Below are 140,980 nucleotides of genomic sequence, written 5' to 3'. Positions count from 1 at the left end.
CGAAGACGGCCCCTCTCGGGCACTGTAAATTTGGAATATAATTTTGGAAAATATATATAAAGATCAGCACAACCGAAGCAAGGACACATTTCACTGTGTTGGTGAATTAAGCTGCTGCATTTCCTGGTTATTGATCATGAAGTGCAAAAATAATCTCACACACACACACACACTGACTGACGGATTACAACTTTATTTAGATATATTGTGTCATGCGATCACTTAGTGGGTATAATCATGTTTGAACCAAAATCCAGCTCTAGACCTGTTTTAATTAGACTTATATTTCCCTTATCTACAAAACGACACACACTTATCTTTGTGTAAATCTAAAAGACGTGGAAAAGCTAAAAAAAATAAAAATAAAATCATCCTCAAGTTTTTGGGCTGTTTCTAAAGTGCTGGCAACCTTTATCACACATGGGAGTAAAACTGATTCTCCACGCCTTACAGATGCATCATGTCTCATCTCTCGAGATACTAAAGTCACCATACTGATAATGCTTTAGAATAGGCTACTTTTTACTTTACAAGTAGCAAAAATACTTAAGCAAATTGAAATTTCACAGTGATATATATCATATATATAGGCCTAATCTCACTGTGGAATTTCAATTGCAGTAGCCTACTGAAGAAAGCAAGTACAAGTATGTGTGAAAGTACCAGGATGTGTGCTTGATATCAAGGATGCATTGAATGCAGAACTGAGAGAATCAAACCTCTTAGAAATCCCAGAAGACACTGCAGGAGGACGATTAACGGGAGCCTGTAAGCTTCTGTCTTCAAACTCCCTGCTGCATTTGCCAATACGTGATGGCTCATGAAAGTAAACATTTGTCGTTTTTGCTTGCCATAATTGTAATGAAGTAGTAAAGACCCGGAGAAAGTCTACAGTAGCATAAGTAACATAAGTAACACAAAGCATAAGTAACATTAAATATAAATACACATGGTAAAATAAAAAGATAGTAAAAAAACAAAAAAACAAAATATTTGAATATGGCATTTGTTTTTCATGTTATGTTATTTATTGTGCATTGGGTGGTTCTGTCCTGATATGTACCGAGAGAGTCAGTTGAGCAACAAAATCACAGCAAATCTCAATTCTTTTGGCTTTTTAACTTTAATTCCAACATAAACCAAAGCTAATTTAGCTATATAATGAAAGTAGAAATTTCACTTTAAACTAAATAAATTGTTAGTCAATGTTTAATATAGTTTACTTACTAAAAATAGCTTAATGTTTATTGTGATGCATATTTAAAATATGCATCGTTTCGGTTGTTTCACTTGTTTCACAGCTGAGGAGAATCACGTGGCAAAAAAAGGAAGATCGTCATTTATGTTTAGTTGATTCTGTCTGTCTTCATATAATAATATGCGCCCCTGGAAGCTCCAAAGAAAAGGGAATAAAATCTCTCACTGTGGGTATAAACACAATTGATACATATTTTGAAAACAACCAAACTGCATACTGATAGAAGTTTGGCAAATATGAATTATGTTCTTCAGAATTATGAAGTACAATATAATTTAACAGTATCTGATGTTGTAGGCAACAGGTCCTCTGATTGTGAAGCCAAGGTAGAAAGACACCTGGCCTTGTGTGCACACACTAGCCGGATCATGAGGGGTGACCCGAATCTGTTTCTCTCTTCTAATGGTAAACACTTTATGATTTCTGACCTGTCCATTGATACGCTGAAGATCTTTGATTTCTACACTTCCATCACCTTCTGTGAGGAGCTCCAGAGCAATTTGATGTAGTTTTGAGGTATGAATCAGTCTCTGCAAACCGTTTCCTTTCCCAAAGAAGAACAGAGGCACCAGGTAGCGACGGCAAAGATATTTCTGATACTTCTCCTTGTATGAATAACGCATTTTTCTAAGACACTTTTCAAGGTTTGGTGGGTTTTTGATTGCTGGCTGCACATCATCAGACCAAAAGAGCAAAAGTATCAAGAGGTAAAACTCTGGTCTTCTGTCTTGCATTTCTCTCAGCCAAAGTTTCTGTAACCTGGCCTGAAGATTTTCTGTTTTTTCACACGGCTCACCCGACTGACTCAAGATAATGTTGGCAAGGATGCAGAGAATGATTTCATTATCAGATTGTGCACTTTTAAGTGCACTCTGATGTTCTTTAAGCACATTGATGTCAGATTTTAGGAAATGAAGTAGTCCTCCAAAAGACTTCATCTTTTTCTCATTCAGGTTCATTTCATCAGTCTGCTCTCCCTGTTTAAAATATTTATTGTAACACTCTTCGACATCTTCATGAAAGTAGTCTGGTTCCTTTTTATTGAGGCTTAGTCTTGAGAATGTCAGGTACCATTCAAAGAAATCATATCTAGAGTCAACATCACCTCTAAGACCATCGATGAAATCACTGTATTGTTGGTCAGAGTGTTCAAGAGGCATTTTTGGATGTATGATCTTGCAAACCTGGAGGAACCCGAAGAGACCCCTGTTATTGAATACAGTGTCATCTTCAGACTCATTTTCAGCTGCTTCTTCTACAGCTTTAAATGCATCAATGGCCGACTGTGCAATGGCCAAAATGTGATCTGTGCATGTTAGTCCTGCTTCAATACAGATTTTCCGCAGGTGGTTTTTGTGAATTTGTCCCAAAGTATCCCTGATATGTGAATTTTGAGGTTCTCTTTCAATTGCCATTTTTGCCCAGTGTTCTGCCTCAACAAATTTGTTGTCCTCATTTACCTTAATGTAATAAAAACGTGCAAGTGCTTGAGGATAAAAAGGGTCTTTTGAGAACAAATCTGAGGCCAACTTCAACAAACAAATGCATTGTTCAGTATTATTTCGACTTTTATCCATGATGTCAAGAATCAGTTTGGAGAACTGTTCCTTTTGCATCAGACCCTCAGGCCTTGTGATGAACATGATCTTGCAAATTTGCTCATAATTGCTTTCCTCTCCTTTTACCAAGCTGTTCAAGAAGTCCTGAGCGATGTCAAATCTTGTCACATGGTGCTTAGTGAGCATTTTGAGACAGGCATCAGCAATCATTGGATGTGCCAGGCGTATGCAGTTGTCTTTCTGATCTCCTTCTGAGAAAATGACTATGAGATCCATGAAAGGCTTCATGATTGTTTCCAGTGTGGGGTTTTCCTCATCGGTTGGCTGTTCTGTTTGGACAATGAATTGCTCGCACAAAAGCTTCAACAAGTGTGAACCTGGAACATATGTGTTTATCAAAGTCAAAAAACTGAGAAGTCTTGTGCTGCTGGACTCCTTGTGATTTTTAACCTGTTTTATCATTTCTTCTGTGATCAGTTTCTCTGCATCCTCTTTCTTGAAACCTTCCTGCATTATGTTAAAGGAATGAAAGTTCAGTGGCATTTCCATGTGTTTACTTTCCAGCTGAAGCTTTTTCAGAGCAAACCCCTCCTTCTCCTCTGGTAAGAGCTCCATTTTAAGTTTCACATCACTTGGCACTCGAATAACATTTTTCCTATAAGCATTTATAATGATGAATGCAGGATGGTCAGTTTGATCAGCACACTTAAGCAGACTTTTTAATAAGTAACGTAGTGACTTTTCACCATTGTTATCCAACAGGAGAAGCACAGTGTTTTTATGTGTTTCATATTTTCTGAGCAAGTCATTTGCAAACTCCTCTTTGTTTTCTGCAATATCTGTTTTGAATGGTTCTGTCAGGGTTTCACATGTGAACTCTTCTCTCAAGTCTGACAGTACCTCCCTAGCTAGTGCTGATCCGCCGCTGTCTTCATGGTACAACAGACTTATGGTTGTAACTTTCCTTTGGCTTTTTCTCTGTAGTCGGATCTGTTGCAGAAGTTTTTCCCTGATTTTATTTATTTCCTCTTCAGAAAGTCTTGGTTTGAGAATCATAGTGTCGGTTAGAGTGAAGTCTACAGTCCTGCAGTTTAAAATGATCACTACTGGAGTGTCTGTATTGATGCGCCTCTTATGGATTTCTTCAATCAGGTCTTCTCTGAGATCATTGTCCACCTTTCGCTTAGTGTCTAGGAGCAGCAGCACAGTTTTCCGATCATGTTTTGCATGTTCTTCATTAGACAGCAGGAAAAGGTCCACCACTTGTTTTGACAGTTCTTTAGTGTCTAGATCTGAATCGATCACTCTGGCACATCTGAGCTCTTTCCGGAGATGCCAAAGCACCTGCATAGCGAGAGTTGAGCCTCCACTGCCAGACTGGTATTGCAAAGAAACATCAGTGATCAGACAGCGTTTTCTATTTTTTCTCTTAATTAGTTGTATTAAGTCATTAAAGCCATCTCTCTTGACCAAAGGTGAGTTTTCTTCCTCGGCTAAATTAAGCCACTGTAGTGGGGCTCCTTTAAGAAAGTCAGCCTCATGTTTCGTGGCTTCTTCTGGGTTAATGTCTCCTGTCTCAAACATATCAGACCATACAATGTCGAGGCATGATAGCGATTCTCTAAGTTCAGTTGGTATTGTGATGGCTCGTCTTTTAGATGAAGGTATGGAGAACATGATTAATCCTATGGATGATGATTCCTGTCCTTCCAGCAGTGTGGAGAAAGAAGCTCAGATACCTAGCAGAACAGGAGAAGTATCGTTTATAAACGCAGTAGTAATAGGCAATTAACAAGTGAACAAATTTTAAGTGAAAAAGTCTCTTAATATCGGGAGTATATCTAAATGTACAATGTGTACTCTTTTACTCACTGAACTTAAGCTATTTGGCTACATGCATTTGTTTCATGAATAGAAAGTTTACACTTTATTTTGATAGTCCACTTTAGGCATTCTACTAAGTAATTTGCAACTACATGTCAAATAACTCTCAGGGTAGACTGTTAAATTGAGTTTAGGGTTAGTAGAATAAGTTGACATATACTTGCAAAGATTCTTATAGTCAATGTTGTGCAGTGGGGGAAAAATATTATTTGATCCCCTGATGATTTTGATGCTCCTAGTAACAAAATTCTAAGAAAATTCTTAGAAATGTGGGTGTTTCCTCTTAAAATTAAAGAAAAGATCCTAGTAAAGAAAAAAGTAATTCAGAAAGCATCTTAACCCTTAAAAGAGGTCTTAAGGTCCAAAATTGTTAGGAGTACGGACGAGGACTTTTAAGAGGCTTAAGAGTTTCTTTAGCAGCGGAGAAAATGGAGGAAACATGAAGAGGAAGAAGAAATGTGTAGCACACAATGCATGACAGTGAGTTAATAAGACGCCACACATTAGATCGTGCAGGGATCATGTTTGTGACCGATCTTATTAAAGACATGTTAACATCTCCGACACCGCGCAGAAATGCCATAGCGCCAGAAATGGACATAATCACTACATTAACATATGATGATGATTTGGGTCTGTTACAACACTTATTATGTCGCTGTTCATTTCCTATAAAATACGTTAAGTATGACAGCATGGTAAATAAACAATAAAGAATAAATATATACATATATAGTGTGTGTGTGTGTGTGAGAGAGAAAGAGCGAGAGCGAGTAGGGTAAAACAGGAAAAATTATACCTGTAATTTCAAAGTGAAGGCTTATAATAAACCCTAGTCTAAAAAGCGCTCTTTTATTTCCTTCTTGGACAATCAACCAATCACAGTCTTCAAAAGACTGTGTCATAGCTAGCAACAGGGGTCAACCCCGCCTCCTTACTTTTAAGATAAGACTCCTAGTTAGACATGTTTAAGCTAAATAAGGAGCTGTCTAAAAGGAGTCTTAGAATCTTTAGGAATATGGGCCCAGGTTTGCACACATCTCAGGAGGGATTTTGTCCCACTCCTCTTTGCTGATCCTCTCCAAATCATTAAGGTTTTGAGGCTGACGTTTGGCAACTCGAACCTTCAGCTCCCTCCACAGATTTTATATAAGATTAAGATCTGGAGGCTGGCTAGGCCACTCCAGGACCTTTATGTGCTTCTTCTTGAGCCACTCCTTTGTTGCCTTGGCCGTGTGTTTTGAGTCATTGTCATGCTGGAATATCCATCCACGACCCATTTTCAATGCCCTTGTTGGCTTCAATGCCCTGGCCCTGACGGTACATGCCCCGTTCATCGTCCCTTTGATGTGGTGCAGTTATCCTGTCCCCTTAGCAGAAAAACACCCCAAAGCATAATGTTTCCACCTCCATGTTTGACGGTGGGGATGATGTTCTTGGGGTCAAAGGCAGCATTCCTCCTCCTCCAAACACGGCGAGTTGAATTGATGCCAAAGAGCTGGATTTTGGTCTCATCTGACCACAACACTTTCACCCAGTTCTCCTCTGAATCATTGGCAAACTTCAGACGGGCTGTACGTGTGTTTTCTTGAGCAGGGGGACCTTGCAGGCGCTGCAGGATTTCAGTCCTTCACGGCGTAGTGTTACCAATTGTTTTCTGGTGAGTATGGTCCCAGCTGCCTTGAGATCATTGACAAGATCCTCCCGTGTAGTTCTGGCCTGATTCCTCACTGTTCTCATGATCATTGAAACTCCACGAGGTGAGATCTTGCATGGAGCCCCAGTCCGAGGGAGATTGACAGTTATTTTGTGTTTCTTCCATTTGCGAATTATCACACCAACTGTTGTCACCTTCTCAACAAGCTGCTTAGCGATGGTCTTGTAGCCCATTCCAGCCTTGTGTAGGTCTACAATCTTGTCCGTGACATCCTTGGACAGCTCTTTGGTCTTGGCCATAGTGGAGAGTTTGGAATCTGATTGATTGATTGCTTCTGTGGACAGATGTCTTTTATACAGGTAACAAACTGAGACATTTAAGAGAGTGCTCCTAATCTCAGCTCCTTACCTGTATAAAAGACACCTGGGAGCCAGAAATCTTGCTGATTGATAGGGGATCAAATACGTATTTCCCTCATTAAAATACAAATCAATTTATAACTTTTTTAAAATTAGTTTTTCTGGATTTTTTTGTTGTTGTTGTTATTCTGTCTCTCACTGTTCAAATAAACATACCATTAAAACATACAAAATGTACAAAATCAGCAGGGGATCAAATATATACATACATACATACGGCTCGAATTGAGGGGGGATGCGGAGGATGGCATCCCCCTGGTCGAAAAAAATGACAAAAAGCATCCCCTCTGTACCCCCCCCCCCCCACCCCCTTTGGATTATTAATCTTGTGTATTACCTAAAATTTATCTACTTAAGATCACTTACGAACTAAATAACGGGGATTGGCCAATCAGAACTTGATACTGTAACAAGCTGCACACAAGCAGAGGCAATTTCATAATTTTCACCCAAAATGTTTAAAGCGCACATTTTGAAGTTCTTTTAAAAAGAAGTCAACAGAAGGTATGATTTTTCCTCGATTAGAATTTAAAGACATTCTCCTGACATAATGTATGTGTGACTGTGAGGGACTGAGAGACGACAGGAGAACTGACATTATCCATCTTTGAGAAAAAGAAAATAAATAAATAATAAAAACACGTCTTGAGAGTCCAAAATCATTCACTGCGCGATGAAGCCCATTGGAATACAGTTAAAATGCCCTTATAATTCCAGCAACAAAAAGTACCCATGTATATATATATTTTTTTTATTTTATTTTTTTCACTGTATGAAAAAAATGGACCTATCAAAATAAAGTGTTAGAAGATATTCAGCAGACAGTCTACTAATATTCTAATGACTGCGAGTTAACATGTAGTTGCAAAGTTACTTACTGTTAGTAGAATGCCTGGACTACCAAAATAATGTCACCTATAAATGTAAAATAACATTGAATTACAGAATATTTTACCACTATTAATTAAATAAGTTATAGAAAATTTAAATATAGAAAGCACACATGTATTTTACAACATCAGTAGTTAAATAACAACCATACTTTTATAAGGCAATGGACTGCATGAATGTGCTTACCTTTAATCTGCTAGCATTCAGTGGCTGTAACATCATTTAACAGCAGAGAGTGAAACACGGGTTTATATAGACATGGAATGAGTCATCAAGTACGGCCCCCTTTGTCTCATAAACCGGTTACACCTAAAGTTTTCTTTGTGTATAATCAAGTGAAAAAAACCACACTAAGATAATGTCATCGTGACATCACATCTGATGCCACTTCCATTAGTCAGCATCACATTTATATTTTATATATATATATATATATATATATATATATATATATAATTTCACAACATTACACACTCTTCTCCGATATCAACAAAACTACTTCAAACTAAACACATACAGACATACAAGCTACACATAAAATCAGAGAAATGCATAATTAATTTCTTGTAAATCGGTGGATGCCGATGGGTAGGGCTTTCCTTGAAGCACTGCTCGCCAGACTGAATTTCATTTCTCTGAAAGTGAAAGTTAGAACGATGGTCATTGTATGTGCTGCTAATGAAACACTAGTAGCTAAGGAAGGATTATATATACATAATTATGACAACCGATGTACTGCACACATAAACAAATTGAAAACTGTATGAAATATAATCACTGTTAAAGCAAATCAGCAAGCCCAGTTTATCTGAAAATAAGACAATGTTGTACATCTTGAGGACATTTATTTATTTTTGTTGCACAATCAGTGTACAGTGCATCCGGATAGTATTCATAGTCTTTATTTTTACCACATTTTCTTATGTTACAGCCTTATTCAAAAATGGATTAAATTCTACAAACAATACCCCATAATAACAACATGACAGGAGTTTGTTTGAAATATTTGCAAATTTATATATATATATATGTAGCCGGGCTACTGTACTTACTACAGGAGTAAATCAAATATCACCATACATCTATAACGAAAAGGGGTTCTTTATTTGTGACCACGTATGCAAAGACCGTGGCATTAATGACAGAGATTTCCACTTGTAGGCAAGATCAAGAAATTAAACATATACTAAAGGAAAACAATAAAATGATCCCAAATGTCCACCAAGGAGTTAGCGGGGTTTTCCCCCTCTTTTACATGGGAGGGAGTTCAAAGTTAACAATATATAGCATATCAAATCAAAATAAATAATACAGGCGACTCAATGTTGTTCCGCTTCCCAATAACTCTGTCTCTTCTCTTACAATTCAAACGACCGTAAATAGATGTAAATAAAATACACAAGTACGAGTTTCCTTGTCAATACCCTGATAAACAACAGTAGTGGCTGATGATGCTTTTCTGAATAGAGAACAAAAACACAAGAACCATTTTAGATATACATGAGCATAAGCCAGGCCCCAAATTTCCCAAATAAATCAAGGTTACATTTTCCACGTTCCTCTTAACATCACAGTCAATGTTTTAATATCGTAACACAGATTATTGGAGTATGTAGATTAACACTAGGCTCAAACAGAAACAGTTCACTGCTCATTTACATTTCCCTGAGTGAAAATAAACATGATTAAATACAAACACCAACGTCACTCACTGTTGAGCGTTGAACCACACTATGAGATCCGCGGAGCCATCGCTCACGTGTCCTCAAGTGTACTCGCTCTCCCCTCTGATATTAGGTCATTAAAAGAGAAAGAGGTACATTAAACTTTCTTCTCCATTTCGTAACGATAATATACGACAATCAACCAGTAAATGAACAGAATGAATAAACACTCACGCTCAATCTCCGTCACTACGGACTACCTGGTCCCGCCCCGTGAACCTTCCCCGCACTCGGAGAACCGAGAAATCCAACCAATCACTAACAGTTGAGCAGCGGCGCTCTGAAACTGTACCGGGGATTCCCTTTTTTTCTAACGGGCAAACCACAATTGCCTTCCCGCTCGCGCAGGTTCACGGATCAGCAAGGCTGCACTCTCAGGACAAAAACATCGCTTTTTCTCCTCTCCCTACGACACTGCACACAGCACGCAAGGGCATCCCAAGTGGCAGGGAGGTGTTATCACAAACACTTTTTTCCCTGGTCACACTCTCCCCTGCCATAAGTCAACGTCCTCGTGGACTTTCCTTTTACCCGTCCGCAGTACCTTTCAGTTTTTCAGACGTATACATTACCATGCCGGCCAAAACTTGAGACAAAATGTCTGGGATGAAGGAAACTGCATTACAAACTGACTTGGGCAAGCCATACGGGTTACTGTGTTTTCCAGCTGTCTGCCTTTGAGACCGACGCGGCACCGGGACTGGTATTCTTGGCTCAACTGGGGAAGCCAACTTACTCCTCGGGGTAGGGACTGGACGCTTCCTAATAGCATCTGGAACCAAGTCCGTAGGCATCACCAGGTCTACCCCCCCCTCTTCCACACTCCTCTCCACCGCCATTATTGTTTCATCAGCACTCTCTTGATCTCCAACCTCAGGTACATCCAAAACATCTACCGGTGTACTGGAATATTCTACACATTCATCTCCTGAAGGTAGGGATTGCCCCTCCACCGTACGCCATGTCTCCTCCACCACTACACACTCGACATCCGGAAACACTGATGTTTTTCCATCTGATGTACTAGCCACTTCTTTCGTATAGCGTACTTTGCTACGCAGTGCTGGCACTGGGGCTGGTTGTGGACAAGGTTGAAGATGCGACCGATGAACTCTTTTTTCCACACCACCTCCGTCTGGCCCCACCACATATGTGGTTCCTAGAACATCCTTCATTACATAGACCTGTGGTGCCCACGCATCCTGAATCTTATTTCTTCCTGCCGGACGGTGCCTCAAGTACACCTGTTGTCCAATAGCGATCTCCGGGCAATAAACCTCACTCTCATGCTTGGCAGTCCGTTCTGTGGCTTTTTTCTCTGCATACTCTCTTGCTCTAGCATGAGCATCTTGAAGACGCTCCCTGTGAACAGACAACCAGTTGGTTTCCATGCCCTCCTCGGACTCCTGTCCCAACAACGCATCAACTGGGAGGTGTGGTCGTGCACCAAACAACATGTAATATGGGGAATATCCCGTGGAGGAGTGAGGTGTAACGTTATAAGCATAAACCAACTCCGGTAAATGTTCAGGCCATCTCCTCTTCTTGTCGGGGGGAAGCGAGCGCAGCAGGTCATGTAGAGTGCGGTTAAACCGCTCACAGTGGGGATTCCCTTGCGGATGATATGGGGTGGTCCTCGACTTCCGTACTCCATACAACACGCAAAGTTCCGCAATGATTGCGCTCTCAAAGTTTCTCCCCTGGTCGGAGTGCAGTCTCTGCGGCACTCCATACTTGAGAAACCACTCTTTCAGGAGCACCTTAGCGGTGGTATCCGCCTTCTGATCACGGGTGGGGAACGCCTGACAAAACTTAGTGAAGACATCCGTCACCACCAGGACGTTTTCTCGGCCGTCAGAGGCAGGCTCCAGCGTGGTAAAATCAACCGCTACCACTTCCAGTGGTCGGGAAGCCAGAAAAGGGGTCCAGGATGCCCGAATCCTCGGCTGCGGCAACTTAGCAAGCACACAGCGATGACAATTCTTCACCCAGGTCTCTACAGCCTCATGCATCCCGGTCCAATAGCACCTGGGCTTGAGCAAGCTCAGGGTCCTCTCTATTCCCTGGTGTCCCATTTGATCATGGACACTCCGTAGCACCGGCTCAACCAAGCAAGTGGGAAGTAACAGCTGTTGACACTCGCCTAGGAATACATCATCTACCACACGATACAATAACCCTTCATCTTCCTTGAGTTTACCCCACTGTTTAAGCAATGACCGCACTTGCCGGGGCAGTCCCCTTCTCTCGCGGGCTGAGGGCTTCCTTCTGGTATGCCAAAACTGCTTCAGTAGTTTCAGGAGAGGATCTGTATCTTGAAGACGACAGAGCTCCTCCTTAGTATATCCAGGTAGGGTCGGAGTGTTTCCAAGGGCGGAGTCTGGGCTAACTTCCCCCTCTGCAAGCTCCCCTAGAGCTGGTCCCAACACTGTAAGATCTGGGTCAATGGCTGTTCCCCCATGCAGCTCGCTACAAATGGCCACACAGCCATCATACGCTGTATCTTCGGCCACTACCTCCACCTCATCCAGCCCCGGCCTACGGGAGAGAGCGTCCGCCGCTGTATTACAACGACCGGGTCGGTAGCAGATCTCGAAATTAAATACAGCTAGTTGTGCCGCCCAACGCTGCTCCACTGCTCCCAACTTCGCAGTGTTGAGGTGACAGAGCGGGTTGCTATCGGTGAGAACAGTGAACCGAGACCCCAGCAGATAACCCCTGTACTTCTCTACTACAGCCCACTTTAAGGCCAGGAGCTCCAGTTTCATGCTGCTGTAGTTGCGGTCATTACGTTCAGCGCCTCTTAGCCTTCTACTTGCATAGGCAATTACTTTCTTTTTCCCATCCTGAAACTGGTAAAGGACAGCACCCAGGCCCAAATTACTGGCATCTGTCTCTAACACGAACGGAAGGGAGAAGTCGGCATATCCCAGGACTGGAGCGCTGGTCAGCTCCTTTTTAAGATGTTCAAATGCTTGCTGGCATTCAAATGTCCAAGAGTCTTGAAAGACCTTGTCACATTGGGACCCACTGCCCTTTTTAGTGCACAAATTCACAACGTCGTGCAAAGGTCCTGCCACCTTGGAGAAGCCCGCGATAAATCGGCGGTAATAACTGCAAAACCCCAAAAAGGAACGCAGTTGCTTCACTGTGCTCGGCACTGGCCACTGCACTACCGCACTAAGCTTGTCAGGGTCAGGGCCTACCCCTTGGGCCGAAACCTGGTGCCCCAGAAACCTCACCTCCGCTTGGAGAAAGTGACATTTTTCCACTTTAATCTTCAATCCTGCTTCTCTTAGGCGGCGGAGCACTGTTTCAAGCCGAGACAGGTGAGCCTCGAATGTACTCGAATAAACCAAAAGATCATCCAGGTAAACGAGAACCATTTGGAACACTAAGTCACCCATTACGGCCTGCATGAGTCTCTGAAACGTTGCTGGGGCGTTACAGAGACCAAACGGCATCCGCACATATTCATACAGTCCGAATGGCGTGACAAAAGCAATCTTATACTGATCTTTTTCATGCATCGCTACTTGATGATAACCACTCGCCAGATCTATGGTTGAAAACAATTGGGCATTACACAGTGCGTCTAGACTCTCGTCTATCCTCGGCAGGGGAAATGCATCCCTTTGGGTCTTCGAGTTCAGTTTCCGGTAATCTACGCACAACCGCAGACTCCCGTCAGTCTTCCTGACTAGGTCCACTGGGGACGCATATGGGCTTGAGCTCTCCTTGATAATCCCCTTCTTCAGCAATCCGGTAATATGCTCCCTTACCTCCTCAAACTGGTTGGGGGGGTACACGTCTGTATGCTTGAGCAACAGGCACGCCATCGGACACAGGAATCTCATGTTTCACCCGATCAGTTACCCGAGATCCTCATCACGCACTGCGAACACGTCCGCATACTCCCTCAACAATGCTCGCAACTCTGCCTGCTGAACCGGAGTCCCACCTATTTGTACCCTGTCCAAGGGACACTGCCAGTCACCTTTGGCCTCCGTCATCGACCTCACGCTGACAGTGACTTCCTCATGATCTCCAGAAATCCGTCGGAATTCTACGTCACAGGGCCCACGGTCCACCTGATGACCTCGGGACAGAACCCCAAGCCTGGCTTTTGGAGGAAGCCACACATCTTCTAGTGCCAGATTCAGAACCCGGACAGGGAACACCTGTCTATCAGCCGACACCACCGTGGGCACAAGAACCAAACCCCCTGGCAATGCCATTGACCCTGGTTCAAGCATGATCACACCCTTCGTCACGGGTAGCTTCTTACTGGCTCTCGCCTGAACCATGGCCACTGAGGCCGCAGGCACACGTGTTCTATATCTTCCCGCTAATCGGACTGTGCAGTTTGCTCGGGTAAGTGACTCCCCATGCACTATATTGAAAGCATCTCGCCAATCTGAGTCTAGTGCTCCCGCTAGGGCACTATCAAACTCAGCCAAGATCAACTGTTTGCAGCGCTGAGCAATATTCATACCGAGAATGCCTGGAGGTGAATGATCAAGTTCTCCATCCTTCTGGTCCCGGACTATCAAGAATCCACAGCCAGGTATCGTTACTCCCATCACCTGAATATCCAACTCGACGTATCCCAAATATGAGAGGGGCAGTTTATTAGCAGCTGTAATCCGCAACCACTTTGAGGTGCTGTGCATATCGCTATCCTCCCCATGTAAGTGTTCTCTAAAAAAACTTCCCGCCAATGTGCTCACATTGCTGCCCGTGTCTAAAAGACACTTGACACTTTTTCCCCCTATGCTGATCTCCACCTCAGGGCATTGGCCCACGGCCCGTTCCAAGAACCGCTCCTTAGTCAGTGGGCTGCTGCTTGAGCCATGGACACCCCCTCTCATTGCTCGGCTCTGTGCAATGGAGGGACCCTGTTTCCCGGCGCCATCGTTTCTGCTGCGACCGACTCCTGGCCTTCCTGATTGTGCTGTGTTGTGCACTGGCGGGCTATATGTCCCACGCCCTCACACCTCAAGCAGATAGGCTGACCATCCCGAGTGTATCTGGGCCTAACCGGAGCCCTTTGGGGCCTTTCAGAGCCTACATTGGTCCTTTGTGTTGTAAGGGTCCGGACTGCATTAGTTAACTCGCTGATGGCTTTTCCCTGTTGTGCAACGGCTTTCACAACATCTTGCAAAACAGCATTCAAATCCCCTGAAGAGGATGCTGCACCCAACCTTGTGGATCCTATACCCTCCTCACCGGCCAAACCAAGCAGGTAGCGACTTTTAGCGACACTCATCCCAAACTGATCCCTTAACGCTAGCTGTGCATCAGGCACCGCATTTGGCGCCTGCCTGAGAGCTGCATTTAACATTGTCGCCAAGGTATGCGAATACTCCCTAAGATCCTCCCCCTCTAACTGTCTTCGGGCATAGAACGCATATAACAGCTGATGTGTAGTCCGCTTCTCCCGGAATGCGTCCCTCAAGTACGCAAACAGCTCCCGAGGCTGTGCATCCTCCTCCCCCACACACAATTTAACCTCATCCAGAGCCGATCCCCTCAGGTGTGACAAAATAAAATCTACTTGGTCCTCTTCACTTAGTCCCCTTACCCGTATAACTCGTTCGAGTTCCTCGATAAACTCATCAACGGTCTGGCAATCTTTACTAGCGTCACCACAATAAGGAACAATTTGCTTTTCTCTGGGAATATAGACGTAAGACCTGGTATTAACAGTGCTCAGCCCAGCGAGTGTCGACATCACCTGATCATGTCTCCTTCCCAGCTCCTGTATTTGTGACCGTAGTTGTAAGAATGCGTTACCTCCCTCCCCATCATCAGCCCTAGATGCAGCTCCATCCCCTGGGCGATCCTCCTCCCAGGTGACTCCCTCCTTAGAAATGTCTGCCTCCATGACCCTATGTATCAGATATCAAGAGTCTCAGTCTCTGTAAAGTTCACTCACAAACAAAGTCTGATGCAGCTCCCTGATTCCAACAGGTCCTGGCACCCTAGCTCCTGGTTGTTCTGCAGCCCGTCCTTGTGCCGTACACAGCTCTCCCTGCAGCCTCTGGAACGTGGCCTTCCTTTGCCACTACCATTGCTTATCCTTCCCCTTAGTTAACCTGAACAGGGTATTCAATTTTCCTCTTTGTTTGTTTAAAATAAAACCAACGGCACTCCCCACAAGCGGAAACCTCCTGCGTGAAGTTTACCCCACTCTTGGTACCAAATAGATGTAGCCGGGCTACTGTACTTACTACAGGAGTAAATCAAATATCACCATACATCTATAACGAAAAGGGGTTCTTTATTTGTGACCACGTATGCAAAGACCGTGGCATTAATGACAGAGATTTCCACTTGTAGGCAAGATCAAGAAATTAAACATATACTAAAGGAAAACAATAAAATGATCCCAAATGTCCACCAAGGAGTTAGCGGGGTTTTCCCCCTCTTTTACATGGGAGGGAGTTCAAAGTTAACAATATATAGCATATCAAATCAAAATAAATAATACAGGCGACTCAATGTTGTTCCGCTTCCCAATAACTCTGTCTCTTCTCTTACAATTCAAACGACCGTAAATAGATGTAAATAAAATACACAAGTACGAGTTTCCTTGTCAATACCATGATAAACAACAGTAGTGGCTGATGATGCTTTTCTGAATAGAGAACAAAAACACAAGAACCATTTTAGATATACATGAGCATAAGCCAGGCCCCAAATTTCCCAAATAAATCAAGGTTACATTTTCCACGTTCCTCTTAACATCACAGTCAATGTTTTAATATCGTAACACAGATTATTGGAGTATGTAGATTAACACTAGGCTCAAACAGAAACAGTTCACTGCTCATTTACATTTCCCTGAGTGAAAATAAACATGATTAAATACAAACACCAACGTCACTCACTGTTGAGCGTTGAACCACACTATGAGATCCGCGGAGCCATCGCTCACGTGTCCTCAAGTGTACTCGCTCTCCCCTCTGATATTAGGTCATTAAAAGAGAAAGAGGTACATTAAACTTCCTTCTCCATTTCGTAACGATAATATACGACAATCAACCAGTAAATGAACAGAATGAATAAACACTCACGCTCAATCTCCGTCACTACGGACTACCTGGTCCCGCCCCGTGAACCTTCCCCGCACTCGGAGAACCGAGAAATCAGCAAGGCTGCACTCTCAGGACAAAAACATTGCTTTTTCTCCTCTCCCTACGATACTGCACACAGCACGCAAGGGCATCCCAAGTGGCAGGGAGGTGTTATCACAAACACTTTTTTCCCTGGTCACATATATATATATATATATATATATATATATATAGAGCGAGAGAGAGAGAGAGAGAGAGAGAGAGAGATTACAGATAGCACACACACATCTGCAAGAAGTCTGATAAAGATGACTTCATCTGGAAAGCATCTGCTGTGTACAAATATAGACAGACGTCTGTAAATTACAGGTTTTACATACATTCTAAATCATAAATATCTTAAAGACATCTAAGAAACGTCTATTTGACATCTAGGAAAAGTTCCATATACGTATTGCAGATGAGCAAACACTTTAAAATAATCCACAATTTATGCATTTTCAGTCTGCTCGTGACTCACGGCTGTTTACCACAAAGACAACGTCTATCCATTATTTTAATTTCACATCCAAACGTTGTCACTGAAAATGTTTTTACAAGTTATACAACTTCAAACACAGGAATCACTAACAAAAAATAATGTCACCTAGAAACAGAAAATTAGCTGTTATATTAGCATATGGGAGAACAACAGACCAGTCAAGAATGTTGACTTTTTAATATGTATTTGAATGAATATTGTGTTGAGCTGAATTTTTTTTTTGGCGGCCGAGCACGGATACTCCCCTTACCAACAGATGCTGAGGAACCTGGATGAGGAACCTGGATGCCTTTATCATTATTGATGGGCCACTTGTCTATGCCCGTGAAAACACAACAGCAATCTAGCACCAAGAAAAAAAAAAAAAAAAGATGAAAACGAAGGAAGCCTGTGCATCACTTTCAGGTAGCCTAAATTCAAAAGCATGTGCAACTTTTTTTGGCTGTTGACGTAATAACTGTATTAATAAAATCATAGCCATAGGTAACTGTCTTTTTTTTTTTTTTTTTTACTTCCATAATATTTGAGAGAGGGGGCACAACAATAGGGCACCCATTTGGCCAGCAGCTGCCCTGATGGATGGATGGATGGATGGATGGGTGGATGGATGGATGGATGGATGGATGGATGGATGGATGGATGGATGGATGGATGGATGGATGGGAAAACGTCCTCTCTTACAGTCAGATGCATCATTGCACAAAAAAAAAAAAATTATATATATATATATACGTATATATATATATATATATATATATATATATATATATATATATATATGAATTCACTCTTCTGATGCATGGAAGAGCATCTACTCAGAATCCTCCAAATCTTCAACAACGGAGTGCTCATGTTTTAGAAGACTTTGATAAAGTGTCTCTTTTAGTTAATGTGTTGTCAGGAAGGACAGAAGCTTAGAAGCTTTCTCATTTGTGTATGTGGTGTTTTAAATTTTCCATATTTTTCATCACCAATCAGAGGTTTCATGTCATCTGCAATGGGCTCCAGCAGTGAGACCCTTCTGATCAACTCTGTCCTGTGCCTCTCCACAAACTCAGCACCTGGATGATTTTTTTTAAATATTTTTTTTATTTTTTATTTTATTTTTCATCTTTATGAAAAGGCACTGAACTGAACTTTATTAAGAATCTGCATAGAAACAATTTCCATAAATTATATTTATTTTTACCATTTTTGCATCTTTCTTATTTCTGTGCTGTGTCGGTGTCTGCAGACGGCTGACCTGAGTAAAGATAAAAATATATATATTAATAATAATAATTAAAATTAATATCCTGGCTTCTGGAATTACATTAGGCTGCACATTCATAAACTGCATATCAAAATGTATATGTAGGCATATATTACTCAGAAATACAGCAGTTGTACCCAAATTATAGGAAAGCATTTAATTTATCCTTCATCAGGAAAGCAATCCCAGAATGCCCCACAATCTCAGACCAGAGTGCAATGTTTTAAACAAGATAGCAGATGGTGTATTTAAGTTGAAGTAAAATGTAAATTGCATAGAGTGCATTGGTGGCTAAATACACGATAATAATATATTGTATAAATAATAATAATAATATTGAACATTACAGAACATTTACTGATCCCTGTGACGTACTTGAAGTCAGCTGAAATGAGGCCAAAAAATAACTATTATTTAACTGTATTAAATATTATTCAAACTGCAGCACAACAGTAAACGATTTGCTTGAATGTATAGCATGTATATGTGCATTCGTGTTTATAGCATGTGCGGCTCTGTATGATCATGAAAGTGTACTGCCACTTACAGACTGAACTGTTTATGTTGAATTCATCTGAAAGAATGGACAGAAAATAAATAAATATAAAAGATAAATATCTGATCTGCAGGGAGTTTTGCAAGTTCTTGAGGGTTGTTTACCTGATACTATATTAACATCCCATATTTTGTCATTATATAGAGTTCCTCTGCATCTTGAATAAATAAAAGAAGTATAAATCAAAGAAGTTGGTCTTGCAGGGTGTCAGTGTTAAACTCTGGAGAGAAGTGAAATATTTTAGTAAGAGACCGCATGTAAGTCTGGATTATTTTCTAGCCCAAAAAAATTAAAATTGTGCAGACAATCTTTTGCAAGTACCAAAGGTTTGATTTTGGAGTCACAAAATGTCTTCAGGGTATAACTGTCATTGATTTTAAGCGGTTTATCTGGAGTTGGTTTTATCAAGTCAAGTCTGCTTTATTGTCAATTCTTCCACATGTACGGCACATACATACAGAGAATTGAAATTGTGTTACTCTCAGACCCTTGGTGCATACAGTTAACATTAAACACGTTCAGATACAGTTTAAACATATGTACATACAACTATACAAATGAGGACATTGTAGAAAAATACAGAAAGAGATAGATAAAGTGGCATAAGCCACATGACAGATAGAGAGCAAACCAGTTAAATAAAACAGAACTGTGCAGATATATGTGTATATGTATAGAGTGTATATATTTATATATAGTGCAAGAAGAGCTTATCAGTCTGTTAAAGTGACAAGAGAACAGTCTTTTTTGAAATATGGATATTTATCTAACAAAAACGCATCGATTCTCTAAAGGAGGCATTTATTCACCCCCCGGGAGGCGTGTGAGGGGCGTTTTATTTACGGATGCGTGCACTTTATTTCATGACTTCTGAACTGTTGGCAAAAAGCACCCGCTCACCCCCATTGTAAGGTTTGGAGAGGCCAGGATTATTTTTAATATAACTCCGATTGGATTCGTCTGAAAGAAGAAAGTCACATACACCTAGGATGCTTCAAGGGTGAGTGAAACACAGGCTAATTTAACATTTTGAGTAACCCTTTAATGACATTCAGTGTGAAAATATTCAGACATTCAGAGCTCTGTATGTAAACCAGTCAGAACGGTATAGTCCACAAAGTGTGTAATAGACAATGCACATTTCACTACACACCAGACCTTATTATATTACTAATGACATTTCTGCTGTGAAATAATAATAAACCATAATTAATTAATTATGCTGACACATGGAAGAGGATCTACCCAGAATGCTCCAAATATTCAACAACGGAGGGCTCATGTTTTAAAAGACTTTGGTAAAGTTTCTCGTTCAGTTTAGGTGTTGTGAGAAAGTCCAGAAGTGTTCTCATTTTGTCGTGTTTTGTTCCTGACTTCAAGATGATTCCATATTTTTCATCACCAATCAGACGTTTCATGTCGTCTGCAATGGGCTCCACCAGTGAGACCCTTTCAATCAACTCTGTCCAGTGCTTCTCCACAAACTCAGCACCTGGATGAACAAAATGTTGCCTCATCTTCATTAAAAGCCTCTGAACAGTACTTTGTGAAGAACATGTATAGAAACAGCCAGATCTATTTTCAGAAATTATATTTACCATTATCATTTTTGCATCCTTCTTGTTTCTGTGCTGTGTCAGCCTCTACAGTGCAAAATGTATCTAAAAGATACATTTCAGTAAAAAAAAAAAATATTTATTGAAAATATGTTCAAATATATACAGTATATATATATATATACATTCATCCAGGCTTGTAGATGTACATAATTAAGAAAACAGAAAGTTCTATATATATGCCTATATCACATAAATATATCTCTTCAACCTTTTAATGGGTTAAACTGGAATGTCCTAAATCCTCGATCACTTGGAATCTGCTATGGAGCTGATTCATTATAGCTTTGAAAAACCCTATCAAACCTATTAGTAGCCCCTTCTGCTGCTTGTTTGGCACGTCAGCAGAAGAATGACCTACAGTGTGTGCTTTTTGAAGCTTTAACATTTTGGTTACAAGGAGTTTTAATGGACAAAAATTAAGATAGAACATTAAATTATTATTTGTGTGTGTGAACTAACCCTATAGACTTACTGCTGGAGCTTGGGGAATAGAACACAGTATAGTATAGCAGTGAATAGTGTAACACTATAGAAGCCCAAGTTAATCTCATAACAGCTTTCTCAAATGTTTTTACCAAATAAAGTACAATATACTCAAGCACACAGCCAAACTAACTCTAAATTAAAAAGAAACACACACACACACAGTTTTATTTCAATGCATAATGAAGCACTGCACATACCCACTGAAGAACCTCTCTGGCTGTAATCAGCTGAAAGAAACACACATATCTGAATTATTTCAATAGCAGAACATAGGTGTGAGAACCTACTACTTGGCACATATGGTTCTTGCCGCATAACAATGAAGCTCATATCAAATTTCTGAATAATATTACCTTCACGTATTTTGGCATCCCATACCCCTTCACCGTGATGTTGAGGCATCAGCTGAAGGTGAAAATCCTTTGGAGTAGCGATGAATACTTCAAAGAAGTCTGGTTTTACGGGCTTGTACTTGAGTTCTAGCTTCTAATGGAGAGATAGGAAAGGGTTACAATGGTTTGTGGAGGGTGAGAGTGCTGGGGTTTGGACTTAGATTTACAGGTTTAAAGCTTGAACAGATTTCAATACTGTAGTACACTGAGTATACTCACATGGTCAGGTCAATTGGTGTGTGTCATTTTGAGGTTGTACGTTGCATTTGTGCATTTTTTTTCTTCTGAAAATAGGAAGCCTTAATAACAAATGCAGCTAACTAATGTGACCTTCAGAGGTGGAACCTTAAAATGAGACACAGCAATTGACTAGACCACCTGAAAATAGTTTACTGCAGTTTGAGAAACAATGTTAAGGGAAATAAGCCTTTTTTGTAATATTTTAAAATATTTGTAACTACTTTGGGTTGAACTTCAGAATTGATCTCAGATTCCTTATTTTCATCCAGCGTCCTCAGTGAATACCAAGACTTCGTCTGAAGTGAGGACACGGGACCGGGCTTTGAGAGGAGTCTTGTCCTGCTTGTTTTCTCATTGTTTTCAACAGCCTACAGAAAAATAAATGTCACACATTTCTCCCTCCTTCCATAAAGCACAGACACTTGAGATCATTTCAATATCACTTACCTCTATCATTTTTTTATCACTTGGAATCAGGTACACATTAAGTGTCAGGTGTGATTTCTGAGTTTCATAGATAAATGTTTCACAGTGATATCTCACAGGGAAGCCAATCTTCAAGAGAACACCTCTCAGGGAGAAGGAGTGATTCAGAAGTTTGGCGTGGAATCTAGTTAACGTACATTTCTCAAATGAATTTGCACTGTCTTCAACATGAAGAACCCTCACTGCATCTTTAATGGGAGATCCACCTGCAGCGTATTAAATAAGCTGATGATGAGCAGATGCAAAAGAAACAAGAATAGTACTGATAATATTTTTATTTTAAAGGGGTCATGAATTAAAATGTTACCTTAACTTTCCATGGTATGCCACTATATAAACTCACTGTAAGTTTCCGAACTCAAAACTTCCAAGTTTTTAATATGTAATAGAGATGAATACATCAGCATAAAACTGCCTGTATAGACATATCAGTGTTGTTTTGCTTTTGTTTGCTTGCTTTGTTTACTCTTTGTAGAATGGAAATCATTTGTTACTTATATTTTGTTCAAATTATATATAGAAAGCTTGTGAAAAGCTCCCTTTATAATCGCCTGAGCTGTCAATCACACAGCACACTGTCTACACTCCTGAAATAATCCCTGATTTACATTGTGTGCTCAAATCCAGTTGCAGTTAGATGATTTGTGCAAACGACATTAGGCAACAATCAGCCTAGATCTAAACATAATGCTAAAACATTTTTCAAGATTAGTTAATCAGAACATTTTCAAAAGATTTCTACATGTAGTACTTACTTCATATGCCAAGATGTAAGCAAGGTAGAAAACGGCCTTTAATTTCTAATTTGTGACAGGTTGTGTGAAACACAATAAAAACTGTAAAAACAATGAATGCATGACCCCATTAAAATGAGAACAAAATCTGGGAAGAATTACCTAAACACAGAAAGTGGGGTAGATAGACTTCCCTCAGTTTTCCGGAGATGACAACAATATCCATCAAGGGGCCACACGGTGTATAAGGATTCATTTCTAGAAAATCACTTACACATTCCCAGTCACGAATGTGATACTCAAGCTCAACTTTACGAGAGCATTTAATACGAAGACCAGTCCTGCTGCATTCGTAAGAGCCGGCTTTAAGAATCAGTCTGGTGGACAGAGATTCATTTAGGATTACAGTTGTTGTAAAATATGAAAATGCACAATAAATAAAAGATGCAGAGATGTACAGATATAGTACCTGTACTTCATCTGTGCATCCTCTAAGATCTCAGGTTCAATCAGGTCCCATACATCTGAATCCTGAAATGATATGCTAGAGTTCAAGAACAGCTGCATTTTAGCAATTACAACTGGATAAATATTAGTTTTCATAAATAAATGAATAAATAAACAATGTATTTACACTTAGATTGTACCCAAACCATTTCAATAAAGCACTAGCAAATGTATCAGAAATGTGGCTCTAGAAGCAGGTTGAATGAAATGAAAAAGCTAAATTGCTCTTGACTTACTTTGACACCGGCACAAGTTTGACATTGTCTTTGTGATGCTTGAGAGGATAAAATCAAAAAAAAAAAAAAAATCAGCCATTGATAAACTGCTACCATAACACCAAATATGAAATTCTCTATTTGAATAATTGGGGGAAGTGGTTTTTCCATGTAGCTTCCCTAGGCTAGGACAGCTTGTATGATTTGCTTTTTCAATTTTGAATGAAACCATACCTGTATTAATGCCCATTTTATGGAAAGTTCTTCTGAAGTTATTAAACATTAGTAAAAGGGCTTCATGTGTTTCTCTGTCGTGTTTTGAGAGTTCTTTCATGTGGTCCATCATCTTTTGACCATGCTGAATCACATCTGTGAGAGAAGAAGAAAAAATGATAGAACAACTATATTGTGTGTGTGTGTGAGAGAGAGAGAGAAGGCAGTTTCAAAGTGGATTGTTTTCTCCAAAAGTCCTCACCAGCTCTTTCGGTATCACTCAGATCTCTTGGCATACCTGAAACACCCAGATAGTCATCTATTCATTCATATTCCACATTCACAGTAGCTGCCACTGTCCATCAAATTAGTACAAACTTTCCACTTGTGTGCCTTTTTTATAGACATTATTTAGATAATAGGCTTACTCGTGGATTGACAAGGCTGGACAAGATCAGAATCATGTTCCTGTCGCTGTATTATTCTCTTGATCATTTCTATTCCTGATTCCAAAGTAGCGGGTATAGATGAGACATCGAATGACTGATCTTCAGTTTCCTCAGAGTGCTTTTGGATTAGTTTTGCCGCAGTCCTTATCTTTTGGCCTTTGACACTTGATATGTGAAAGAGCAAAATCAAATCTCATGGTTTTGGTCAATATTTGGTTCAGAAGGAAGATTAGCTAATAACAGTGAAAATCAGGTACATACTGTATATAAAACACTGACTGCTACCTTTTTGGATCTGTGTTGTAAAGATGACACAGCTTCTGTATTTGTTCTGCATAAGTTGTCAAAAGTTGTTCCATTTCTTCACAGCTTTTGATATCTTCACATAATTTAAACAGAATGTAAACAGTAAATATGGCAGTTCATTCATTCATTCATTCATTCTCTGTGTGATCCACTCACAGTTTCAATGCTAGTGTTCCTTAAATCTTAACAACCAAATGACATCCAAAGGCTCATGAAGTTTGTTGTAAAAAGGACTAAACAGTTTACACAGCGGAGAATGATGCTAGCAATGCTAAAAGGCCTAAAAGGTAAATATATGTGCTGCTTTATATGAATAGATGCCATCAGATGTGACCTACTGCTGTAATATTGAGTTGTGTTTATCAGTAATTCACTCAATATCTTAGACACATAAAAAATGCTCATCAAACACACAATATCCTAGAGAAACATTAAAGAGCATGAAATCTCATATTCAGTGAGAAATAAACATATATAAGAGTTGATTTGATTAAAACTGGAGTCAGATTTGAATGTGAATGTGAGTTTGTGGTGAATCATGTGTGCCGATCAATCGTTTACAGGACTGCAGACCATGCACTATGAAAGTAAACAGTGATTTCTCATCTCCGGTTTCATGTTGATGTTATTGTACACACACCTGCCGGTTTTGCCATCTTTTCATCAAGAGGATTCGGCTGGGTTTGTCAAATTCTTCAGACTGGTGTGACGCAAAGCTGTAAATAATATTTCAAGACATGGAGAGACACAACTCCAGACACAAAACACTGTAAAACTCAAAATATTCATGAAATACTCACTTTATTGGCTCATACTATGGATGATGCTTGATTCTTAAGTGTCTTCGTCAGTGGAAACTAGATTTTACTATGCAGCACAAACTGAAAGCAAAATGAAAACTCAACCAGTCCAACCTGTTTAACCAGCACTGCTGTCTGATTTCAGTCTTCAAATGTGCAAAGGTTCATGGAAATTCTCCATAAGGCCATCTATTTTCTGTCCACATGAGGGCAGTATGAAACCAGAATCTCTGACAGCCTGCAGCTGAACCACAGAGCTTCTCCACACAGACATTAGTGGTCAAAAGTGATGTCTGTCCTACGCCATTTTCACTAAAACCCACAAAATACAGTTTAATGATATAGCTAATACCTGCTGCATAGTGATTTATTGAATTATAGGCTAAGAGTAAAGAGTGTGAGCTTGGTAGGACCGCTTGGCCAAAACAGACTTCAGCACAATTTAGTATGTTTCATTGCATTATGACTGAAGACTGAAGAAACGTTATTTCGAGTCCACTTTAGACATTCTACTAACAGTAAGTATCTTTGCAACTACATGTCAACTAGCAGTCATTAGAGTATTAGTAGACTGTCTGCTTAATATCTTCTAACACTTTATTATGATGAGTCCACAACATACAACATACTGACTATGAGAAACTTTGCAAGTATATGTCAACTTATTCTACTAACACTAAACCAGTCTGCTCTGAGAGTTAGTAGACATGTAGTTACAAAGTTACCTATAGTGAGTATAATATCTAAAGTGGACTATCGAAATAAAGTGTAACCCAATTAAAATGTGGAACGCATACATTAGTTTTACACTTCACAACATGCATACAAAATATTTAATAATAATAATTAAAAATACAATTAAAAAAATATATATTTATAGAGAAAACATTTAAAATCTCTTGTTTTTCATTTAACTTATAGAGAAATATATTACTTGCATAAAATCTAAATGTATGCATTCGTGTTGTTGTGCATTTTATATCATATTTCATTGTGAACTTTATCTGAGAGCGAGGCAAAGAACTGGCTCACACAGATCTGTAGGTTAGCAAATATATTTTAATATAGAATATAATAATTATATATTCATTTAAGCACAATGACAAAACGGCATCATTTCATTTTAGCCTAATTTACTCCGAGAGAGAAGCCACATCTGTAGGTATATTTCACAAACAGATTTCCATACTGAGTGTCCATCACTGTGTTGCTGCAACATAAGACAAAAGAAAGAATAATTACTGAAGAAATGCTAACAGCAATCTGCTCATGGAGGTTTACCGTTTAATATCAGAAGAGAAAACGAGACTCAGACATCAGTCCAATCAGAGAGAACATCAGCGACCTGCAAAGCGCTTTCAAGCTAAAGTGTCTTATGAAGCGACTTAGAAAAAGAAAATAAAACAGAGCATCACATCAATAAATAAATATGCAATGACCAAAACATCCCAAAACAAAGAAGTCCTTCAGCGAGAGTCTAAGACCAACCAAAGTTCAATATCTATGTTCATTTCCAAGCAGCTATTCTACCCGACTTCATCACAGCACGGCAATCCACTTGAGTTCCCACAGCACTGCATCTGCAGCCCAAACACCACACAACCTCAGGGCTTCTCATCACCAGAGCCATGAACAAGTCTTCATATTAACGTCTCTGTTTTAAGCTTCTCAACAAACACAAATCAAGTTGGCACTTTGTCATGGCACGAGAGCATGCTTTAGTCCTCAGTGTAAACATTAGCTCTAACAGCTCTTACTGCGCTCAATCATTTCACATCTGCTTTATATTTTAGTCTTTAATGTTTTTCTTGCTACAAATTTACATTGTATTATCCATATATGATATGTCTATCTATTCTGTCTTTACACCTTTCAGTTTCTACAGTAACATCAGCTTGTCTAACATATTTATCATCAGTTCTTCAGCTCAGACAACCTCCACAAGGTCTCTACATCTCCACCTCAGTGTTTTAGGAAGGTGAAGTCAAGATACAGTTAAAATACCTCTACATTTAAACCAACACCACTGGATGAAGCATGTGTGGGTGAATCTCATGAAAACAGTCAGGAAATATGTCTGGGGTAAAAAAAAAAAAAAGAAGAAATAATTATTATTATTCATTGTAATTTAGAAAATAAGTCAAGACAGGTTTTGAGAAGATTAAAGGGATAGTTCACCCAAAAATGACTAAACGGTTGACTGCAGCCATTGACTTCCCTTGTATTTTTTGATACTGTGAAAGTCAATGGCTGCTGTCAATTGCTTGGATTCTTCAGAATATCTTCTTTTGTGTTCAGGAGGAGAGAGAAACTCATACAGGTGTGGAACAAACTGAGGACGAGTGAATGATGACAGGATTTTCATTTTTGGTTGAACTATCCCTTTAACTAGAAGAATGTTTGTTAATCTTTGAAAGAATCTTCAGAACGTTAAACGTCATTCAGAGAATGGTCCTTATTAGCTGGGAATGTAACATATCAAGGTCCTGTTCTTCATACAAAATAATACTTAACATTTTTGGGGTTTAAATGGCCTTCAAATTTCTTCATGAGATTCACCGTGCAGAAGTTATTTTACCATGTTTACTTTCATAATTCCTGTGATCAAAGTATTCACTAAAGCCCTACAATCCACTCTCTTAAACTACACCATATGTCATCATCGTCGAAATCCCTCGTTTCACAATCAGTAACAGCATCACACCACATCAACCCACGAGGATGATTCTTCATGATTCTTCATTTCTCAGCCGGGAAACTTAAATGTATCCTTAAAGGTTCTCTTGCATTTACAGCCAGTGGGCTCTCATACGGACATTTCACAACATGACAAAGGCATGGCTACTACAACACGCTCAAAACGCTCATATTATGCCGAGAAGCATTACTAAGAAGGAGAACAAGCATTTAGAACAACACTACAATAAAATGCAAAAATTAAGATATGATGAAAAGACATGTAAATTATGCTGTAAAGTTATCCAGACAGAAGATTAAAGGATCTTGAGCCCAGAGTCCTACGATAAACCCACCAGAACAGACCTGATCTGAGCATCACACTAACATTTACACACTGATGAATAAACACCCTCCCGCTCGTCCGGTTAGTAAACACACTTCAGTACACCAAAACAAGATGCACTTGCATTAAATAAATTAATCAATAATAAAACACGTTTATAATCCACAACACATTTGTATGTACAACTTAAGAACAAAGCATCAGTCAGAACTTAAGAACGCAAAATGAAAAAGAAAATTAAGCCTATTTTTAGGTTTTTGCATTACGGCATAATGTTTATGACAAATAAGCCCATTGTCATTATTATAAAGCAAATAACAAACTGTATTATAATAATAGAAATCCAGACATTGTGTGTTTTACAATATCATAAACTGTAATGGATCAAAAAAATAAGCTTAATTTTCGTTATGCATTTTGTATGTATATTCTGAAGTGGACAGGTTTGAACAGGATTTATTTCTGTGGTCAGTTTTAGTTAGATTCAGTGGTACTTGTTTTGGACACATTAACTAAAAGCAGGATACAAGTCATGTTTCTGTTATGCCAATAGTGACAGATCTTCAGCATTACGAAGCTTTTGCAGCATTATCAAGGCTGATATGTTTTAATACCGTGACACCAATTTGACAATCAACTGACATTATCACGGATCTATGGCTTCAGCATTGCACGGTTTCATTTGGCCGAACACATCGTAAGACTTGCATGTACTGTAGTGGTTATTAACGACGTCGCAAATGTGTCTAAAGGAGACGCTTAAGCACAGTGCCCAATAATATCTGCATAGAGGAAAAGAAGTGGCATTAAACTAGAGAAATAAAACACAAAGAAAAGAAACCGTATTCCATCGAGCACCGCGTCATTTCCTGCGGCAACAGGACATTCATCCGAATACGCCTCTATTGTTCCAAAAGAAGAAACATGGAAAAGGACGAGCGATGATAATATGGCTTTCCCGATGTTCTCCAGTGGAGGCGCTGTGTTTTAAAAATACACCTGGTAAACTGATCTCAAGCACAGAGACGAATCTACCGATCACTGACGAACCGTACAGACATGCACACAATACGTGATCGACAGTACCACATCTGATCAAGTGTGCGATGAACACCACCGTGAATGACGTGAGCACATCTGAAGCCCTTGGTTGCTGGTCTGGGGACGTTATGACTCTTCGCTTGGTTGGTAAAACTAACGTAAGCCTATAGAGAGCTGATCTAGAGTCAGGTATCACAGAGAATTCAGTCAGGACCGAGGATGCAAACAAACTAAACTAACCGACTATAATCATTAAACTAATAGAGAAACGAATCTATTCAAAAGCGATCACGGTGTGTCTGATGAGCGTTTGGCCGTGTGTCCGGAGAGACACTAGACAGGGAACATCACCACAGTCACAATGTCACACCGCAAAATTCACAAGATGACATTTGTACACAATCGAGAAACATCAATACATCAACAACAACAACAACAGAAAAACTACAATAAATAGAATAATGTACAATCTGCTTTTCGAAGGGATCGTTTGTGACATTCTGTCATTTACTCATCCTTAAATCTGTTTTAGTATTTATTGGACTGAAAAAGGACAGCTTTTGCATACAATGAAAGAGGAATGAGAGACTGTCAAACTCAGGAATTTCTAGTCCTCTGATGTTAAACAATAGTGAGGTGTCAGAAAGACCAAAATACAGTAAAATTAATAAACTCAAATATATTTCAAATAGACATGCATTTAAACATGATTAAGCGCAAGATGCCAGGTTTGACGTCATTGATACTAAATGCTATTGATTCTTGTCTACTGACCGAATGCAATGCACCATGTTAAAATACGCAGATTTGTATCTAAGTTTATTTCTGCTACACAATAAACATATTTGAAAAAATTCCAACTTTTTATCTCACAATGCTGACTTTTTTTTTCTTTTCACAATTGCAAGTTACTAACTTGAAATTTTGAGTTGAACAATTATATTAAAATTAAACACTGCGATTTTGATCTTTTCCTCAGAGCTGCATGTTTCAGAATTCAGGGAGAAAAAAAGGGGAATTTTTCGATAAAAAGTCAATTTTTTAAAATATTTGTATATATTATTTAATATTTTACTTCATGGCAGAAATAAGCATCTATACATATATATATATATAGTCCCCATTCACTTTTATTGTATGGAAAAGATCGTTTAAGACGTTCTACTATGCAGGGGAAGTAAATGAAAACAGATTGTAGGGTGGCAGCGAAAGAAATAAAGCTTGACAGGACATGTTTTACAGTCTTCAGAATTCCACAGTAACCATTTTTCAAGTTTAAAAGGGCCATGAATGTTCACGGCCAGTCACTATCTGGCTTTGCAAAGTATCCCAGACTTTTATAAATGCGTAGTTCCAGATTCAATGTAAGGTTTCGCTGAGGTCTTACAGCTTGTTTGCTGCGATGCAACAACAGAGTAACAGAGAGTTGCAGAAGCAGCCTGGAGCTGAACGGTGCATGCGGCCCTCATGCGTGGGTGGAAATGCAGACGCATAAAAACACGCATGGCATGTCCTCAATAACCGCTTTATCGCATGAAAACAACAGTCTGCAGGGGCACAGCCACGACACAGTGATCAAGCTAATTTAGAGTCGTGTTTAAACAGTCTTTCAGCAGATGGTGCGAATAAAAGGCCAAGGCATATCACAATCATAATCATGATATCAAGATTTATAAATGCAGCACAATCTTAATGTGCTGTGTTAGGATGAAAAATAGATAAAAATATATACGGACACAGTTAAAATGATGCGCTGTTTGGAAACACTGTTTGTGATCCGTACAGACTTTTGGCCACGTATTGAGTGCTGCAGTTTATGGATAGTTGTTTACCATCTCATTCATATTGATTTATTTATTTTTTTAGCCACATTTGTGACATAAATATCCCTGTTTTAGTTGCAGCTGTTTCCTTCCCTCTATCAATATATAAATTATCAACTGAAAATATATGTGATATCCTAATGTTTCACATAATGGCATACTGAGGCATCTGAATAAATAATTCACAGTAGTAGTCAAATTGAGCAATTTAAAGTTTTAACAAAAATATATGCCTTCTATTTCCTGATGCAAATACTGCAGAAATAGCTAACACTTTACTAAACACATATTAAGATTTTTTTTCTTTTTTCCCATGGATTTTGTGTTCTACCGTAATCTAATCATCCACAGACAGAGTTGTTAGGCCCGTTATACATTTATTAATAGAAGGTAAACGTCTAATTTTGTCTCCCAAGCAATTTTAACAAACCTCATTTATGCTGATATATAAGACTGCTGTCGTTTGATACGAAACAGTGATTAATCTATTACTGATATTTCCTAGAAGTATGACATACAGAAATATAAAACGCAATATTAATTCTCTACTAGGTAATTGCATACCCTGCAATAATGCATTTCATTTCTAAAGAAGGCAAATATTGGCTTTCTAAGTGGCAATCACACAAATTCAGAGATGAATTCTCTGTAACTCTTTTAAATGTTGATATGAGTCGTGTTTTAAAGGGAATGTACCTACGATACTAACCAGGGAATAAATGTGTCTAAAGGAACCGCGATCAGTGGCGACACCGGTTTCTCTACTTGATTCACACTAGTTTGCCACATTAAGACATGAACTGCGCTGATCTGACCAACGATACAATCCCACTCAGCGCTATCGAGGGTGTGAATAAACTCTCTCTCACTCAAACACAGTTCAACACAAGCGTCAGCGAACACAGAATGATTGTTGTTCATTCCGACACACAACCTGACCCGTTCACTTCTGCAAGTCTGCAAGTCTTATGGTCGCTGTCTTTTTGTCCATTTCTTTGTCTTTCGTTCAGTTTTCCGTGCGTTCCATGCCTCCGTGGCGTGGGCGTGGCTGTAAAGCATCTTGGCGATCTGATTGGCTGCTTGGCTTCTGTACGGTGGGAGGTGGTGGAGTAGGCGGGGCAGTGGGCGTGGTTTGGTGATGATGATGATGGGCAAGATGAAGTGCCGGGGATGAGGAGCAGAGGTCATGAACTTTGACCTCATGCTTTTTTGGGGGGAGGGGCCAGTTTGATAATCTCATCTTCTGAGGGTTGGCGAATGATATCTATGAATGTTATAGAGGAGAAACACAAAGACAACGCTGTTACAGACAAAGAGTAAGTAAAGGACACAGAGACTGTTAAAGAGAAGAGTTGTGTACCCTTGTATTTCTTCGCCGAGGGGATGCGTGTGAGTTTGGTGTCGATCTCCTCGTCTTCGGAGATCTTCAGCACGGTCGTACGGTACTCGATGACCCGGGTCAGGAGGTCCGGCCGCCGTGAGATCTCAAAGATGTGCTCTATGTAGGATAGGTTATCTGTGCAAGACAATCACAGAGACGTCTTACCAAACTATGAGCACATGCCTGTACAATAAACTCAACTCTCATTTAAAAGAATGGAGAAGTCTGTCGTCATGCTGCTCCAAACACACATAACTTATTTCATTTTTTGGAATATAAATGTTTAAACATATTAATTGTACTCGGTGCTGCTGGCACAGAACAGTCCAGTGGGTATTCTCCAAAATTGCTCTACAGTGACTCGGAGGAGACAAATTGTTGAATAAAGTCGTAATTTTTATTTTCTTTGCATACAAAAATTATTCTCGTCACTTCATAACATTCAGATTGAACCACTGATGACAGATGGACTATTTTTACAATGTCTTTAATGCTTTTCTGGGCCTTGACAGTGTAATTTACTATGCCGTCAACGGGACCGTCACAAGCCTTCCGGTTTTCATCCAAAATATCTTAAATTGTGTTCTGAAGACGAACAAAGCTTTTACGTGTTTGGAACCACATGGGGGTAAGTGATTAATGACAACATTTTCATTTGGGGCTGGAGTAACCCTTTAAAATACATTTTAAATCACTGTTTTAGTTGTAGCATGTTATCCAATATTAGCCTACATTTAAAGTTAATAGATTGTAAATCTATACAAAACTGCAACTTCATTACAAATATTTTTAAATAAATGCCATACAAGTTTCAACATAATAAGTACAATTTTTTGAAGTTTGCTAAAGTTCTTTTTTCACAAAGGCAGTTGTGTCAAACATCATTGGTTCATGCTTTTCTCACAACCAATCACAAGATGTTTCAATACTTTGAAAATAAAATCAAATGATATTTGAGGAATATTATCAGTGACTCATAACTTCAGTCTAATCTCTGCTTGACTCATCCACACAGCCCGAGGGAGAGTAAATTAATTTTCATTTTAGGAGAAACGTAAAGTTTCGCTCACTATACTGATTGAGACTGAAGAGGCCAGCGTCTTCCTCACCTTGTGCCAGCTTGTCATTCTTCTCCAGGTAACTGAACCAGTCTTTGGACGAGGTGATGGAGATGCTCTGGTCTTCAGGGATGTCCTCCTTACAGGCCGACTTCAGCTGCTCCAGGTCTTCATTAGTGATGTTCTCAGACAGATCACTCAACATCGAGCTGTATTCAGACATTCTCTGGGAAAGACAGACAGAATAAACAGATCAGAACAACAACATATCTGGCAGCTCTGCTTCTTTTAGTAGCATTGTGTGATATCAGGATACCCTAAAAACAACTCTTTCTAGGACTTGTCCTGAATACATGTGTCAATGTCCTATTTTCTTTCTTTCTTTCTGCAAAGTCAAGAAGTGTATTTTGTAGTGCTTCTAATTGGGGGGTAAAAGTTAGTTTATAAAACACACATATAATATTTTAATATTTTTTACTACCAAGTTATATCCAATTAATTTAGCTTACAATAACAAGCTTTTATAGGCCCTGCACGATTTCAGAGCCAGTTTCTCTGCCAGGTTTATGAAGGTACATGTATGAGTTTGTAAGACTTATTTAAGACCAAGTAAGGAAAATTTAAAGAATAAGAATGTAACACAATACATCAGTATGGTCTGTAAACAAAAATGCCCTTTTTTAGCAACAATTCAAAGTTTGAAAATACAGCTTCCAGTAGACCACCATTACGTTTTAGTCCAATTTACGAAAAAAAAAACGCCTTATTAAACTAAATATTTTTAATGCCACTTTATGAATTAAAAACACTCTCCTCTGATGTAAGAACTTAGGCTTTAATTTGTGGAAGTGCAAATTAAGACTTTTTAAGACCTGCAGGTTTCTAAACATGAATGATGGGATATATTGAACTTCAAATATCGCTCCGGAGCCCTATAAGTGTTTATTAAGGGCACTGAGCTTTGACTTTCATCAGACCAGTCTCGCACACACTCTCAAGTGACCAAGTGTGTGTATTGGGACAGACTTTGAGAATCTAAGGTCAAAGTTTGTGGTGTTATTGCTCTCTGTCTCCCTCTAGCGTAGCTCAAGAACATCACAACCAACCAGCAACACTTCCTCAGACATTTCTCCCTCACGACCAGCACTGTTATCGTCATGTTGTCAAAATACAGAGCCGTGGCATGATACACCGCGGCCACATTCACTGTGATGGCAAACAAATCAATCCGAACGCTTTAGCAGTTCCCATCCCACACGAGGACAGAGGTCTGAGGAAACTGTGCAGGATCCAGAGCCAAGATGGACGCCTCTGTGATTTTACAATGTATTATTTGTGCTGCGGCAGCCGGTTTAACAGAGCAAATATTCCACATTCATCACCCTCAATGTCACTGCTAGAATACTGTGTGTGTGTGTGTGAGAGAGAGATGGAAGAAATAGAAAGAGTGGGAAACATACAAAGCCATCCCATAGACACACACACTTACACAGATTCATATCCGTACAAAGAGTATTGACATGCTGCTGTCTGTAAAGCGCTCTGATCTGCTGCTGACCTCAATCCAGCGCTGCACTTACAGCAGCCTCCAGCAGGGGAGAGAAGACACACACCAGAGACAGAGAACAATGATGTGTAAAGCCCTCAGAGCTGGAACAGACTAAATTAGATGTGCAGATTCTGAAGGAAATATGAAAGAAGGCAGAACAACTTTCAATGAAGCAGAGAGATTTTAGATATTTGAGCACGTCTTTTGTTTTTGTTGGCAATGTACCTATAAACACAAGAAAGACAAGGCCAATCACAATTCAGCTAGCAAACGGATGTAAGAAAGGCCGATCCAGGGTTATTATAGTTAACAAAAACTAAACCCAAAATCAAATAAATAAAATAAAATAAAAATCTCATTTTCATTTAGTTTAACTTAAACTAAAATTGAAATAAAATTAATTTTAAAATGATAAAAAAAAAAAAACGTATAGACATACTAAGAGAACCAAACACTAATTAAAATGACAAAACACAAAGCAAAATTAGTCAAACTTTAAAGGGGTCATCGGATGAAGTTGATAGATTCTTTAGGGTCTTTATTAAAAGTCTATAACATACTTCGGCTAACATTTCTCAATGGTAGTGTAAAAAACCTGAAACCTGAAATAGACCATCCAGGGACGTTTGGCATACTCTTTTCAGCATACTATGCTTTGGGACACACTTATTGTAATCTCACATACCATTTAGGACGGATAGTATGAACATTGGGACGCAGGGATAGATGCATTTAGGCAGATCAGGGATCATAGCATTCACTTCCAAGCGAAAGTAACGTTAATCCTCAGGAGTAAATGTCAGGAGTAAATGACGATGTTACGGGTTTTGTGGTTGTAGATAAAGATAAAATAAAAGTAGGAAACCGACGAAGCATCAACTCACTTTTACCCTTTATTAAATGAGTAGAGTCAGAGATTTTCTCATTTTTAATATTAAAATGAATCATAAATACACACAGATATCTAAATATAAAATGAGTCTATGTTAAGCAGGCTAGAAAATTCAACTGAAGGAAAAAAGAAAAGGCAATTTCATAGAGAGCTGTAATTATAGTCATTCACCAAATCAAGATTCTTAACTCGAGGAATAATTGATGTTTCACTGTTGAATTGTTGGAAATGAATGGACACCCCGAGGAGTTACACCTGAGCTGTGCAGTCATTTTGAATTTGACGAGTCAATTATTCCACTTATATAACGGTTACCAAACTTCAAGACATTTTCTTAGAAACAGCTCAAGCCGTTTTAGATAATGTGACTTTGCGTAACTAGTGATGGCAGGTATACAGTAATAGAGACAGAGTATCTCTCACTTCATTAAATACACAAATAAACGAGTCATACACTTCTGCAGGCGCATCTGAATAATCTCCTCTGCTTTTATCACAAAACATCAAACTGCCACGAGACCAACCTTGAAGGAGCCTCTCAGCAGCTCATCCAGTCCAGAGAGAAATTCACTTAGTGAGCTTCATCTGCCTTCCCAAAAAACAAACAGCCTACAGGCGAACAAACCCAGACGATCAGACACAAGCGAATCATATCCAGACAAAGAAAAATACATCTATCACTGGACAGCACTCAGCAAATCCCAACAAGCTCCAAACGTCCCACAGAAAGAAAAGAAACACACAATATGAATTAAACATCCAGCTTCAACACCAGACTCTGAGAATAAATTGTTATATATGTCCCTCCAGCACAGAAGCAGTCATGAGTAACACAGGTATATCTGTAGCAATAGCAACAATACATTGTATGGATCCAAATTATACATTTCTCTTTTATGACAAAAATCATTAGGATATTAAGATCATGTTCCATGAAGATATTTTGCAAATGTCCTACCGCAAATATATCAAAACCTAATCTTTGATTAGTAATATGCATTGCAAAGAACTTTATTTGGACAACTTTAAAGATAAAGAGTTTTTTTGCTCCCTCAGATTCCAGATTTTCTAATAGTTGCATCTCGGCCAAATATTGTCCTGTCATAACAAACCATACATCAACGGAAATATTATTTATTCAGCTTTCAGATGATGTATAAATCTCAATTAAAAAATAATAATAATTAAATTGACCCCTATGACTGGTTTTGTGGTCCAGGGTCACATACTGTATTTGATAAATATAATATAATAATAAAAAAAAAGAAACATGCTGGATTGTACATTAGCCATATTTTTGTTAGGTTTAATTTGAAAATATATTTAAATTTAGATTTTTTTTTTTCTGTCTGTCTATCTATCTCTCCTCAGTATTTCATTGTTGATATGATTGTATCAGACCATGATTTGCAGATTTGATCAATAAGAGAGCGTTTATCATACTGAGCTTCATGTTTCTGATTCATGTATATATTTGCTCACTTGACTTATTCTTGACTTTCTGCACTATTGTTTAACGCTGCATGAAATTAACCATGTTTATAGTTGCCGTGGAGACGGCTGACTGGATTCACTATCATATAAATTTACTGAGGGAGTGAAACAAATCGCTTTCCAATTAGTGCTGTTGATATTGAATCATTATTTTTAGAAAATCAATTCTCCAGCTTCAGAAGTCTGATTAAGGTTTCAGTAGCGTACTGTAATAATCAATAATGCAGCAGAAGTTGAGGCAGGAAATGCTTTGCTGTGAATGTGTTTGTTTGTTGGATATGTGCAGGCGTCTGCTGTTTCTCTGACATTAGCGGCTCGTCTGTATTGTGGGAAGGTTTAAAGGGTGATGTTTAATGATAGTGGAAACTAATGCAGTTAAAGCACCGTGTGCTCCTCGCTCAGACGCAGTAATTGCTTTCAACGGCGTCAAAACACAGCAGCGCTAACAGACAGACGCTAGCTTCCAGGTACACACTCCCAGAGCCATAACAACACATCTATCCTCTTACTGAAACAGAGAACGAGAGAAAGAGGTTAGCATTAAACAATCTCACCTATTAGAATGGCACGGTATCACTTCAAGCACACTAAAAAACTGTTCAGTATGCTGAGTAATAATGAGTTAAACAGCTGGTAATCCAGCTGATCCCTCACTCACTGAGACAGAAACTCATCCATAACAGCTGCTTACACACAACGACTGCATAGAAACAATGCTGTTTATTAGCTTTTATAAAGCGTTTGTCAGCACTCGTTCAGTCAGACGCTTTGGTAAATGTGTGTGTGTGTGTCTGTGTGTCTATTGACATGTTCATGAGCGAGCGTGATGTTTTCCCAGAAACCGCTTCATCAAGCTGAAGAAGGACGAGTTGGACAGACAGAGATGCAGAGATAGAAAGGAGGATGAGAGAAAGTCAAAGGTGTGCGCTCTCTCAAGAATCTGAACATGATGTTAATTGTGTTCTCCTTCATCCATCCAGCCAGCCATCTACTGCTCTTGCCGCCGCTGGCAGATGTTTGGTATTCACATGAAAACAGTGCTTATTAATGCACACATTTCTACACAAAACACACACACACACCCTCTAAATCAGGCATTCAGACACACACACACTCACACAACATAGAGGAATATCTTACATGTCTAAAAGGGATAATTCACCCAAAAGTAAAACGTTCTTCTTTTACTCATATCATTACGGTTTTTACATTCAACTATGGAGACTGAAGCAGAAAATAACTCAAATGCTCTCAAATATCATCCTCGCTGTTTCTCATTTAAATTAGACTTGCCACAATATCATCATTTTCGCATTGATATGGTTTATACTGTATAAGTGCTGGTTTGATTGATTCAAAAAATATGAATATCTTTTGTAACTTTCAAAAAGTGAAATTAGCATATACTGTATAATAGATTCATTACATGTAAAACATTTCAAAAAGTTTATTTTTTATTTTGATTAGAGCTTACAGCTCATGAAAGTCAAAAATCCATATATAGTGTGTAAATGTATATATACATAAATAAAGGTTTATTGTGTCTGATCAATTTGTGCAAGTATCCAGGTAAATCCAAAGACTCTCCAGCAGTGCATTCTAACCGTGTCTCACTGTAAACAGCAAGAGTAGTGATTGTCAGCAGAGGAAAGAGTCGTTTACGTCTCGCTGTTGTTTTTTCCGCCGCCCGCCGAGCCCAGCAAGGAAGTGAAAGCACGGTAACGGCAGGAAGTGAGGCCGGCTGGGTCTCCAAGGCAACCAGACTTTTCCCAGTGCAAGAGCGGCGCTGCGCTCGCGGCCGGAGGAAATCCGCCTCCTCTTCCTGAATCTGCAGCGCTCGTTTGCCGCACTTGACCTCTGACCTCTGGAGTAATGCGTTTGTCCTGCATGTGCGCCTTCAGCAGAGAGTCAGTGCATTCATTTCGTCCTACAGTCTGGCCTTGCGCCGATACGGAGCGCTGGAATGCTGTGAATGCCAGATGTAAGGCGCATCACTACAACACACACACACACACACACTCTCACACATCCTGAAACAACCACACACACACACACACACATACACCGAAACACACACACCCAGAGTGAGGATCTGAGTGTTTGGATCATGACTCAGGATTTCTGATTACAAACAGTATGAAACAAACCCTGCACAGATGAAGCAAAGCTTTCATAACAAGCCCTGTGATTTCTGCAATGTGGAAAACATAGGGCCCTATGAAATCGGTTTTATTTTTTCTCCAAATTCTGTTTTTTTTTTTTTTTTTTTTTTTTCTGTTTTAATGGCTAAATTAAATTGTATTAATCAAAAATGTCTAATTAACTGAAATCAAGAAACTTACAATATTATCCCTTGTGCATCAATTTAAAGAAAACAAATACACATAGGTCCATAGTGGGCACAAATGTCCATGTCAAAAAAAGGGTCATAAAAATGTAAGCTTGGGAGCACAGAAGTTAAGTTTGATCTCATTTAAAAGAAGACCCATGGCAGATTATCGCTGAAGTAAAAAAAAAAAAAAGTTTAAAAAGTGAAAATTTATAGAAGTTTAAGTTTAGGAAAATAGTTTATGAACAATATTTTATATGAAATATACATTTTATGAAACATGTTGAACTCTAAACCTGCTAGAAAATCAAAGTGTGTTCACTGTGTTCCAAATTTGAGGTTGATATCTCAAAAAATTTGCTTTTTATTTTTTAAACCAACCAAATATGGAAAGTAAGAACATATTTTGGTTGTTCATTGTCTAATGGAGCATTATTAACTTATATATTTAAGTATAAAATACTTTAAGTATTTAACTTGATGCTGACAGGAAGTGACCCACTGACCTTTTCTGAGTTTGAATGAAAAAGCTTGTTTATTGCATGTGTGTGTGTGTGTGTAGCATGCATGTGTGTAACAGGAAAAGACATGCAAAAATAGAAGCAAGTGGGATTCGCATGAGAGCATTTTTTGTTATAATCTGAGAGTGTGTGTGTGTGTGTGTGTGTGTTACATCACAGATCTCCTAAATTCCGATCAGTCACTAGGTTACCATGGTCACTGGGTTGCTATGGTAAACCTTGTAACTCCATTCTGGCTTCATCCACAAACCAGTTTCATTATTCCACATCAAGAGCTCTTTATGTGAAAACAACACAAACACAACTTCAGCAGCGTTCAGTTACACACAACATCACTTCTGCCCTCAGACGGCCAAAAACAATGCTTTTACAGTGATTCACTTCCAAATGAAAACTGTATGAGTGGAGGGTCTGAATTCAGAAATGTGATGCTCATAAACTGGTACTGATTTTATTTCAAATCAAAAATAGTAAAAACTAGTCAAATTCACAAATAAAATAAATAAATTGCAAATGACACATTGAATTAAAAATGATATTTTTTCTTAATAATCTTTATTTCCAACTTAGAAAATCGTATTTATAAAAAAAAAAAGTTTATTATTTGATATTATTTATTATAATATTATTATTGGGTGAGTTTTTTATAATTCCTGTGAGATGAGTGTTTTATGCAAACAGTGCCATGAGTTTATTCTTATTTCCCCTTTTTTGAAAGGTTTTTATGATATAAATACTAGTCCCGTGTTCACAGTGTTGCACACCTCACTGCACTGATCTGAACCGCTTTTGTTTTGCATTCATTTAAAATTCTGATTATAAGTCACTTGATTGATTCAGAATTGTGTGAGAAAGAATGCATTTGTTCACGTCCCTCTATAAGCTCTCGTGTGAAAGCTGCATGCCGCACACAAACACTGGAGATGTGGCATCTGTGCTTCTGAAGGCATGCAGATCTGAGCATATCGTGGGAAAAGATGAGCAACTCTTCAGGGATTTTGCACCAGGCAAATACTACCAACAATGAGAATCTGTTTCTGGCTTAAAAAGACTGCTAGCTCATAGATAGACAAGCTCTTGTTCATTAAACCCTGCTGACGTACTCTACTGTTCAAACATCTGGCGTCAGTAAAACTTTTAAAGGTTTTGAAAGAGTCTCTTCTGCTCATCAAGACTGCATTTATTTGATCAAAAATACGGCAACATTGTGAAATATTATTGTAATGTAAAACAGCTGTTTTCTATGTGAATATGTGTTAAACAGTAATTTATTTCTGTGATCTGCAGCTGTATTTTCAGCATCATTACTCCAGTCTTCAGTGTCACATGATCTTCAGAAATCATAATAATATACTGATTTACTGCTCAACAAACATTTCTGATTATTATCAATGTTGAACACATTTCTTTTATTATTCACAGATGAATAGAAAGTTCAAAAGAACAGAATTTATTTGAAATATAAATCTTTTGTAATATTAAATGTCTTTACTGGCACTTTTGATCAATTTAATGCATCCTGCTGGGTGAAAGTAAGTGTTTCCTACTTGAAGTGTGCATCCTATAGTGAAAGTCCTTTAATGCACAGCAAACCGTTGATGATCCCTTACATATGACGCAATTTAAAGTTGTCCTTTCTCTTTGGAGTGTTACAAGCTGTTCTGCATATATAAGATCCGTAAAGTCGCAAAGACTATAGTCTTTCTAAAAGTTAAGACTTGTTCACGCTTCCTAAAATGCCAATTCAAATAAGCCCCCAAAAATCTACGTTACTGGGTTGGATGATTTGCAAAACACCGCCCACGTTTACACTAGAGGGTGACACGGGAGTGAATTTTCAAACCTCTCCCGTCCCACTCCCACAAAAAAAATCCCGTCCCATCCCAATCCCATAAAAAAACTGGGGGGAAATCCCGTCCCGTCCCAATCCCAGAAGAATGACTCCCATTCCCTCCCACTCCCGTGGTGTTGTTTTTTTTTTTGGCTGGAATCTGTCAGTTACAGTAAAAAAAAAATACAGTACAGATCACAGCATGCCCAGCTTAGTTGAATAAAAATCCAAAATGTAATTTATTTTATTGAACTGAAAGTCATCTTAACAATGCACAGTGTGTTTCATGTTGAATTTTATGCAAATCATCCATCCATCCATCCATACACACACACACACACACACATTATATAAGGAAGGAAGAAGGAAGAAATTGTCGGTTGCCTCGAGAGGGCTGCTTTGCATGTGTGATGCTGAAGGCCACTCGTGCCCGAGTCTGAAAAGTACTTAATCAGTTGTCTACAAGTCTTGCAGCTGGCGTATGGCGTTTTCACGCCATCTTTCTCAACGCGTAAATTTTTTTTTGTTATTTCAGACCGCCCAGAAATATCCGTGAGCACAACTGACGTATTATTTTCAGACAGTAGTCGTTGCAGTGTAGCTTTCACGTCTGCCTCCATTTTGGTTATGATTTTCGCGGCTAAAAAGTGCGTGAAGAAGCCTACTTCTTCTCTACCATTATTGGTGGTTGGCACTATCGCCACCAACTGTTACGGGTGTGTGGAGCACGCCATTCACTTAACCGGCTACACCAAAGCAAACAGGAGGAGAGCATAAAGAGACAGGACAACTAGTATTGAGTTCAAAATTAGTTTATTTATTTAAAAGGTATATTTCTGTATAGTTATAGTTATCATAGTGTATTACGATTCCCGGTCCCGCCCACTCCCGCTTACATTTTTTCCAGTCCCGTCCCAATCACGTTATTAATAGTGATTTTGTTTCCCATCCCGTGGGATTCCCGCGGGATTCCCGTGACCCGCGGGATTCCCGAAAAAATGTCAGCCTCTAGTTTACACAAAGACAGAAGGCGTAACGTAGTATTGTTGTCGTGGAACAGCTGCGTGTTTCCAAATACGGTGAGGGGCGTAACATTTCCGTCACACGCTTGAGGTATTCGGCCAATCACAATGCACTGGATAGCCGGCCAATCAGAGCACACCTCGCTTCTCAGAACGATGAGCTTTGTAAAAATCAACACGTTGCAGAAAGGCGGGGCTTAGAGGAACGAAAATAATGTACGGTTTGTGGAAAATGTATATATATTTTTTTTTAACCTTAACATTGTAAAAACATTGCATTACACCAAATACACAATTTATTTATTTTTTGCAACATCATATAACCCCTTTAACTTACTCTTGATTTCATTCTCCAAAAGAAGAAATTAGTCAAATACTGAAATTAACTGTTTAAATGCCAAAAATTAAATAATGCAGGTTTTTTATGATCGTTCAAAGGCAGTAAACCTTTGATGACACTGAAAGAAATATATAATTTTACTTCAACAGTAATTATAAAGTGTTAGAATCTGACAATATAATAAATTCTAACAAGCATACTATTTTTGTATTCATGCATTGTCCTCTGCAACGCTACACGTGAGAATCCTGGCTTTGTTTTCTCTCAAGAGAAACCTCTGAGAAACAGAGACTCCACTTGCTCTCCATTCAGTCCTGCTGGTGTCTAAGAGAGACGATTGTGATGTGGAAGCACTCCGATTGGTGGAGAGTCTCTCTCGCACCATCAGCCTGGATTCACATGTTCACACACACACACACACACACACACACACTCTCACGGCTCTCTGTCTTTGAGAAGCACAGGTCCGAAGGTGCTGTCGCCATGACGATACGTGACAGGCGGCTGCAAACATTACGATCGAGACTGTGGGAATGTGTCAGTTTGACACACTTGTTCAGTGTCCAACATTTAGTGTTGTATAAAAACCATAGAAGTCAATGGCATGTGCTGAGTGTGTGTGTATGTGTGTGTGTGTGTGTGTGTGTGTGTGTGTGTGTGTGTGTGTGTGTGGATTGGGGCCCTGTGGAGGGGGAGGGGTGTTAAGAGTTTAGTCACGGGAAAAGTAGACAAAACACACACACACACACACACACACAATGTGAAGAACCTGGCCAGACGCACATGGCATCCTCACACTCGACGCACAGACCTCTGTTTCACACACATATACATAAAGAACAGCAGACAAAAGCAGGCTGTGTGTGTGTGTGTGTGTGTGTGTGTGTGTGATGGCAGTGACAGGCTGTTCTAAGAGGAGAGTTGTGTGTGTGTGTGTGTGTGTGTGTGTCTCAGACAAAAGACAAACCAATGACTTGCAGGTTTTTGAGTTTACAACTTGGAAAAACATTCACATCTTTGTCAAATATGTAAATACTCTGAATTTTATTCTCCAGCTTGAGCACTGTGATGTCAAATGAAAACAAAAAGGTAGTTAAGCAGACAACTACTCTGTAAAAGTGGTAACCTGCAGCTGTCACCCCATACAAATGCTTTTATTTGTATAAATTAATGTATTCAAGTTGATTCAGTGCTGCTAAATATATATATATATATATATAATCCATTTTAGAAGTATGATCGCTGCCACGGAAACAAAAATAATTGCAAACTATGGATGGAAACGTCTCTGAATTGTGGACATGAAGGTGCATCATCATGGAATAAATAAAATTAAGGAAAAATGGTTTATTTTAAAACATATTTAATTAAAGGTTTTTAAAAGAATGTAAAACAGCTCAAATTTGAGATATTTCTTAGTTTATTAATTTTTGTAATATTCTGGATAAATGAAGTAGCCTAATTTTGAGTAATTTCTAGACCTAGAAAAAGCCATAAAATAACAAAATATTAAAGGGCACCTATTATGCCCCTTTTTACAAGATATAATATTGGTCTTTGGGTGTCTGTGAAGTTTCAGCTCAAAATACCCCACAGATCATTAACTTTAACAGCTGGAACATTTTTGGGGTGTGTCTAAAAAACTGTTTTGGTGTGTATCCCTTTAAATGCAAATGAGCTGCATATTCCCGCCCCGTCTCCAGAAGAGGTTAAAACACTATGCACTATAACAACATGACATCCCCAAAGCAGTCTGGAGTGAAATGACTTGCGCAGACACAAACGTGTTTAGGTAGCTTTTGAGGCGCATTACCTTGAAAAATAGACCTAATCTGCATCCTCAGCAGCTCAGATGTTTTATTCACATGTCCTTATAGTTGCGCCGCATCTACTGCCTTGACTCCTGAAAAACTTTTTCATTCTGCATCGCTCCATCACGCTCTCACTGGATCCGCTCCTCGGCTATCAACAAGAGGTTCTTCCCCAACAGACAACGAAACAGACATTTTTTGGTTGTTTAAAATAAGTGCGCTAACTCAAAACAGTTGCGTTCGGTCCTTCACTGGCTGTGCTGATTTAATTCTAGCAGGTCTGTTGTGTCTCGTGCCAATGATTCAATGATTCAATGATTCAATGATGAATTCAAGTTCAATGATGCAGGCAGTGACAATTCTCTCTGGCCAATCAGTGGTCAGCAGAGTTTACACGTCAAGTTTTGGTAATGGCCGAGGTGGTACTGAAAAAAGTGCCAGGTACCAGGTACTGTACCCAGTGGAAAACCCCCCAGAAGTGAACCGTCCCGTGCCGTACCATGCAGTGGAAAAGCGCCATAAGACTCCAAGGGACTTTGTATATTGAATTTACTATTTTTATAGTTTTATTTATTTATTTTTTAATTGAGTAAAAATGTTTAAAAGTCCTCAAGTCCTCCTTTTTCTGAAAATAACAAACAATTGGAAAAAGTCACGTGGCCTTTGCATATCATTATTAGACACTGGATTTCATGTTAATTACAAGTAAATGTAAAAATGTAGTATAGTATGAATTAAATGCAATTAGCTGAACTTTAGAGCGTGTTTGACCCACTTAAATAGGACTTACTATATACATCTTTATACGATTTAAAAACTACTTCTAATGTCTATGAAATATGATTAAAATACTGCTGACAAGCATTTAGGATAAACTAAAATATACTTTAATGGCATTTCTATTGAAACTAGTATGACATGTATTTAAATATATCCGTAATGAATTAGCAATTTAATACGTTTAAAAGAAATTAACTTTGTGTAATATTAAATAAGTTTGTAAATATGTAATAAATGACATGAGCTTTAGTATGTCAGTCAACACATCAGAAGAAATGTACTAAAACACAACAAAACATTTTGATTTAAAATCAACTCTGAAGTAAAACTTTTCATATGACATTATTACAAAGGTCACTTTTTAAAAGTGTACTTAAGTGTCCAGCGGCCTGGTGAACCCTATGATTGTCCTGGTGAGGTTTTGAAGGGCAAACATCAGTCGCGTTGCCTTCAGAAAGACCTCGTTCAGATCACAGGCATCTCCAGAATAACGTCAGTGTCTGTTCTCTCTCAGACCTCTGCTCCTGATGAGTCACTCAACAGATGTCTTCATGCTTTCCACATTATTTTCCAGAAATGTGAATTGTGGCATCTGGGTTTTATAAGGAAAGCCGAATTAAATAAACTTACCATATTATCCCTAGCTGCGTCTATTTTATGAATGTCATTACCGATGTTTGTGATATTTTGTAAAGTATAAATGGCTTGAATTCATCAAGTCATTTCTGTCCGTGAGAAACGCAGAGCGATACAGCATATTCGAGGAGAAAGCTTTTACTTCATTACCGCTGAAAATAACACAGCGCCTCAGGGAGAACGAGACAGGCGCTCGCGCTCGGTGTGAGTGAGAGAGAAAGAGAGAGCAAAGACAAAGAAAGACACCTCAGATGAGCGTGAAGATCTCGTCACATCCGTCTCACTCATCTGTCTACCTGTCTTCTGTCTGCATGTGGCTTAGAAAGAGACCAGAACACATCTAGATCTCAGTGGAGACACTGAACGGATCATCTCATACAGGCATGTCAACAAAACATCACTTCAACAGACGTAGAGATGAGCTAAGATGATCGACCAGTTGTCCAACAACCAACAAGTGGGACAATTAGTTTGTTTTATTTTGTTTACAAGAGACATGACAGATCAGAGTCTGGCAGAAATGGAGCATGGCTTCCTTAAACACAGACTAGTCATTGTGAACAAACCTTGTGAAAATGAAGTGTGCCTAATTGTAGTGAATGTACTTTAATACATTTTTACATAATTGCAGTTACCATGCAATAAAGAGTCCAAATGTGTATCTAAATCATAAATGGCAAAGGCTATTTATCCAGCATAGAACAGGTATGTTTCTGTGATGTAGTGCAGATGATGAGAAATGCTCTGAAATGTCTGACAGATGAAAACACACTCCCTGAACTGACAGGTTGACTAGTAAGTGTGATCCAGATGGTTTTATCAGGTACAGCGATTGTGTTTTGACACGTTTGAACACAGAATGAGTGACTCAAACACTGCAAAGACTGAGCTGTGTCAGAGCTGAACATTATGTTTAATCTCAAGCCTCTGATTTTAGGTTAAAACACTGTCTATGATCAGCCAGTCGTGACTCACAGAGGTCAGAGGTCATACATTACACAATACACTAGCTCTTTGTTTGGATTTTAATAATAGCTTAGTATTTCCAAACAGCCATAATTGTTGAAACTTTAAAGGCATTTTTTCTCTCATCTCTGCTGTTTCTTTAGTCTGGACCTTCATCTTCTGTTCATTTCTCAATCTCTTTCTCTCTGTCCCTCCTCCACACTGGCAGCAGATATTTTGGAGACGGTTTCGGAGTTTCGCTGAATTATAACACACACACACACACACACACACACACACACACACGTACAGAAGTCAATTTTATGATTGATTTTTTCCCTCATTAGGATGCTGCTGCATTTCATCTGACGGTCTACATCGTATCTGCAGCCAATCACACCTACCCACGGCCCACAGAGTTACACTCACAGCAGCACACACACTGCAAACAGTGATGTAAGGCACTGCGAGCAATTCTTCAAGTCCATAATTGCGCCAAACCTGGCTGCACACAACACTATCTGCTTAGGGCTCATGAGACAGAAATCAGCTTGTTTATATGACTAAGATATTCATTTAGTTTCAATAAGCTTTAATTAAATCACATTTAGAATCAGAAACAGAATTTATGATTGATTCCTATTCTTAAAGGCAAATAATACTGTAGATTTAATACCATGTACAGATATAAAGCCTTGCATCTTTATCTAACAATCTGTGTGAAATCTAGATCATTTACTCATTTTGTGCTTTCGCTTGTTTCAAGCACATTTTAGCATGTGGCTAGTATTATTTAACATTGCTAAATTAATGTTGCTAGCATGTTTTAACACATCGTTAGTATGTTGCTAGCTTGTTCTATTTTAAATCATTTTCTATATCATTTTAAAATTCCTTGTTTTTATTATTGATTTTAATGTCTATTTCACTTTCTTTCATGTAAAAGCACTTTGAATTACCACTGTGTATGAAATGTGCTATATAAATAAACTTGCCTTGCCTTGCCTAACATTGCTAAATTAATGTTGCTAGCATGTTTTAACACATCGTTAGTATGTTGCTAGCTTTTTCTTGCACGTTTTAGAAAGCTGCTAACATGCTAGCATGGTAACGTTTTTTAGAATGTTTATGTACTGGCATATTTTAGCACATTGCCAGCATGTTTCAACATGTTTTATAACATCGCTACAATGTAGCTACCATGTTTATGGTGCATTATAGATTTTTACACACTGTTAGCAAGTTTTAGTACATTGCTAGCATGTTATAGTACAATGATAGAATTTTTATGCAACACTAGCATGTTGCTAGCTTGTTTTTAGCACATTTTAGCATGTCGCCAACATGATTTAACATGTGGTTACCATGTTTTAACACACTCCTAGCATTTAGAATGCTTAATTAAGTTCCATGCATGATTTAACAGGTTGTTGTCATGTTCTAACACATCACTAACATGTTTCTAGCACATTTTAGCATTTTGTAGTATGCCACTTACTTATGTTGGCATGTTGCAAGTTTGGTTGTTTTAACTTGAACACTTAGTGGAGTTAGAGTCTGATTATTAAAATTATTATTATTTATTTTATTTATTTTTTTGTCTCAGACTATTATTATTATTATTACTATAGGGGGGTCATGACCTGAAAAACCAAAATCCCCTAGATCTTTTGACCTATAAGTGGTCACTCCTCTATAAAAAAATCCTCTATTTCAAGTTTCAAAACTCAAAATTTTTGCATAGTCTATAAACGGCTTATACTGAAACCAGTCTGCCAAAACGACAGCTGACAGTGGAATGTATGACTCTATGATGTAATAGTGTGGATAAGCACTGCCTCCACAGAAGAACATCAATGCCTGCTTCTACATCACTGCCTTTTTAGCCCCACCCACCGATTCTACATCACTGCCTGTTTAGCCCCACCCACCGATTCTATATCACATCACTGCCTGTTTAGCCCCACCCACCGATTCTACATCACTGCCTGTTTAGCCCCACCCACCGATTCTATATCACATCACTGCCTGTTTAGCCCCACCCACCGATTCTACATCACTGCCTGATTACTAGGGGTGGCACGGTACACAGATGTCACGGTTCGGTACGTACCTCGGTTCGGGGGTCACGGTTCGATACAATTTCGGTACAACAGGGAAAAAAAAGACATCTACTTTGCTCAGTTTCTTTTATTTTGATGTGAAAATGCTAAATATTATTACATGTTATATATATAAAATCTGTTTTGTTTTCATTGTGAGTGTACACAAATAAAAGCAGACCTTTAACTACAAGCAACAGCACAAATAAAAATACAATAGAGTAAAGATACAAATAAAATAATCAGTGATTTTCAGGGGGTTTTTTAGGTACAGAAATTGAAGTACGATTAAAGTAATCAAAGGTAAAACAGCATTGCATATTTGACTGTATAAATTAAAGATTACTCTTTATTAAAGTTACAAAAGCGATTCAATCAAGAGCAGTGAGTGATTTCTTTGTTGTTGCTGTTTATTTAATATTAACTGTCACTTTAAGAGAAAGCACTGATACTGTACGCCCAGCCGGCTATGTCTGCTATAGGATACTTACCAAGACGGGCATTTTGACAGAATTTTGTGTGAATTTATCCATTAAAACACAATACTTCAGAGAGAGCTTCATATTTGCGCGCGTTCTGAGGCGCAGGTTTGTGCGCTTCTGATGAGAGCACGCACAAATCTTCTCACTGCGCGCGCGAGCTCGCGTCCTCTGGCTCTTAAATATTTGAGCTGGCAAAGCTTACATGACTTTAGTCTAAACACCGATATCAACGTGTGCTGTTCAGGTCTCACCTGTGCGCGCGCTATCAGCACCGGGTGATGACGGAATAAATGCTCATATTCCAGCATACGCACTCGCATTGAACAAGAGTGAATGATTTGTCCACTTATTTTTATTTTTTTTCTCAACGCTGTTGTTATAATGTACTGGGAAGCCAGAATGCGCATCCATTAACAGAAACATACATTAGCCGAACCCTATTTGTTTTACGTGTTATTTATAACAAACCACATGCGTTGACAGAATTCAGTTGAACCGCAGTCCTAGCGCGTGCCGAACCGTGTGTGGAGAACCGTGCGGTTCGGTTTTTTTCCGCGAACCGTGCCACCCCTACTGATTACCATGTTTTACCATGATTCTACATCACTGCCTGTTTAGCCCCACCCACCGATTCTACATCACTGCCTGTTTAGCCCCACCCACCAATTCTACATCACTGCCTGTTTAGCCCCACCCACCGATTCTACATCACTGCCTGTTTAGCCACACCCACCGATTCATGCATGTAAAATTTAAGAGAGAGGCGACCATGCAGGTCTATGCAGAAACTTAATGATAAAGATGGCTCTGTAGACAAGACGCTGAGCCAAGTTGTGGAAAAACAGTGTTTGCATTGCCTTCCTTCTGATCGCACTGTTAGGAAAGAGTGAATAGACTCTTTTGTGAGTAACTCTGTAAATTGCATGCTCACTATTGCTGTGTCTCTTCTTACAAATTTTTGACATGTATTGAGTTGTTTATGTGTTTTTGACCTGAATCTCAGGAGCATCTATCTGTGAGGAATATACGCGGTCAAACATACACAACTATTAACTGTTTCTTGATGTAAAGATCTTGATAACATTATAAGTGGATCTCCGAAAACAGTACAAAAAACAAAACAAAGGCAGTTCATGACCCCTTTAATAAGTTTAAATAAAAAAATATTATAATGATTTTCTCAAGCCAGCATCATAAATCATAACATGCCTGATGCATCTCTAACTGTTTATGTGTTTGAGCATAACCGTGCCAGAGTGAAGTGCAAATCTGAATGAGTGCAGGCCAGATCCCGTGGAGCACACGACTGCGTGTCCTGATGGCTCTCTGTGACTCAGCTCCACACTGGGGGATTGTGGGTAATGTAGTTTGCGTGGGAGTGGTGTGCCGTTCAGTCAGATGGTTTGTAGGCTGATGGTTTCACACACCTCAGGGTTCATGCTGAGATATCAGCGGGTGAGGAGTCATGCTGCTTTATAGGTTACACATCACAGCGAGTGTGTGTCAGGACAGCCACAGTCATTATGCTTCAATCTACAAACACCACACACACACACACACACACACACACCACTGTGCCATTCATAATCTTACAGTTCACTTCGGTGCTTATTTTTGTCACTGTCCATTAGTGCTTCCGTTTCTATTTAGATTATACATTTGTTCTGTGTGTGCATTCGATTCTTGATTTATAATTATTTTAATGCATTCTACATCCATGGTTCCTTCCTTTATGAATCCTATGAGAAATACATCAAAAGAAGGCAGTATTTGTGGATCAATGCCTTTAACAGTCATTCTAAGTCAGAATCAAAGAGACGCTGAGTGTCTTCAGACTAACGATCAATTCATCCGCACATCATCAGAACATGACATCACTGAGGTATAGGAAAGCCGTTGCCATGACAACCACCATCCGCTTCAGCCGAACGTGAAAATGAAAATGAAAAATGAAAGCTGCCGTGTTACATTACCAGCATCTTGGGTCAATTGATCAAAGCCTAAAAGGATAGTTCATGTAAAAAAGGGAAAATTTGTGTGGAACACAACAGAAAATTTCCATACAATAAAAGTCAAAGGGGTCCAGTGTTGTTTTGGACCCCACTGACTTACACTGTATGTATAAAAAAAATGTATTCATGCTTTGTTTTTCTTCTTCTTTTATGTGAGAAAAATAAGAACGAAAGAAAGTCATAAAAGAAGGGTTTTCTTTTTTTTTTGTTATCTATAATAACATTTTCCAATATCTAATCAACTTGCAATTGACAATTAGCTAAATCTGATGTCATCTGAATACGAGTGATTTCAAAAGGTTTTGTGACATGAAGCTCTCATGCTTTGATGTTACTCTCATCTAAAGAGAGAAAAAAATCAATAAGAGAACTGGCAGACAAAAACACCAGAACACTGTATTCCATAAACCAACAGAAAGATGCGTGGACTGTATTTTATACACAGACAAATGAAAGATGACTCCATGGTATTCTGTAAACAAATTTGTGGAAAGATCAATTCAGTATTCTATTAATAACCAAATGGAAAGATTGTGCTGTAAACAAATCAACAAAACGATCAGATCACACTATTCCATAAGTGGGTAAATAGACGCTTATGTATGTATTTGTTTCTAAATAAAACAGTGGGCGGTGCATCATGTTGCCTTTACTAAATAACTCCCACTCCAACACCCACCATCACTCAAACACACACACACACACACACACACACACACACACACAGCGCTTCAGTCCTTGGCAGATGCTCTCAGTAACACCACAATGTGAGTGCAGAAGTCTGAAGTGAATCAGGTCTTATCAAATCAAATTATCCCCAGCGAGACATTTCATTTGGCTGAAGAGAGAGTGAATTATGAGAGGTGCTGTGTGTGTGTGTGTGTGTGTGTGTGTGTGTGTGTGTGAGAGAGAGTGTGTACCTGTGAGCGTCTCATTATGTGTATGTGAGATTGTGTAGGGCAGATTGCTTGGCCACTCAGCAGCTGTTGGTCCACAATATTTATTTATTTTTATTTTTTTAAATAATCCTTTGATGCATTTGCCATCAAAGCAACTTAAACCTAAAAATATTCTAAACTGACATATTCCTATCTTGACAAAACACACATCAGGTAAAAGCCATGTGCAGATGGGTTTAGTTTTGAGGACACAAGTCTGTAAATCAGTGTTACTGCAGACAACTGTAAAGTTTATAGTCAATTCACAATTCAGATGGCTGTGGCCGAGCACATTCAATTCAAGGCTTTGGCGTCAGATTTCAGGATCCTCTTACCCAACTCACTAGAAATACCTGCCTCATAATACTAATACATTTCTGCAATACCGTTATTACGTACCTTACTGCATATTTCGAAGTGAAACGTCCAGTAATGGTGCTAAAACACGACCCTGGCATGTTTTTGTTATGTTGATAGGCACGTATTGTTGTGTTTTTATTATGTTGCTTCAGGTATGTAATGCAGTGGTTCATAATTCAAATATCCCAGAGTGTCTGTAAAAGGCAATGCTCTATCGTGTTGGAAATATCCCTACACCCAACCCAGCGCTAAACCTACCCCATAGTAATACCAAATGCTAAATTGGTATAAAAAACGGGTTTGTTGATGCAACCGTGCCTTTGAACTTCCTTATATGCACGTATTTCCATATGTTGCTCTTACCTCAACCCTCTCCAAGTAGTCTATGTTATTTCTCGTCCTTAATGGCCAAGCAGTGCCTGATAAACCATCACAACATTGTTTGAGTCGCTTTCCAGACCCTTCACTCTCTCTGTTCCTCTGCGGTAGAACAAGCATCCAACCTCAGACCAATAGGCTAGAACCTTCAAGAAACTACTTCTGCGAGTTATAATTAATAAGTTTTGTTAAAACAACACTGTTCATGTAATCTTTTCCTTGACTTTTCTGCCTTTTTACTTCTGCTATGGCTTCTCTACTCTAGCTTACTCTGAAAATGCTTGTGATGTTCCTCTTTGAATAACAGCATCTAACTGGCTAAATGTGAATGGCTGTGTCTATTGCTGGCTGTGCTATACATAATTATATATATATATATATATCCAATGTTATTTAAGTGCCCTGGTTATTTCTTCAAGACAATTGAAGTTAACGGATGCTAGAATCTTTAGGAATGTCCAGTCTGTGAAAAATCCAATGAAATTACTAGTATGGCCGATTCAAATGGGATTAAATTCACAGACAGGGTTTGGTAATTATTACATTACACCACCACCTCATAAAACTAATCCCGTTCAAAAAAAGGGATGAACACTATTCAGAGCAACTGCAAGAAAGCTTGTTTTTAATCAGTCAGGTTTAAAAAGCATTGCTACTACAGTCCAGAGCTGCTGTGAACCTTTGTCTGCTCTAAATGAAACCGAACAGAGGATAGATTCAGTTCGACCTTTTGAGTGAGACCGGAGCGGACGTAAAATTGCACGGTCATTATATCACTCAGGAGATGACCGAACAGCACGATGAAGATTTACCAGAGAGAACCAAACACACACACAGCAAACCTGAAACCCCAAATGGACCTTATGTAACAGTACTCAAGAGAGACTCGCATGGCACTAGAACACTCCTCATCAAACGCTTTTGTTTGCCAGCCCGTGTCATTCAGCATTACGCCAATAATATACAACACATACAGAGATAGGCGACCAAAACTTACAGGGACAAAAGCAGCGATGACAGTCTTTTTAAAAACGTCAGCGTAATAGTCTAGATAGTGAGGTGAAGACCAGACGAGAGCAAACGCCTCAGGCGCTCCTGTCAGATATCAAGAAAAAGCAGTGAATATCCAGAGACAGCAGCAAAGATAATAAATGTTGGAAGAATCACAAAAACGCTGCATAAAAAACAGCACCTGCATAAGTGAACACACTTTAAATTAATGGTTCTCAAAACAGTACCAAAATTGTTCATCGCCTGCTTAATTTGGTTAGATTTTACCATAAAAGCAGATGAATATGCATAAAAAAAAACCAAGTGTAAGGTGCAGACAGCGTTTTGCTTCTGCTTCTTGATAAGGATCCTGTTGTCTTAAGATTGCATGGTTAGTTGGATTGTACTATTTGCATTTGGTATTTTTTCCGGAACAGACATGCAACTCATTTTTGAATCAAAACCAACCTGCTTTACATGATCTGCCTTTTTTATGTTTTGCTTGTAATCTGATCAGTCTTTTGGGGGGAAAGAGAGACTGAAGTCTGTCAGGACCGGAAGAAAACAGTATAGCTGCGGGTTTGGCTTGTTAATGGTCTAAAGTTTCTGTTAAACAAGGTGTCCATCACCATTCTTGGCCAGCAAACAATGCCAGCCTGAGACACTCTCTACACACAAGGACAATGAGGGAGGTGTGTTTCTGCTGAGCTACGTCCTTCCCTTACCACAGGAAAAACACCAATCAATATATGAGATAGAAGAGCAGAAACCATTCGCCAGGTGCAGGGAACACACACACACACACACACACACCTGTGTGACTGCCAGATCCTGCATCTGCTCATTCCACGCTCGGATCTGGTTTTGCTTGGTTAAGGCGAGACGAAAAGCAGCTGTGAGAGGAAGAGGGAAGCACTACAGTCCAACAGGAAGAGGGTTTGTGTCGTGAGGTTGCGTTATGAGCGCATCCAGACTGCTTCCACAGCAGTTTCTCTGAGCTCCTTTAGCTAATAAACACAGAAGGTTCGATGGTTGCCAGATTTTGTTGGTGAAAATAAAAAAAAGGGTTGGTGGTGAAAGCAGACAGAGTAGAGGAATGTCATGCATTAACATGAATTAGCCTGCATTATGCAAGTCCTAGGTTACACTAGAACAAAAATAATGCAGGAAAAATACTGAACTACAAATCCAAATGTTAGTTAAAAATCAGGAATCGGGATTCCACCAGTCATTATTCTACACAGCAGCAGAAAATAATTGAAACATGGTGGTTCTATGGAACAAAACAATAGGAGAGGCGTTCAGATCATGTTCCGGCTTAGCTGAGACACAAATATAATTCAATTATTATTTTAATAGAGCACGCATTCCGCCGAACAATCAGCCAAACCGGATTGACAGCGGCTGCGTGAATCCACAGCGATCTACCGCTGATAGATAGATAGATAGATAGATAGATAGATAGATAGATAGATAGATAGATAGATAGATAGATAGATAGATAGATAGATAGATAGATAGATAGATATTACTGTGGCAGTGCTATTGAATCGGGTATTAGATAGAAATACCATGGTACACTGTATGAATGGTAGTGGTGCTCCAAGGTCCAGGACCATTCTACTTCTATAAAGCACAGTTTTCACGGATAGATGAAAGACTTACTCCGCGCGCCCGTGATCCGGAGATGATGAAGATGAAGATGATGATGATGCTCCCGGTGGTGATGGATGAGATCCGCGGTGAGCTTTGGCCACCCAAATACAAGTCCAGTTCAGCACAAACACAGTTCGGTCAAAACATCAGCGTCAAAGAGCGTGAATATCTTCTCAGAAGCTGGGGTTATTATGAAGGAAGACGCAGCGGAAACTTTACGCGTCCGTTCTGTGGATGAAGCTCGCGCGTTTCTGAGCGTCTCGCCGGTTTGAGAATGGAAACGCCTTTTCCTCCCTATACCCCCCTCCTCTCTCTCTCTCTCTCTCTCTCTCTCTGAATCTGCAGCCTCACACACACATACACACATTTTTCTGGCCTGATGTCACTGTGCTATCCGGTCAAATAATCCCTCCTCCTTTTATTCCACACAATCCCACATCCTCATCCTCATCCTCTCTCTCACTCTCTCTCTCTCTCTCTTGTTAATCACAATCCCCGTCGACGAAACGTTAAGTAGAGCTACCGATCTTTAAAATAAATAATTATAGTACAATTTTCAAACTAATTTAAAGAGAATTCCAGTGGTTTACTTTTGGGAGGAGAATGGAATGTCCTGCAGTACTGCATCTGTCCACAACAAAAGAGATCTATCTATCTATCTATCTATCTATCTATCTATCTATCTATCTATCTGTCTGTCTATCTATCTATCTATCTATCTATCTATCTATCTATCTATCTATCTATCTATCTATCTATCTATCTATCTATCTATCTATCTATCTATCTGTCTGTCTGTCTGTCTGTCTGTCTGTCTGTTAGAGCTGGAGTCAAGTCCAGCTTTGTCGAGTCCAAGACCAGGACTAGTCGAGACCGAGTCCAAAGAGGCTCAAATCCAAGTCGAAAAATGTTGAGTCCAAGTCAAGACCGAGTCCAAACGAGAGAAAAAAAAGGATCCTCTTCAAGACCACATACTCAATTATTGATAATGTATGTGATGCAAGAGACAGAATATCTTCTATTCTAGGAAAATAATTTTGCATTATTATTTGTAATGATCAAAAAGCCTGTGCAAAGTAACAACTCTGTAGGACAGGGGTCTTCAAACTAGATCCTGGAGGGCCAGTGCCCTGCAGACTTTAGCTCCAACTGGCTTAACACCCCTATCTGGAAGTTTCTAGTGTGTCTAGTAAGAGCTTGATTAGCTGGTTAAAGTGTGTTTAATTAGGGTTGGAACTCAACTCTGCAGGACACCGGCCCTCCAGGACCAAGTTTGGAGCTGTAGGATCAAATTATCTTTATTTACTTTAGGTACACAGCAAAAAATCCAGAGTGAAGTGAACTCTCCCGGGAGTACATGTGAGACCACACTCAAGAGTGTGAAAGTGTTAAAATAAGAGTGTTAAATTAACACTGAAGCAGAGTAAATAATGGTCAATCACCACTCAAAGAATCTCTTAATTACCTCATTAACTTTAACTCTGCTTCAGTGTTAATTTAACACTCTTATTTCACACTCTTAAGTGTGGTCTCACATGTAGCCTATTCCCAGGAGAGTTCACTTCACTCTGGATTTTTTGCTGTATAGCAATTTCACACAAGCTGAAGTGCAACTTCACATTTTCAGTATTTTTATTATAGTGTAACAGTATTGTTATACAATATTATATATAATATATTATATATATTATACTGCTTTATAATAATAATTGTGTATAACATAGACATATCCACTGATTTGCATTGATTTTGCCTTTGTAATAATAGTCCTGCACGAAATGAGGAAAGTCTGCGGTGTGTGATAACAGTGGAGTTTTTTTTTTTTTTTTGCAATGATGATTACTTGTCATAAATAAATGAATAATTAACTGTGCATATTAGGGCCAACAAAAAAAACTAATTTTTTTTCTCTTTTTTTTTTAACAGCGGTGAGCGTTACAACATACGATTCCACTGAGTTTATTAATGCAATGGCCAATCAAAGGCGTTCAGATGAGTCAAGGCTATAAGGGATACGTTTGGCGCTACTGGGCATGCGCACATAAATACAGCATTATTTTTGTCACACTGTACAACAATAATTATTATTTCATTATTGTAAAGAGTAAGTTTAGGGCTGGGGTAGGTGTAGACGTTAATAAAACACAATCTAACAGATAGAAAATTAAATTAGAGATACATTCATGATTGTTTAATACATCACAAATCCAAAGAGCAGAAAGTGTGAAAGCATTGCAGACTTTAATAAAGAACATGATTGCATGGCTTCATTAAAATGAAACCAAAGAGACTTCAGACACTTAATCACGGCGCGGTGCATCAGGCCATTCATATCCTAACATTTGCATTTTACATTTGAGTTTTATGGAAGTGGCATTGGTGCACTGGAAATGCAAGTTCTCGCTGGTGAGAATGAAGTTCAGCGGTATCAGTGTAGTGTTAACACCAAGTTAGCTTTTAATTTGCTCTTTGAAAGGGATTTGTAAGCGCAGTGGAAGAGGATTTAGATGCAGTGCTGACGGTGGTAGTCTGCCATGCTGCCATGACCCAGTTTGCTTTGATTCACTTCACACGCATGCGGCTGCGTCGAGCAAAAATCCAACCGGATTCTGGATGCACAGATGATATTTCTGTCTGATAGTCTGCTCTTCATGCACAATAGTTGTCTTGTCATATGCTCATCATGTGCTGACTTATCTGTTAATTAATTATCATAGCTAAGGGCATATATGCATGCATGCTCAGTTCGCCTCAGGCTCGTCATGAACATGCCAAAATACATGCAAGCACCAAGACATACCAACAGGTCCATGCAAATGAGAGAGAGACCCTGACATATCAAAGCAGCGTATTTGACTGTGTGCGCCTCAGGAAATGCTGTAATGGGGAAGTTCTCTCTCCCTGTCACAAGACACAGAACAGAGAAGAAAGAGACTCACAGAAGAACTTCTAAAAACATCCTGAGGAATCACAGTGACAAAGAGAAAGTTGAGAGGGAGGGAGAGAAACGGGAGGAGAAAAACGAGTGTTTTTGGTCTTTGTCGGTTTGTTAGGCTCTTTTCATAAATGCATCCCATTAAGAGCATTAAAGGCACAAATCACATGTTTCCATTAGATATGCTTGTTGTGTAACATAAATTAACCTTAGAATGAAAAGTAGCTCATGTTCACTTTAATATTGAGGATTTTAGACTGTTGCATTTCAGAGGTTATGACTTCCTGAACAATTAAAATGTTTATATCCAATAGTATTTGGAATTTTGTATTTTCATGTAATTACTGTAGATGTAAATAACAATTTATTGTGTAATAAACTTATTAATTTTTAAACAAAATTTGGTGTTGACTGCATAAACTCATCCAACCTTTAAGAAATTTTTATTTGTACCTGATAACCCATTCAAATTTGTTTTGTTGGAATAAATGAATGTTTCTAGGTTGATTCAGCAATGCAAAATACAATAATACTGAGTTACAGCTTAACTTAGCCTAAATCTGCAGCACTGTAACAATGTACAAAACATCTTCCTCTTGTAAAAGAGTTTCAGACACTATTCTGTGCCCTATTTGTGGAAAGAGCACATGCTTGTGTGTCATCTGATGCTTCTGGAAAGCTCTGTTCCGCTGGATTCATTCTGAGATGTCGCTGAAAGGAACTGGTTGTGTTTGTGTATGTGTGTGTGTGTGTGTGTGTGTTTGTGTGTGTGTGTGTGTGCGTGTGTGTGTGTGTGTGTATGTGTGTGTGTGTGAATGGGGGTGAGTCAACAGAGAAACAAAGAAAATGCAGAGTCATTTTACACCGTACCTCTCGCTCTCTCGCCTCTTTGTGAAAGATTTTCAATAAAACTACAGCAACTGGCTCTATCGCAGAAGTGCTGAATTAGATTGGAGTTGAAAACACAGACACAAAACAATATGGGATTCACAGCCATCCTACACAAAAAATATTTTACTTATAAAATATTTACAACTGAATGCACTTCTATGTTGTAAAAAAATAATAATAATAAATAAATACAATAATATAAGATTGTTTGATTGATTGTTTGATATAAAACAAATATGATTTGTGTGAATTTTACAAGAATATATTATTTCAGTCTCTCTACTTCAACCAGTTTTTTTTCAGTGCATAGACATTATTCTCTCTCTTTCTCTCTCTCTCTGTGTGTGTGTGTGTGCATTTGAATGTAGATTATATTGGCCAGGATAAAAATGAATGTGTCAAGGATTTGCATTGTTCTCAGTTTTGTTCATGATTTGCATGATGATGTAAATCGAAACTGCCATTTTTTTGCACTTAAGACATTCTGGAATGAAGTGAAATGTATGTAAAACTGTTTTGCACATCTCTAGAAGAGCTTACTGATGATTCATCTCTCATTTAATTGGCCAACCATAAAAAATATAATAAAATTAATTTTAATAAAATTAAATAAAATTAAATACTGTCAACATTCAAAATGACAACTTTACTTATTACGGTCAGTACCGTGCTCAGAAAGTTGGAAAACCAGAGTTTCCCACTTGAAATGATGTTCATGGCCTCTTATAAATGCAATCATTCCAACATGACTTGAAGGTGGAGTTATTCCCAGTCTGCTTATCACTGTCATGTGCCTGACTGTTTAATTAACTCTGCTCTCTGCTCGTGTCAAATCATAATTACCCACCCAATTAGGCCCAGAGCCAAGCCACAGTTTAACCACGACTCATCAGAGACTCCGGGAGCAAAGAACGCTGCTATTGTGAAGGCAGATGTCATCTGCTCCAGTGTAAAACAGATGAGATGTAGGCCTTGCATTGGTTGTGTTTCATTGCTTTGCTTTTTACACTTTTCTATAAATGCAAAGGGATCAAGCATGCCTTTTGAAGGTCAGTTCTTAAACTACTACTTCTGGTATTTTGGATGACCCTCACCTCAAACAACCAGAGAGATTCAAACCAATAACCAACAGCAAACACCAACTTCAGCGAACAGTCTGTCAGGTTTGTAGTTGCCAAGCAACAAGATTCACCACAAAAAGATTTTTGACAGGCCTTTTGTATCGTTATGCACATTTGATTTTGGTGTTACTTACTGTGGCTGATCTGCAGCAGATGGAAATCTGTGTCTTGTAAGTGAGATCTACCGTAAGTAAACATGTGTCAGGTTTTCTTATGTTTGCATGTTTATAAGTGCAATAATTTCTTCCTCTGTTGCTCTATCCACATATTCTCCTGACACTGTGCCAATAGTGTAGTCTTGGGCAAATATCGTGTTTGCATGTAGTGTTGCTTTCTTCAACGAAAATGATGACTAAATATCGTCGTCAACGAACCTTTATCACGTGACGAAAACGAGACGAAATGCTGATCATGTGACGATGACGATAATTAAATATATAATGCAATATTGTTGACGAATAAAAGTGAGACTAAATGTGTTTTGCAAAATAAAAACTATGCTAAAATGTCTCTTCATTTTCGTTGACTAAAACGAGACGAAATGTTATAATGTTATTTTGTCTCGTTTAGTCGCGTTATTATTATTTTGCAGTATTTCTGTTTCCTGTGTCACTTCTGGGGCTGCAGACGCAGGCGACATCACTTCCTCAAGCCCCACTCGCGGCATTATTTAGAAGACGACAACAGACATGTTAACATGTTTGGCTGGTCAAATAAATGTTGTAAATTCAAATCAGAGCGTCTTCTGGAATGGATGTATTCTTAAGTCTATAAGGTAACAATAATATAATAAGATAACCTTGTTTGAAATGGGTTTGGCTAAAATCAAATGTTGGTTTGTCTATACTACTAGCGCAGTGGTGGGCCGTCAGGGGAAGCAGGGCCTTCTCTGTTGTTTTATTGCTTATTTAGGTATCATTTTCATTTGTGTAATGTCCACTAAATTGCCTATGATTAGTTTAGTTGAGGTTGAACTGGAATATCCTACATAAAAAAGTCTGAGGCCAGCACTACAGATAGTGCTACCCTTTTGTTGAAAGATGTCACATCTGATTTGTTACAAGCATTAGTGACAGAATCATCAGCCAATCAAATTTTGACTTTCAATGACAGCCCGCCCTCTGTGTCCAGCTGTGTACATGTAGTTTACTGTTGCTTACTGAAGGCCCTGACTAAACCCCACGGTATGCCACTGCTACTAGGTACTTATACTATATTGACTGGGTTAAATAGAATTACTAAAAAGAGACTAAAATGCAATTTTCATTGACTAAAACTAGACGAATATGTCATCAGTTTTGTTGACTGAAACTTGACTAGACTAAAAAGAGCTTGAACGTGACTAAAACTAAAATGACAGCTTCATACAAAGACTAGACTAAAACTAAAATTAAAACAGGCTGCCAAAAACAACAGTATTTGCATGTGATCGCATTACGTGATAAACACGTTCACATGTGGCGGGTGTGGATGAGTCTCTGAGAGCATATGCACACGTGCAGAATCTGTAGTATATTAAATATATTCTGTATTAACATCCACAGTGCTGCTTCTGGCTCTTTATTTTTGGTGGCACACAATCAGTTTCCCAATATAACATTATAATATATTATTAACATGATGCAATTATTGCGGTCCAAATCAAATAAAAAATGGCCGCTTTTTGTGTTTCCAGTGATTCAAAGTATGTGAATGCAATCCAAGTGGCTTTAGATAAAATTGACTGACAAATGCATAAATGTAAAATGATGTACACATGTAAATGAATCCACTGATGCTTATTAAAGACCCTGCCACAAGAGGGCGCTGTCATAAAATTTGGATATATGGGGTATCAATGTACTTTCTACTACAACTCTCTCTCTTACACACACACACACACATCCCTCTCTTGCTATTGTTAAACTATAAATTCATTATGACATCATCATTGTCACGGATCTGTCTGTCCTGCTCCCTCACACGCCCTCACCTGGTTTCACTTGAGCATTGATTGAACACACCTGCACATCATTTGGATTCTCATCACCACGCACCATAAAAGCCACACATCACTCAGACATCCGGTCTGGGAAAGCTCAGGCTAATAAAGAAGTAATGGTAGGGGTGTTATTCGACATCGAGAAAGCTTATGATATGCTTTGGAAAGAGGGACTTTTAAAATCAAATGTATGGGAATTGGAGGAAAGATGTATAATTGGATTATTGATTTTCTTCTTGAAAGAACAATTCAAGTTAGGATAGGAGTAGAGTATTCAGAGACATACAAGATAGAGAACGGAACTGTATGTGTATGCAGCCCAGTTTTATTTAATATTATGATCAATTATGTTTTTTGTAATTTAAAAGGTGATGTAGGAAGAGCATTATTTGCGAATGACGGGGCAATTTGGAAAAGAGGACGTAATATTGCATGTGTAACACAAAGTATTCAAAAAGCAGTAGAGGGGTGGGCAAATAATTGGAGCTTTAGATTATCTGTGGCTAAGACTCAGGTTATATGTTTTACTAAAAGGAAAAAAATACCAGAGGTTACGGTAAAGTTATATAAGCAGGAATTGGAGCAAGTGCCAGTAGTCAAATATCTCGGTGTATGGATGGATTCCAGGATGACTTTTGCTATACATGCTAAAAATCTGATTAAGAAATGTAAAAAATGAGTAAATATATTAAGATGTTTAACAGGGGTGGAATGGGGCGCTTGTAGATTATTGTTGAAAATAATATATAATACTTTAATTAGATCAAGTTTAGATTATGGAAGTATAATTTACGGTTTTGCAAACGAGACTATACTCAAAAAGATTGAAGCAATACAAAATCAAGCTCTAAGAATATGTTGTGGTGCAGTCAGAACATCTCCCATAGCAGCTCTACAGGTAGAAGTTGGCGTTGATCCGTTAAAACTTCGAAGACATAAAATAAGACTGAATTATTGGGTTAATATAAAAGGTCATAAAAAGAATCATCCAGTGAAGGGAGTACTAGAAGAATGCTGGGAACATGGGAACAAAAACATTAAAAGCTTGGGATGGAGTGTTCAAAGAGAAGCACGAGAAGCGGGTATTGAAAATTATGATGTTAGCCCTACTGTGTTATTATCCAGTATACCACCATGGATTTTTCCAATGCCAAAAATTGACCTACAAATTCAAATGAAAATTAAGAATGAGAAAAACATCCTAAAGAATATAATAGCACAGCAGTATTTAGATCAGACTTACTCATCATGGGTGCAAATATTTACTGATGGGTCTAAGGATCCTATCTCTGGAAGAACAGCAGCTGCTGTATATATTCCTAAATTTCAAATTAGTATCAAGAAAAGAATAACTGATCATATCTCTGTATTTGCAGCAGAATTAGTTGCCATGATGGTTGCACTCCAGTGGGTAGAGGACGTAAAACCGAGATTAGTAGCTATATGTTCTGATTCGTTTGCAGCAATCACAAGCCTCGTAAGTGGAAATAAAGTATCAAGGCAAGACATTATATATGAGATACTTGCAAGTTTGCTAAGAATAAGTAGTGTAAGCTTAATAGTGTTTGTGTGGGTTCCTGCTCATGTGGGACTGGAGGCCAATGAAGTGGTAGATAGACTAGCAAAGCAAGCAGTAGAACATAATGAGATAAATGTGCAAGTGACGTTGAGCAAAAATGAAGTTAAAAGTAAAATAAAATAATTCATAAACAATAAATGGCAAGAACTATGGAATAATGAGGTCAAGGGAAGACAGTTGTATAGTATTCAGAAGCAAGTAGGAAATGGAAGAAGTGTTTTTAGGAATAGGAAAGAGGATACAATTGTTTCTCGTATTAGAATAGGGCACACACGATTAAATCATTCCTTGTTTAAGATAGGAAAACATGATACGGGAAAATGTAATTATTGTGATCAGGCAGAAACAATAGAACATGTTTTAATAAAATGTTTAAAATATGGAAAATAAAGGTTAGTACTTAAGTAAGATAGTAAGAAAATTGGGTGTGGTAGTATTCAGTATGGAAAGTGTTTTGGGAAAGCAAGTAGAACAAGTAAAAATATATAGTGCGATTAATGAAGTATCTCAAAGCTATAGGAGTAGATTGGAGAATTTGAAGTATAGGGGTTAATTTAACTTTTTTTTTTTTTTTTTTTTTTTTTATTTAGTTGGTTGTTGTTTTCAGTGCTTCACACTCCAGTCCAGTTGGTGGCGGTAATGCACCGAAAGTTGGTTTGCCAACCGCCATAAACACCAAATGAAGAAGACATCCGGTCTTGTTTACACGTTCCTACGAAGTGGACTCCTGAATGCTATCACAGCGACTTACCTGTTACTTACCTGCCTGTCTACTTACCTCCTGTGTTCCCTCCAGCGTCTTGACCATCCGTCTCCTGGTTCCAGTTTCATCTAACGATCTCCTTCTAGTCCGGTCTCCGTCTCACAGTGAGGTGTGTGGTTCTCCCAATGTCTACGAGTTCCTGTCAAGACAATTCAGTCCAGTTATCTACTCATCTCTTCCTACAACGTATATTTGCACGTAATACTATCTCATCATCCATTGAATACTCTGTCAATAAACACCACTGCTTTGAAATAATCCTTTGTGTGAAGTCTGCTTGCCATAACAATCATCACTGGCACAGATTTTGAATCTCTATTTACAGTCTATCAGTGTCAAAGGAGGAAAAGCTAAATTATCTTTACAGTCCATGCACTCACTTCAACTAACCACACAAAACTCCCTTCAAATGCCTCAAAGTGTTTTAGCTGGCAGCCCATGAAATATAAAGAGCTGAGGTCAGGTGTCAAACTTTATTAATATCCCAACTCAATGCTTTGACTTTGTAAACTAATATTGTGAAACTGTTTCACTGCTTTATCTGCTGCTGGTTCTCGTGAATGCATGAATTATGCATTCAAAACAATCTATATACAAAACACAAACGTGCATGATTTAGGCTTATGGATTTATCATTACTTTTATGCTTGTTCAACTGGCAGATTCAGGTGCATTGCTATCAGAATGCATTATTCCCTGGAAATCCAACCTATGGCCTTGAATTGAGAATGCATTGTTCTGAAATCATAATTAGCAAATATTTGGCATTGTTAGAGCATGTAGAGCACAATGCTTTGGGAGTGTTTGCTTTGAGAGTGAAACTGGACAGCTCCACCATGCAGCAGCACAACATACAGTACACAGGGCCGCCATCTTGTTCTCAGCGTCCAAACAAGAACTTATTTTTAGCAACGGTCAAAGCCCTGCAAAACTTAATATGGCAATGGAATCCTGTCACCCAGCCCAATACCTGCCTTTCAGTGAAAGCACCCAATGCACATGTTGCTCAGTTTGACCCTGTTACTTCCAGCAGGTAAAATCTATCAAATCTGGCTCCACCCATTTACAGCATTTCTATTGCTCGACTGCTGTGGACACTGGCCAAGTGTCATTCTAGCTTCGTCGACTCGTAACAGAGCCGTCATCCCAATCCTCCGACCCCCAAGAGGCATCAACTACAGTTGTCAACTTGCGCATGTGTCTTTTTAAAAGGGAGCAAGAGAGGGTGGTGGGCGCACAAATTGGACCTTGTTCCTAATAGTTTGGTTTTAGTTAGGAACAAAGTAAAAATCAAAGAAATTTTAAACCTTTCAAGTAAAGCATAACAGTGACATGAAGTGGGGTTGGCTGCTGTTGGGGGTTCTGCTAACGTTTGCGTATCTGTGCTGGAGCGAGAAGGGCCTGGAGTTCCCCGAATATGACGGCAAGGACCGTGTCCATCAGCTGACCATCAAGAACTACAAGTCTGTGATGAAGAAATATGACGTCATGGTCATCTACTACCACAAGGCTGTTGGCGAGGACCGCATGTCCAGAAAGCAGTTTGAAGTGGAGGAACTTGCTTTGGAGGTGCGTGGAAAACGATGAGGGAAGAATGAGTGGGAAGGGAATGTATGAACTAGGCTTTAGAAGACCACTGGGCTTCGAGGGCAATGGGGTTGAATTTTAAGAAAGCAGGTGGGGTTTTGGACTTCAATCCAGTCTTGATATGTACAAAACGCTACCCTAGTGAGACATTTATATACTAAAATATATTTGAAATGAATGTATTTCAATGCTAAGTATAATACATTTACATATTTATGTGCTAAATAAAAATACCCTGCCATTGTACTTTTTGGTGAACTTAAAGTCTGCTAAACTGGAATGCACTTGAATTGTATTAAAGTAATGCAACTAAAGATATACTGAAGTATATTTGATTGAGCTGAAGTGGAACAATTTCAGATATACTTCAGGGACACTTTAAATATCTAGCATTTAAAGACCTATAGTAGTATCAAAGATGATACAATCCTCATCAAAAGTGACATTAAAACACATTTTAGGCTTAATATTAAGACACGTGCATTGTGCAGAAGTATAAATAAAGTTTAATTATAACTTTTATATTAGTAAGTCCATGCCATATGTCAGTAAATATGTTAACTTTTACGCAATAAAATGTCTCCATGGATGTAAACGATTCTTCGTGGAGCTACAGAGGTCAGTAAAGATCCTTTATTTTTAAGCATGCAGCTGTTAATGCTTTTAGCGCGCTGCAGTGTCCTCTTACAGTTCAGCTGAGCTGCTGTTAGTCCCTCTGTGAGTAACCAGGAACTCTAGTGCAAGAATCTACCAAGGCTTGAGTGGTTTTCTGCTCCTCTTTCTGTCTGTTATTTCATTTGCATCAGCAGTGTTCAGTCTCTGTAACTTCAAGGTCTCTTGTCCCACTTGCACTGTCAATATTTGAAGGCTCTCTTATATTGGCTTTGACATGTCTTTTTAAAATTATGAAAGAGGTCAAACATTATGTTATCAGAAGCTGGCTGTTCATGCATTAAAAATATGCTGATATATGCATATTATCTCTCTAATTTATCTCAAGAAAGTATAGAACTCGAATGGGTTTCAACATGACATTTAGGCATTTAGCAATTTATTTGATTGTTTTTAAAATCCAAAACGACGTACAAACTTACAATGGCTCAAGTTACAAAACTATAAAAAGCCCCATAGAAGGTAAAGCCAATATGCACATTTGTTACTTCAGACATTCTTGACAGCAATCCCACATTGATAAAGCATTTCTACATGAAAAAGTTAGTTCAGGCAATAATTAAATAAATCATAAATTGGTGCTCAATTCAAGCTTGTAGCAGTTAAAGTGTAAATGTAAACGTTATTAAATAAAGTAAACTTACTCAACTTTTCTGATGCTGGTGTTCTCATCATGCATTGGGGCATGTAATTAATAAAGTTGATCCCCCCTCCCCCTGCTTTCCAGCTCTATTTAGAACGTTTTCTCACTGCTTTTGTTGTTAGGTTTAGTAACTTGTTATTTTTTTTTTACATCTGGAGTTCATTTTCACATCTGGAGTATTGTGTACCGAGTATTGAAGTCTCTGTGTTCAGATGAGAGCCACATTACTAATTATGTAGAGAGGATGTCTACATGATATTTATTGTATTATTTACTTAGATGTTTCTAAGTAACATAAAAGCCTGGTTTAATTAAGTGCTATATTAAGTAAAATCTAAGTATTGCCAAGTAAGCTTTGACTGAGTAAAAATTACTAGCTACAAGCTAATATTACTTATTTTCTTCATTAAATTGACTTAATTCTCTATGTGGAATTAAATAAAATGCATAAACTGTTACAAAGATTTCATTTTATTTTTCCAGCACAAATGCTAGCAATAGTTGTGCTAGTTTTCCACAAAGATAACAGCAAGCTGAACTTAAATTAGATACGGATTTTCCTGGGAGAAACTTTCTTGAACATATGGTAAATCATAAATTTGGACTACAATTTCCAATAAACAAATATGCTGCTTGCTTATGTGCCATAATCATCAGTCATTGACTTTAGGTTGAGTAGATACTACATTTCATGATACATGTTAACATACTTTGAGCCAAAAAGTGACATGACTCAGATTCAAAAGAGCTGAGTAATATCTATTAAATGAAGTATTTGTCATGGACTCACCATTGAGACTGAGAAAGATATATGTGACCCTGGACCGCAAAACCAGTAAATCCAGATTATTTATCATTATTATTATTATTGGTTAAATGTATTAATCGTGAAAGCTGAATAAATAATCTTTTCATTGATGTATGGTTTGTTATGATAGGACAATATTTGGCTGAGATACAACTATTAGAAAATCTGGAATCTGAGGGAGCAAAAAAATCTAAATATTGAGAAAATCTCCTTTAAAGTTGTTCAAATTAAGTTCTTAGCAATGCAATTTAATCAAAAATTACGTTTTGATATATTTATGTTAGGAAAATAAAAAAATATTTTCATGGAACTTGATCTTTACTTACGGTATTATCCTAATGGTTTTTGACATAAAAGAAAAATGTATAATTTTGACCCATAGTGTATTGTTGGCTACTGCTACAAATATACACGTGCTACTTAAGACTGGTTTTGTGGTCCAGGATCACATATTTAATGCCTTTTTTGAGAATTTATCTCCTATTTTTGGCCTTGGCTCTTATAAAGTCACAGCCTAACAGCACTCGTTGTGCAGCGTCTTATTCCCGTTCAGTCGGTTGAATGTGTCTCTTGTAGCTAACAGTTGTGAGACGGTTTCATTGTGTGTTATTCCTGATATTCCTCTTCATCAGGATGCGACATCTGAAAACACTGCGTGTTTAATCTCTTAAGCTATCGCAGCTCTGTCATGGTTCCCAGAATGCCATCCGAGTCGCCGCACAAACTCCCTGTTAATGCTCCATCACTGAAAAGGCATTAGTGTCATGATTTCTGGATGTTTCTTATGAGCTGCCACATTAGGAGATGGCAGTAATACATATAAAGGTGGAAGTGAGGGCGAGTGCTTTCCTCATCTGACTGTGCAGACACATTTAAATGACTCAGACGAGGGTTTTGAGGGGAAAGTGAGGTCATTTTCTGTCCTGTTCTAAATCAAGCTATACTAAGGTTTCTAGGGAGTCTCGAAGTGATTCTTGGTCCATTTTGACTCTGAGTAACTGTCCTGTGGTTATGCAACTTTAAAATCCCCATCTCACAGATGCCATGGTGAAGAAAGCCCCAGCCCTGTGGCTCCAGACACCTATGAACTGAGTCCAAGCTGCTGCTTTGAGACACATGCATATGATCATGCACTTTATACAACTATCATGCATGATGGCCATAGAGCCATGAGAAGTGTTGCGGTGAAGGAATATGGCAATATTTCTGGGTAGCACCATACCAAAGAGTGCAACACAATGGGTGGACGTGGCAATGAATAAAGTGAGATTAATTTTGCTGAATGGGCTTTTCTAAAGGTATAATCAAATGACCTGCATATGATCTGATCAAAGGGTCAAGGTCTGGATAGTCAAAATCAGCAGTTGGCAACTGATCTTTCATCATATGTTCCCTTGTGAAAAATAAGTGCCCTTAAAGTGCACTCGAGTATGTTTTTAAAAAACGGTAATACAATATTAATGCATTAAAAGCTGCTTAATAAGATACACTTTCATAACTACCCATGTTTCCAAACACACTTTTATCAGATATGAATGACATACTGGTTTTAATTGAAATGGCATTTCCATTTACCATAAATGCTTTTCAGTATATTGGGCAGTATTTTAACCATAATTTAAACAACAAAACAATAGAAGAAATTTTTAAAAGATGTACTTAAATCTTACTTAAGTGGGTCAATAGAATTTAATGTAAATTTCAACTATAATACCACACATTTAATAATATAAAAAGCATGTATTAGCATTAATATGAAATTAAGTGTCTGAAAACGTCACATTCCGTTCACACTTAAGTATGTTCTGTTAAAGTATATATTATCTCTGTAATAATTAAGTACTCTTTTTAGAGTATGCTAAAGTGCACTTCTTTTTCACAAGAGTTCCGGCAAATTAAACTGCATACTGTATAAATGTCAGTACTGTATTTCAATATATGTTTTACCGGTGACAGATTATTTTTGTGTAAAATGGACTTTTATGTGTCCTGTCCACCATCTTTGACCTCATAGATCAGGATGGTCACTAGTAAAGCTTTGAGTCGTGTGTTTCTTGGGATGTCATCATCAGTTAGCAGTGGTAGAGGTAAGGAATTACAACTACTCACGTTACTGTAATTAAGTAGTTTTTTCAGGTACTTTTTCTTTTTTGAGTACATTTTTAAAGCTGTATTTTTACTTGCACTTAAATACAAATTAAGCAAAATAATCTACTTTGTTACAGTTAAATCATAGTTCGTCAGTGAGTATGCCCAATTTGAATTGATATTCAAACCTTTGACGGCACTTCAGTAGCCAATAAAGATATCCGATCGTAAACGGACCAATAAAAGCCCTGAGATCTGAACCGGGAAAGCCGATGATCGGTTATAGAGATGATCGGGCAGTGAGGGAGCTCAGCGTAATTTATGAACTCAGAGTTTGGAGAAACAAACTATATGGTAGTGTTATCATAAATATCTATATTTTGATACCGATACTGAAATATCTGACACGGTTCCATTACTCATTTTCCGCAGTATCTACCGTTTATAGCCTGCCCTACACCGATAAGCTGCATCTCGCTCTCTCCAGTGAGTTACAGAGTCTGAATCTGAATATCCACGCGGGGTTGCAGGTATGCCGCATAATGTGTTGCGAGCGCCTTATTGTAACATGAAAACACAATAATGTAACGCTAATCGCAGAAAACTGGATGCCAGCTCTCAAATAGGCCTGACTTATACAAATGACCAGCCTGTCCTCTCACTCCGATATTGCTTGTGCGCACTCAGACTGTGTGCAATTGCGATCTCTCTGTGCTTTTACAGTAGAAATTATATATCTTTGCTCCTAGATTAAACTTTGTCAAACGTTATCATTCAGAATAGATCCACCCCTAATGAAAATGTTACTGGAAGTTTTATGCACCAGAAAGTCTTTCAATATGACAGATGGAACTTTTAATTTCTTTACAATGTAAGTTTATGCTAGAATTGTTTTGGAATGGGACATTTGTCTGATTTGTACATATAAATATCCTAGTCTAACGGCATCACTATATTGTACAGACATTACAGGTCAAAGCCATCTGATGGTCCATTTATCTCAATAAATAACATATTTTTTTATTTATTGTATTACTGACTGTGTACTTGTATTTATTTTATTTTTTTAATTCAGTTCAGTTTGAAATCAAGCTTCTTTGCTGTAAGCTTTTGCAACAAAGTTACCCTATTTTAAAGACACAAATACACAGAATGAGCAAATGTTTAAGACTGAGATTTTTGTAATGATAATTAATCAATGTTTATATGTAGGCTATGTAAATAAAAGCCTATACTAAAATCTGTTCATCATATAAAGTGAACGTGTCTTCTTTAGAAGACTTGGAATAAACCACTCAAAGCTTGAAATAATGCTTGCCTTGAAAAAAATGGACGGACAAAACTATTTGAAATATTAAATATCTATATGGCAGTATACAGTATGTGGTAGTTTTGCCAAAGGTATTGAAAATAGTTTTCATGAAATAAAAAATGCCCCTACTTACTTTCTTAGTGCACATTACTAGTCTTGAGGTGAATAATTAAACCGTGCAAGTCATTACACCAGGAAAAAAATTGTCTGCCTTCGTAATATTTAATCAAAAACTGAAAATTTGCTTCCGCTCTGGCCTGGCGTTCTCGCTCTTATGATGTGAGTTTGACGGCTTGGGGAGAATCCTCTTGTTACTTCTGCCGTTTCCGGGTCCATGCCTCTACTCATTTCATTTGAGAATACCATCTCAACAGCCATGTATGAGCACTATTTAATTAATATTACATGTTTAAGCTAAGCATTTAATAATGTGCTGTGCGCACTACAGTCACAGTGTCTCAGACACTAATATTTCAGCTGAATCACTGTCTGGCCATCTGGGATTTCAGTATGAGATAAAGGTTAGGGTTATCATTGTTCAGTATTACATGACATCGTGGGTGTATATTAGCACAGTTTGTTGTTTTCTTGGATTATCTGGCAGAGCGTTAGGACCCAGAAGCGAAGATATGAATTCATATTTTTTGGTAATTCATTAAATATTGCCGCTAAAAAGTAACTAGTAACTAGTACTCTGAGTAGTTTTTGAGACAAGTAATTTGTACCTTCACTTAACCAATAATTTGACTGGTAATTGAGTATTATTTCAGCAATGTAACAGTACTTGTACTTAAGTGCAAATGTTCAGTACTCTTTCCACCACGGTCAGTTAGTTAGTGATGATCAGCATTCCCATTGAGATGGATGCAAATGATAATGTATCTCTCTCCAGGAATTGTTTATACTTTCTTGGATTGATCATAGCCTGCATATTACCATATTAGATTTCTTAATTCATTAAGTTTATCATTTTTAACTTCATCCCTCAAAACTCATTCATTCATAAACACTGAAACACTACGATGCATTCCAGTGCTAATGTTTTTAAATGTCTTTATTTGTACCTTCCTCTGTGTGTTCTTGATCATGACGATTACAACCCCCATAGTCCAGGGACAGCTATGCATCAGCAATATCCGGACCTTCACTGCTAGAATAGCTGCTGCTATCTTGGGGTCTGTCTGTTAGCGGCTAATTTTAGCCAGTATGACCAATGATCTCACATTCAGCCGCTCTGTCCTTCTGTTGCTCCTTCTGTCCTTGCAAGTTTTGGATTATTTCTTCTTGTCCTCGCTTACCAAGTTTTTACTTTATTTGCCCATATGCTATCAATTCAAGCCAAACTTTGTTGGAGTTTAAGCTGAAAGTGTGCCATCTAGTGGATCTGGCCATTGATAGTGCTGCAAGAGACAACAAACAAACACCTCTTCAAAAAATACAGTGTTCATTTCTCAAATCGAGCTGTGGAAGAGAGTTTTAAGTTTCTTTTGGTTTCTTTTTATTTGTAGCCCAGAACAGCACTGTGTTCAGATTCACAAATGCATTATTTATCATGACTTTATTTGAGTCTGCCAATAACAAAACTTGCTGCTCTTGTTACATAATCAACAAAATGGTGCGGCACATTTAGAGCCTTTGAAATATTCAGCACAGCATGGCAACACTTGCATATCATGGAGTAACAACACAAAAACAGCCATATTTATGGAATAAATACCAATAAACTTTATTATTAATAATTAATAAGGTTTTCTTTTTTTCGTTGTCATGATTATACCTTCAGTTGTCATTACGATGGGTGAATCTCAACTGAGTTGAAATGATCTGGTGAGGTTTTAGATGAGGACTGTTCAAAAGAAGTGACTCTTCCCCAGTGTGTGATTATTATTATTAATGATTAACCTGCTCTATGAATAATGGCAGGATGGATTCATATCTCTTAGTCATGTAAGAAAATGACTTTTAAATTTAGCTGAGCAAAGTGCCTTGTGAAAAAAATCAGTGACTGGTTTGGTTCACTGAGTTAATGCAGAGAAGTTCAGCCAAACCAGAGTCAAAATCATTATTTCAATCATTTCAGCGACTGCAAGAGCTGGACGGTCCATTCAGGCATACATCAGCAACAATTCTGGACATTATAATTTGGACATGTATGAGTTGGTTCTTTGCTCTTCTGTTAAATGCATTAATGTAAACCTACACAAAGACTTATAGCTTTTTGGACATTATTAGCTTTAACTGTGTTAAAAGTTCAAAGTCCAGAACAAGGCAGAGGATGCTTATAAAACAAGTATTCATTCTGACAGAAAATGTAAATTCTCACTGTTCATTTTGGAAAATAACTTCAGTTTTTGTAATCGAAAGTTATCAGACCTGCTTTCTACCTCCTGTATTTCCTTCACAAAGCTGAATTATCTTTGAAGAAACAGACTGAACTACAACATTTCTAGAGTGTTTTACTCACAGCCATGATTTTAATATTTCTTAGATTTCTCTGAGATGGTAAAAACTCACTACACACCTTCATTTCATATCGTTTGAGTAACTGAAAAAGTGCTTATCAATGTAAACTTTACAGCTCAAATAACACACAAGTTGAGAAAATGTAAGTGTCTTAAAAATATGAACGTCACATGTCTGGCTTGATTGATTTAAATAAAAGAAGGGATTAATCAGCATGATTGTTTCCCCTGTGGTAATCAATATAATGTCATAAATGTTCTTAAGCTGTTGAGCTTTAATGAACAGTTCGTCAAATTCTATATATTCTTCAAACACATTTTGTTTTAAAACCCCAGGGGAACATAAAGGAAGCATAAAAGTAGTTCATAAAGCTCCAGCGAAGTAATTCAAGTCCTCTGAACTGATACATTCACTTTAAAATAAAGACTGAGCAAAATTTAAGTGGTTATTCAATCTCAAATCATTGACCAACTCATGCATACACCCTAAATCAAATATGCAATACATCAACATCATTGGTTCTTCCTATTTTCTGTATTTGGCATCATCACACACTGCGGTTTGATATCATTGGCTGTGCTTGTGGTTGAACTATTGCTGTGGTTTTTCCAGCATCTTCGTAAGGTGGGCCATAGGACTCCAGTCCAATAAAGACAAGAGAACATCGAATCATTTCTATGTTAGGCCTATTTGTTGAAGCAGACTATGTGTATCTGTTGTAGTTGATTTAGATCAGATCTAACTTTTGCAGAAATCCAGGTTAAGTGCTTCTCTACTTTTTCCTTGAACTTGATAAATCATCCATCATTCATGGTCTGAACTCATTGTGTTGTTCACATATATAGACTAGCCGTGTGCATTTTTCATGGCCGCCCTTACATAATAATCTTTGTGTGCTTCATGGCACATATGACTTATTAATGCAGGCTGTTTCCAGACACAAATGCAGCCTTTCTCAGCTATATCTCATATCAGACAATCATGGCTGTTTTGTTCCTCGCTTGTTCTGGTTTTGGCACAAGGGGAGATAAACAACATTGTCTTAATATTGTGCAGCCTTTTAACGATATTTAATATTTAATATATATATTTTCTTCTATTTTTCAGTCAGGTGCAGTCATGAAAAGCTAGTTAAATTTTAAAAGTTTAATGCCAGAAGTAAAATATAATAAATCTATAATAAAATCTAAATGATTGTTTTCATTATATACCCTTGTGAGATGATGCGGTATCTTTAAGAGTGTATTTTTAGACAATTACATAATTCCCCTGTCAATTATGTCACAGATTTTCTTTTAACCTCATGCTCTTACCCGCCGGTATAATTCCTGTTCACATCTGCATGTGAGTCTTCATATTCATATAGCTGTAAACCGAATGAACTGGATTCATCTCGACTCCATCGAGGCTTGATGAATGAGTAATCACTTGCTTCAGATGCTTCATTATCTTTCTCTGTGTGTTTCCCATCATTGCTGTGGAGAGCGAGGCTTGCTCAGTGAAATGAGAAGTCTGAGCACTCCGTGTTCTTTATGAGTTCATATTCCAGCTGAATCACACTCTTAAGAGCACTTACATCTCTCAAACATAGACTCCAATCCTGCTCTCCAATCAGGGCCGCACAGAAAATCTGAGATCCACTGCCATCCACAGCTGCTATCATAGCATTAAAGTCCAATGCAGCTCATTCTGGTGAGTAACTGACATGTCATCTGAATGACCACATCAATGTGTAACAAAAGCAGCTGGATACACAGTATAAGAGGAAGCTAATGTAGTTTAATAAAACAATAACTGTCTGAAACAAAACTAAAGTGTCACATGCTCAGAGAATCTCATTTACAAAGTGTCTCAAACTAAACTTTCAATATCATTTTTCTCACAATTGTGTTTAAATCTTACAGTTCTAACTTTTTTTTCTCACAATTGTGTGTTTGTATTTTGCACTTTTGACTTTTGTCTCGCAATTGTGAGTTATTGATTTCAATATATAAACTATGAGAAAAGTTTCCTGGGGGGAAAAAAGTCCAAATTGTGAAATATAAATTCACAATCATGAGAACAAATGTCAGAATTGTAAGACAAATAGTCAAAATTACCTTTTGAGTATTTGTCTCTTTTTTTTCCTTTTGTGTCCTTCATTTCAATTTGTTGTAGAATCTTATTTTAATTTAAGGATTTAATTTTCATTTTATTTTCATAATAAAAATGTAACTATCTATGAAATGTTTTATGCATTTATTTATTTAAGCTTATTGAATTTCCACTGTGTATGAAATGTGCTAAATATCCTTGCCTTTCCTTGCCTTCACACCTGAACCAATTTTGACTTTGAAAACAATGAATCATTGGTAGGACATGTATGAATAGAACCATCTGGTATGATAATGTGATAATCATGTAAAACAAGGGCATTGCTGACTGGCAGAGGAGAATAAACTGAACATGAAAATGATTGAGCACTGAACGCTTCGAGTTTCATTAGATAATGTCTTGGTGTCTTCAGGATTGTAGTAATGATTGTAATATGTCTTGCTCTGTAATCATAGCCATTTCATATTTCCCAAGCGGATTCAAATGGCAAATGTTCACTGAAATCAAAATAGGGTCCATAGGATTAAAAGCATCATTCTTTTTTGTTGGCCTTTTGGTGTCTGTCATCACTCTTTTTTAAGGCTGTTAACCAGCGAGCTGCAGTCGGGTTGTGCCGCTTTGGAAGCGCTGAACCTGCCGTCCTCTCTCTGGATGATTTTAAGTGTGGACAGAAACAGACGCTGCCGTTTAGTGAGCTCAGCGGTGATGAGTCAGAGGTGAGGAGATGTGCTGCTTCACATGAGTTATCAGAGCGAACTCAATCACTCACTGATCCACCAGCCCAATCCACGACACTCATAAAACCCCAAGAACACGTTCACAGGGTCTTCAGATTTGTCCTCAGGGAGAAAGTGCACTGTAAATGTACCACAACAGAAGAAATGACAGACAGTCACTGCTCAATTTGGCTCTCAGCAGCCAATTAATGCCAGAGTTTGTTCAATTAAAATGAACTCTGGTGCGATTGCTCTAGTGCAGTTCATTTCATTTGAGTAAAGCCCGGCTCACACTGCAATTTGTGGCCACGATTTGGTCGTCTGAGACAAATTTTGAAAATCCTAAAAGATTTTTATAATCCTTGGCTAAAATCTGTAGTCTTTGATCTCTGGTTTGACATGTTCACCAACAGCTGATTAATGGCTGTTGCGATCAAATTTCAAATTCAAATTCTGGCAGTGTCAGAAGATTTGGCGCACAGTGCTGCAGTGTGACTACCCCTACGATGGATGTCTAACTGTTTCCGTTTTTCAAGACAAGCTATGAGCAGAATTAATGCTAGAGAATTATTCAGCCATAAATTCCAGTGCTCCGGTCCTCCGCTCACGGAATGCATCTGATATGTTGCTTTTTATATGCGTAACCTAGAGACCTTCCCCATCAGGAACTCACGCTGCATCAAAGAACACTTTGGGAGCAAGTACGCCCATGCCGTCAGACTTATAAATCCCTACCTAGTGTGGATGGGCACAGCGAGGCTGAGAGAACTGAGGAGCCGGGAGTGGCGTCAAGGTTAAGGTTGTAGAACCTGACGAAGGTAAACGGGGTGGACCATCCCGCAGCATTACAAATGTTGTGTAGGGAAACATCCGAGAGGAAAGCCTTGGAGGCCGCCGTACTTCGTGTGGAATGATCCCTGACCCCCAATGGCAAGCGGAGATCAGATAACTCATAGGACGTAGTGATCGCATCCACTATCCACTTACTTAGGGTCTGCTTGTTTGCAGGAAGACCCTTCTTATACGGACTGTAGCAGACGTACACCCGGTCCGACCTGAAGTGCTCTCAGTTGGTTTAAATCTTTTCTAACTGACATGACCTTTTCAGTTGGCAGTGGAGGCTCTCATCCATAGCTCCTCTAACCTGTGGTGTTCCTCAAGGATCAATTTTGTCCCCAACTCTGTTTGCATTACATAGGTTACTTCTAGGCTCAATTCTTAGAAGGCATGGATTGTCTTTTCACTTGTGTGCAGATGACCCTCAACTCTATCTGCCTTTTAAGCACACTGACAAGAAAGGCTTAGAAAAAAAGGCTTGCTTGCTTTTTTAAATGATATAAGATCCTGGATATCCTCAAATCTTCTACAACTTAATGTGAGTAAAACTGAAGCAATTTTGTTTGGGCCCTCTGTGGGGAAAGAAAAAAACATTGTTAGTGTTGGAAATCTGCACTCCTGTATCAAACCAACTGTGAAAAGTATGGGAATTACTCTGGACGCTTCCTTTACGTTTGATTAAGCTTTTTCATCTGAAACTTCTATCTAGAGTAAAGCATTTTCTGTCCCCCAAAGATCTTGAAAGAGTCACACATGCTTTCGATTTATCGCGATTGGTCTATTATAATTCTTTATATGCGGAAATTTCCCAGTCCTCTATTACAAGGCATCAAAACGCTGGTTCAAAATGCTGCAGCCAGATTTCTAACTGGAGTCTGCAAACGTAATATAACGTAATAAACGTAACAAAATGTGTTGTTATATTTATATGTATGGATTACTTGGGTTGTTACTGACAACTGGTGAAAATTTCAAGTCAACAGCACATTTAGAAATACATTTACTGAGAAAAATGGTAACATGTTTAGTAATTATTTTACCCGCTGTAGCTCAGACACAAATATATTTCCGTGGCCACCTGTTAAATGTATGCCTTGTTTTATGTTCTAAAGGTTTAATTTAATCTAAAGGTGATTTCTTTCTTTATGAAATTACCTTTGAACCCGAAGGTCAAAGATGGAATTGACCTTCTCTGGTACAGATTTAGATATTTAAAGAAACATTTTGCTCTTTGTTTTTTTTATTTTTTATTTTTATTTTTTTTCCTGAGCCCATTAACTTCTAAAGTGAAGGTCAGACCTCTCTTGTCGTGTTCAACATCACGGAATAAAAGGAATAAAACATTTTGATGGGAAAATTAGTCCTTTGGGCAATTCAGTTTCTCTTTACCATCTAAAGCACAGTCATTTGGATTCGACCTTTCAGTCCTTTCACACGAAACATCCACTATTGTGTCAAAAATGATTCTGGTGTTTAAAGAAAAGCCTTTTTTCTAAGCTTCTGTCTCTGTCTGAACACATGCTGTCAAATATGAATCATAGAGGAGTCATTTCAGCTGTCACCTTCTCACAGCTAAACATACTTCAAATCAACAGTATGCTGCTACAAATACAGAGCAATGGTTATTTAAAAAAAATCAATAAAAACAGGATCTAACAAAAATGTGTAATGGTTTTATTATTTAATTGTCTTTAGATACCTTTGAAGGATTGGGGGTGGTTGGGGTTCTATTAATTGTGAATAGTGAACAGTTTGGTACTTTTCCCAGTTTTATCTAAAACAGTGGTTCTCAAATCTGTATAGGGGACCCCCAGCCACCACACATTTTGTATGTCTCTCTCATAGGCCACACTGATTTCAAGTATTGCAGACTCCACTAATGAGCTGATGAGTTGAATCAGGTGTGTTAAATGAGGGAGACATACAAAATATGCTGTGAACCACTTATCTAAAACAGATGAATGTGAATCTGACAACGTTTACACTAGTTGTTGGATGTATCATGGCAGTTTGGAAATGAAACTTAAAAAAATTAAACAATGTCCCACCCACACTAAACCCAACCCAAACCTGACTGATAGCAAACATGAGATAAAAACACATGAGATAAATGCTGAAGTACCATGCATGTCATTGTGTTTGATGGGACTCATTCTCAAGCAATTCACATCACAGGTGCTATATCAGGTGCGCTCCTGAGCAAATTTGCGATGTCGGAAAAGCCAAACATATATAGCTGCTTATGTGGTGTAAGCATCTAAATGTATTAGTTTACAAATCATGCACTATGGTAAAAGTGTATGGAGCTCATAGCATAATATTTTGCATAGTAGTGTGCATTTAACTTAGTACTTTGTGTGAAATGTGAAAAAAGTTGATGATATTACAATGTAAATAAATTAATTTTGGAAGTTCCAATTAAAGATGAATGAATATTTTACAAGAAAATACTATTTAATTGTTTCTGATTAAAAATGGCATAGTTAATTTAATGTTTCTTACCCTTTTTGAGTGTAATTATTTATTCACTAGCAGTTGTTTCAAAGTAACTCCTGCACCTTTATTTTTTTCCCATCTACTGTTTGTTTCAGCTGGAATCTGCATTGAAATGTAGGCCTATGTATGTTTTTTGTTTGTTTTTGTTTTTTTTTTTTGGGGGGGGGGGGGGGGTTCAGTCACACATTTCTGAACATATAATAACATAATATGCATTGTGCTACAACATGTGGCACACTGGGACAAATATTGTAACAGTACAATAGCGCTGGGAAAGTGTCAAAATAAAGTCCACAGAAGCTTGCAAAAAGCTATTTCACAAAAATTCTAAATAAATTATTTTTCAAATCACCAGCAGTCGTGGCATTACTGTGCATTACCATTTGATATGAACTGTAACTAGCAAGTAGAGTTATGTTTTATGTTGTGTTGGTTATTTCATGCTCAACTCTAAAGTCACCTGACCTTTCTCTGCAGTTGCTAACAAGCCCTGCTGCCCTGACGTACCAGGTATGTTCAGGTCCTCAAATGACTTGTTTTGTTCTGTTCTCTCTTTCTTCCTCTGTGTTTCTCAAGTCTGGCTTATCACTAAAGCTTCATCCAAAATATCTGAACAGCATCCTTCTCCCCTCACTAGGGCTGCTCACTGTCCACTCTAAAGCCCTTTTATGACTTGTGAGCGGTTTGTAAGACCCATGGAGAGAATGAATGATGCTCCTTCAGACGTGTTGGATGTGGCCGGTGAGAGCTGTCGCAGTGAGTTTCTACAGGATAGCACTTCCTGTGAGGCCGAGACAAGGAGTGATCAGCTGCTGCCATTAACCCGTCTGTCCGCTTATTGGCCTGTTCTTGAATGCGACGCTCACCCTCGAGAGGAGCAGAGTTTGTCCTGGCGTCTACATCATGAGCAAGCTGTGTTAAACGCTCAGAAAATGGGGACAAACTCTGACGTAGAGAAATGGTGGAATGAAGCTGAAATGTTTTGATGTGACTTTGATGTCAACTTTGAGTTGACATCAAGTTTAAATACGTGCATGATGTGAGCATTTCTGAGAATAAGAACTTGTTATTGTATGACTAAAGAAGACTTCAGTCATACCACATCAATCATATAGACTACTTTTCTGAATTTTGAGAGCCTGGGTCCCTTATATATATATATATATATATATAATGTATATAATTATATCATTTGTAATGAAGTTGCAATTTAGTGCATTTAAAATATTTTACCTGCATATATAAATGTAATATTGAATAACACACTAGAGTTAAAATGATAGTCAAGAACGTTACATGTGCTTTAGTATGTTAGTCAACACATCAAAATTAGTCTACTACTTTAAAACAAGGCAAAAGATGTGAAACAATGATTTAAAATATACTTTAAAGTAAAACTTTTAATTTGACGATTCCAAAGTGCACTTAAGTGAGCGTGTATTTATTTAAGTCACTTAAGTGGCCTATTATTTGTTTGATAGTATATTATCTACAAGTACAGTTTTTTAAATATATATTTTAAAACGTGATGCCCACTAAAACGTTCACACACAATACAATAAAGCCCACTTCTTTTTCACTCTATTATTGTTTTATTTCACCCAAATGTAATATGGATTATAAACATCATGATGGTGAGTAAATCGATTTTGATTTTGTGAACTCTTCATTTATCTACAAATGTGAGGGTATGAGCAATTCAGTTGCGATATGTAATGTTTGTAATGGTTTTGTGATATGGTAAATCAAAAAGAAGGCCCATGAAGGGTCAGATGATTTGCCGCTTTGGTAAGGTGGAATCTAAAGGAAGTTTCAGTGCATTTGAAACTTGAAGGTAAATGACTATGAATGATATTCTTCTACATGTATTTAATGTGTTGGATATTGCTGTTAGGTTTACATATGCTTTTATTTCAAGCATGTGTGTATACGAGGAAAATGAATGTATGAAGGCATGTGTATAGTCACATGTATATGTTTTGTTGATGTTCGTGTGCATTGGCGTGTCTGTATGTGTATGTGTGCGGCTGACCCAAGCGACAGCATACATACAGTAACCTTACATTTGCACCTGTGTCCAGTCTTTGACGTGCCCGATCAGACCCTGCATTGGTCAGATCTCTTGTCTATCTTCAGCTCCTATTTCACACAGATTTAGAAGGTGCAAAGGCAGCACTTCTGGCTTTGCTTTGACGGCCTTGTGTCTCGTTTGGCTTTGAGTATACAGTATGAGAGAGGGGTGTCTTTGCCTCATTGAGTCGGTGTGTTTTATGGCTGCATTGTGGCTGTTTTACTGAATGGCCCAACATAGCTATTAAACGACTGAACGCTCTCCACTGATGCACTGGTTTTTTTAGCTCTGACAGAGTCTGAATTAGACTTGCATACAGTACAATAACCTCCTTTCTTATTCCTGCAGCTTGCTGCCCAGGTGCTGGATGATTTTGATGACGAGGACATTGGATTCGGCCTGGTGGATTCAAAGAAAGACCGCGCTGTTGCTAAAAAGCTGGGTAATATGAATGCGTCTAAGATCCATTATCTTCCATTTTCTGCCTGTAATGCAATTCTTACCCTCACTTTCCGATCAGTGTGTTGAAGGATACGCTGCTGGTCAACAGCAAATGAAAATGAATGCTTTGTACAACAGAAAACTGTCTTGTTTCATCATAGCCTAGACACTGAAAACATTTGGTGTCAGATTAACTTTGAAATAATTTCACTTAGAAACTGCTAGTAAATCATAAACATTCACAAAGACCTGCCAAGTAACACACTGAATTTATGAGAAAATGTGAAAGTAGAAAGCTGGAAATAGTATTTTCTTGTAAAACAGCAATTATCTTTGTTTATTATCACAATGTGCAAAAAAAGATGAACACAGAGAGTCCACTTATAGTGTATTAGCATCATGCTTACACCAATAATTCACTCAAAGATGAAAATTTGGTCACCATTTATTCACTCATTTATTCAGCTGGTCCAAACCAAAATGATTTTCACTTAGAAATTGGTGGTAAAATTCACAAATGATAATAAAGAAACAGCAAGAAATACAATAAAAACATATTCCAATCATCTTTATGTATAGGTTTTTTTACAATGTAGCTTTGTTTGAGGAACAGACTGATATTTAAGCATATTGCATAAGCAGGACGTGTTCTTGATCTGTATTTTTTGATACTAGAACAACATTATTATTATTAAAACATTGTCTTCTGATGTTAAGAGTAGAGCTGGGATTATGATTGGCTGATAAAAATGTTGTTCCAGGAAAATCCGTCCACATCATGTTGTGCAAATGTTTATATGTAAAATATGCAGTCCATTAAACACCTTTGAAACGTTCAGATGCTTGTTTTGGCAGGTCTGCTGGAGGTGGACAGCATCTACATCTTTGCCGATGGCGAGGTCATTGAGTACGATGGAGAGCTGGCGGCCGACACGCTGCTGGAGTTCCTCTACGATGTGAGGGATAATCATCATAATCGCTCACACACCTAATCATCACTGATAACTGACCGAGCGCTTCTTCTGTCAGGTGATCGAGGAGCCTGTGGAGATCATCAGCAATGACCGAGAGCTCAAAGGCTTCCATAACATCGAAGAGGACATTAAACTGATGGGCTACTTCAAGAGCGTGAAATCTTCACGTTAGTATGCTGAATTTCTTTATATAATTCTGATCACTCATACACGTGTAACAAGCAGCTTCCGTCATGCCAATGCTGTTATTTCTCAGACTTCATTGAGTACGATGATGCAGCTGAAGAGTTTCATCCCTTCATCAAGTTCTTTGCCACATTTGAGCCAAAGGCAAGTGCTTTCACACATTTGTTTACTTCATTAATTGATTAATTTGTTCGTTCATGCATTCGTTCAAGTCAAGTCACCTTTAGCTCTTTTAACAATACAGATTGCTGTGTTCATTCAATAATATTATACATATTGTCTCAGTTATCTCTGAATGTTTCCAGATTGCTAAGAAATTAAATCTGAAGATGAACGAAGTGGATTTTTACGAGCCCTTCATGAACAAACCCGTCACCATCCCCGGCAAGCCCTACATGGAGGACGACATTGTCAGCTTCATCGAGGAGCACGACAGGTGAACTCTGAACAGTGCTGAACCAGCAAAATCAAAATACAATCATCTCAACGTTTCCTCAAAATACTCTCAGAAGGATGCTTGAATAAAATCATTTTTTTCTTATTTTAGGCCGACTCTAAGAAAGCTGGAGCCTCACAGCATGTATGAGATCTGGGTACAAACAAACTCTATCCATTATCCAAAACGAAAGCTTTAAGGCATGGGTTCCCAACCCTGTTCCTGGCCATCGACTGTCCTCAGGTGTGTTTGATTAGAGTTGGAGCTAAACTTTGCAGGACAGTCGATGGCCAGGAACAGGGTTGGGAACGCCTGCTATAAGGAATTTCAAACAGATGTCATGACTGTTACTAACTCTATCATTTGTGCTGTTTCTGTTTTAGGAAGATGATATTAACGGCCAGCACATTGTGGCCTTTGCTGAGGAGTCTGACCCTGGTAAACACTGTTTGAGTTTGAGAGTATTTGAGGGATTTCATATCCGTGACTCCAAATGACTGAATGTTGACTTTTACCAGACGGTTATGAATTCCTGGAGATCCTGAAGGAAGTGGCTCAAGAAAACACAGAGAACCCAGATTTAAGCATCATCTGGATCGATCCTGACGACTTTCCCCTGGTATGACAAACCTCTATAATACTGTATCCATTAAACAATTTGATTACTCCAAGAACATGTTTTCATGATTCCTAAAAATCAGTTTAATAACATACACACTACATTATATCACATGTACAACACATTAAATGCTCAGCAGGTGCTTCAACATAAGGATCATGTATGTTTGACTCTGCTACCCTCTGCAGGAGATAATTGACCACTGAATGAGTTTTATTTATTTATTTGACCTCTTCGTGTCCCCTCAGATGGTGCCGTACTGGGAGAAGACCTTCGGCATCGACCTCTCGTCTCCTCAGATCGGCGTGGTGGACGTTGAGGATGTGAGCACATTATTTATCTTTAATGCCACTGATCACACGTGCAGCTCCAGCTCCAGGGGGTTTTCACAGCAATCTCATAGAAGAACTATTTCTGGTTCCCCAAAGATCCAAAAACAGTTCTTAAAACCAATTATGGCTGTGTTCGAAATGCCATACTATCATACTACTCTTACTATTTCTGCAGCATGCAGGCTGTCCATAGTATGCAAATGTTCAGTATGCATGAAATACCCTGATGACCTACTATATTTGCCAGAATCTGCTAAATATAACTCAAGTATACTGAAATCAGTACAGAAGCTGTGTTCTGAATGGCATACTATCACACAACTCCTACTATACTGCAGTATGCTGCATGAATACTGTGAATAGTATGTGAATTTGAATAAAATGTGTATATATATGACAAATTACACTCAATATGTTATTGCATACTGTTTTAAAACATACTACAGTATTGAAGTATAAATATCTGCCACCTAACTACTATTTACACGCCTGTTGCTAAAGAAAATGTTATTTTAGTGTAAACAGAATTTATCATTATATGCACTTAGTGTAACTATAATGTATTGCTTTTTCCAATTACTGTAACTGCCAAAAATATCATTGTTCGGTTAAAGACGGCTCAGTGTTGATTCAGTTCTGTCCAATATGTAAAGTGTATCAATTATGAAATGAGTTCAATTGGGCAATATAGCATTGGTTACTAGCATGAAGCCTTATTAACAAGCCTTTGTCAAAAGAACGGCTGGCACATTTGTTTTTAAGGTAACAACATTGACAGCTGAAACTGTGTTTGTTGGAGGAAAAGAGCAAAAACTGACAAAATTATGTCTAAAATATCACTTAATATTAACTTATTATTATTATTTTGTTTATTGTTGTATAAAACAATACATACATTTGCAATCATGTTGATATTCTGTAAATATTGTTTCTATATACGTGACCATGTTCTACAAAACCAGTCATAAGGGTCAAATTTGTGAAATAGAAATGTATACATCATATGAAAGCTGAATAAATAAGCTTATGTTAAGCTTTGTTAGGATCGGACAATATTTGGCTGAGATACAACTATTTTAAATCTGGAATCTGAGGGTGCAAAAAAAAATCAAAATCTCCTTTTAAAGTCGTCCAAATGAAGTTCTTAGCAATGCATATTACTAATCAAAAATTAAATTTTGATATATTTACGGTAGGAAATTTGCAAAATACCTTCATGGAACATGATCTTTACTTAATATCCTAATGATTTTTGTCATAAAAGAAAAATCAATCATTTTGACCCATACAATGTATTTGTGCTGCAAATATACCCCAGCGACTTAAGACTGCTTTTGTGCTCCAGGGTCACATTTGTAAAGTGTTTATAAATATAAAATTAACTCATGATTATATGTTTATAAATATAAAAAATAACTATTTTTGGCATTTTTGCCTCAAAAAGCTTTTTTGTTGTCGTTGTTATTATTTTAGGACACTCCTGCGCTGTCGTGAGACTGGCTTGCGTTTCATCAACTGATGTTAACTGATTTAATAATAATTTAATTACAGTTGTTATAAAGTAATTGTCAAGTCATGCAGTTCAAGTCCAAGTCGAGTCAAGTTATTTCCTTCACTCAGTCATGTCTCCCGTGTCTGATAGTATCTTCATGTACTTCGTAAGCACTTCTTCTTTTCTGCTGGATGGAGGTTTTTGATGTTTGTGATTATTCTGAGCGTGTTTTTCCAACACAATCTCATGGCAGTTTGGTGGCTAATGCATATGAATTAGTGAACTCTTATTCTGTCTGTGATTGGTCTTGTGTGTGTGATTCTCAGGCTGACAGCGTGTGGATGGAGATGGATGATGAAGAGAACATGCCCACCGCTGACGAGCTCGACGCCTGGATCGAAGACGTGATGTCTGGAAGAATCAACCCTGGTGATGAAACTGACTACGACCATGAGGATGATGAGGAGGAGGAGGAGGATGATGACGAAGATGAAGATGACGAAGATGACGAAGATGAAGATGACGAAGATGATGATGACGACTACAACGATGATGAGGATGAATAAATGATCTCAGACAAACTCATGTTTGAGAACTCGTCAGTCTCACATCCTCACAAACTGAGCTGTTCTGTCATTGCCGTCTTGTCATGTTTAACTCCACTCATTCTTCAGGAAAATAACCATCATACCTGCGAACCTTTTTCTCTGCCAATGAAACGCATCCAGTGAGAATGGGTGGGGGGTTCGTTTAACAATATAGCAGAGCCTGGTACTATCAATTGTTTTGATATTTTTTATTGACTTTTAGAGCAGAAAATGTGATGCTCACTGGATGGTCTTAAATAAAAGATAAATAAAAACTTGCCTTGTTTTTTTGTTTCAACATAGATGCAACAAGAAGAGATGAGGAAAAAATTGTCAGCTATTAAGAATCTTTGTGTGTGTGTGTGTGTGTGTGTGTGTGTACTCAAGATTGCATGCACAGTTTCATTTCCTTGTAGATGGAAATCATCACTTTCTCACCACAGAAAGCAAACACTGAAACGCTGCTTGATTTAAAAGTGCTGAGTTTCACGATATAAACAACTGAATCTAACACGGAAACATTAAGATACAATAATTACAATTTTATTTTAATAATTAAAATTAAGATGTTACATGTTCGTCTTGTATATTTTCACATTTAAAATTAACTTGTTGCAATAATATTTGAAATAACTATATAATAATTGAAATAACTGAATAATTATTGGGCAGTAACGAATAACCGGGCAGTAATTGAAAAATCCCCCAAATTGTTATATTTGGGTTTATTATAGACATACAATGTATTGCACATTTTACTATGTGCATTTTATAAATGTTATAAACTAAGATCTTCTGATATGCAAGGATGTTATGTGATAATAGATAATCACCTGATAAAATGACACTCTTAAAAATAAGGTGCACATTGGCCCCGGTCCCCCAATATGATGCCACATCCTCCACGGTCACAGGACACATTCAGCACATGATGAACATCAGTATACGCCTCTGTTTGTACTTCATTTTCCTAGAGGAAACACATATGAGATATATTGAAACCTGTTTCCTGAATCCTGTTCAAACATACAGTAACTACCTTCGTTTGAGATGTATGCATTGATATCGATGCTTTCTGTGTGTTTAGCCAAATGATCCATCACAAGTAGCTGCGGTATGTCTTATAGTCATAGTGGAGGAAATACTTCATACTGTCCTCAGTGAGCTTTTTAATCATTTCAACAAATTAAATATCACTAATCGTATTCTTGGATTCATTATCAGTTTTTGTCTAAATAAAAACTAAACTTAAGCATCATTTAGGTGCACCGGTAATGCAAATGCTTTCAAATGGCCATGAAACTGCATGTAAAGTGCATCATTTTATAGTGTATTATGTAATGTAAAATATTTAGACTAATTTGGGCTTGACATTATTTGACTTTTATTATTTTAATGTTAGTCTTTGATCTGGTACAGCACTATTGCAAGGTCAAACAATTAGGAAAAAGCAAATAAAAACATAAATCATTTAGAAATAATGATTGTCTATTTATTTTATTATTATTATTTATCTTTTCATTTAATCTATTCTTGAATTGGGGCAAAACATATCAAGCAAAGGCTTGGCTTGCGTTTCTTTTGTTGATCCCTAAATATCTGAATTTCAGGAAAATATGAATGTGACCTCATGACAAATGCACACAGAATATAATCACTAAGATAAACGTCAATCATGTGATTCCTGTCCCTTTCCTTTCGACTATATAAAGGACAGCGTTCACCTCCTCTCTGCAGACTCTCTTCTGTTTTCAGACAAACAGAGTATTTCAGAGATTCATCATGAGACAGCTTGTTTTTCTTCTGGTACTTTCTTCTGTATCTTTCTTCACTTTGAGTGAAGTTGTAGATAATAATTTTAGTAAATGCAGAAAGTTCTTTTTGAACAGCGCCCCTCCAGACTTCACACCACCAGCGGGCGTTTCGGTCAAGCCCATCTGTCAGTGTCTTTGGGATGATAATGATGAGAAAATTTATCTTTATGCAACTTTGTACAGCACGACCTGGAAGATCCCCGTCTACTCTGCGTATGTGTATAACAGCAACAAAAGCATTGGGAGATGTGATGCCTGGTACATTGAACCTCAGGTAAATATTGTTCACATTCATATTATGAGAGTAAGATTAAAGGAGAAGTGTGTAATTTTGGTTATTACAACCGGTGTATTTTAGTGGTGTATCAAAAATAGTTTGAAACAACACAAAATGATGTCAGTTTTAACAGTCTGAGTTTTATTATTATTATTATTATTATTATTTTAAAGTATTATATTCATTCATTCATAATTTTTCCTCATTCCCTTTAGCTGGATGGAGATTCTACCTCTGAGCCATGTATGAGGTCCCAAGGCTATGACAGAAATATTGGCAATAATCAGGCTCTGAATAGCGACTATAAGAACTCTGGCTATAACAAAGGTCACCTCTATCCTGTGCTCCACACCAAAAATCATCTGTCAATGCTAGCCACATCCACACTGACCAATGCGGCTCCGCAGAATTCAGATTTCAATCAGAAAGCATGGCTGAGACATGAGGAAGCTGTAACTGAAGACTTGAAATCCTGTAAAAAGGAGGCTTATGTGGTGACTGGTGTAGTTCCTGACATAAACCGCAAAATTAATAATAGAGTCACTGTGTCAAAGTATTATTGGAGAGCCACCTGCTGTCTAAAGGACAATCAGTACATAGGAAAGGGCTACTATGGACCGGACGACAAAGACCAAGTGAAGGAACTAACAATAGAAGATCTTCAGGTAAAGCTCCAAGGCTTTTACAAACTTCCAAATCCCATTTCAATTTTTCCAGACATTTGTCAAAAACCGAATCGAAAACGCCAGCGTGAACATCCAGAATAAACCCTAGCTGCGATACATTGACACAGATTATATGTTCCTCTTGTGTAACCTTAGTCTTCTTTCATATTACTCCTTATGTGATTGAAACTCCACTGAGACATCATAGAAATGTCAAAACTAGGCAACATTTCCAGTCCTCTGTGCATTTTGTTAATTGGATGGTTGTCTTTGCTTGATGACTTCACACCAGCAGATGGAGACAGAGACTAACAGAGCAGATTTCAGGATCATCCTTTTTATAAAGCCTTTAATTAGTTCAGAAACATATTTGTAATGGATGTGTTTTCATTCATATTTTCCTGGCAGCTCAGCATACAAGATTATCAAGGAGTGTTGTACCACGTTTTGCTTTAACATCCATCACTAAGTGGTTCTTTGTGCTAAATCTCAAACTTTAATATAAATTTCCTGCACCATGTTCTTCAAATCAAAGCTGTTAATACTAATGTCAATGCAGAAAGTGCTATTGTAACTGTAATAGAAAACATTCTGTAGATTATTACGTTAGTTCATGTCCCTGGACTTCTAACATCGTGTTCTTCACTGTAATGTGTGATAAACATATAATTAAACTATATTTTGCTTTCAGTATTGTGTCTAATTTGGTCCATATTTGTAGGAGGAAGATATTGTCAGACTAAATCACTTTTTGGGTACTTTACATTGACATCACGGTTATTGCCATTTGATATTATATTTTAGATTATTAAAAAATAAATAAATAATTAATCAAATAATTTTTCTTTTGATAAAAAATGAAAGCAGGTGAGTGCTTTAATAAGACAGCTTTATTTAAGGTTTTCTTATCACTTGCATAATCCTAGAGTTTTGTGTAATAATGTAAACACTGCATCTGGCCACCAATATTTGCTATTTCATCTACAGACATATTCATCCATAATTATTATTATTTTTAAATGTCCTATACAGGGTCATGGGGCAGCTGGAGTGGATATATAATATGAAACATAATATGAAAGAATATTGAGATCAAAATATAGAAAGCAATCAAAAACAAATTAAAATAAGAAATTTCCATACAGCCCAAACCCAAAAGAGTTGTTTAATGTTATGGCAATTTAATGTCATCTCTCGCTCATTTTTACTTTCTACATGATAGTTTTATTTCCCCAATAGCTTTCGTTTCATGGTGAAATGCTCATTTGGTTTCACTTTCACTTCATGCATTTAAATTGTTAAGACACAATGTTCTGGAAGACTGCTTTGAGTCATCATGGATTGTAAAAAACAGGTTTAGTTTGACACCACAGCCGTAACACTTGTGTTGTTCCAAACCTGCATGATTCTGTTCAAAGCACAAGGAGAAATGCTGAAGAATACCCTTGGAGTGGAGTATCAGGTTATAACATAACAAAACAAACAAACATAATACTTGTTGTGTCTGTGAGACAAAGGCTGTACAGTAATAGACAGCGGATGTAAAGAGAGAGAACATCATCTATGGACGCTGGTTATGTGGTGCTTTTGATTTACTAAAAGCTGAAAGCTGAGATGCACACACCCTGAGCAAATGATGTAAATGTATGTAAAACTGGAGTGGAGTAACTTCTGGGAGGAGTTTCTTTTTCCAGGAATGAGAGTTAATGATAATGGATGGAGATTGTGAGAAAATGAAACTTTACTGTATATAAATAGGAGGAGAGAGAAGTAGAAATAAAACACTGAAGAGAAGGATCCACAGCTGATACGTCCGTCAAGGTACGTCTGATTTCTGCTTATCTCTCCTGATCATTAGTGGTGTTTGCAAAGGCAAGGATCACTCTTATTATCGCTCATTCTATTGTTTTTACTATTGTATTAAAAAGTATCAAACTTCAGGTGTGTTACCTGGGAATGATTCGTCCGATCATGAATGTAATTTTTCTAATCCATCACACAAGCACTGCAAGATTTTTGGATAATATGAGCACAATACACATATGATTACTGTAAAATCGTAAAAGTTTGATTCTTTTCAATTTGATTTAAAGCCAGAAAATAAAGAAACACTCATTATTCATCTCTCAGGTTATTCCCGGGCAGAGAAAATATCACTCAAATTTCTCAACGTGAAAAGGAAATCTTATTCTGACATGATATAGTGTTTCATTTGATTGTCAAATGCAGCATTAATGGCACCAGAGTTTTAAAGGATAAGTGTCTTTTTGACACACCTTTATGATTCGTCTTGCTGTTTTTTCAGCTTCTCATGCCGTGGGTGCTCCGGTAAAATGCCATGTACAGAATAAGAAGCTCTAAAAGAAATTAAACCTCTTAAAAATAAAAAAAAACAAGTCCACACAAATATACCTGGCAGGCAATAACCCACTTGAAAGACCGGATCTAGAGAGCAGAATACCATAGAAACTTGAGGGTGGACTCTGTTCATTCTGGTTTGCAGTGTTGGGGAAAGTTCATACAGTTCAATGTTGCATTACTCCTTAAAAAATAACTTATTGCATTATTACTTAGTTACTTTTCATCCGAGGTCAAATGTTATGCTACTTTGCATTACTTTTTCTCATCTGGGCTGGGTTTGTTAGTTTGTTTTTAATAATAATAATAATAATAATAGATACAGTATATATATATATATGTATGAAGAATATGATGTCATCTTTGCTAATTAGTATGGTTTAATTTGATCATCAAATGTCACAAATTGGGATTAAATACATATAGGATAGCTGTTCTAATTATTGCAGGTTTGTGTCATATTCTGAGTTTTTATTAATTTTGATAAATATTAAATTTGTTTGTGTGCAAGTAAGATGAGTAAATGCATGTTGACATTTAGTCTAAAACTACAGGAAGCATCATGTTCACACAGCACACACAATTTACTCCCAGCTTCCCTCAACATGGGAACAGCAGATCTGTCAGTCTATCAATGGGAAAACAAACTGGTGTTACTTATTTGAAAAGTAACTCAGATATTTTCTTGTAAATTAAAAAAGAGTTACTTTTCTAGTTACTTGAAAAAAGTAATCTGATTATGTAACGCACATTACTTGTAAACCCCAACACTGCTGGCTTTTTATCAACCATCGTCAACGGCTTAGCAATGCCATAAAAAGAACACCTTAGCAACACCCGAGCAGCCACCTAGCAATTACACCATATCAAAATGTTGCAATAAGCTATTAAAAGCTATTATTGGATGTTGGACATTATGAATTGATTTTTAATGAACACTTTGACACATTGGTACAAGTCTTTTGCACCATAGCCCAAAGGTGCCTCAGTATGAGGTTTTGAGTTAGTGCCGCCTAGCCGTCGAAAGTAATGCTTCGTGAATAGTTTTGTGAATTTTGTCCAACAACCAATAAATCTATTTGACCAATAAATCTCACTTCATTGGATCCTACAGGATCCAGCAGTATACGTTTTTCAAAAGTTGTACATTTTGCTGTCTGTCATTTTGCATCAGTTAAAAAAACATACTCCTTCTAGAGCGTTTGTCCGATCTTCACCACATTCAATGCAGATCATTATCAGACCATGCTAGATAATTCAAACTGTTTTAATGTAACTCTTAGTCAGATTTGCTATAATGGAGCTGCATAGTGTTTTATGCAATATCTTGGTAACACTTCTGCCTATTGCACTGAAACTTGATCTATTAAATCACGACCATGTTCTGATGCTTTAGCTCCTCACTTTGCTTCTTTTTGAGCTTGGGCCCATAATTTCTGTTTCAGCTATAGTTATTGTTGTTGATGTATTTTCAGCTCTTCGGTCGACCCTCAAATTTATCAACTGACACAACCGCAATGGCTCCATCTGTGAATATCTGTCGCCACCTTCACTGCCCCGTCTGCAAGAACCTGCTGACAGACCCGGTCTCCACCACCTGTGGACACACCTTCTGCAAGGGCTGTCTGGACAAGCACATCAGCATGTCCGAGCATCAGTGCCCTCTCTGCCAGGAGCCCGTGACCACCAAACCCTCCGTCAACAAAGCCATCGAAGCCCTGCTGCAAGAGTTTCTCCAGACTAAGTTACCCAACATGGACCTCTTCTGTGGAGAAAGAGACGCAATTCCATGCGACGTCTGTGACGAACACACATTTAAAGCCGTGAAGTCCTGCCTGATCTGTCTGCTCTCCTTCTGCGATGAGCACCTGAAGCCTCACCAGTCTATGCCGAGATTCAAGGGCCATAAGCTGGTGAGTCCTGTGGAGAAGCTGGATCAGAGAGCGTGCAATACGCACGGCAGACCTCTGGAGCTCTTCTGCAGACGTGACGAGCGCTGCATCTGTGCCTTGTGTGTGAAGACGGGTGGAGACGTGATACCTGTGGAGACAGAGAGAGAGAGGAGACTGGTGAGAACATAAACCTGTTGGGAAACAACACAGATCAATCTTCTCCCCTGAGCTGGTGTTTGAAATGTTTCCCAAAAAGAGCAAACAATTCAATTAAGTGAGAAAAAAGCACTATTGAATCAATGCATTCAAATTTGGCAGATGCTTTTATCCAAATTGTTTGTACTTTTTTTTTATTTTGACAAAAAACTATAATGCTTTATCCATAATACTATAATAACACTGATTTAAGATATAAATTCTATCAGTTCACGCATTCCCTTTAAACCATGCATGCTCATGCTTACTAAGGAACGCCATTTCCCTGATTTAATTGATGTAAACATTTCAGATAAAGAAAATTGACTGTTTTGGGACGATTTTCATAATCCGAAATATACCAGTGTGTGGGATCAGACATTTCTGACACACTGTCTTCTGTAAACTTCTGTAACTTTCTGGTTAAGGTTTTTTGTTAGTTTTTTTTGGATGCAATTTGTGCCTGGTTAATTTCCAACACTGCAATTGTATATGAATTGACTGATTTTGTATGAATTTAAAGTACTCAGAAAGCTTGGTGTGTGTCTGTGTGTGTTTGTACAGGCCGTGCAGCAGAACACTATTGAAGTGATGCAAAGGATGATCCATCAGAGGGAAGTCAAACTTGAGGAGCTTAAGGAATCAGCTGCAGAATACCAGGTACGTACAGTAAAAAATGTGCAAATAAGTATTAAAATCATAACAAGCTTCAAGCAAGGTTCATTGACAACACTTTCTAAATCAAATATGGTCAAGCGTCCTCAGTGTTGAAAAATGCATATTATTTCACATATTATTTTGAACCAGGAGGCCGTTCTGTGTTTTCAGCTGTGTCTCCTCCACAATCAAAGACATGCACAGGTGAAATGGAGACACTAAATTAGTTTTCGAAAATGGGTGAATATAAAGCGATAACAAATATCTTGTTTTCCACAAACGACAAGGAAAAGATAAAGATCTGATTTACAGTGATTCAGTCAGCAAATAACACTAGATAAAGACAAAAGGCAAACACAGCATGACACATGACACTTATTTAATCATAGCAGGGCAGGGAACAAAGGATGTTTTAGTCTTTGAGAGATCAGGTGTTTGTAAAGAAGAATGCACTAAGATTATGCAAAGACGTCTCACATAGATAGACCTGTTGCCAAGGCAACATCTCTGATTTTCATTTAAATTATTTGATGTTTCTTTTTAATTGATTTTGAAAGGTATAGTGATTTTGGTGTAATTAGTACTAGTGATTATTGCAGTGTTTATACATTTTTTATTTAGCTTATTTTTTAGTTTTCATTTTAAGTTTTTGATTTTATTTCCATTAGCATTTTTTTTTTTTTTTTTAATAGCTCTATTTTTTTATTATTTAATTTTTACTTTTAGGCATTTTAGCATTTAAATTGATTATTCATTAAATTATGATTATATTTTTCATATTATATTTTATTTTATTATTTAATTTACCAAAAATACTTTTTGCTTTAGATTTAGATTTAATAACAACACTGACCCAGACTCAAAGAAATGATGTAAAGCAAGCCAATCTGATTAGAGTTTGCCAGATCAAGAATATGCATTTCATTTTTGTTCAACATGCGTCCACTCCTCACAGGCTCTGCTGGAGAAGGAGGAGCAGGAGATACAGGAGGTGTTTGCTGCACTGACGGAGGTGCTGAGGAAAACAGAGGAGGTGCTGCTCGCTCCTCTGGAGGACGGGAGGAGGTGTTTGGAGAAAGAGAGGGATGAAAAGACGCAACAAATACAAAAAGACATTCTTAAGTACAAGGAGGCCATCAAGTCTTTGGAGCGCAATAAGAATGAGGAAGACGACGTCCTCTTCATCCAGGTTAGTCAAACTTGACTAACATTTTAAGAAGTAAAAATTATAATATATTTACTAAATGTTTAGCGTGTGTTTGGCCCTTTCTCAGTCATATCCAGCCGTGCCAGCTGAGTTCACAGATGACTGGACACTTTCCATTGACACGGAGTTAAACTTTGGCACAATGAGAAAAGCAAAAGCAGAGTTAATGGCTGAGATTGAGATGCATCTGGAGAAACTCTGCACTCTTGGTGAGTGATTATGTCTGAGAGTTGTTATGCAATTGCTCATAAATAGTATTTGGATAGGCTTATTTGAATTCATACTACACTGTTTGTCTGCCCTTATGAAAAGCATACTTTTAGAGAGAGTATAATATACTTTAAAAGTACATACTTAAGTGTGAACTTAATTTAATGTTTTCAGACACTTAACTGCATGTTAAATGCAATTAAATTAAAATGTATTGCAGTTTAAATTTATATTAAATGTGATTTTGTAAATGTGAACTGTTTTTGACCTTAAGTAGGACTTAAGTACATCTTTATATGTAATTTCACAATTGCATGTATTGTCTTTGAAATATGGTTAAAGTACTGCTGAATGTGCTGACAAGCATTTATGATAAACTAAAATATACTTTAATGCAATTAATGTTGAAACTTCAAAATTTATTTGAAAGCAAAGCTTTTAATGTTACATTATAACAAAGAAAATTAATATATAAAATTACTCCATTAAAATGTCTCTCTTTAAGTCACTTAAGTAGCCTTTTATTCTATTAATATTATATTATCTGCAAGTACAGTCTTAAAATATACTTTTGAGGTTTAGTGCACATTCAAAACAATTAAGTGCACTTAATTAGGTGCACAGGCATGAATGACGCCTGAGATCTTGTTGTTTTGAGGAGAGGTGGATATGATGGAATCTGTTGTATAATATAACGTAGGCTACTTTACAGTGACATTGAAGTATCATTGCTAATGAATATTGTTATTGAAGGTATATTTTAAAGATATTTATTATGTTCCACACAGTCTCACAGTTGTAAATTTGATTGGTAAATTTGTTCACTTATGTTTTCTTTTTACAGAAATTAGAAGGATTCACAGCTTCTCAGGTACAGGAACAATTTCTGAGCTAGTTCTTCACGTTGCATGTTTACGAATCTCTCAAACATGCAGTAACTGAGAATCTGGTCTTTGCGCAGTAAACGTGACTCTGGATGCAGAAACAGCGCATCCAAACTTAGAGGTGTCTGAAGACAGCAAAAAGGTGCGCGACACCGGAGCGAGCAACATCATCCCGGGCGGCCCAGAACAGTTCGACCTGGTCGGAGGAGTCCTGGGAAAACCTCGCATCACTTCGGGAAGAGCCTTCTGGGTCGTGGAGGTGGGGCAGAAGGTGGGCTGGGAGCTGGGGGTGGTGAGAGACGGAGCGAACCGGAAGGGCAAAGTGTCCTACAAACCCAGCGACGGTTACTGGGCCATCTTGCTCTGCGGTGAAAACATGTACGGAGCTTTTTCAGACCCTCCAGTCCAGCTTCCGCTCCCCTCCAAACCCCAGAAGCTGGGAGTGTTCGTGGACTGTGAGGAGGCTCTGGTCTCCTTCTATGATATGGAGGCTCTGTCACATATTTACACATTCACTAAGTGCAGCTTTAACGGAGCCATCCGTCCGTACTTCAATCCTCATCCCAGCAGAGACGGGACCAACTCAAGCCCGTTGGTCATTTGTCCTGTCAATCAAACCAACATCTCTGTGTGAAAGTACGGGCTAATGTTATGAGTCTGAAACTATGAGGTTTTTATGAGGAAACTATGATTCCCTTTTGTTTGTGCCTTTGTTGTCTTCTTTAGTGATGTTTTCTGTTGTACTTTGAGTGGATTAAAAAGCAAACACATTTTGAGGTGAAAATTATATATTGTACATTTGGAAATCAGATATATTTATAAGAATACTTTAATGAGCAGGGTGCTGTCCTTCTAAATGTAATTTCTACAAATTTCTACAAAAAGTAATTTTTAAAAAGTCTATTCATTCTTTATAAAAATATGATTTATATTTTATCTATCTATCTATCTATCTATCTATCTATCTATCTATCTATCTATCTATCTATCTATCTATCTATCTATCTATCTATCTATCTATCTATCTATCTATCTATCTATCATCAATGTGAATACTCATGAATGTTAACAGACTACTTGTAACTGTGAAACGGCAATAAAACTATTACACGAGGCAATTATGTATGTGAAATGCAGCATTTATTTAATAAAATACAGGGGAAAAAAGCTGTGTTTATTTGATGAGAAACAAGAAAAAAAAAACTGTGACATTGTTAAATAGTATTACAATTTAAAATCTGTAATATATTGTAATACTTTAAATTGTAATAAAGCATTACTCCTCATCTTTGATGATTAATAATAATTGTAGGTATAAGAGGGAGCTTTTGCTTTTATTGTTGTCCTTGTAAATGATGGCCTGAGAGCAGGACAGAGGAGGGAATTACACATGCAAATCCACAGGGAAGTGTTTGCTTGTTCCAGAGACTGGAGAAGAGTGCTGAGCGTTCTCAGAAAAATCATCCCTTTTATTTCTAACTGCTTGCATTAGTCACTTTCTGAAATGCAGGCTTGAGTTTAATATGTGAATGGGGGGGGGGGATCTGTCAGGTTTGATAAAACTCTGAGGAAAAGAAAAAAAAAGAAAAACTGACAACTGTTCATAAGATGAATGCATTTGAAATGTCAGCATTTGGGTGTTTCTAACGACTTCAAGACGGAAACTACTCTGAGAAACGATGAGTCAGCCAGTCCTTGACATTCCTCTCAGAGTTATTCTGTTGCAGCCGCAGGACTCGAATGATGGATTACTGGTAGAACTTGTGTCAGGGTCAGGTGAGATAAAAACATCACATGCACTTTGTCAGTTCAGTTGAAAATTCACAAACCAATGTGTTTTGTTGATGCTGGAACAACAGTGTTATCAAAGAAACTCTTTTATATATTTTTCATAATGATAAGCTATTACTAAAATCACATCACTCAGAATTAATAAATATAACACTATAAACTGTTAAAATGCTGTAAATCATGTTTGAAACACCGTAAATACAAATTATCAAAATGTATTTTAGCATTATTTTCAAAGCCAGTAAAATGAAACTGTTCAATCTATGAAGAACAAAGACTGTTGATCGTTTCTGCCAAACAAATGGCTCATTAATTAATTTTTTTTGAGAAGTAACGATAATATATCCACTTCCGGTAACAAAAAATATGAATCTGCTTTTGTAATGAATTGTTTTTAAATCATAGACAACTTTCATTTGCTCTTCAACTGAATTGTGTTGAGCTGTTAACCCTGCTGGCTGCTGTAGTGACAGGAACATGCCTAAAGATGTCCCCTGTGATGATTATTCCCATTTAATAATAATAATAATAATAAAATCAGAAAATTACCTGAAAGTATAAGCCTGATGCATAGATTGCCTTTTATCAGTGCAAAAGGTCATGTGCATTTTCATTTCCATTCACATGTAGTGAATGCAAAATAATTACTGCTTGTGTTCAAGGATAATTGTCAAGTTTTTCTGAAACATTGTGTTTTTAGTAAAAAAAAAAAAAAAAATGAAGTTGTAGCTGTCAAGGCGAAGCAAGAAATGAGTCTGAATCACTGCAACAGCTTGATCATGTTGATGACAGCACCATCTACTGGTCAACATGTCACATACAGTGGTTTGATGGAAAATGTATCAAAATATAAACACATGAGCTAAGTCTGATGATAATGTTGTATTTTGTTGCAGTATTTGGTGCATTGAAACTCAAAATAGTAAGTGTCAAGTGTAAGAGTCAGTTTGAGGTTCAACGAGAAGTTTTGGGAAAATACTCAAATAATCTTGACTATGCTCTCTATGTTTGTGTATTTACTTATTTTCTAACACATGGAGTACAATGTCTAAGGTCATCCATACTGACGTCCATTGTTTTGAATTTCATTGAATATTTTTTTAAGCACATCCTTTACCATTCATTCTGATCTTCTTCAAAATTTGACCAGTTTTCCCAAAATGTCGTCCTTATATTGTACACCAATTTCCAGTAACACACCAACAAAAATGATGGTGATGCTTGCACTGGTAGTTTAATAGTTTAATTTGTGGAAACGGGTCTAATAAACTCATGCTTACACTGATTTACACGTTTATTTCCATTTTCAGTAATTCATATACAAATACAAATGCGTAAACAGGGATTATACTAATTCATTTGTTTTGTATGCTTTGTTTGCTTGTCATAATTGCTTACATGGCCATGCAATACAGTTTTTTTTTATGTAGAAATATCTGTATACATATGTGCTCATGTACATGTTTATTTTAATTTTCAATTATATGAAAAGTGGACCGACACACTTGCACTACATTCACATACATATTTCAATTTTATTTCACTACATATATTTCATGTGTATTCCAATTTTCAGTTTTTTATGAGTTGGCTGTTTGCCATAATTCTTACGTGGCCATGCAATAAAACCGACTACATTTTCTTTATAGAAGTTCTCTATATCAGTTCTCAAGCGCAACCATATAGAAGTAGAGTCATTGTCCAGCTCACGGTTCAGCACTGTTTAGTATGAGACGTCTCCTGCACAGGGCAGATCATCATGGTGTCTGAGGCCTTGTCGCTGCAGTAGAGGTAGAAAAACGGGAAGAGTTTCTCTTTGAATGAGTCCATAAAGGTATAGATGTGACTTTTGTTTTGTACGTCGTAGAACGACACCAGTCCTTCTTCGTAGTCCACATAGACGCCCACTCTCTTCAGCTTGGGCTCGATGGAGAGCAGGAGGGGTGGAGAGGAAGAAACGCGATATTCCTGGCCTTTCTTCATGGCTAGAGCCCAGTAGCCGTGAGCCGTGCTCACAGAAATCCGGCCTTTTCTGTTGACGGACGCCCGGGCCACACCGATGTACCAGTCGTCCTTCTCGCCCACCTGCACCTCCCAGTAATGGCGTCCCGAGGACAGTCCCTCGCGGCTGAGAGCGATGACCACCGTATCGAAGCGCTCAGGTGTGTCGGCCAGGTCCTGCCAAGCGCCCAAGTGACGCATCTGACGGCCGTCCTCGGACAGCTGCAGCCAGGGGTTTGCTGTGTCCGGGTCAAAGGTTATGTCCACTTCATAGGGAGCATACAGCAGATACGTGAGCGAAAAACAGACCAGGACGAGATAAACACACTTGACTGCAAAATGGACTAGGGATGAATGACAGATCAAACATACCTGAGTACTTCTGAACCCTCCTCAGCTCTGTTTATGACGGAAAAAAAATCAATAAATTGATCAATCAATAAATAATCATAGTTGTTTTATAGTTAATTCAATAAAGGGAAATAATTTTTTTTGGGTTTTTTTTATAAAGATGGGTGTCATTTCTATTCAAATTTGTGTCTCGCATTTATAAATATATTTGTATAATTACACTTTTGTAATGAAGTTGCAATATAATACATTTAAAATGCATTTAAAACTTTAAATGTAACACCTTAGTTCTGTTTGTACTTTTGCATCTTAGTCAGCGTGCATTAATAAGTGCACTTCTTTAAAGCCCAACAAAAGATTATTGCAACATGATATAAAATGTAGTTTAAATTAAAACTTTTAATTTTATATTACAAAGGGCAATTTTTTAAAGCGCCTTTAAGTGATAAGGAAGTCATGAAAGTGTCTCTCTGTAAATGCATTTAAGTGGCCTTTTATTTCATTCTTATATGATCTGCCATTACATATATACTTTTAAGATCTGAAATATACTGCAAGTACACATTCAGTACTAATAATCTTTTTTTCAAAATTCTTCATGGTTACAACCAACCTGACACAAAACTGGTGAAAACAAAGTATCAGGGCAGCGATAGAGAGAAGTTTTTATACCTTTTTCTGCAAGCTTTTCTACTTCTTCAGTAAGAGTCTCCTCTAGTTTGAGCACAGCTCTTCTGGTGGTGCCCACACACAGATCCGCATACACACAGGTCTCAGACCAGTCTTTAGTGTGTGGGTGAGACATCAATGATAGAAAGTTCTGGAGGAGAAGACGATGGACATTAAAGAAGCAGATTGGCAGACTCTGAATAAAACATCCTGCAAAACGTCCTTTGAATGTGGTGGCTATTATTGATCTCAAAACATTTTAGACCTGTATTTATCATTAGTAAAAAATATTGGTAAAAATGCTCCACCTGCAGGAAGTGAATGTGGTCTTCAGTGTGTGAGAGATATGCTAACTCTATGTTCCTCAGTTTCAGAACATTTATTTCCTGCTCTAGTTCTTGTATTTGTCTGTTGGCCCAACTCTCTGTCTTCCTCTGTTTCTCCTCGATGTCCAGCACCAGTTCAGCCTGGGCCTTCTGGACCGCTTGGATCAGGTCCGCAAACACCTGCATGCTGTCCTCGATTTCTCTCTGAGCGCTGCTCTGTGATTAGGAAGAGATGCACACTTATCAATGCAGAGCAAAAACGATAAAATAAAATACCTTATAATAATGATGTATAACTTGATATATGACTGCTGTCTGGTTGGATTTCACGTCATGCGTCTGTGTGCAGTGCAGTGTAAATAGTTTTGAAAGCTTGTGGCCATAACTAATGAGCAACACAATGGATCGTTCAAAAAGGTAACGATCTGAGAAAAAAAAACTGTTAAAACAAAGAGAAGTGCTTACGAGCAAAAAAGAAGTGACAGAGCCTGTTATACAACTCGTGTTAAAGGGTTACTCCACCCCAAAATAGGCGCACAAAAAGTATTCTCGTTGCTTCATTAAATTCAGATTGAACCACTGATGGCAGATGGACTATCCTCATGATGCTTTTCATACTTTTCTGGGCCTCGACAGTGTTAATTACTTGGCAGTCAATCAGTCACAAGCCTCGCGGTTTCCATCCAAAATATCTTAATTTGTGTTCCGAAGACGAACGAACCTTTTACGGGTTTGGAACAACATGGGGGTAAGTGATTAATGACAAAATTAGCATTTGGGGGTGGAGTAACCGTTTAACATCAGACTGCTTTTCGGAGATAGCGAGAAGACTTCAGAAGGTTTAAAAACAGCCCAGAGATGGCCTTTTCTCACTCCACGGGTAAGATATTTAGCGCTGGCTATGTTGAATGTTAGCATTGCATCCTTTGTGGCGATGTTTATTTAAACCAGTTGTTTTCAATGAGTCAAAGCAACAGTGGAAGGCGCATGAGGGGAAGTCGTGGCCTAATGGTTAGAGAGTCGGACTCGTAATCGAAAGGTTGCGAGTTCGAGCCCCCGGCCGGCAGGAATTGTAGGTGGGGGGAAGGAATGTCCAGCGCTCTCTCCACCCTCAATACCACGACTGAGGTGCCCTTGAGCAAGGCACCGAACCCCCAATTGCTCCCCGGGCGCTGCAGCATGGCTGCCCACTGCTCCGGGTGTGTGTTCACGGTGTGTGTGTGTGTGTGTGTGTGTGGATTTGTTCACTACTCACTGCTGTGTGTGTGCACTTGGATGGGTTAAACGCAGAGCACCAATTTCGAGTATGGGTCACCATACTTGACAATACGTCACGACTTTACTTTTTTTTTTTATGATTTGTGTGCTCGAAGGACATTATATGCAGATATTTGTCTTTTTTATTTGTCTTGTCTTTTTGGAGGGGGCAAGTTTTTAGATCATTACTGACTGATCACTTGTTCATCTGTGCTTTAGAGCTGAGCGGAAGCCCAACTCAACTCATTAGCAAACCAGTGTTCCTCCTCAAGTATCTTGCAGTTATGCCTCAACTGCGAAAAGTTGCAAACTGTACCTTAATTCACATGGATCACTGCATTCACGAAAGGATAGCATATGTACATGTTAAATCATGAAGCACTTCAGGTGAGACATACATAAACACTTAAACTTACCTTGTTCAACTCTATGGTGTTTTTGATATCATCAACTTTCTTCAGTCGCTCCTGGATCATCTGCTGAACTTCTGCTTCAGTTTTCCTCAATAAAAACTGTCAATCACAATGTATTGTGTTAAACATAAAAAATCGGGCATAACTTTTTTTCTACAACATTTTTGTTTTTTACTAATGAATGTAGTAAAATATGTATAGGAAATACTACATTTTGTCAATTATACACTAGTGCTCCGAAATCGCATATTAGTTGAAATTGCCACATATTAAGTTAATGTCTAACCTCTGCAAGCCTGAATCTTACTAGTATACAGTCCTGCTGACCATGATCTTTATTTTCTTATATGTTTGACTGGGTCTGATTTTGCATGAGGATTTTAGGTGTACATACAATTATTTATGAAGTGGGAATATTCAACAGACATGTACTATAGTCATGTCTGTAACATTGTGTCTGCATGTAACATTGTTTGAGATTCTGAATGGCATTTTTTAATCTGGAAATTGACTGTTGTGCTCTACAGTATGATGCATAATATTTGATTGAGGGGAAGTTGCTTTTGTTCAGTTCAGGGAAATTGGGGCATATGTAGTCCTGCACTATTATGCGCATTATGGATATTGCATATTGTGTGTGTTATGGTTATCAGTGACATACAGCATGCATATCTGTTTTTCCAGTCCACCCTGAGATTTATAATAAATCAAAGCACTTCAGTGTCATCCATTTGGTCATTATATGTAGTGTACCTTTTTCTCTGTCCACTCTCGTTCTACAGGAACAGTGTAATGTGCCCTGTGGTCCATCTCTGTGCACAGCACACACACTATGGTCTGATCCTTCTTACAGAACAGCTCCAGTAACCTCTCATGCTTCTTACACATACGGTCCTCCAGGTTTTGCACAGGTTCGATCAGCTTGTGTTTGGTGAAGCGGGAGGTGTGGGTCTTTAAGTGCTCCTCACAGTAAGACGTTAAACAAACCAAGCAAGATTTTACTGCCTGCCGCTGATGGCCAGTGCACACATCACAGGACACCACCTGGGCCCACGGCCCATTAGGAGGAATCAGTTCAGGCATTTCTGTGGGGAGTTCCACATGGCTATGTCCTGGGTCCGATTGTGTTGTCTTCGGAAGGTTCGCTACTGGGTTGGTTTTCATTTCCTTAAACTTCTCAGCGATTTCCCTCAGCACTGTGTTGATGCTAATGTCGGGCTGTTTGAAGAAAGTCTTTTTGCACATCGGACACATGAAGAGGGCACTGGACTTCCAGTAGCTGCCGATGCAGGCCATGCAGAAGTTGTGTCCACAAGGGATTGAGACAGGGTTTGTAAACACATCCAGACAGATGGAACAGTGCACCTGCTCCTCCGCTAACATGCTGGTGGGAGATGCCATTCCTGTACAGACAGAGGGAGAATCATGTGCCCTGCAAACAGATGTAGACTTCCAACTTTGAACAAAAACAAACTTTAAAACATACATATATTTGTTAAACGCATTTTCTTTCATTAAATGGCCATAATCTCATGTTATAAAAGATTAAGTGCTATGCACAGGCTATTTAAAGCAATGTCTATAGATAGAAGAGTGTCTTAGTCAAGCATGTGCCAATATACATAAAGCATTGACCTATATAGACAAAGTGTTTCTTCAGTGAAGTTATCTTTTTACCCATGCATTGCATTTAAGATTGATGTGGGGTGGTGCTATAACGTTTTGCAGTTTGGGGATCCAATAGATCTATGAGGTTTACTTACAAGCTATTTAACACATTTAATTGGTTTAATAGTTGTAAACCCCACAGACAGACAAAGAGGGTGACCTCTTTATATATTAATTTATGAAAATGGATTAAATAAAAACCAAAATGAAATATGATGTGGTTTATAAACAACAGTGATGATATTCACTTATAGATTATTGAATTCAACACAAACCTGCATTCAGAGCCAATTTTACTTCCATAATGCGTTGTATCTAAGAGCAAAACATATTGATGTTATGACAAAAAATGGAATCAAGTAGAGTGGTATTTGAGATTAAACATCAGGAAATGGTTATATCATGAGGATGTTTTATGTTAGAGGGAACAGGGCTTAAATGCAGTTTTCACAATCTAGAATAAATGCTCAACATATTTAAAAGGAAAACACATTTTGTTCATAACTTTTTCATTATTTTCTAAGATTTTATAAAGGCTGCATCACCTATAATAGTACCCTATAAATTACAGTCTTTTCAGAACATTAAAATGGAGTAGTGTTGACGATGAATGATGCACAATAAGACCAGGAATGTGTTTGAAGAAAGTCAGTTTTGCAATCATGTTGACTTTATCCCATAAAACTAGAACAAACTTAGATCAAAATCCTAAAAAAAACTGTTGAATTATCCAGTCCTTTTTTGGTGGCATTATTGCCAGCTATGCAGTGTGCTAAATATACAAAGTCATTTGGATTTAATTAGCAATCTGCCTGTTGGCTCACGGCCCTGTGCTCTTAGCAACATGCAGCAGTCTTTGACACAGAAAGACTTCAGGAATATGTAAAGCCTGGCTATTCATAGGACCAAAGATTAACATCACACCAAAAATACTAGGCCTCCCAGACTCCTGCTCCTTTTTGGATCCATAACACCATTTAATCTACACGTTTTTAGAGGCTGATTATTAAACACATTTTTGCAGTCTTGCAATAAATATTCATTAATATTATTTGGCAACAGAAGACCTTCAAGATGTTTTGAGCATGCTTTCATTAGCAAACAAGTCCTTTTATACACATCTTGGCTATGTATTTGCTGAAATGACATGCGGAACATGCAGTTTCTTCAAACATCTTCAGTGACCCTAACTTTTTTGACTTGAGTTACAGTGTTTTAAAAGGAGACTCACCAGCAGTCTGTTGTAGTCGAATGCCACTGACCACAATGACCGTCCTGGTCTGGACAGCAGTGACATGCAGGACAGCTGATGCTCCCCCCGTTACCCTGAAATATCCCCCTCACCTCCCCATAGCCTAGTTTCGCTTTTACACCCCTGACTACAGAGTCTCTTCTAGTTTCAGGAAATATTAACCATTCACTCACTCAAGTTGCTTTCATTTAGCAGTTATGCCTAACTATTATATAATCATTCATGGCATGGAATGACAAGTTAATATTATGAATTTTATTCAAAAGTTCTGAAAAGAGACACATTAACAACCTGTATCCAAACATTATGATACCCTGGATATAAAAATTAACACAGGAAATATATAGGTGATCTGCTCTATACAGTTAATTAATTTCCATTTAGCTTATACATATTGTCGTATCACACATACACATTAAGCTCATATTATAACATGTTATCAATGAGTAAAACAAATTGCAATGTATGATTGAGTTACACTGTGGATTTTAGCAAGTTGTTACAATTCTATACTTTCGTTCACAAGGTAAAAACAATGCTAAAACTTTAATTTAGCATTCATGTTAACAGTAAAAGAGTTAATGCACCACCGTTCAAAAGTTTGGTGTCAATAAATTCAAAGACTTTTTCATTGCATCTCAAACATAAACAAAATGTAAAATGCAAACAGGAAGCATTCAGTAGGAACAAATAGGAGAAAGGAAAGCAACAGACAAATCAGATCAAAAAATAGTTGTCAATAAGTTTATATGCTCATCAAGGCTGCATTTATTTGATCAAAAATATAGTAAAACAGTAATATAGTGAAAAATTGTTACAATTTAAAATATCTGTTTTCTGTGTCCATATACTGTAAAATGTAATTTATTCCTGTGATCAAAGCTGAATTTTCAGCATCATTACTCCAGTCTTCAGTGTCACATGATCTTCAAAAATCCTGCTAATATGCTGCTTTTCTGCTCAAGAAACATTTCTGATTATTATCAATGTTGATACAATATAAATAAAAAAAAAATAGCATTTAGTTTGTAACATTATAAATGTTTTTACTGTCACTTTTGATCGGTTTAATGCATCCTTGCTGAATAAGACTTCATTTCTTTCTTACTGACTCCAAACATGTTAACGGTAGTGTATATGTGTTTCCAAACTCTCTGCTCCCTTTTCAAAGTAAATTATAGTCTTTGTACATTAGATGCATCCCAGGTCCCATACTGTGTTTTAATTAAGATTTACAGAGAGAACTCTTGTGAAAATGTTTTGTTTGTCCAGAATCCATTTGGAAAATCTTTAGTGTTGTAACAGTCTTTTAGAAACTCATGAATAATGCATTGGAGTGAGTTTGCTGCCTCAGCTGTGTTTAACAGCAGTGATGACCAGCGCTCCGGGGTTCTTTCCGTCCTGGTTGATGCAAGGGCTGAAAATGGGGTAGACGCTCTCAGTGAACGCATCAGTGAACGTGTAGAGATGAGAGCGTGTCTTCACATCATAGAAGGACACCTGGCCAGCTTCGTAGTCCAGAAAGAGACCCAGCTTCTGAGGCAGTGTGAAGAGATGCAGAGGAACTCTGTTGCCAGTAAGAGCTTTCACTTCTCCGCTTTTCAGCCATAAACACCAGAAGCCTCCTTCTGGACTGAGGCGGATCTCTCCTTTGCGACGCACTGACCCGCGGGACACTCCCATGGTCCAAGCGGTCTTGTGTCCCACATCCACCTCCCAGTAGTGTCTGCCGGAGGAAAGGCCCTCGCGCGCCAGGACAAACAGCGCTGGGTTGAAGCGCCGCGGCGTGTCCGAATGCGTGGAGCTCTTCCGCTGCTCTTCATAGCGCACCTGCCGGCCGTCCTCAGACAGACAGAGATCACGCTGAGCTGTGGCAGGATCCAAGATCACCTCACCTAGAGAGGAGACAGAGATCAATTATATTCCTAACTGGTGAATGTAAAAATAAATAAATAAATAAATATATATAAATGAGTGAGTCATTGAATCATTCTTTTAACCAATTCAACTGTTCAACAATCCTGATTCATTCAGAAACAAAGACACAATGGTACACTGAAAAGAAAAGTCCTTTTTTAAACAGTTTTTCACACAGAAATTGCTTGTAAATTTCACAAATAATTTCTAAGCAACACACTGTATTAAAGTACTCCAGTACTACTAGTCTGCCCTCTAGAGGAACAGATTGCCTTGCAGTGTGAACACTGATCTAAAAATAACTTTGCGTCTCTCATATCTTCATCAATATGATAAAATATTCATTCAGCTGAAAAAGATTGAAACATTATAATGATCCGTTGCAGTGTTCAGATGAATGTGCTAGTCCCTAATGCTTATATCAATAGCACTTACTTGCATAGTTTTGCAGCTTCCTGAGTTCTGAAAGGAAAATAAACACTTCATGAAGGTTACACAGATCATGTAAATTAGCAGTTTGATTTAAGGAAAGTGTAGGGAAAGGCCGGACACGATTCTTCACCTTTCCCATAAAGCCGTTTGACCTCGTTTTGGAATTTGTCCACCAGAGAGCAGACAGACTTCCTGATGGTGCAGAGATACAGATCTGTGTTCACGTACACCGATGACCAATCAGACGGCTCCGGGGGAGGAGGAAGGGATGGTAGGAACTGCAAGGGAAACATTAGGTTTAATAAAGCTCAGATGCAGACACTATAGTTCACTGGGAACTTTGAATGCTGACCTGTAGAAAGAGCACCCTGTCGTGTGTCTGAGCGAGTGCGTCCAACTCGCTGCTCCTCTTCCTCAGGGTGTTGAGCTCGTGCTCCAGGCCGCTGGCCAGATCTTTGGCCTGCTGCTCCGCTTGTTTCTGTCGTGTGGTGATGAGCTCCAGCAGCTCGGCCTGAGACTGTTCCAGCAGCCGCTGCAGCTCCGCGTAAACCGCCCAGCTCTCCTCGATCTCCTTCTGACTGCTGTCCTGAATACAGAGAGGACACCAGGCTTTACACACTCCACCTCTTTATCATACCACAACTACATTGTACTTATTTGTTGATGCAAGTACATAGTAGTTAAGGCCACTTAATATAAAGTGTGACCTAGTAAAGTAATGCATTACTTTTTTCATTTAGAAGGAAATATCTGAGTTACTTTTTCAAATAAGTGACTTTGTTTCTCATGTCTTGACTGACAGCTCTTGTGTTGCCATGTTGAGAGAAATCAGGAGTTAGTGCAGAGGCATTGTGTGTGAACATGATTTTACTGTAATTCTAGACTAAAGGCCAAAGTATACTTCACTTTTTACGCGTACGTGAGGGACAGCGTACAGTACTCGTGATGCGAAATGCATCATCACGTACTGTACGTGCACCGCTCGATTTTTGTAACCGTGCGTACTTAGTACGTGTGACCTAAGCGTACTTTGTACGCTTAGGTCACACATGCGTACTGAAGTTATTTTGCAGTAATCAGGTTTTCCCACATGGTGGCAACACTGTCCCTGGCCGTTGTTTCACAGTAGAAAACGAAACTAAAGAAACGGACAAGTGAAAGTGAAAAACGTGAAAGTGATGTGACATACAGCCGGAATTTGTGCTCTGCATTTATCCCATCCAAAGTGCACACACACAGCAGTGAACACACACACACCGTGAACACACACACACACACATCGTGAACACACACCCGGAGCAGTGGGCATTTATGCTGCGGCGCCCGGGGAGCAGTTGGGGGTTCAGTGTCTTGCTCAAGGGCACCTCAGTCGTGGTATTGAGGGTGGAGAGAGCGCTGGACATTCACTCCCCCCACCTACAATCCCTGCCGGCCCGAGACTCGAACCATTAGGCCACGACTTCCCCTTACAACGACATCAAAACAGCGGAGACTGCAGCAACAGACGCTCACATTGACAAGCGCGTTTGAGCGAGAGGGTATGAGACAGCTCAGCTTTGGTTTAAAAGAGTTCAAAAATATTTGTTATCAGTCATGACTTAACAGGGAAAAATAGAGCCGACACTAAATGAAGCTTTCTAGAGCAAATGCGCCGACCGGCCGCGTTCTTGTACAACTTCAAATGGAGTACTTTGAAAGGCTACACGTTCGATTGTACGCATACGCTAGTGTACGCATACAAAAACGAAGCATACTTAGGCCTTAAGTATGAACATGTATTTACTCCTCTCACCTGCACAAAAACAGATTTAGAGTTCTTAAAAAAAAAAAAAAACAGTCAAATGCAAAGTCAGAATATTATACAAACCTGCAATAATTAAATATGGTAAATAAGACAAATATAATTTAAATATTTAATCCCATTTTAGTAACAAATGTCTTTGCTACTGACATTCGATGATCTAATTCAACCAGACTAATAAGCATGACACATTTGAGTTTCATTCTTGTTATTGCTGAATAGTGTTGAACTTTCTTCTCCTGCGTCATATTCTTCATGCAATTTTATTTGAGCTGCGCCCTCTACTGTACAGACGTGAATCTACATCTCCTTCAGCCTGAGGCGTATTCATTTCACTTTTGGTGTGAAAGGGCTTTTGTAAAAGAAGAACTTTTTGTATATATTAAAAACAAATGAGCAAGCCCTGCTCAGATTTAAAAAGTAGCTCAAAAGTAACATAACAGTACTTTTCATTAAAAGTAACTAAGTAACGTAATGGCTTACTTTTTAGGGAGTAACGCAATATTGTAATGTATTACTTTTAAAAGTAACTAACGGCTCAAATCTCATTCACACACAGATATTCCTTGGTGAATATGAATGAGAATACCATAGAATGTGGGTCTCTTTCTCATTGACCTGGAAAACAGTACAGTATATTGTTGTATTGACTACTTTTATGACACTTTTATGGTGTATAAAAACAATGCATTCCTATAAAACTATTAACACCATGGGGTGTCATTAGCCCTCCTACAGATTATTATTATTATTATTATTCGTTTTCTTTTGCATTTGTATTTTAATCAGATCTCATGCTCATTTACTGTCTAAGCATACAGATACTATTTGCATTATTTGTGTGTTCTCAACGCAGATCATACCACAAAATTAATTAACATGCACAGGGGAAACAAAACCTATACTCTTTGCAAACCTGCAATAATTAAAGTTAAAGTTAGTTAAACTTTATGGAATTACAAAATGCACTTCATAGAATCTCACTTTATTTAACAAAACTCAATCCGATCCTAAACATCCCACACAGCACCACTATCGTGCTACAGGTGATGATCATGACAGTAACTGCAATTTTGAGACCATCGTGGATCAGATTTTTCCTTTTTTTTCAGGACAGAGACCAGAGAAGGTAGTGACAAGCACATGCAGCGTAACTCATGAGATCGCATGTTAACATGAGCATGCAGAATATCAAACCGAGTGTTTTGACAGGACAGACCGGTTGAACCGCTGAAACTCACTGAAGAACTGTGTTGATTCAAACACTTCACCTCCAGTTCAGCTCATCTGCCATCACACCGCACATATACACCTGCTCCGACATATTTATCTCTGTCTACAGTAATTACTGTAATCATGAAGCATTAATGAGTCTAATATGAGTTATTTTTGCCTGTATTCTGTCTTTCTTTCCCTCCACCCTCTATGTAATCGGATCCTCTGTATTTTTAAATGTGACTCACGATGGCCCTGCGCTCTATTTACAGTTATTGAACAGGTAAAAACACTGGCACATTAACCTTGCATGTCATTGACACAAACCTGAACCCGATCTCACAGGAAGGATAACATATCACAGAAGGAAATATTCCATTTTTGAACTTCAACGTTAGCTCTGCCTGTTTCCACTTTAAGACAAATATACTTCCTGTAACTCAAGTGTTATATTTATTTCCAGACCAAAAGAAAAGGCTTTTCTGTTTCCTTTAATCCTGCATTGCTTGTGTTGTTCAGCATTTGATGGAAAGCATTCTCAGTTAAAGAGGGGTGTGACAGCATGGGCAAATATTTGCAGTGCTCTTACTGGTTTTGTCAGATGAAACAAAAGGTAAACAGATATTCTCAACAAAGCAGTCTAAGGTAGAGGCAGCGTTCACCCTGGGTTTGTACTAGGACTTTTCCAGTTGTTTTTGATTACTGGATATTTTTTTAACATAATTGAGATCACAAAGAACACTTTAATACTGGATTGACCCTGATTCTGCCTTAGTTATGTAGAATTAGAGGGCAGACAATTATTATTTATGATTATTGATAACTATGAAATAGTTTGTGACACATTATGCGTTGTTTTGTCATGCATAATAAATATAGCTCCAAGCAGCAATTACAGTTTGCAATTTATCATCCATTATGATTTGCTGATGCGTTTCAGATGAAAAACATTGTTACTTTTGATTAGCATTGTGCTACGATTTTCTGAAGTTTGAGGACTTGTAAAAGTAGCTTTTTAAATTTAGACCACCAAGTAATATGCAATTCATTCAAGAACATGTCATTCCTAATAGAGCTGAGGATGATCAAAGATTGCTCAGCCTTTCTGAGAAAAGAGCCATCACAAAGTATAAATGGACTCACTTTGAGGACTTTGATGGACTGCTTGATCTCCTCGAGTTTCTTTTCTCGCTCCTTGATCAGATGTTTCAGTTCTGACCTTTTCTTTCCCAGCTGACTCTGTGAACCAAACAATGAGATTATTATTATTGTTATTATCAGGCTAATTAATATTAGGGCTTATTTGTTTCTGTTTTTCTCGCATGTTTACAGTGTTGTGCGTTATAACCAATCACACACTATTATGTTGAGTTTATGAATGCAGCAGCCAATCAGAGGCGTTCAGATGATGAATCGCTGAAACAGCTGTGTTTTGTTGTACAGTGCTTGCTGACTGAATTCAGCTCTCTCTCACGAATTCTCTCATCATAAACAACAAAGTGCAGATGTACGTGTGATGTAAGAGATAGATAAGAGAAAAGAGATAATGCTCTTTGCTCGTTTTCTGTAGCTGCTGTTTAAATAACTGAGGAAACGTAAGCATTATATTTAGTAACTTGATACTAATTAAAGGTGTATGTTAAGTGTTTATATTAAACTAAGTAAATCTTTATATTAAACTGTTATCATGTAAAACACAAATTCAGTCATATTAAAAACATGAGGTTGCATTTAGTCTTACACTGGAGTTGGTTCACTTTCCAGCAATGAAACTAAGTAAATACATAAATTAGCACGATAATATCGTATATCGGCCATCTCACAGGCTGACGATAGAACAATATGACAACTGAGCATATCGCCCAACACTAATACACTTAGTATCATGTTTTTACAGATGAATGTTGTTGTTGTTTTTCATACTTTGACTTTTGGAGAGTTGTATTGAATCCAATCACGTTCAGTTCCATAAAGAACATGTCCATTTTTAATGTGATACAAGCGTTAAAACTCACCGTTTTTTTCTTCCACTCTCGTTCGGTGGAGACAACATCATGGCCTTTATGCGAGGACTCTGCGCACTCCTTACACACGCACACGTGTTCGTTTCGGCAGTAGGCGTCCAGGAGGCGTTTGTGTGTCTTGCACATCTTGTCCTCCAGGTTGTGTATGGGCTCCAGCAGCTTGTGCGAGCCCATTGCCTTCCCCTTCTTATGGTGCCGCAGGTGAGCTTCGCAAAACGAACCCGGGCAGCTCAGACACGACTTCATGGCCTTCATCTTCCGGCCGATGCAGGCGTCGCAGGGCACGTCTCCCGCTTTAGCGAAGTCTCCCCAGTCGTCGTCTTTATGTGGGGAATTGGCAAACTCGACACTGGCCCGGTCGACCGAGGACATCGTGGACAGGCCCTGGAACTGTTCGGCGATCTCGGCCAGCACGCAGTTGACGCTGAGCTCTGGTTTTCTGGAGAAGGTTTTCTTGCACATGGGGCACAGGAACTTCTTGCTGTGATTCCAGAAGCCCTCCAGACAGGCCTTACAGAAAGTGTGGCCGCAGGGAGTGGAGACGGGCTCGACGAAGACCTCCAGACAGATGGAGCAGGAGAACTGCTCCTCCGACAGGATTCGCCCCGGAGACTGCGGGCCTACCAATGGTTGAGAGAAAGAGATGTGATTAGATTAGAGGTAGTGAAAAGTGGAAGACATAAGAGCAGGGAGAAGGAAGGCTGTGGTTTCAAGAAACAGTTTGTGCAGTTCTGTCTTACTACACACGAGGGTTGTTAACATGCACTAATTTTCATCATTTGGAATGAATTTAATCCAATTTTGAAGCATAATGGCTATTTTTGATGATGTACGTGTCAGTTAAAAAGTGTAGCTTTTTAAGAGTTAAAATGTATGTAAAAATGCATCACAGCGCTGTAATTGAAATTGAGGGGATAATTGGATTCAAGTGTTTACATGCTTATTTTTTCCTATTGATTGGATTATTGCAGTTCTATATCTCATCCCTGTCATTAATTTGATCAATTTGATCAATTACTACCAGTTTACTTGGATGTATGCAAACAGCTACTCAGATGTATGTGCTTTGCCATCTCTAGAAATGCATGCTTTTAGTTGATTGCATACATATGCAAATTCAGGCCTTGCCTTGGATTTAGAAATTTGCAAACTAAATAAATGCAGACTACTTTTCATTTGTGTATCAACGCCTCTACATCAATGTTTCCATCCATCCATGGCTTTAACCCAGTGCTTTTTTAATGTAATACCCCACAATTTGCTTAAAATTATATGTGAATGGAAAAATAGCTATTAAATCAAAGACTTTCAGGTCCCTCCTGCTATTCAAAGGATTTTCGGGAGCACCCATCACTGAACAAGAATCCAAGACAAAACAATAACAGATACTGAAAAAATAGCATATCCTAATAACATTCACAAAAACAAACAACAACATAAATGACACTGAATAGTGAATAAAGCCAATCTCTCCAGGCGAATATGAAGGTATCAGAGCATAATGAAAGCGTAGGCGTTAAGCGTGTGGGCTGTTAACACAAAGGTCACATGTTTAGTTTCAGGTGAAGGTGGCCCATTATCTGAAGAGTTACTCGAGCTCTCGGGTGCTTTTGTGTCTTTGAGCAAATCACTAACAGCTTCAAGATTTTTGGACTAAAGACCGAATCAAAGTGGAGGTTCACTGAAGAGTTGTAGTCTAGATTGGAAGTAAAAATGCAACATTTAAGAGACAGTTTATTTTTGAGACTGATGTGTTTAATGAAGTGCTACTAATCAAGGCACTCAACCCTTGTTTCCAGCACTCGGCCTGACAAAAGTGCCTTTTGATGAGACACGCCTGCTGAAATGTCCCTTCGCACAGCAGATTCATAGTTAGTGAAACATATTAAAGCTTTCAAAAAAGAATTAAAGATTGTATAATGAACAAAACTGCAACAGGTTGACAAGCCCAATGGATGCATCCTGATTCAGCAGCCATGGTCACTAACAGCAGTAAGCGAGAAACCAGATTTACAGCTTATATAAGCTCAGAGTCACAGTTTCTTATCAGACGTGTGAAGGACGTGCAAACAGCACAGCGCAGACGTCACCATGTCATCTCAGGAATGCTGTACAACAGGCTTTTCTTTGACTTCAACAGCATTCAAATCCAAACAACTATCTGTTCCTGACTGCTCTTTTACTTGCGTCCAAAAAACACAAAGACTCAAACTTCTGACATACTTAAGCAGGACTTAAGTACATCTTTATAAAGTAACATGTAAATTAATTTCTATTGACTCTTGTGTCATGTATTTTTAATATATTTGTAATTGCAAGTTGCGCAATGATGTTGCGATTAAGTACATCAAAATATTAACTTAATATTGCATAACATCATTATAAAGTACTTTACATGTGCTTTTGTATGTTAGTCATTAAAATAGTCAACATTAAAATAAGTGTACTTCTTTAAAGCATGTTTGTTGAAAAACATTCTCAGCAAAGTGTCTCTAAATACACTTAAGTGGCCTTTTATTTCTCTAATATTATCTGCCAATACGTTTTTAATAAGTTCACTGAAAGATATATATATATATTTTTTTTTTTTCACAAGGGCAGAACATGTGCTTCATCCAAATAAGCTACAAACACTAACAGCAGAATCATTGAGTAACTACCAGCTTTGATTTGCTTAATGTTTGTCAGAAACAACCCCGGTTCAGTTGGTCATTTAATATAGAATGATAAACCGAGAAGAGATTTGTGCAGGCTGAATAAACAGATGACTTACACTGCATGATGAAGGGTCTTCTCGTGGTTTCCTTGAAAGTTCTCCTGGCCTGTGAAGGGTGTGTGAGAATAAAACCGGTTCTCACGCTCTTTCTCCGCTTGTCTCTGTTTGCTATGGGTGTGTCTTCAGGCACCTGTGACCGGAGCTTCAGTGACTCAAATAAAGCCTGTTTTTTAAATCCAAGTTGTTTTTTAAATCAGCTTTAATGAACTCTGTAATCACAGAACAGTTTGTCACTGTTCTAGTCAAAGTCACATATGATTATTGCTTATCGCCACTGTATAGTGATTAAATGGCGTGTTGTGTAATGATGCAAGATTATTTTATTATTATAGGCTGAAGTTCATGCAGAGTATAAGTGGTTTGCACATTTGTCCATAGTGACGTAAATCAGTACCACAAGCAACATGTTTCTCTTTTATTGCACCTTACTGTGTGTGGAATTTCACAGAATCCCACTTGGCCTCAAAAGCTGTTCTGTTGGCTGAAATATATTTTAATAACTGCTCTTTTCAAAGTCTAATTAGAAATCCTACAGAATACATATTGTGAAATACAGTGTAACAACTGTCCCCTGCTGACCAGCTTGGCTTACTTTCAGAGTACAAGTGCATATGTGGTCTGTAGAACAATGCAGTATAAAATACCAATAACAGTAGTGTCCCATTCCCTGTTTGAGCCACTCCCCATAAGCATTGATTTAAATGGTCAGCCGTATTTATAAAACATTGCAATATATATCTGTTTTTAATGTTTTAGAAATAAGTCTCTTCTGCACACCAAGGCTGTGAATAAAATCACAGTAATATTGTGAAATATTATTACCCTTTAAAATAGCTGTATGTTTATATATGTGAATATACTGTAAAATGTAATGTATTGCTGTGATCAAAGATTAATTTTCAGAATCATTATAAAAATCAGATCCAACCCCAGTTGTTGTTGCTGTAGTTTTTCCCCAGATGTTCCTGACAGTCTTGAGGGTGAGGAGGATTTTTACCTTCATCACACCAGAGGAGGGCAGCACTCTGCTATCTCTCTGTTCCTGTCACAGCATTGCCGCAATCCTGTAAATGTTTTAGTGCCCTGACATTACACACATACACCTGACCAGTGCTCAAACACATCCTCATCTGGAGTCATCCGAGTTAGTTTTGAGACGTGTTCACCGGTGTTGATGGACAAATACAGCCCAGCTAGGCATGAATGATACTGTGAAGATGTGAACATGAACAGAAGAGCTCTGAAATACATGTCTGACAGATGTTTCATAAACATAATTCCACATCTGATCCTCAGCCATGTTTTATTCCAATTTCCATTTACCTTAAAGGCTTTCTCACTGTTCCACTCACTCCAGCATATGTTTCATTTTCCATTTCTCTCTGTCTTTTTCTCTTCTGTCCATGTGTTCAGTGCCTCAATCATTGTGTTCCCTCTCAGGGTTATTATTAGAAGCTCTGTTCTCTCTCTTATTTTCTCCCTCTGTCTCTCCACCCCCGCGTAACAGCACTTTACGCTGCTGCTGCAATCGTGCACACACACACATTTTATTCCCCTCAGATCCTGTTTCGATGTATTCTTTAGGTGTACACTTACACACAACCCATTATGTCACCTCATTTTTCCTCCCCCCCCCTCTCTCTTTTTCACTCCCACCCACTATGAGCCAGAAAAGAACATACAGCCCAAATTTCTCATGACATCACATTGAGTCACACAGATGCTTTAAACTGTACAGAAATCCTGCAGGTAAAAAGAGGGATTCCTAACATAATACGGACAAAAATCTGTCTTCTGATTTATTACGGAACCTTGAGGCTCAGTCAGGTTCTTTTCAGCCCAATTTTATGAGAAAACCTAATTGTTTCACGAGGTGGTGATTTCATGTGAATCCGTAAAGTGGGATTTTTAGAAAAACGCAAGCATGAAAGTGCAATCCTAAACATTACGTTCAGTAAATTGTAGGCTGATCACACAAATGATTTGTACACATTCACATGAATCGGCCATCAGTTCGCCTCCCTGATAGCACATGTAGGCTATATTACGGAGACGTCTATTTGACGTCTGCAAGTAATTTTTTGTGTGTGTTTGCTAATCTGCAAAACATTATATCTTTAAGATGTTTATGATTTAGAATGTATGTAAAACTGACATCTTAAAGACGTCTGTCAGATGTTTGTACACAGTAGATGCTTTCCAGATCAAGCGATCTTTAACAGACATCTTGCAGACGTATGTGCCACGAATCCTGTCCGTGGCCTTCCGTCCGATTGACACCAAAGGTCGCCCTTCCATTACATTGGCTCTCCCATTATACAGACTGTTACATGTCACCCCGGACTACATTTCCCATGTTCCATTTCACTGATTACACTCTCACCTGTAGCCAGTCACACACACACTATATAACACTCACTCAGATCCTTCTCAGGTGGCCGAGTATTGTTTAGTGTTCATTGCTCTCCTAGTTACTTTACAGAGCCAATCTTGTTTCCCCAGTCTTAGTTCCCGGTCTCAGTTCCTAGTCTTGTTCTTTGCCTGATTTCCCATGTTTAGATCCTAGCCTGTATATCTTGTTTCTGTGTGTTCTCTGCTTGTCCTGGATTACCCCTGTCGTCGCGTCCTGTCTGGATACTGTATGCTTCTCGTCTGGACTCTAACCTGTTTTGGATTACCCTTTTGCTCAGCCCTTTGTATAACATATTTTGTCCCTTGTCTGTGTTAAGAATACTCTTTTGTCTAGCCCTGTTCAACTTTGTTTAACCTATGTTTAATAATCATAGTCACTCCGTAACAGTATGTGTGGGATCTGGGCAGCATACCTTATTCAAGCACAAATGCTTGGCCATCACATTGCAGTTCCTCTGGGTTAAGGTTTGGCTGGATAGCTTGGTCGGGTTAGCCCTAACTAGGCTACACCATTATGGGAACAAAAAGCATCTTTCTTCATTGACAGCCCAACCTCATGAGAACTCGAGAAAACATAACCAATTACCATATGGTTATGGTCACTTCCAAAGCAAGAAAGTCCTCCTCTAAACATAACCATCAATGTGGCGTAAGCAGAATCATACAAAACTGTACAAATGGCATTGTTTGAAATCATACAAATCAATGACTAATTCGCCATAATGTAGTTACATTTTGCCATGAGTGAGTGACCCCCCCCCCCCCCCCCATGCACGTTTAAACGAATGACCATTTATGCCTCATCTTCTTTTGCCCCACTGACTGTTAAGATTAATGGTGGACTTCCATGCTCACCTTCCATCATCCTAAAGTTTTTGTTTTTTGAGTGGATTTTTGGTTATATGCCTGAAATAGGCTTAACGCAAGCTCAGTATATTTATTCTGTATTTTTAAATGCATAAGTAATACCATTTTGTTGTTGGGGCATTAAACATTATTACACTGAACTGATAAACTCATCAACCCACCAATCGCTTTTTCGGCCTTGCTGTGTTTACAATCACGCTCTTGCATAACTGTTGTACCTCAAACTTTTAAGGGAAAATGTTTTTAACTAAAGATCTACAAAGTTGTCAGAAGCTTAATGGTGGTGACCACAAGTGCCTATGGTGTACTCTGTTGGTAAACTACATTTTGCCTTTTACTTATGATGTTTTCAACATTGTGTTAATTTGTGAAGATTATCATGATGAACAAAAACGTGCAAGAATCATAAACCTCTGGTCACAGAGCAGGTCGCATACATCCACAGGTAGAGCTGGGTAATAACTGATTACATAATCAGATTCCAAAAATCAAGTACTCGTAATTAGAGTATATTACATTTTATAATGCTCATAAATCAGATTACAGTTACTTGGCAATGGCAGTAAATAATTCCTAAATTAATAATTAATAACAATTTGTTACATTTATATAGAGCTTTTCTGGGTACTCACAGCACTTTACATAGAAGGGGGGGATCTCCTCAACCACCACCAATGTGCAGCATCCACCTGAATGATGCAACAGCAGCCATATTGCACCAGAACGCCCACCACACACCAGCTTATTGGTGCAGAGGAGACAGAGTGATGAGTGATTAGGAGGCCATGATGGTCAGAGGCCAATGGGGAAATTTTGGCCAGGATGCCGGGGTTACACCCCTACTCTTTTTCGAAGGACATCCTGGGATTTTTAATGACCACAGAGAGTCAGGACCTCGGTTTAACGTCTCATCCGAAGGATGGTGCTTTTTACAGTATAGTGTCCCCGTCACTACACTGGGGCATTAGGACCCACGCAGACTGCAGGGTGAGCACCCCCTGCTGTACTCACTAACACCTCTTCCAACAGCAACCTAGTTTTCCCAGGAGATCTCCCATCCAGGTACTGACCAGCTCAACCCTGCTTAGCTTCAGTGGGCAACCAGTCTTGGGCTGCAGGGTGATATGGCTGCTGCAATTATTCTCCCTAATTCTTCTTTTTCCTTTTTTAAAATCCTACTGCGTCATACCATTTAGATCTGTCTACATTCACAATATAGAATGGTCATGTAAATGTCATGCAAATAAATTCATAATTTAATTATTTTAAATGAATCCCTTGATTTCCAAAAAAAAAAGTTTATTTGAAAGAAAAATCCCTTAATTAGCAAAAAAAAAAAAAAAGTTAATATGCTCACTCGAGGTGTTTTTTGACTTATGTGAACAAAAACAGTTAATGCGAATAATTGGAGATGGTAACCCATTTGCCAAATAAATTCCTCTATGCGCATCAAAAATGCTGTGTGATTTGTGTGATGGTACGGCATAACCTAACTAACCAGACTGATCTTGTTTGCACATCATCTGGAATGACGTTATAGTCATTCTGAAATGCAATGAAATGTTGGATGGAATCAGTGCTTATTCGCAAATGTTTTATGCAATATTCCAGTTTTGCGTACAAGCTAAATTTGCAACTTTGGATGGAAACCCAGCTATTGAAATGAATGGAAATACAACCGATAGCTGTTTTCAGGCCTTATAATGAAAGCTCGATTCCAAATCAAGGTCATTATCACGTCTGTTTCCATTTTTCTCACTGTCACTGATCACTGGGCAGTTCTCCACCACAGATTGATGTGCTAATCTTACCATATTTTACCTTTCAAACAGCTTGTCTCAGTCTGTTGACTCTGTCCTGTCTCTTCACACCACTGGTGCACGTTGTACGAGAGCAGCTCTGGGGATGTTTCTGAGCAGAGTATGATACGCTGTTACGGCACGTTTAATTTCCATGTGATAGCCGTAAGGGCCATCTGGAGGGGTCTCATGGCTCATTTTATTGCATCATCATTTTCATGAATGTTTTTCCCTTTTGTGGACTATTCCGTTTTTAACTGAAGCTGCACTCCACCAATATCTACTTAAGATTGTTTTCAAAGGGTTTAAATCTAGTTTATGAATGAATTGTGTGTTTAAATTCTGGAGAATCACCAGTTTCTTTTGTTTACAGTTGTCATCGTCCAGGAAAGTGTAACTGCTCTGTTTATCTCCAGCTTCCTAGGTGTTGCGCATCAGTTTCCATACTGTTACCTAGTAGTGTTCTGTCTCTTCCCACGTGCTACTTTTGGGAGATTACACAGAGACCCGAGGCGGCTGCTGATGGGCTTCTGCACTCTAGAGACATCAGCTAATGAAGCTGAAGTCTATATTCATCAGCCGTGAAGCCAAACAGACTGACTCAGGGGACAGAGAGACGGAAACAAACCTCCTCTGGGGATAACTACACAAACTGGGTGGATGTTTTCCTTCAACACTGATCTTGGACCAACTCCCCCTGTTTGGATCACACAGGTAACTGATATAGGGAACAAAACTCTGTCCTCGGATCAGTAGGAAAAAATGCACAGATGGGAGATAATGGAGGGGAACATTTTAGCGCAAGGACGTCATAACATGGATTAATGAGGTCAGCGTTCCAACATGTGAGTGCCATGGGTAATAAATGTATTATTCTCTGGCCTGCACATTTTTTACAGCCACCTTAATTATCCATAGTTGGCACTTTACAAAAGGTCTTCAAAAGTCATATTTTTGTTCATTTTTTAGAGTCAGCAAAAAGTGTTTCACCTTCAGACAATGCTGTTTTTACACCTTACTAGGAAGTTGACAATTTAAAGCAAAAAGTGGGAAACTGGGAAAAGAGTGGGCCAATGGGTTGCAATGTCAAGTGGGCGTATCGATCCTAATATCGATAGTATCGATGCCAACATTGGTATTGGTATCGGATCGATACTAGCCTGATAAGAACGATACTTTAGGTACATTTTTTATCCTATAGACTTAATAACATTGCTTAATACATACAACAAAGTGTAGACATGTCTGTGGGTGTATATGCCTCTCTTTTCACATCTCGTATGCAAACATTGCTGCTCCTCTCCTGCTACGCTGTGTTTGGTTGTCATGCCATCACGTGACTCAGCGGCTCCGAGCGCGAGTGGATACAGTGAGCGATAGAACGGAACTCCGAGCAACAAAAGAAATGAAAAGGAGAGGAAGGAAATCCTTCACATAGTGCATATTATACCTGCCTACCGAATTTGTCCTTTTTATACAGTATCATTGTAAGGTGTGTATTGAGTTTAGCTTTTTTAAATTATAAATGTTGGACATTAAAAATGTTGTTTAGCATGTTTGCATATATATTCTGGGCTCAGCTGCTTGCAACATATTATATTTTATTAACAAGCTGTATACCGAATTTAGTCTTTATTTATTTATTTGGTCTTTATTTGGTCTTCCTCCATTAATTGCACCATATTAAATGTTTTTATATTGCAATTAGAGAAAATTAAATGCATGAATTGCATTCATGTTCTGGGTTCATCTGCTTACCTGTACATGCATAGTAGACCTATATATTTTTATAAACTATACCGAATTTGGCCTTTTCATATCACAGTTTACTTTTTATTGCGATAATAACAAACAAATATTACAGCATGTATAAAACAAACAGAAAATATGTTAATGACCACAGAGAGTCAGGACCTCGGTTTAACGTCTCATCCGAAGGACGGTGCTTTTTACAGTATAGTGTCCCCGTCACTACACTGGGGCATTAGGACCCACACAGACTTAATATGTATATAACATACTAAAATCCTTTCAATAATAAACGAGTTATGGTTTAATAGTTCTTTTTCATATCAATGTCTTCATTCAATAAGCCACTTACGTTAAACTTTTCTTTATAATGGTTTTCTATTGGAGGAAAATACATAATGTGAAAACTTTGAGCATTGCTTTCATATTCTGGGCACATCTGCTTACTTGTATGTCTAGTTTGAAACATTAATAAGGTGTATACTGAGTTTTGTCTTTTAATATTACGTTCTTAATTTATTAAGCCACGTGAATTATTTTTATAACTCTTTTCTATGGGAGGAAAATACTTAACATTAAACTGTTTATTGCGTTCATGTTCTGGGCTCCTCTGCCTGCAAAGTCCTTTTAGAAAGGCAAATAATATCCACGTATCTTTAAGGTGAACATAGTATTGTTATTTTTTTAATTGTTGTTGGTCATTTAAATTTATGTTCTTTTAAATGACAAGTATCGGAATCGAAATCGGTATCGGTATCGGCGATACTGGCCCTGTATTTACTCGGTATCGGCTCGATACCAAAATTTGCAGTATCGCACACACCTAGTGTGTTACCCTACATAGGAGAAGTGGTTTGGAGAACGGCTAAAGGAGCAATAACAACACATAATGCAATCAGAGTTGCAAAATTTGATCGTGGAAAGTTCCAATAGCTGCAAGTATTTTAAAGTTTTAAAGTGATTTTTGAAAATGACCTTTCATGCCGTGTGTAACACCGTTCTAAGTGAATGAAAATATCCTGCAAAGTTTTAAATCTGAAAGTGCAATGTGTATAAAGTCTTTCAAAAGAAAGAGTCGACTCTGAATCATTGAAACGAGTCGTTTTTAAAATGAATCCAAAGCCGTTTCATGTTGACGTCATATTGCCCACCAACTTTTTGCATGTGCAGACCTGGGAAAACTTGACCATCTGTTGATTTCTGCGTTGGTCTGAATAAAAATGCAAATTCATTCTTTGCCACTAGGTGCCACTTTTGGAGCAGTAAAATAGCTGTTTCCTGGTAATGCTGTACACAAAGCAGCACTGCACTCACAAATACTGCTTTATCAGGCATTACAGGCATGATGAAAAGGAAAAGAAATCGACTAGTCTGACCAATCACTGCAGATTAGCGTCACGCAAAGGAGGGGTTTGGAAAAATTAATCGTTGAGCGAATCGTATGGGAGGCATTGAGCAAGTAAGGTAGACATAAATGCATATTATAAGACAATGAAAGTGTTTTTTGACCTTGCCTTCATGTCAACCTGTCGTTGGGGACTCCCAAAACCAAAATATGACCCTTTCATAACCCATAATAGGGGCACTTTAAGGGTAGGGTTAAAACAGACAAATGATCATACAAGAAGAACACAAAACAACCATGGTTGAGGTTTTTCTTAAGCAAGTTGCAGCAAGTTTTAATTGTGCAGAGTTAAAAGAACAGAGGGCCGTTTGAGTGCTGTATCTCTCACTCCTCCACACATAGAGTACATTAGTTTAAAACAGAAAATACAGGGTTCTGCACCTCTAAAAGATGATTTGTCACAAGCATTTCCACATTTCTTCTCTAGGACACACAGAAAAAGCAGTAACCTGCTGTAAACCCCAACATTTCCAATCCACATCCTCGCAGCACCTCAATGTGAACCAGAGATATAAAAAAAACTAAACGATGGATTCTCAGTCGAATTCAAACAGGACTAACGAGGGCAGATTACAGTGTGACTGACATCTATCTTGTTCGATCTGATGTTCAGCCCAGCTAGTGAAGAATACAAGCAATAAGACAGAGAATGATACAACCTGGTTTGTTTAAAGAGGCTAGCAAATAAGCAAGGTTGGGTTCGGGATGCATTTGATGGCGATTCTTGACTTCGGTGGATTCCCTGCAGTGGATGCGGAGGTCTGTCAGTGTCTCCGGCACTTGGAGATGCTCCCGTCTATCGTAGCATCGCCATTATTGCTAAAGGTTCCAGCAGATTTCAAGAAAACGTCTCCTCTACGATTCCTTCTCTAACCCTCAGCTGGCTGGAAAGGTTTAGACACGTGCAAAATGTGGCTGTAGTACTACACGCTCAATGAATGGCGAGGTTCTTTTCTCGGTGAGCCAAATTCTATCACGCCTCATTTCTGAGCCCTTAACCGGATTAACTTGCAATGAAGGGCGAGAAGGAGAAAGCAGACAGCTGAAGAATTGGAACAAGACCGATGTCAATCACTCAAGTGCAGGATAGAATCAAAGCTGTTGAATGGAACCGAGAATTATCGTGTTTTCGATATACAGCTGCATGCTTTCAATATACAGTACCCTATTCATTTAGTCTCTATGTCGAATAATATTATGTTCTAGTTGTAGTACAGTATCTATGACATCAGTATGGATCACAGCTGCTCCGTCATATATTCCATCAAACTCTAAAACGGGCTTTGAATTCCCAGCGTAGTTGACATGCCATACGAGAGAGATTAAGGCTTGAAAAGCCTTCAGGGGAAGCAGAATGAGGCCATGCTTAAAATGGGCCATAAAAAATGACAGAGGGACAAATGAAAGCGGTCTTGTGGGTACAAAGAGTTAATGAGAGGTAGAAACAAAAGGAAAAACCAATGGGGTTGGAGTCAAATTTTTTTTTGCATTTTACCATAAATGGCGCAGCAGAATTTTGACTATGTAAATTGGCCCATTGGGTTATGAAGGTAAATTTCATACAAAGCCGAGCCTTAGCAAAGAGATTTTCTCCTTTAAATAGAAAAAGAGGTTACATTCCAATAATAATTAATAGAGCATTAATTAGTTTGAGACAAGAGACTGAAGCGTAGATAGAGGCCTTGCTTTTCAGAGCAGGTCAGTGTGCCACATGCAGATTTTAATGCGAGGAAAAAAGTGAATGCCCGGAAGTTGTGCACTGGGGATTCGGAGTTACTAGTCATGGCGAATAATCTTGTGAGTTTTTGTTTACTCCTCACATCTTACACGTGCTTCTCTTGTCTGCTCTCTCCAGCGTCTTCAAATCTGTGGTTGTGTGTTGGGAAGCGCAGTCAGTCAATACTGTGTATGCGCCTCGGCTCACGTTACCACTGCTGCAACACGATAGCGTATCCTGATCCTGTCCGATGGCTGGCTAAACTGATCGATGATTTCATTTCAGTGGCCAGTGGCACTCGCTCTAAGTACTATTCTGATCAGATGTCACAGGGAGAACGGGATCGATTGCAAGAACGAGGGCAAAGTTTCTTGCCAACGAATGCATTGCATTTAGACATCTATTCCATAGGCTGCAGCTTTTATCCTTCTTTGTAGACACTTTTTGAAGCAATGCATCCTGTTTTCTTCCAGGTCCTCTTGTCTCTTGATTCTTTGTGCTGACCGCAAGTGTATGAATAATTCAGGTTGGTAAGGAAATCGCATACCTTTTAGGTTAAGGTTATTTTGACTAGAACAGGCGGTAGGCGCTTGTCTGGACTACTCAATTGTGCTAATGTTTGTAAGTTGTCACCATTTTGACATCACCCTGGGAGTCAAGTCCCGGGTGACGCACGGTTTCCATCAACTGAAACCAAACCAAACCTAAGATTTAGTCCCATGCTACACTCAAAACCACAGAGAGAAACGGAAAGAAGAGACAAGAGAAGATCAGAGGTGGACGTGTGCGCTGTGCTTTTCTGAAGCGACTGTCATGTGCTGTGCTTACTCTATGTGTGAAAGAAGAAGATTGTTTTTCTCAGAATGGCTTCTCATATGGGAAAGAGATAACGTGGGGAAGTTAAAGAGGAGTTGTTTCTTTGGGGGGGTTCGGGGGGGTAGATATGTGGCTTTAGGAGCAGCAGAGGGGAGACTAGATACGTTTCATGCTCGATTAAGTTATGCTTCTTTCTCTTTCTCTTGCTTTCTACCGCTCCTCACATTTTCTTCCTAAAGCATGTGTAAGATGTCCTAATTGTTCAAGTGTATCTACTTCTTCTTCTTTTGAAAGCGTCTGAACTGGTTCTGGATAGCGAGGGCTGCTTTCTCCGTCTCCGGGGCTTCCAGGTCGATATCGATCTCTTCCTCCTGCTCAGGTTTTCCTGCAGAGTCAGATGCCTTCTCTAGAACACAATGAGCAAACCATCGAGTGAATCGACTCATCAGAACACCCTTGTGAAAAAGAACTAAACTTTAGCATACTTTCAGAATAGTAAGAGTACTTACTATGGAAATAATATACTTAGGTTCTACTTAAGTGCATTCAATATAAATTTTAATAATAATAAACTTTTCATTAACATGAAATTAAGTATATAAAAACATTACTCTCAGTTCACATCTAAGTGCATTTTTTAATATAATTTCATAATTACTTTGATTGCCAGTGAAATATGGTTAAGCTGCTGCTGAATGTACTTACAAGCATTTGTGGTCAGCTAAAAATATTTTAATGACTTTCCTATCAAAACTTGCCCTGCATTTAAATACATTTGTAATTGAAGTTGCAATTTAGTAGATTTCAAATATATTCACTTTTAAAATCTAATATTGAATAACACACTACTGTTCAAATTACGTATGTAAGTATGAGTACCTTAGTACTTCAGCACAAAAATAAGTGTACTACTTTAACACACAAGATTATAGAGATTATAACATAACATTCAAAATGTTAAATAACTGTAACCTGACATTATTACAAAGTGCACTTTTTGTACTTAAGTGTTTAAAGAAAGTCATGCAAGTGTATCCTTTTAAGTCACTTAAGTGGCCTTTTGTTTAGTTAACTTTATATTACATGCAAGTATAGTATTTATTTTTTTTTTATATATACTTTAAACAGTCGAAATGTGCTACAAGTGCACATTCAGAGCAGGTAAGCATGCTTCTTTTTCACAAGGGCACAAATGACACTATATTTTAACACAAGTGCCTATGCAAAACTGGCTGTAATGATGCTGTGGTGATTTGTGAATGGAGGGTAGGTGGCTTACTCTCTGAACCCCACTAATAATCATTGGGTAATTGAAAAGTAAATAGAGTCTAAATTATGGCTGGAATGCACAATGACAGTGTGTGTGATACATCGCCCCAGTGTTTGACTGTGAATGTGAGAGACGAGTGGAGAGGCAGACAGACCTTTGTTGTCTGTGGTGGACGTTTGGCTGCTGTTGGCCTCCCCTGTGTGTCCACGCTGGAGGGCAGAGAGACAGAGAGAGAAGGTCAGACACACGCAGGCCATTTACTGTCTGCTTTGGGCAACACGCGCTTGTTTGAGATCAAAACTGCGAGCGCTCCCAAGTTGCCCTATGCTCAATAGTGCTGTAGGTCCTGCGAAACATTTTTACATAAAATCAATAACTTGATTGCAAACCAGGCCTGCAGAGGATGTTTAAAGGGATAGTTTCAACCTCTATCCTCATGTATTCACCCTTATGTCACTTTAAACCCATGTGACTGAAGCTGCTCTTTTCCATACAACAAAAGCATGCAATGACCAGATGATGTCAAACTTTAAAAAGCACCGTAACAGTAGGATTCAGTGGATGCACGGCCCGTACAATCCTATAAAGCTATGCTTCACTGACCGTGTAATGCTGCTCAGTCCTCCTGAGAGGCTCCTAATTATGAGTTTGACATAATTACGACACGTGCATTGAAAGTGATTTTGTTCAGAATGAAATTAACTCAAACTTTCATATTTTAATTGTTTAATTTTCACTTCCTGACAAAGACAGAAAGTGCTTTTTTTTATCACTAATGCAACATAATGAAGAGTAAAGAGTGCATATTTGGTGTTTAACTGAGGCTTTTTCTGTTTTTCTCCAAAAGCAATCTGCTAAATGCAACTATAAAGCATGAAGATATTATAAACATTAACATACATCTCTGTAAAGCTGCTTTGAAACAACGTGTATTGTGAAAAGTGCTAATTAACTTGACTTGCATTTATCATTTTCATGGGAAATAATGAGCTTTAGCTGCATAAGCCTGCTAAATGAGCAGTGTTTCTGGTGATCTTTATGACTCTTCTTAATTAACAGTACACAAAATGTGTATCCCCTTGACATCCTTAAAAGACCACTGACCACCACCGCTTGTGCACTGTAGTCAATTTTACAGATATCTAAGAGCATATGGTAGTGTGTTGTTTGTGTGAGGAACAAGTCAATTTAACTCTGTGAATAACTTACATTTTAGTCTGTTTATTACACAGTTATTGCATGCTTCAGAAGACTTGGAATATAGCCCGAACTGTGTGACTTCACTGAATGAACAAAAAAAAAACATCCTCTTAAAATGAACTGCTATATTATTGCAATCAATGCAGTAAAAAGTGTGTTGTACACTGATGCCTTACTGCTCAATAATAAACTGTACCGCAGTACTTACAAGGCTTTTAAATTCTAGTACATGTGTACTTGTAGTCTGCTGTGTAACTGCAGCACTGCAACTGCATTTGCCTCCCCCATAATCTAACTGCAGTTCACTACAGCGCAAATACTGTAGGACCGTGTGGTACATTTATAACAGTGCACTACATTTGCAGTTTAGGGCAGTATTTACAACCAGAGTTCAGTATTCAATTCAATTCAAGTTCATTATAGCACTTTTCACGATACCAATCGTTGCAGTATAACACACTTATGAAATGTAACTCTCAAATGCAGGACAAATGCAATTGCACAGCAAGTTTTCATATCTGTGCTGCAGTTACTAATAAATATGCCAGTTTTCAAATTGCACTTAAGTGCTGTTGTAAAGTTAAAATTGCAGCTATGCTATTCTGGTCAGCAACTGTGAGTCTTTCACACATATATACATTATTTATATGCAGCCTCTCTAATATTTTCCAGTTAATGGTTAGTCCAGACATCTTGAGTTGCTGATGTTGAGATGTTTTATGCTAGGCACATTCATATACCGATTTCTTACGATTAGTTCAACTTTCAATATCTGACAGCAATTTGTTGTATGAAATACTTCAGATTGTTTTGCAGTTGTTTGTAAACTGTAAAAAAAAAAAAAAAAAAGTGTTCATCCAGCCATTTGTCACTGTGATTGAAATGTGGTAAATAAAACACTTTTGCAGTGCTAGTGTGGTCATTTGTATGCAGTAGAATTGCAGCTGTCAGCATTCTTATACTGCGTCCAATTTACCACATACTGCATTCATTTGTTTGTTTAGGGATAAGGATTTTGTGTTTCATGGAAGAAAAAGTCTTACAGTTTGGAATGACATGAATGTGTGTAAATGATAACTTTATTACTTTACTAATAGACAAAAAGTGTATTTATTAGGATAAAGAATAATATTATAGTGTACATTATAAAATAATACTGTTGTGTAAAGGGACTTATATTTGATCATATATGTATATATGTTTTGGAAATAACTGAAGTCATTTGGCGAAGTGAAATGCACATGTGATGCGACCAATATCTACCTGGAACTTGTTTTTGTTTCCTTGAAAACAATTGCACACCTTCGACCCATTCAAGCATACCCCCGTAATATAAATTTGTATTATGGTGGTGAATGTGTTACTCCTAAGAAAGCAAGATCGTATAGAATCATCTGTAGTGAACGATTACAGTAATATGAACATTTCAAAGCTTTTTTCATAAAGAAACGCATATAAAGACATACATGATGATCTAATTTTATCATCTGTGTTCATATGAGTCATATCAGTGTTGCCTACATTTCAGTTTGTATTTATCATATTTGCATGACTCAGCATGTGTATCCATGTACTGTAGTAATGCCCATTTTTGTATAATGCAGTGAAAGATACATAGCTAAGTTTACATATGAAAGGATCAACCTCTCATTTTTTTTATTTAGAACACAAAACAAAAGATCAGAGATCATACCAAATGAATAGCATGGCTGAAAACAGTTTTATATTATGAAACATTTTTAAATAAAAAATAAAAATGTTAGAAATCTGAATGGATGAGCCGATATACAAGTAACCTAATCGCAAATCGGTTAAATTCTACATTTTATTAAATGGGTCATCAGATGCCCATTTTCTACAAGTTGATATGACTCTTTAGGGTCTTAATGAAAAGTTTGTAACATAGTTTGGTGTAAAATTTCTCAATGGTAGTGTAAAAACACACCTTTTTTACCCTGTCAGAAACAGCTCTTTTCAGAGCAAGACATTTTGTAGCATTTTCCTTTAAATGTTAATGAGCTCTGCTGACCCCGCCCCTCTCTTCCTAGCCACTCTCTGAGGGACTGTTTACTTTACTGTTTACTGTTTATTCATTGTGAAACTTGCTAATTAGCACATTATTAGGAAAGGCAATTTGCAAAGATTCATAATAGAACCTTATACGCACTTCTGGAGGTGAAGCTGGATCACAAATGATTTGCGCAAACATAGACGCATTTAGGTAGATCAGGGGTGCATTCCCTTCATAAAAAAACATAATCCTCTGCGTCTTCAGCAGCTCAGATGCCGGGAGTAAATTACGACTGCTATATTCATTAGGGATGCAACGATACCATTTTTTCAGAACCGATCCGATCCGATCCTGAAAATTCTGAGTATCTGCCGATACCGATCCAATCCGATACCAGCGCAGTTTTTTTTAAATCGATGTAGAATTTCTATACTTCTGTGTGTCTGTGTTACTCTTTTGTGTGTTAAACACAATAGATAACTTCATTTTAATGAAAAAAATATGTAATCATAATCTATGACAAAAATACTATTATAAACTTGGTTTATAATACAGCAAAAGATACTCTAGAAAAATCATGGGTGCACAATAATTTTATAAAACCTAGTGAAACTTTATTTACAAATAAAAGTGAATAAGTGTAGGACTAAATCTGGTGAAATTATACACATTGCTCTTTGAATTGTTGTAAAATACATTCATGAAAAAACAAGCAAATACATTTATATATAAATATATAGGCTACTATAAAATTAAAAGACATTTCATTTAAATCTATAGCACAGTAATGAAGGCCGCAACATATGATAGATAGGACAGAACAAGAAAGACTGTTAATAATCGTTCATTGCTCAAAAGTATTATAATCAGTAAGACTCCAATATAGAGCAGCAGAAAGCTCTTATGCGCATCCCGTGAGCAGAATGATGCGCTTGAAGCGACACGGAGTCACAGCGCGCAGAGCTCTGAGTCCGCATAGAAACGTTCAAAGTACAAAGAGAAGAGATATTGATGCGTAGTGTGTTAAATCTGTGCGTACGTTTATTAATCCTTTTCTTTTAACAGTTTTAAAGCTCAGTAACTGTGCGCTCTTGAAGAGAGTTTGACTGTAGTAACCGAACGCGACACGCAGTTTAATCGCTGAATGGAGGATGACAGACAGCCGCGGCGGAGAGAAGAGTTTACCTGAACTTGAATTTAAAGACTTAAATATTCATCTGTACCTCAGATTAAACTATGGAACAGCTTCAGAACACTTGAAATATAGTGCATGAAAACTTTATGGAGCTTTCTAATGTTTTTGTGCTTTCGTGGGGCTTAACAATAACACAGAATAGTATGCGCACAATATCGGATTTGGATGGGTCTCGTCTGACCGATACCCGATCCGCAGAAAATGACCGTATCGGAGCCGATACCGATCCTGAGTATCGGATCGATGCATTCCTAATATTCATTATCACATCCAACAACAAAACACCTCAATCGCTTAGGAGACACTCTTGTCTACATCTGCTCCGGCGTCAAATTGGGTGGATTTTTATCATTAGGATTCAGGTATCATTAGGGTGGTTGTGTACACACACTGCCAACACACATTTCAGTTCAAACAACTTGTAAAAGTGCATGTAGCATCCGATGCTGCCTGATCCGATCCTCACGAACTGCCTTTTTTTATTATGTTATACTGTTCTGTGAGGTTCACTTATAATGTCGTCAAGATTCTTACATCAGAAAAAAAACCCCCAAAAAAACATATTTTAGAAGTAATAGGCTATTGTCTGTTCTGTTTTGACTCCTGTCATCAAAATGCTCTGTTTGAATAGGTGTGATGGATTGTAGACTCGGAAGTACATGCCCTAATAGGCTAATAGTTGTGTATGTATAGATTCCGGAAAATACACGGGTAATGTGTTCCGGGAATCATCCCGGGATCGTTTGATTTTGGTTCATTCACACTGCCAGTGATTTTCCGGAATCTGTGCGTGCGTTCACACACAACCCGTAAAGATCCCGTAGACACATGACATTTCATGTGACGTGTATAATGCGCCGTGCACCATTTCACTAAACTGGCGAACAATTTCTGCTTCAGCGCGGATAGTGAGGAGCTCCGATCGCTGCTTCATTCCAGTTTACACATTTTTCGTTGTGTGAATCTTGATCTGCCTTCAAAACACCCAGTAAAACAGTTGCATGATAACGCAACTGTTTTACTGTTGCATCAGTCTTTACGGCATTGGTTCTGGCTTTTGTTCACACAGCGCTCGTTCCGGGACTGAACCCGGCAATGTTACTAGTACCCATTTTCCACCAAAGCAGTTCCAGGTGCTAGTTCAGAGCCAGTGCTATAGCCGGTTCTTAGTTGGTTTGACTGGCGAACCCTTTAAGAACCGGTTGCTTTTCCACAAGCTAGAGAGCCAATACAGAGCCAGATCTTACGTCACTGAATACGTTTCATGTTTCGGATCACTAGCGCGGCACAACAGGCATCTGTACAAAGCATCAGCGCCACACAGATCGATCGATCGGCACACAAGCACCGCGAGAGCGATCCAAAAGCATAAAAAGCCGTCTGCTTTCCAGTCGCTCCCACAGCACCCCGATATGGCTCACACCGACCGGTCCGCGCAGCGCCGATCCATCCCGAACAAGCCTAAACAGACTATCAGCAATGGGGGACGTTGCGTTGCTATTGATGTTCATGGCTTTGCGAACCTACATCGGCATCCAAACACGGCGAATCAAACGTGTTAGCGTTTAGCTGCTATTTCAAATATTCCAAGTTTCTGTTTGTCTTGTTGGTCACGGTAACCCCGCCCCCAGCCCCTGACGCAAGCGGTTCTTTCTTCTAGCCCAGCAATGTTGTGGTGCTACTTACGAACCGCTTTTCCTGGTTCGGAGCTGGTGCTTTGAATGTCGAAAAACAAAGAACCGGTTTGAAACTAGGCTCTGGCTCCGAACCAGCACTGGAACTGCCTTGGTGGAAAAGGGGTATAGATCCCCAACCCGGGATCGATCCCGGAATCAATCCCGGGACGTGTTTGCGTTCACACAGAAGGCACTCCGGCAATTTTCCGGGACCAACGTGCAGTGTGAAAGGGGCTTATGACAGTCTACATCCTTCACAGATGGACGCTGCTGTGATTTGGGTTTAAAACGCATACATACTCAGTACATATCAAACGATATATTTAACAGACAAAGCAATAGTGATCACGTAATAAAAATGGTTATTTACACTTGTGTTGCGACATTACTGTCGGATCCCATATAGTCGCACAGCATCGTCTTTTCAATCTTTCTGAAAATCCCGCATCAGCTTGTGCCTTGTTTGTAAACCAATCCAGAGTAAAATGAAGTGAACGAAGGACTAAGTTACTGACATGGTCTGGCCGGGTGGGCGGGCGGGGCTAAACAGGCAGTGCTGTAGAATCGGTGGGCGGGGCTAAACAGGCAGTGATGTGGAATCATGGGCGGGGCTAAACAGGCAACAATGTAGAAGCAGGCATTGATCTTCCTCTGTGGAGGTGGTGCTTATCCACACAATTACATCAAAGAGTAATACATTCTACAAGCTGTAATTTTGGCAGACTGCCTTCAATATAAGCCATTTTTGGACTAATGGGAAAGTTTTGAATTCTGAAAATTACAGGATGCTTTTATAGTACAATAACCTCTTATATGTCAAAAGATCAAGGGAATTCTGGTTTCTGAGTTCATGACCCCTTTAAGTTGCAAAACCTCTTGGCAGCTGTAAAGTCTACCATGCCTACACAATATATATTCTGACTAGAATATCGTTTTCTGATATATAAATGATATATCATCCTGCACAACCCTAGGTTTCGCCCATTAAAAAAAAATAATGATAAAATAATAATAATAAAAAAATAAAAATAATAAAATAAGCATTGAGATGTCAAATGTCATCAAAAGGCTGAAAAGTACTAATACATTTCTCAAGGTAATATTCTCTAGTAGTTCGCCCAGCCGAACTCTCAAGCTATAATTGTCAATTCTGGAAAAACATGGCAGGAACAAAATGTACCACGAAAAGGAGAGAGACTCAGAGTCAGTGTTGTAGTTGCCAATCCCCATCAATATTTCAGCAACATTGCCACGACATTGCCGTAACGTCACGTGACTGCAGCCGTTCACCGTAGGATGGAGATTTGCAGTGCAGCAGTGAATCCCTCTAATGCATTTGTTTTTATTCACCTCCTCTATCTTTCCCCCATCCTCTGCCTGGAGCGATGGGAGTTTATTCGCCACTTTTCCCTTCCCATTTAAAAGCAAGACAGCGGAAGAGATGTCTATGGAGCGGCTGAATCACACGAGGCAGAAAGAGAGAAAACAGACATCTGTGTTTGGGGTGAAATGCGGATGAAAGACGAGATGAATTAAATGAAGAGGGAGGGAGAAATTTCAGGGGACGGAGGAGGAAAAACCTAAGGTCACAGACAGCGTGAAAGAAAGACGGGAGCGGAAAAGCAGCCCACGCAATTAACGCCTTCGCACCCTGCCTCGCGTCCATTCACCGACTCTCTTCATATCCTCCCCTTTATTCTCTTTCTGTGTCTCTCGGCTGATTCGGCAATAAAGATCTGTCTTGTTTCATTCTGTAAGAACTGCAGTTGGAGAACAGGTAAAATGATGGAGGGAGGGAGGGAGGGAGTGGGAGAGAAAGTGTGCCTTCGAGAGAAAGAGAGAGAGAGAGACGCCTGTGAGACAGAGACAGATTGCAGCATTTAAGTGCCGCCCCAGGGAGCTGCTGTAGGTTGAGAGGGGAGGACGAGAGAGAGAAAAAGAGAGAGAGAGAGATCAGGGAAACCTGCAGAAGTTGAAGTTGCCATTGATGCAAACGCTGCTCGAGTGTTTCCATGTGTGTGGCTCTTTCTCCAGGCCCTTTACGTTTCTGCGCCGCATGTCGCATTCACTCTCTCTCTGATTGTCTCTATTAGGGCTTAGCGTGTGGTGGGCCGTTTATACGAGATTGTGCTGTATGGGCTGCTGTTTATACTGCGGTGGTGGACAGGACCGCTTCGACTTGTTTGGGACGCGTCCCACTCATGTGCAAATAGTGCAAAAACTTCCTCACAGCACAAAATAGAGTTTGGTTCTCCAACAGTCATTTTATGATATTATATATTTTACAGCAGTTTCATATATAACTCAACTGGTCTAAATTTAGTGTATCAATATGTTTTTTAGTAGGGATGTCCCAAGCTATATATATATATATATATATATATATATATATATATATATATATATATATATTTAACTGATTGGTATCGGGATGCACTGGTGATTAGTCAGCTGTCATGCCAGTGTTGTGCAATAGGTGGCGCTTTCAACAGTCCACTGCCATTAAAAGGAAAAGAAAGTAAGGTTTGTTATAACGCATTTAACATTCCATGTTTAGCCTATTTGGTGTGCAATTTGTGTAAGGAATCACTCTGCAGTAATTTATTTACTGTTTACTTTTATCTGCCGTCTAGTCGTCATTGTCATAATGCGTTGCTATGCGTCTTGCTTTGGACTTGATAGACTTTGATAGACTGGCATTCTCCAACTTCATGCTTTCTAACCTTATCTCAACTTTTCTTTCCCTTTATGATACAATTAATCTGCTTATTGTACATATAAAATACAAGTAGTCCCATTTTAATAATTGTGACCACACAGTCGGTTCACAATGTCTATCTTACTACAAGCCGCATGATGTCAGCAAATGGCTTCCAGGGTGGGACGACATCCAGTGGGTCCCAAGAAGGACGCTTTGAACCTCTGGACCTTTCCCGCCGCCCTTTACAAGATGAAGGTGGAGTAAGTTGTTCTATAGGTGGACCGTCAGGTGGCTCTAAAGGAGCGAATGACATCCTCAATCAATGCGTGTTCTGTCCCTTCCGAACCTCTTCTGTTGAGCTGATGGCCATGCACCTTCAGGTTAATCACACCAGCAAGTCTCGTCGCAAGAGGGGAGCCCCTCTCGCTTCCAGCAATCATTCTCCAAGACTCACTTTGGCCGGGCCAGATCGCGATCCGCTGGCTCTGTGGAAGTTCCTCGGTGCAGAGGACGGCGTAGCATCTCCTGAGGATTGGGTCTTGTCAAAGACAAGAGCTGAGAACGGAGTCAGCCCAGAGAACAGGGACACAGAGGACAGTTTTGAACTGGCCCCTGGACCTGTGGGAAGCGTCAGTGAAAAGGGTCTTAAAATGAGAGAGGACCTGGACGAGGAAGATGAGGAAGTTGATGAGGAAGAGAATGACCTGGAGGCAGGAAATGCACCCCAGAATCAGAGCAGAAGGGCTGGGTCTGTTTCATCAGACCTCACGGCTGAGGATCTGCCCAAGGAAGAGGAAGGCGTCTTTGGGAAATAACATCAAACAAGAGCCCTGGATGATTTTCGACTAGTGTTGTCAAATGTACCGACTTCGGTACCAATCAGTACTGAAAAAAAAAAAACAGCATTTGCGGGTTAGGTATAGCAACTAGTTTGAGCTGGTTTAAGCTGGTCCTTAGTTGGTCCTGAGCTAGTTTAAGATGGTCATGTGCTGGTCAAAAGCAACTAGCTCCTGCTCAGGACCAGCTTAATCCAGCTCATGACCAACTAAGGACCAGCATAAACCAGCTCAAACCAGTTGCCATGCTTCAAAACATATCTAACCAGCATATGCTGTTTTTTGAACAGGGAATTCAAACCAAGGGCAGACCAGTCGCTATGCTAACATACTGTACAGTATCAGTAAACAGATAGCCTGCAAAAGTATTTAAATCAAATATTTTCATTTCATATTTTACAGCAGTTTCATATATAACTCAAAATTTAGTGTATCAATATGTTTTTTTAGTAGGGATGTCCCAAGCTATATATATATATATATATATATA

General features: G+C 38.4%; 6 protein-coding genes and 1 long non-coding RNA gene across 10 annotated transcripts in view; 3 read left to right on the top strand and 4 right to left on the bottom strand.

The window, feature by feature from the left end:
- Nucleotides 1-19,843: 19,843 nt before the first annotated feature.
- On the bottom strand, nt 19,844-25,397 carry LOC306883166 (NACHT, LRR and PYD domains-containing protein 1 homolog). Of its 2 annotated transcripts, XM_079438287.1 has the most exons (15): nt 25,268-25,356; nt 25,108-25,183; nt 24,447-24,540; nt 24,141-24,325; nt 23,975-24,010; nt 23,734-23,868; nt 23,521-23,558; nt 23,247-23,308; nt 22,940-23,154; nt 22,005-22,249; nt 21,779-21,925; nt 21,279-21,411; nt 21,123-21,152; nt 20,419-20,481; nt 19,844-20,312 (listed from the first exon to the last, which is right to left on the bottom strand). In XM_079438287.1, exons 2-15 carry the CDS (start codon nt 25,121-25,123, stop codon nt 20,062-20,064), a joined length of 1,650 nt encoding a protein of 549 aa, XP_079294413.1. In that variant the 5' UTR covers nt 25,124-25,183; nt 25,268-25,356; the 3' UTR covers nt 19,844-20,061. The 2 variants fall into 2 exon arrangements, with proteins under 2 accessions (XP_079294413.1, XP_079294414.1); XM_079438288.1 differs by having other exon boundaries at nt 25,108-25,397.
- Nucleotides 25,398-31,196: 5,799 nt separating this feature from the next.
- On the bottom strand, nt 31,197-57,033 carry LOC306884382 (astrocytic phosphoprotein PEA-15-like). 2 transcript variants are annotated; one of them, XM_079440196.1, is made up of 4 exons: nt 56,670-57,033; nt 33,644-33,818; nt 32,514-32,669; nt 31,197-32,417 (listed from the first exon to the last, which is right to left on the bottom strand). In XM_079440196.1, the coding sequence occupies exons 2-4, from the start codon at nt 33,813-33,815 to the stop codon at nt 32,353-32,355; spliced, it is 393 nt and encodes a 130-aa protein (XP_079296322.1). In that variant the 5' UTR covers nt 33,816-33,818; nt 56,670-57,033; the 3' UTR covers nt 31,197-32,352. The 2 variants fall into 2 exon arrangements, with proteins under 2 accessions (XP_079296322.1, XP_079296321.1); XM_079440195.1 differs by lacking the exon at nt 56,670-57,033 and adding an exon at nt 55,818-56,011 and having other exon boundaries at nt 31,464-32,417.
- A 10,096-nt stretch (nt 57,034-67,129) lies between these two features.
- On the top strand, nt 67,130-89,039 carry LOC306883398 (calsequestrin-1-like). Of its 2 annotated transcripts, XM_079438616.1 has the most exons (12): nt 67,130-67,499; nt 82,124-82,156; nt 84,066-84,159; nt 85,014-85,114; nt 85,188-85,299; nt 85,389-85,462; nt 85,624-85,754; nt 85,866-85,911; nt 86,138-86,192; nt 86,273-86,373; nt 86,622-86,696; nt 88,524-89,039. In XM_079438616.1, exons 1-12 carry the CDS (start codon nt 67,263-67,265, stop codon nt 88,761-88,763), a joined length of 1,299 nt encoding a protein of 432 aa, XP_079294742.1. In that variant the 5' UTR covers nt 67,130-67,262; the 3' UTR covers nt 88,764-89,039. The 2 variants fall into 2 exon arrangements, with proteins under 2 accessions (XP_079294742.1, XP_079294743.1); XM_079438617.1 differs by lacking the exon at nt 82,124-82,156.
- Nucleotides 89,040-90,523: 1,484 nt separating this feature from the next.
- LOC306878006 (endonuclease domain-containing 1 protein-like) lies at nt 90,524-92,229 on the top strand. Its single transcript, XM_079430085.1, has 2 exons — nt 90,524-90,872; nt 91,091-92,229. The coding sequence occupies exons 1-2, from the start codon at nt 90,567-90,569 to the stop codon at nt 91,640-91,642; spliced, it is 858 nt and encodes a 285-aa protein (XP_079286211.1). The 5' UTR covers nt 90,524-90,566; the 3' UTR covers nt 91,643-92,229.
- Nucleotides 92,230-93,234: 1,005 nt separating this feature from the next.
- LOC306883544 (E3 ubiquitin-protein ligase TRIM21-like) lies at nt 93,235-100,104 on the top strand. Its single transcript, XM_079438861.1, has 7 exons — nt 93,235-93,361; nt 95,374-95,967; nt 96,550-96,645; nt 97,598-97,831; nt 97,917-98,058; nt 98,904-98,930; nt 99,021-100,104. Exons 2-7 carry the CDS (start codon nt 95,416-95,418, stop codon nt 99,575-99,577), a joined length of 1,608 nt encoding a protein of 535 aa, XP_079294987.1. The 5' UTR covers nt 93,235-93,361; nt 95,374-95,415; the 3' UTR covers nt 99,578-100,104.
- Nucleotides 100,105-102,447: 2,343 nt separating this feature from the next.
- Nucleotides 102,448-118,879, bottom strand: LOC306881734 (uncharacterized protein; the record flags this gene model as incomplete). Its single annotated transcript, XM_079435975.1, has 13 exons — nt 118,834-118,879; nt 116,052-116,680; nt 115,180-115,275; nt 111,373-111,606; nt 111,151-111,298; nt 111,024-111,050; nt 110,027-110,566; nt 106,505-107,154; nt 105,755-105,850; nt 104,064-104,297; nt 103,759-103,906; nt 103,108-103,134; nt 102,448-103,001 (listed from the first exon to the last, which is right to left on the bottom strand). The coding sequence occupies exons 1-13, from the start codon at nt 118,838-118,840 to the stop codon at nt 102,448-102,450; spliced, it is 3,390 nt and encodes a 1,129-aa protein (XP_079292101.1). The 5' UTR covers nt 118,841-118,879.
- Nucleotides 118,880-127,311: 8,432 nt separating this feature from the next.
- LOC306887530 overlaps nt 127,312-140,980 on the bottom strand; it is a 16,336-nt gene continuing 2,667 nt past the window's right edge. The window contains exons 2-4 of the long non-coding RNA XR_013785688.1: nt 131,026-131,080; nt 128,993-130,007; nt 127,312-128,890 (exon numbers count right to left, since the gene is read on the bottom strand). This is a non-coding gene — a long non-coding RNA (uncharacterized lncRNA). The remainder of the gene's footprint in view (nt 128,891-128,992; nt 130,008-131,025; nt 131,081-140,980) is intronic.

Source organism: Barbus barbus (genome assembly GCF_936440315.1).
Source record: "Barbus barbus genome assembly, chromosome: 2".
Classification (NCBI taxonomy): domain Eukaryota; kingdom Metazoa; phylum Chordata; class Actinopteri; order Cypriniformes; family Cyprinidae; genus Barbus; species Barbus barbus.
The sequence above is the reverse complement of the archived record's forward strand: the minus strand, read 5'-3'. Positions and strand labels throughout refer to the sequence as shown.

Excerpts from the sequence above, each read along its gene's own strand:
- LOC306883166 (XM_079438288.1), bottom strand. Across the intron at positions 21,412-21,778 it reads ATTCTGAAGTTCAACCCAAA|AAGCTAGAACTCAAGTACAA; the intron begins GTAGTTACAAAT and ends TCTCTCCATTAG. Across the intron at positions 20,482-21,122 it reads CCAGAGAGGTTCTTCAGTGG|ATACATTTTGCACTGTAGAG; the intron begins GTATGTGCAGTG and ends TGTATCTTTTAG.
- LOC306884382 (XM_079440195.1), bottom strand. The coding sequence starts at position 55,841 with ATGCAGGATCTGGCAGTCACACAG. Across the intron at positions 33,819-55,817 it reads AGGATCTGGCAGTCACACAG|AGAATGTCTGAATACAGCTC; the intron begins GTGTGTGTGTGT and ends TGTCTTTCCCAG. Across the intron at positions 32,670-33,643 it reads GAATGACAAGCTGGCACAAG|ATAACCTATCCTACATAGAG; the intron begins GTGAGGAAGACG and ends TGTCTTGCACAG.
- LOC306883398 (XM_079438616.1), top strand. The coding sequence starts at position 67,263 with ATGAAGTGGGGTTGGCTGCTGTTGGGGGTTCTGCTAACGTTTGCGTAT. Across the intron at positions 84,160-85,013 it reads CGCTGTTGCTAAAAAGCTGG|GTCTGCTGGAGGTGGACAGC; the intron begins GTAATATGAATG and ends TTGTTTTGGCAG. Across the intron at positions 85,463-85,623 it reads TTGCCACATTTGAGCCAAAG|ATTGCTAAGAAATTAAATCT; the intron begins GCAAGTGCTTTC and ends GAATGTTTCCAG.
- LOC306878006 (XM_079430085.1), top strand. The coding sequence starts at position 90,567 with ATGAGACAGCTTGTTTTTCTTCTGGTACTTTCTTCTGTATCTTTCTTC. Across the intron at positions 90,873-91,090 it reads CCTGGTACATTGAACCTCAG|CTGGATGGAGATTCTACCTC; the intron begins GTAAATATTGTT and ends CATTCCCTTTAG.
- LOC306883544 (XM_079438861.1), top strand. The coding sequence starts at position 95,416 with ATGGCTCCATCTGTGAATATCTGTCGCCACCTTCACTGCCCCGTCTGC. Across the intron at positions 96,646-97,597 it reads AATCAGCTGCAGAATACCAG|GCTCTGCTGGAGAAGGAGGA; the intron begins GTACGTACAGTA and ends CACTCCTCACAG. Across the intron at positions 98,059-98,903 it reads GGAGAAACTCTGCACTCTTG|AAATTAGAAGGATTCACAGC; the intron begins GTGAGTGATTAT and ends TTCTTTTTACAG.